Source organism: Mytilus californianus, unplaced genomic scaffold (genome assembly GCF_021869535.1).
Source record: "Mytilus californianus isolate M0D057914Y unplaced genomic scaffold, xbMytCali1.0.p SCAF_15, whole genome shotgun sequence".
NCBI classification, from domain to species: Eukaryota; Metazoa; Mollusca; class Bivalvia; order Mytilida; family Mytilidae; genus Mytilus; species Mytilus californianus.
In genome coordinates, this window is record NW_026262637.1 from 2,361,636 (window position 1) to 2,505,814 (window position 144,179).

Genomic DNA, 144,179 nt, shown 5'->3' on the forward strand with positions numbered 1-144,179 from the left:
TATTAAAATTTTTGACTTGGCATGCTACAAAACCAGGTTCAACCCACCATTTTTTCTTAAAATGTCCTGTACCAAGTCAGGAAAATGGCCATTGTTATATTATAGTTCGTTTCTGTGTGTGTTACATTTTAATGTTGTGTTTTTGTTGTGTCGTTGTTCTCCTCTTATATTTGATGCGTTTCCCTCAGTTTTAGTTTGTTACCCGGATTTGTTTTTATCTCTATCGATTTATGAGTTTCGAACAGCGGTATACTACTGTTGCCTTTATTTAAGAACAACAAGGTAGAGCCATTAACCACAATAAACAGCCTTGTAATGGTGTATTTTTAAAACTTCGATTGCTTGAGTAAATCTACAGTGTATGTATTGCTAAATGTAACATTTTTAAAGTATAATAAAAAAAATTGTATATCGGCTACATACATTATAAATGTATCAGATTGAAATAGAAATAGATTTCATTTTAGTCTATTTTTCTAGAAATTCTTATATTTGTCGACCTCATTTCATTATTCACCTCTCGCCCATTGAAATTTTGGTTGAAAGTAAAGAATATAGTATATCTTAAATATTTCAGCAAAACTTATTGTGGGTAAAAGGTGGAGCCACTATTAATTTTTTCAGAAAACTGTCAAGTTATGCAAAAAAACAGGCGTTAACAAATTCACCTACGTTTATGACGTCACAAATACATAACGTAATTGGTGAAATTTTTTGTTTAACTTAACAGTTGGGCATTTCAACATATGCTTTCATAAAATGTTCACAGCACCATTCCAGTTAATTTATTTTTTAAAATTTTTAGGGCCAAGATTGAGAGTTAGTGAACCAACTCCTTTCACGACCTATAATTGCTTATATCCACTTTTTTTGTTTTTTTTGTTTTAACTATTTTGGATAGTTGTCCCATTGGCAATCATGCCACATCTCCCTATTTTCAAAGGTAATTGGTTTCGAGTCTGCAGTGACTATTTGTTCTTAAACATCTTCATTTACTTCAATTATTTATCCAACTGTTTATCGCTCTTTATATTTCTTAAGAAACCCTCCATTGATTTAAAAGATCAATTATCATGAAACATATGTCCGTTCTTTAAGGAATACAAATCTTGAAATCGTATTTATAAACGTATGGCTTTGTTATTTGTTTTTTTTTCAATTCAACACGAGAAAGAGCATACACGCGATCTCCTTACAATAAAGGACCAAATGATTTGATTTGTAAATAGAAAATATATCTTACTGTCGTGCAGTACTAAAATAAATACTAACAATATTCCTCGGCAATTACTATTAACGCAGAAAGTATGCCAAATATAACGTCTATAGACAGTAAGACGCTTATTTAAAGGATAAGAACAAAATTTAAATACTCTCAATTCTTTTTGTATGACGTAAATGCTGCAGGTGAGATTTTCAGGAATGAAATTATAAATTCTTGTACGTTCCGCAGAGAGTAAAATGGTAAATAATCATATAACTACCACTTCTCAGATTCAGAACTTATCTGAATATTTGAAGGTCTCTAACATGTATGGCTACCTAAACTGCACAAAAAGGTCAATATAGTTCCATATCAACTTCTAGTAAGTGTTCTATTACTAATCTGTCTGTGTTTTTACCTAGTTCGCCTACTAGAATTTAAGAACTTTTTACTACCTTTTGGAATAAAGCATATGCAAAAAACCGAATACATTATTTTTTGAATTGTATAAATTCTTTGGATATTTTGGATGTTACCTGCCTTTGATGGTCATTTCAATTCGGTCGACAATATGACTTATGGACTCTCTACACTACCCATATACTCAATCTTTTCAAACAACAGGTTTTTGTTAATTTAATGAAATGATCCTTTGGATATTTCCTGTTAAAAGCCTTCTTCTGTACTGAAAAAGTTAAGTGTCCTAGCACAAAAAATAATTGGATTGCTTTATATTTTGGCAATTCTTTCACCAATCTCTGGATAATACTTTGAAAAAAGCTTCAAATAAGAATTTCATGCTGCTTTTAACTTTATTGTGTGTGTCAAAAAAATGTTAACCGTAGCATATTTTGTGATCATCGGCTGAAACAAATAAATAACTACTGCCGCCTTCAACAGAAATAAAACAATCGACCGAAAGTAAATTCGGTTAACGATGTCCAAAGATTTTCTTAAGTCATAAATTTTACTTTCCGAGGGTACCACCACTCCCGTAGTCAGCACTTCAGTGTTGGCATGAATTATCATCGATATGGTCATAATTATAAATCAACTGTTTACAAAGCTTTGAACTTTTTTTCGAAGCGCTAAGGATATTCTATCCCAGGAATAGATTACCTAAGCTTCATTTGGAAAGCCCTTTCGGAAATTTGGGTCCTCGATGCTCTTCGTCTCCTTACTTTGTTTCGCCTTTTATGCCTTTTTGAATCGAGCGTCACTGATGAGTCTTCTGTAGATGAAACGCTCGCCTTGTGTAATTTTTTTTAACCTGGTATCTGTGATGAGTTTTCTTTTTTTTCAAACCTCTGTTATTTGATAATGAAAAGTAAATATTTAACATTTTATGAAAAAATCGTCGAAAAAAGCAATCTTACAATTCAAATCGTCAACTATGGTGTCATCTACATGAGAATTATCAGGGGGACTCGAATCAAAAGAGTTGAAATGCCAAATAGTTACGAAATTGAAAGTCACAGAAAACAATAACAAAAAAAAAACAACAAATAATAGAAAAAAGCTCAATAATAATACCAATACCCTCCCCCTTAAAAAAAAAAAAAAAAAAAAAAAAACCCAAAAAACCCCCCAAAAAAACCCCCAACAACCAACCTAAGGCTTCTACCGAATTCCATGTCTTTATTTCCTACCAAACGTTACTTTGTTATTATTTCCTTTGCCGATTTTCACTTAACCATTTGTGCAGAATCTGCAGGATCAGCTTTCCCTTCAAGAGCACCTGAGATCACCCCCAGATTTTGGTGGGGTTCGTGTTGCTTAGTCTTTAGTTTTCTATGTTGTGTCATCTGTACTATTATTTGTCTGTTTGTCTTTTTAATTTTGGCCATGGCGTTGTCAGTTTGTTTTCGATCTATGAGTTTGACTGTCCCTCTGGTATCTTTCGTCCTTCTTTTGTGAGTCTTTCCAATCATATTTATTACTGTCGTTTGTATGTTTTTGTTTTCAAAACATCTATATTCCAGTTTTTTTGTAAATATAAAAAAGTAATTTGGACGGGGTTATTTCAATATTTTCAAATATTTGATTGTTACTACAAGGGTACCTTTAGAGAAAGTGAGCATCAGATTGCACTTGTAACTAAGACATAGCCAAAGCAGACACATTATGAATACCAATGTCAATTTAACAACACATTTTCGTGAAATTCAACCTAAATCGCGAAAAGGATATGAAACAAAGTATATTCCATCCATCCGAATCGCTTTTCCTGATAAACCGTCATCAGTAACGATAAATACAAATGAAAGCCATGGTGCAATGATGTATAAAAACTTTACTACTTGGAAATAGTATATGACCGAAAGAGACAAAAAGAAAGCAAAATTTACCTAAAGTCAGCTTTGTCGGAGGGATCTTCCACTAAAAATTGATCAAACAAAAATAAACACACAGTATTGTTTGAAACAGCCTATCATTTATAATGCAATTAAACAGTTGTGTTTTCTTTATTCAAATAAACAGTCTTACACACTGATTGTCAATTTGTCTCAATATTTGCAGATTTAAGCAAAGAACTAGACCGATTAAGTACTGCTATATTCTAATTCAAGATGGTGGTATACATTTAATCTACCAACAAAGGGACGATGGGAATCTCCAATCTGGATATAAACTGAATACTTAAACTTCACAAAATTCCATATAAAGAACGATATATACCGGGTCGTCAAGATGTTTGACCAAAACTTTTTAAAGTTTTTATCATCATTCTTTTTACTGCAAAAGATGACCTACAGAAATATTGTGAACAGATATATTCAACCAGCGGTGTAAATCAGATTCTTTGTTCTTGAAAATTCTACGCTTTACACTACTATTCTAATGCACCATTAAAAGATCAACTACACCAATTCTTTAAACAGAGCATTTGCTACAAAATAAGAAGCGTAGATACGCATTTCTTGTTTTAGATCATGAACAATCTTACTTTTGGGAATGACCACAATTATTCCCAAAACAAATACACGGAAAGATTAAATCATACAAATGCTGGACATTTTCGTCAACAACCTGTTTGTTGAGTTCTTTTAGCAGGCAGTCGGAATTCTAATGATTACTTATTGTGCACTACTACTGACCGACTTGTTTTATACTTATATGAAGCAGAATTTATAGAGAAACTTTTCAAAGACAAAAAGAAAAATCATCTAGCAATTTCTTTAATTTAATTTTCAGATTAATTGATGATGTTCTGTCACTCAATAACCCACATTTCAATGAATACTTACTTATCATATATCTCGGTGAACTTGAAATGAAGGATACAACAGTAGAAGGTCTGCTTCATATCTTGATTTTGTTATAGATATTGACACAGATGGACAACTTCAAACTATAATCTATGACAAAACGTGATGATTTCAGCTTCCCATTTCTCAGCAGTAACAAACCTTTTGCTCTGTCGTATGGCGTTAACATATTTTAGCAAATACGTTACACTCTTCCATGTTCACACTATAAAACTTCATAAACAGTGTTGTGCTCCTTACACGAACACTGCTTCATCAGAGTTACGAAGATGGACGACATAAATCGATACCTCTTACGTTTTACCGTCACTATGACGAATTGGTTGACACATACGTTGTGTCGGTGTTTCTACTAGTTAACGATATGTTTTCGAGGTCTTGGATCTTTTGATACCAGTATCATTGTTTGATATTTGATTTTGACGATTGTGTCCTATTCTCGATTGACTTTTTTACACAGTTAGAATTTGCATGGGGGATGATGCATGCATAACAGGAACACTTACTCTGTCAATATAGCCGGTTTCGCTCCTTTTTGAGTTCATGTGATTCCCTATGTTTCCGTTTGTTATCATAGCTTTTGTTGCCTGTTGATTAAGATGAAGGTAGTTTACCGATGTTCAAATTACGTAGAAAATGGTGGATTAAACTTGGTTTTATAGCTAGCTAAACCTCTCACTTGTATGAAAGTCGCATAGAATTCCATTATATTTACAACAATGTGTGAGCAAAAGAAACAGATATGAAAGGTAAAAAGTCAAAACTTATGATACAACAGTCAACATTGTGTTATAATTTTAATCACTATGAAAACAAACAACCATTTCAACAAAAGAAAAACAAATGACATTTAATGCCAACCAATTCGTGAAAGTGTGACGTCATGTAAAAGAGAGGCGAAAAGTAATGAAGGGACATTCAAACTCATAAGTCGAAAATAAACTGAAAACGCCATGGCTTTAAAAGAAAAAGGCCAACAGACAAACAATAGTACACAAAACACAACATAGAAGACTTAAGACTGAGCAACAGTGTAATGTCGATTTCAGTCATTTCAATCTTCCTCGTCTCATAACTCTCTTGACGCTGTCTATGTGTCAGGACCACACCCATGTTAATGAAGTCCGTATAACGTGGACATGCACGTTTTTACATGTTCGTAATGTTATAACTGAGAAATATAACGGTATGGGGTTTTCTCATTGTTGAACGCCGTCCGGTGACCTATAGTTGTTAACTTCAATGTCATTTGTTGTCTGGTGGAGAGTTGCCTCACTGGCAATTACACCACATCTTCTTTTTTGTATCTTCACTTTATGTAGTATTCTTAATCTAAAGTTCACTGGGATATATGGAAAAATTCATGAATCATTAAGATACAGGTTACAACATTGCATTTTGTTTTCATTTTTCTAGCACTGGGTCGATTCAGCTGCTGGTGAACTGCTTATCATGGCTTATACTTTATGGCTTCAATGAACATTACATTGAACAGCAAACCTGAGGAATTACCATGTTTGTATTGGATACCTAAGCTTCACAAAATTCTGTACACACAACGCCAACTCATCTGCATGTTCAACAAAGGAATTGTCCATGAGATTGACAAATATTCTGTCCGCAGTGAAAGAGGGTCTTCAAAAATACTGTGAAACTGTTTACTCGTGTAGTGGTATTAACCGTATGTGGATTCTAAAAAACTCTAAAGAACTTCTGGATGATTTTAAATCTCGATCTTTCTCTGAAAATACTTCTCTCAAAATTTTTGATTTTTCAACCATGTATACCGCTATTCCTCATGTGAAATTGAACAATCGTTTAACAGAATTAATCCAAAATGCGTTTCAATATAAAATGGTAGCATACGCTATAAATTTATTGCTTTTGGATACCATACGGCATATTTTGTAAATAGTGAACAAAAAGGTAAAACATGCTACACGGAGGAACAAGTGATCAGTATGCTGGAATTTCTTATTGACAACATATTTTATTGAAATTGGAGGTAGATTTTTTCATTAACAATTCAAAGTTTTCTGATTGGGTTCAATAAATATATCCTCCAGAACTATAAAATAAAAAAACAACAGACACGGCTTCCACCACCATTTTTAGACTGATACCTCGAATTTGACATAAGCGGTCATCCCACTACCAGAATCTATGACAAACGAGACGATTTTAATATTGAAAGTATAAATTTTCCACACCTTAGCAGCAATATACCAACTTCACCTGCACATGGGATATACATTTCCTAACTCATTTTGTATTCAAGAGCTTGCAGCTGCTACCCAGACTTTATAAAACGTAACAAGTGTTTGAGCAGAAAGTTGATGGACTAGGGTTATATCAAAGAACGTCTCGTCCGTTTATCAAAAAAGTTCATTGAAAATACTAATTGCAAGACCTTGTTGATAAATATTCAGCATCAACTTCACAAATAATACATGATGGTCTTGAAGGATAGATTCCAGGCACTGATGTTGTTTATCATCTTAATTAGGTGTTAAAGTATTCTTTTGATTTGTCTTTGTATATTTTGAAACTTTAAAGTTTAGTCCATTTTTGGTAATATAATTTTGGCGTGGCTCGGTATTTATACATCCCACCATTGTGTTATTGTGCTATGAACTTTTTAGTCTTCTCGTCTTATATTTTCCCTTAGAACTTTGTCTACAGAGTGTCTATATGCCATTTTTTGTTGTTGTAATAGTTATTTGTTTTTATAGTGATTAAGATTATAACACAATGTTGACGGCTGTACTCAAATTTTTTACATTGATACCTATTATGTGTGTTTGTTTTGCTCACATATTGTTGTCAATATAATGGAATTCTATACGACTGTAATACAAGTGAGAGGTTTAGCTAGCTACGAAGCCAGTTTCAATCCACCATTTTCTACATAAGGAAATGCCTGTATCAAGTCAGGAATATGTTTTCCAATCGTTTGATGTGTTTGAGCTTTTGATTTTGCCATTTGATAAGGCAATTTCCGTTTTGCATTTTCCTTGAAGTTCGTTTTTTTGTTATTTTACTTTTTCCAAGTGGATCATTAGCTCAGTAGTATGTGTCACAGCACTTAAACGGCGAAAACATACATTTCGCAAAATTTACCTTGATAGAATTAGAAATTATTAAAAACGTAATGTTGCAACTTCTTTATACAAAATTGACATTATTGGATTTGGTCATTCCTTTATCGGTCATTTTGGTATGCAGATTGTCAATTTTCAATTATTCATTCATCGTTAGTAAAAAATTTGTTTTGGTGAGTTCGTGAATTGTGACGGTAAATCCAGAAAAAAGCTTCGGACGCATCAAATTTATAAAGTGTCTTTTTATCATAATCTTTTGTTAAAAAGTTAAAACACGAATTCAGTCAAATTTATTTGAGGGTTGTACATAGATAAATTTATTAAACCGTTTTCTTTACTAAAATTTGATTAAGAATAAGATATAGTCAATGGTTTTAAAAAAAAGTGTTTATAAAATGATAACATTAGCCGACTATAAATTAAAATTCTTATTTATCTATTATCCCTTTATGCACAAATACATTATAAATGGCACAAAACGCACTAGACTGTTAAATGTTTACACATTGGTTTACAGGAGATTACTTCCTCAATCGTATGAAGTAATTAAAAAGTAGTTAACAATGACATTTAAGATATATTTCATCACATCGGTGATAATTCTTGTATTTCCCATTCCTAAAGGTAAGATGATGATTTAGAGAAAGTTATTTGTAGTTCGATTGTCAATTCAATCATTTTCACCATGTTATAACAGTATTTTTTATTGTTGGTGTATAGAATGTTATATCATATTGATATCATATTACACTAGCGTTATTAAAATCCTTAATACTTGAATATGAATATAAATATAACCTTAAACATATTGTAAATATATTCAGACGGTCGTGTCAGATTAAAAATGAAGTATGACACACAAGTTTTTTCCGTGATTTGACTTCAGGTGAGTGGCTCATCCTTATACGTACAATCTTGTAAATGTATTGGTAGAATTATATTAAACAGAAGAAATAAACTCATCATAGATGCCATGCTTAAAAATGTGTACGCCAGACGTGCGTTTCTTTTTTATCGTACCTTTTCCAAAAAAAGTGTTTATTCGTTAAATAGTCTTTAACATTTTAAAACAAAGGATACTACTTCCGAAAATTATTATTTTATGTAGTATCAGAGATATATCAATACCAAAAACGGCTGTATGAAAAATACCGAACTCCTAGAAAAATTCAAAAAGAGAAGTTCATAAAAACTAGCAAAGCCGAAAGCTCGATTATAATCGAGTATATGTTTCTAAATGTAGTGCAATTATTCATTTGACTATATTTTTAAAGTTTGACTCTGTACAGATTTTGTTAGCAGGCATGTCCCTAACATGGATAGCATGCGAATCACCAGAGTACAAAATAAAGTGAATGTAAGCAAGTATAGGCCACCGTATGACCTTTATCAATACAATGAGAAACACCCACACGACAAAATAAAAATACCTCCGTGAACATTTAGTGCGCCCAAAGAGCGTTTCGAGATTTAACTTCAACAAACCAAATGAGGATTCGTGTTGCTCAGTCTTTGGATTTCTATGTTGTGTGTTTTGTACTGTTGTTTGTCTGTTTGTCTATTTCGTTTTTAGCCATGACGTTGTCAGTTTATTTTCGACTTGTGAGCTTGAATGTCCCTTTGGTATCTTTCGCCTCGTTCAGTTCTCGACTTATTTCTTCAGTCTGAACCATATTCGACCAAAGGTTTGAACCAAACTCGACTAAAGTCTGAGCAATACTCGGCCAAAGTCTAAACAATACTCGACCAGTCTGAACCATACTTGACCAAATAACCTCTCCTTTTTTTTAATTTAAACAGTTTATGTAACTATCTTTTTAACTGAAATGACAGCAGCCTAAATAGAATAAAAAGAGAGGCGAAAGATACCAAAGGGATATTCAAACTCATAAGTCGAAAATAAACTGACAACGCCATGGCTAAAAAAGAAAAAGACCAACAGACAAACAATATTACATAAAACACAATATAGAAAACTAACGACTGAGCAACACGAACCCCACCAAAAACTTGGGGTGATCTCAGATGTTCCTGGAAGGGTAAGCAGATCCTGCTCCACATTTGGCACCCGTCGTGTTGCTCATATTAGTACAAACCCGGTAATAAGTCTAATTCGGTAGGTCACATTCGGGGAAAAGGAAACGGGATTGTTGTTACGACATATGGAACATATCCGCTATCATCTGTGAAACGGATATTCCATAACGGTCAACCAACTCGCGATGGCGTCCGTAAAATTTACGAAGGGCTGATTTCAACTTCACCACGGAACTCTTGCTTTAATAGCTTCCTTGTGAGCAGCAACTCTCTATCAAGGAAATCATGATAGGCAATACAAGCTCTGGAATATCGTATCAACTGAGAGATATATACTCCGTATGCAGGCGCTACAGGAATGTTGTTTTCCATTCGTTTGATGTGTTTGAGCTTTTGATTTTGCCATTTGATAAGGGACTTTCCGATTTGAATTTTCCGAGGAGTTCGGTATTTTTGTTATTTTACTTTTTGCTACATAGAAATGGAAAGTTCACAATTGAGAAGCTGAAATCATCTCTTTTTTCGTAAAGTATTGTTTTCAACCGACCCTCATTGTCAATTTTTAGATGTATGTCAAGATATGAGGCAGACTTAACTTATCTCAAGTTCGATGGGATAAATGAATTCAACACAGTCACCAAATTTTGAATTATTTAGTGAGAGAACATCCTCTATATAGCGGAACGTAAAGTTAACGGATACTGCTAACTTCTTTTCTTCATTCCTAAGAAGTTCCTGTATGATGTCAGCCTCAAGTCGGCAAGAAGAGGGGCACAGTTGGTTCTCATGGGAATGCCGATTATTTGTTGAAAAACACGTCCTCCAAACGTAACAAATATGTTGTCAATAAAGAAATCAAGTATCTTGATAATGTCAGTTTCAGAGAATTTTTTGTTTGAATCAGAGTGATTTTTTACAAAGTAGGATTTATCCCTCCTTAAGACAAGATATATCTGAAAATAATTTTGAATACCATTTAAGATATTTGAATAATGGTCGAAAGTTCAAGTATTTTTGATGTACATAATGCAATGTGAACATGATCATGTTTATAAAAAACTTAAGTTATAACATGTTATTTTTCTAATTCGACCAGAAATCACTTCATTTAATCATCTTGTTTTTGTTTTTGGAAAGATTGGAACTATTGTTCCAAGTCTTTTCTCAGGCACCGGCCTCCCTAACAAGCACAGGTTAGCTAATAAATCTACAAAATGTGTAGTTCCCTATAATTATCATGTCTGTGTACATATGAACTGTTAAACTTTTGGGTTATTTTTTTTTAGCAGTTCATTCAAGTATGTATGTCTTTAAGGTTTGTCAATGTGCAGGCTATTTTTGTCTTTTTGATAAGATAAGAGTAATGATACAATACCAGTATGATTGACAACTGTCATGATCACTAAACAATCAGAGGGAAGGTGGGGCCTTAATTACAATGCCCCACCTCCTAAAATGCCAATCAGATTGACCACATTACTAATCAACCTCATTCTTACATATTTAAACAGACCCTTCATTATTCATCTCAATACACAAACACTTGACCACATAATTGAATACACAAATGCATAAATTAGATGTTTGGTATATATAAAAAATTAAAATAACAAAAATACCGCACTCTAAGGTGTGTCATATTCCTTACTTGGTACAGACATTTCCTCATGTAGAAAATGGTGGATTAAACCTGGTTTTATAGCGAGCTAAACCTCTCACTTGTATAACAGTCGCATACAATTCCATTATATTGACAACAATGAACAAAACAAACAGACATAATAGGTAAAAATGTCAAAATAGGGGAACAGCAGTCAACATTGTGTTATAATCTTAATCACTATAAAAACAAACAAAAATGATAGATTTATTCATTGCCTATCACTTTTGAATTTTGGATCCTCAATGCTCTTCAACTTTGTACTTGTTTGGCTTTATAACTATTTTGATATGAGCGTCACTGATGAGTCTTATGTAGACGAAACGCGCGTCTCGCGTACTAAATTATAATCCTGGTACATTTGATAACTATTGATCTACCCTACATCAAATGATTCTGTAAATAAAGGCAACAGTAGTATACCGCTGTTCAATAGTAATAAATCGATTTAGCGAAAACAAATCCGGGTCACAAACCAAAACCGAGGTTAATTATGTCTGAAAGATAAATGATGAATAAAGGATTACCAAGATCTTTTTTTCAATAGAAAAGACAAAATATTACATATAAATATAAAAAAAAAAAAGCATTCAAGTAAGGTCTATATTTTACATGATAAATCTGTGTAATAATCATCTATAAATAATCTTCTGTAATTAATCAATAATTTAGGTAAGTACACTTATCAGTGATTGGCTTGAAACAGTAAGTTGAATTTAAAAACTCTTCACCAAAATTTTTTTTAAAATTTATTCCCCATCAAATGTTTATTAACAATTTTAGTCATTTGAATACAAGAAGTGTATTTTTGCTATTCAGAATGAATCCCAATTTCAATAAAATGAGCTTTTTAATTTGTTTATGTTGAAAAAATACATTTCAATGCCTTTTTTTGGAAAATATTACATTATAAATTAAATTAATATGCACTCTACAACTTGTAACCTTCATCAGTGTCATATAATCATGATAATTATTTTCAAAATCAACCAGTAATTCTTAGAGGAGAAAAATAGTATACATATGTGTCAACTTACAAAATGCCCCAAAATAACCTTTTCAGAGGAATCTATTGAGACAATAAAGTTCTTAGCTCCAAGTCTATCTGTTGGTCCCATGTCCTACAAGGATAATTGATAAACTTTATTAGAAGAATCTTTGTTTTTAATTTCTTCTGTTTCAAACGATAAAACGTAAATGGTGAAATGTAAAAGGGAACATTATTTGGTTGAAATATAATCTGCAATTTAAAAGAAATTGCTGTGCACATTAATGGACCCGCTATCACTGATTCACACTTAGCTCATTTTATCTACTGAAAAAGTGCTTATCCGTCTGCTTAGACCTCCAGTTAATGCAATTGTCAGCAATAGTGTTCTTTTAATGTTTTTTTTTCCACATCATACCTAAATATAATTTGAAATTATTCAAACTTCTCTTCCAATTTTTCCATGAGTGATTTCAATCACTTTGATTATTTAAGAGGTATATATAAGTATTGATGAATATGGTGTTGATGGTTATATTATGTTTTTTGTGAAAATTTGGTTTCAATTCTATATTAAATCCATTTTGGATTTCAAATTGTTGTTCAAATTTCTAGCCAAGGGAAATAAATGTTAAAAATAAGCTAAATTGATGAAATACAATAGATAGATACAGAAATAGGTCTAGGTTGGTTAAGACCTGGTCAAGTATGGTTCAAACTAGGTAGAGTATGGTTCATACTGGTTGGGAATGGTTGAAACTTGGTCTAGGATTGTTCAGACACGTATAAAATACTGGCCGAGTACAAGTTCAGACTGTTAAGTATGGTTTAGACTACAGTCGAGTAATATCGAGTAAATTGCAGACCAATTCAGACTGGTCGAGTAAAAATCGGTACAGTCGAGTACAGATACAGGCCATTTCAGACTTTTACTGGTTTGTAGTAAATTTCAATCAGAAGAAAAACAAAAAGAAGTACAAACAGTAAAATAGTATAAAAGTAAAAATCACAAAAATACCGAACTCCAAGGAAAATTCAAAACGGAAAGTCCCTTATCAAATGGCAAAATCAAAAGCTCAAACACATCAAACAGATGAAAAACAACTGTCATATTCCTGACTTGGTACAGGCATTTCCTCATGTAGAAAATGGTAGATCAAACCTGGTTTTATAGCTAGCGAACCTCTTACTTGTATGACAGTTGCATAAAATTGCATTGTATTGACAAAAATGTGTGTACGGCAGTCAACATTGTGTTACAATCTTAATCACTATAAAAACAAACAATTATGTCAACAAAGAAAAACAAAATGACGCTCTATAGACAAAGCACATAAGCAAAAATGAAAGACAAGAATACAAATACTATAGCATAACTACGTATGTTCGTAAAGTAGTGTGCACTTAAGCCTAAAGATGTTGGCTCATATTGCTTATGACTTTGTCGGATATTCAAAATCCTTTGGTTTTATCAATGTAGTGGCATTACAATATTCTGCTCGCTACCCCTACATTTCTTTTCGTAATTTTATAACATATCGTATAAAAAGCCACTTTTGCAAATCTTACAAAATCCTTGTTATTTTTACATAGCTTTTGAAAGAAAAAATGTGCCAATATTTAATGTACGAAAAATCCAGAGAGAATCATTTCCCGCCAAATTGTCAATGGCGTATATCTCAAAAACAAGGACACAAACCTCGCACTTTTTTCTGCTTTTTTAGTTCAATTAATTATATACTATCAACAAATAAAATAACAAAAACACCGAACTCCAAGGGAAATTCAAAACGGAAAGTCCTTTATAAAATGGCAAAATCAAAAACTCAAACACAACTAACGAATGGAAAACAACTATCATATTCCTGACTTGTACAGGCATTTCATTTTCTCATTCAGAAAATGGTGGATTAAACCTGGTTTTATCAATTTATTAGTCTTATAAAACGCTTGTTATTTTGAAACAGAGTAGCGAACATCCTTAATACATTTTGATTAAACATTATGAAGTTGATTTCTAAAACAATAAGAAAACGATGTTTATACGGTAAAATGTCAGTAAGAAGTACTTACACAAATAGTCAAATCTAAATTAAAAAAGGGAGAGGTCCATAAAACCCGTCTAAATCCAACGTTCGACAACTTCAACCAATTGAACGAATGGAAAACAACTGTCATACTCCTGTCTTGGTACAAGTGTTTATTATGCAAAATGGAGAAATGGTAAAGAAAAATAAATCTAATCGAATCGATACAGAATTGTGAATGCCGTAGCTGTAATAAAGATTGAGGTCTTAAGTTCAAGAAATGAGAATTAATGTATCTTTTAGACTGTAATATTTTGTAGTTATGCATGCAGCAGAACCTGAAAACCCGTGTCCAAGACAACTGGACCATATAAGTATGTAACATTAAGTGTACTGTAATTCTATCGCCTTTTCTTTAATGTTAATCAAATATTTTAACAAATATATACGCTAATTCTAATCAAACAAACTTCAAGAGTTGACAAGTTTAGCCAATTACTCATGACTTTTGTCTTAAAGCGAATATAGGCAATAATTCAAGAGTTTAATGAAAATTTGCACGATATTCACTCTCATTTTGGTAGTCACATAGGATAAATTGAGAAAAGAGCTTTAGACGCAAGAATTTATGAGCTGTTGTTTTCATTTGATATAACCATAATAACTATAAAGTCTGTCAATTCTCTGCATTGCAGAAAAATAAAATTGTATAATCAGTTCTAATTTTATTTTGCCACAGATTCGGTTTATTTTTTTGACAAATCATAGTGTAGCTCAAATATAATTGTCAAAGTGTAATGCTATTTTTTTTTATCAAGCACATGTAATTAGTATTATTTTCTAGAACTGCAAAACCGTGAGGTAAAAAAATGTTTGATATCAACTCTTTAACGTTTGCTCAAGGTTTTAGACTTTCAAATAATTTGGACTCGAGCATCACTGTAGAAAAACTAATTGTCGAAATGCACATTTGGCGCAATAAAATTTGTACCGTAAAAGTTAAAATGAATGAATATGAAAACGTCAATGAGACAGAAACACTGTAACACAAGCACATGAGAAGTTTTATAACATACGGTGACCAATCTCCCAGACATACATTATTCAAATCATAGAGCCTAGAATTTCCAAATAAAAGATAGATATTTGAATATAAATCTACGGAGTCCATAAAGTAGGGCATCATCAATTTCCTGATGCTTATATCTCTTCAATAGAATGATATAATCAACGGTATACTTTTTACCGCACCAAATACAATTAACATATCTTCAGTTATGCTCGAGGACAAATAATTTGAAAATATAAAAGAAGAAACAAAACAAGGTAACATTTACAAGATGAGGATTCATAACTTCCATTACGAGTAGTCGTCTGAGAAAAAAGCCTTTGTTGAAAGTTGTAGTATCATGTAGTCATAAGCCTTTTATATAAACTAATTCAGATTTATGAAAAACAACAAAGTATATTTTAGCTAAAGAATGTAATGTTGAGGACGATGTACAGTACAGAAAATGTATTTAAAATTAAAACCCCACCAGAACATCTCAATAATCACACACACTAAACCCATACAGCTTAGATCGAAACAAATCACAATGATTATAAAAACCCTCACCAATGATACCAGGCTTATGTAGTGTTTCCTTTAAAGAATGTATATATATATATATGTCTATCCTAAATTGAGGTAAATTATATGGCCTTCCAAATACCGTTTCGATTCCTAACATCACTGAAGAGACATTAATTGTCGAAATCCGGATATGGTGTACAAAAACCTTTGAACCTTTTGTTTGCGGTATACCATCTTTTCCACAAGTTTATTGTTTTCTGTTTAGTATTCAATTTATAATTGAGATCCATTTATTACATCGGTGATCCGTTTATTTGGCAATCGCCAATGGCAGTCAGCAGGGTATAAGAACATCAGTTGTTCGACCTGCTAGTCAAATGCGTTTTGTTAAAATATACTTTTTCACTCATTTGGTCTTTTGGAAAATGTTGTTTGTGCTGTATTTAGACCCCTCTACAAAGAAATTTGTTTTGCATGCACACGTATAAAAATTGCGGTTTTTATCCGACGCAATCATAGGATAGAACGTTGTTTTCAATTTAGACTTGTTTATATTTTTTCGTTTGGGCTTGTATTATATTTGCCTTCGGGTTTATATGATCCGTTCATCCTATTTTGACTCTTTCAAAATTCAAGAGTCTATCCTAAATTGAGGTAAATTATATGGCCTTCCAAATACCGTTTCGATTCCTAACATCACTGAAGAGACATTAATTGTCGAAATCCGGATATGGTGTACAAAAACCTTTGCACCTTTTGTTTGCGGTATACCATCTTTTCCACAAGTTTATTGTTTTCTGTTTAGTATTCAATTTATAATTGAGATCCATTTATTACATCGGTGATCCGTTTATTTGGCAATCGCCAATGGCAGTCAGCAGGGTATAAGAACATCAGTTGTTCGACCTGCTAGTCAAATGCGTTTTGTTAAAATATACTTTTTCACTCATTTGGTTTTTTGGAAAATGTTGTTTGTGCTGTATTTAGACCCCTCTACCAAGAAATTTGTTTTGCATGCACACGTATACAAATTGCGGTTTTTATCCAACGCAATAATAGGATAGAACGTTGTTTTCAATTTAGACTTGTTTATATTTTTTCGTTTTGGCTTGTATTATATTTGCCTTCGGGTTTATATGATCCGTTCATCCTATTTTGACTCTTTCAAAATTCAAGAGTCTATCCTAAATTGAGGTAAATTATATGGCCTTCCAAATACCGTTTCGATTCCTAACATCACTGAAGAGACATTAATTGTCGAAATCCGGATATGGTGTACAAAAACCTTTGCACCTTTTGTTTGCGGTATACCATCTTTTCCACAAGTTTATTGTTTTCTATCCTAAATTGAGGTAAATTATATGGCCTTCCAAATACCGTTTCGATTCCTAACATCACTGAAGAGACATTAATTGTCGAAATCCGGATATGGTGTACAAAAAACTTTGCACCTTTTGTTTGCGGTATACCATCTTTTCCACAAGTTTATTGTTTTCTGTTTAGTATTCAATTTATAATTGAGATCCATTTATTACATCGGTGATCCGTTTATTTGGCAATCGCCAATGGCAGTCAGCAGGGTATAAGAACATCAGTTGTTCGACCTGCTAGTCAAATGCGTTTTGTTAAAATATACTTTTTCACTCATTTGGTCTTTTGGAAAATGTTGTTTGTGCTGTATTTAGACCCCTCTAACAAGAAATGTGTTTTGCATGTACACGTATAGAAATTGCGGTTTTTATCCAACGCAATCATAGGATAGAACGTTGTTTTCAATCTAGACTTGTTTATATTTTTTCGTTTTGGCTTGTATTATATTTGCCTTCGGGTTTATATGATCCGTTCATCCTATTTTGACTCTTTCAAAATTCAAGAGTCTATCCTAAATTGAGGTAAATTATATGGCCTTCCAAATACCGTTTCGATTCCTAACATCACTGAAGAGACATTAATTGTCGAAATCCGGATATGGTGTACAAAAACCTTTGCACCTTTTGTTTGCGGTATACCATCTTTTCCACAAGTTTATTGTTTTCTGTTTAGTATTCAATTTATGATTGAGATCCATTTATTACATCGGTGATCCGTTTATTTGGCAATCGCCAATGGCAGTCAGCAGGGTATAAGAACATCAGTTGTTCGACCTGCTAGTCAAATGCGTTTTGTTAAAATATACTTTTTCACTCATTTGGTCTTTTGGAAAATGTTGTTTGTGCTGTATTTAGACCCCTCTACCAAGAAATTTGTTTTGCATGCACACGTATAAAAATTACGGTTTTTATCCAACGCAATCATAGGATAGAACGTTGTTTTCAATTTAGACTTGTATATATATATATATATATATATAAAGAATTACAAATGAATGTATGCAGCATCACAATTAAACTTAAATTAAACTATAAATAAATGGAGATGTGAGATATACAATGAAATACATGCATTTCGTGCGACCGAAGCTCTTTTGTATAAACATACCTTCACCTGAAACGCTGGTAGTATACACCTTAATTTCTAAATAATTTTCAAATTAAGCATCGAGGAACTTTCGAATGTTTGTAATGTATGTAATCATACATATAAGCACCATACAATGACTGCTGAGTGATGTTAAAGTCGGTGTGCTACCAAAGTCAATATATATATGTTTTTAATATATAAGAAAAATATACTTATCTATAGATTTTCTTTATCTTAGTGGTAGATATGTGTTCAGACGATTCTGTAGTAGAAGATAGCGTTTATGGAACAAAAGTCGTTGACAGCGTATTACTTCGTATAACGAAACAACAAAACAACTGTATATGTCATGTTAGTCTACAAAATACTTTCACTAATTATACTATATATATGTCCAAATACGATGGACAACCTAATGCGGCCCCAGAACAACAGAAGTGTGGACTTGCAGTCGATGTTGATTATGTAGATACATCGGATACAACTCGATCTCTTCAGTCGATCGAATGTAACAGTGGGACTAGTATCAGGTCAATTGCTTTGGGTGGCAATGAGCTTAAACTTAAATCAAGGATACTAGCAGGTGACTTTACCAGAGGATACTGTATGCAGATATTTAAAAGTAAGCAATTGTGTATTTATATATAAATAAAATACCTCATTTAAAATTTAAGAATGTTGTTGCGTTTCGTTATTAGATGTAGTGAAATGCGTTGTTTTGATGAGGTTAGAAATGCACATTAAAATATATTTGCGAAAATGTCGAAATGCCAAAAAAAAAAAAACGCTTTGACAACACCACAATAAGAGTTATCTTTTATTTAATTATATTTTTCTCTAACATAAAAAAAATTAGCAGCAACTCCAGTCGTTATTTTCTTATATTTGAAAAGCATGCATCTCAAAATTACTTTTTGCAAATATTTTCAAGATTCTGTTATTCCTACTACATTTTTCATAAAATTCAACTTTTTTCTGTCATACATTAATTTTTCGAAATTCTTCTATAAACGAAAAGAAATTGTCACATATATCTATTTGGTCTTCATTTTTATGTATTATTCCTACTTGTGCAAAATGACCAATTTAAGGAATTGTCGGTATTCAGAATTTTAGCAGCAAACAACCTCAATAATGAATTAGAATGTAACAAGACACCATTTAGCGCCAATACTTTTTGTACTATGTCGATTCACTGCTTTGAACATGTCATTCGCAATCAAAGCAGACAAATAATTCGATGAACTTGTTAGATAAAAATTACTCAAGAGTAAAGTTGTTTTTTGTCAAAAACTTTGAAAGTTAAATAAACAATTAATCGAATAAATAAATTAAAGAATATAACCCTTTAAACAAAAAAGGGAAGCCAGTTTGGGAAAAAAGTTTTTTCCTTGGAAAACGAATTAATCAACATCGGCTACACCATATGCCAATATACTAAGAACAATTTACATGTGCATGAGCATACTTTAATCAAAGTTAATTCATTTGTATTCTTAATGTTTTTCTATTCCCATGTTATAAAAACCAATAAACAGTATGCAATAGTTTATCAAAATTAACAGTAAATTTTACATTTACTTATATTTAACATATCGTTCAAGCTTCATAGGGGTCTACCATTATTTAAATCAAAGGAATGCATTTAGAATATTATACAGCCTCAATTTAAAAGTAGGTTAACCTCGAATCAAATAGCAGAAAAGTACTAAATTTTTTTAACATTTTTACGTGAAGTTTAATTAAAGTTAGGATGTCGGATACTAAGGGATCAAGACTCGTTTATCTTTGTGAACGGAGCACCTAGGCAAGTTTAGTAGCCCCCTCATTTTGACCTGCAGTTTACATTTACGTCATACTATATAATGGCATTTCCTAGATAGAATCTTTAGGATATGCTTGTCTCCGATAGGAGTATATAAATTAAGCTGTATTTGGCAAACCCTTTCGGATTTTTTTACGTACTTTATACATTATGAAAATTAAGACCAAGACTATTCACAACATACAAATGGTCTTCTAAACCCTTTGTTTTTCTATTATTGTAAACCTTGTTCAGAACTTACCAGTAATAAAAAGCTAAGGAGAACAATTAATAGGTTTCGATATGACGTATTTTGAGTTTGAGTTATTTCCCTTGGCTGCCATTTTGGAGTTATAAATGATTGATTTTCTTAATTGACTAAACGAATTGCAACATGTGGTACAAAATCGTAGTGATGAATTAAACAAGGCTTTAACAAAATTGTTCAGAAAAAACAACCTTTTCTTAAGTCTAGCGGTCATTATGTCAAGTTGTATTTGGCTGATTTATGAAGGAATTTGTGCACATAAACCTCCAACATGGCAACAAAATGGACATAAATGTTGTTAAAACATTGCGTCAATCAAAAACGATCTGTACTCGCTTAAATTAAACGCAACTTCTACAGATATGGGACGAGATGAGAAAAGTTAATGTATGCAACCTATTTCAATATTTTTATCCTAATTTGACTTTGAAGTTTGTTAGATTGATTGGTTTGTGATTGCTTGAACTGAACAAGAAAAAAAAATAATATTTTGAACCCTTTAATATTTGTGAAAAGTACAAAAAGCCGTATATTTTGGAAGAAATGAAATTTGAAAAAAACAAAATCATCAATGATAAAAAAATAAAGGTCTAAAGTTTTTTGTCTCTATATTTCGATGAGGGTTTCATCAGGTTTTTAATTTTGATCATGCATATAAAATACAATCGTGGGAAGTAAGGCTTACCCATTTTTATCGATATAAACTGTTGAGTGTTTATGTGTTTCGATACTTACGTTTTGCATAGTTAACATTATAAGATGAAATTGTTTTCATCAATTGAAATCATAACTTAAAAATAATTATGGATTCCATTGAGGACTACGCCAGCATGGGCTAAACGAGAAGAAGTTGAATTGGACACTCTGTCAGAATGGGTTAAAGCTATCAGGTCTCTGATAAAACGTCGAAATCAAAAGTTGAAAAACTGTGTAAATGACCGACAAAAGTCCATATTAAGAGACAAAGAAGCTGTGACATGTCTATCATCTCTTCACGATAAATATGTTGTTGTTCTTGCGGATAAAGCTTCAAATAATAAGTATTTGTATGTAAATCGTACTAATACAAATGTGCTGTAAAAGAATTAGGAATAAATGAGCACTCAGGTAATCCCACATACAAAAACATATCATCTGAGAAGGATGAGTTTTTGGTGAATCATACGTCCTCCATGGCTTCAATGAACATTACATTGAACAGCACATCCGAGGACCTACCTTGTTTGTATTGGACACATAAGCCTAAAAAAACTCCGTACAAACAACGGTTCATTGCCGGCTCATCTGCATCTTCTACAAAGGAATTATCCGTTAGATTGACAAAAATTCTGTCCGCAGTGAAAGAAGGTCTTCAGAAATACTGTGGAACTGTTTATTCGCGTAGTGGTATTAACCATATGTGGATTCTTAAAAGTTTAAAAAAAACTTCTGGATAATTTTAAATCTCAATCTTACTCTGAAATTAATTCTATCAAAATCTTTGATTTGCCATCCGTGTATACCACCATTCCCCATGTCAATTTGAACAATCGTCTAAAAGAAATAACCCACCACAATGCTGTTAAATATAAAAATGTATCATACGCTATAAATTTATTTCTTTTGGATACCATCAGGCATATTTTGTTAATAGTAAAAAAAAAAGGTGAAATATGCTACAGCGAGGAACAAGTGATCAGTATGCTGGAGTTTCTTATTGACAACATATTTGTTGAATTTGGAGGTAGACTTTTTCTTATTTTCATATGAGTCGGAATTCCTTTAGACACTTGTCAAAAACAAGAAGATAAAAAATTCAGATATATTGATAATGTTCTTTCCATTAGCAATCCAAACGTTTCTGATTGGGTTCAATTAATATATCTCCCAGAACTAGAAATTAAAGAAACAACAGACACGGCTTCTTCCGCCTCCTTTTTAGACTTATACCTCATAAGCGGTCATCTGAGTACCTGAATTTATGACAAATGAGACGATTCTTATTTTGAAATGATTAATTTCCCCCACCTAAGCAGCAATATATCAACTTCACCTGCATATGGGATATACATTTCCCAACTCATTCGGTATCCAAGAGATTGCAGCTGCTACTTAGACTTTATAAGACGTCACCAGTGTCTGAGCACAAAGTTGATGAACCTGGAATATGTCAATGAACGTCTCGTCCTTTTTCTATAAAGTTCATCGGAGGATACCAAGACCATGTTGCTACATATTCCGTATCAACTCCACAAATAATACATAATGGTCTTGAAGTATAGATTCTAGATACTGACGTTTTTACCATCTTAATTACGTGTTATATCGTTCTTTTATTTGTCTATGTATATATTAACCTTTACTGCTAAGTCCATTTTTGGTAATATCCTTTTGCCATTGTGTTATTGTGCTATGGTTATTTTTTGTATATTGTCTTTCATTCTCACTTATGTGCTTTGTCTATAGAGTGTCATTTTATTTTTCTTTGTTGACATAGTTGTTTGATTTTATAGTGATTAAGATTATAACACAATGTTGACTGCTGTACCCCATTTTTTGACATTTTTAACTAAAATGTCTGTTTGTTTTGTTAACACATTGTTGTCAATATAATGGAATGTTATGCGACTGTCATACAAGTAAGAGGTTAAGCAAGCTATAAAACCATGTTTAACCCACCATTTTCTACACAAGGCAATGCCTGTACCAAGTCAGGAACATGGCAGTTGTTTTCAACAGATGCATTTGATTTTGCCATTTGATAAGGGACTTTCTGTTTTGAAAATTTTCCTTGGAGTTCGATTTTTTGCGTATTTTACTTTTAATGCAAATATGTATGTTTTTGCATTGAATGTACGTAATTTATTTTGCAGATCAAGCAATATATACTTGCAATATGATTGACCAAGTAAATTACGCAGGTAAAGATGGTGATTGGATAGTAACAAACGGTACACAACACACATCCTCTGATGAGTGTAAACAATATTGCCGGAATACTGAAACTTGTGTAGCTGTTCATTATGAGCATAAAAACAATTATTGTTTTGTTTACAACCAGACTACATCAATAGAATTAAAAGATAATTCAACTTACTCACAGAAGCATTGTGTCGACACTCAAAGTATGTAGATATAAAGCTCAATACAAATATAAAATGTCATTTTGAAAGTAAAGGAAAGTATGTGTTTAAGAAACCACAACTTAACAAAACACACACACACAACAACAAAAATATAGAATCTGCTATATCGTTCTTTCAATGGTTATTGATGTCAGATAGAATATTATTTCAGACAGAAATTGATATTTCACAAAATTGTTCCAAAATTGCAAACATTTCTTTCAGTTGTGTACATATTCAATTTTCTAATACTCAGTCTACGAAATGAGCTTGGTTGTTCATTTTATATTAAACGTTTATTCATAATCTACGAAAAGAAAGTTTGGATTTTAAAATATGGCCCTATTTTAGAGGACGACCCTTTAATTCATAGGAGAAAGGGGGCTGGCACATTTGATGAGGTCAGAATATTTATTTCCTACTTACGGACGACAAGATTATTTTCATTCACCCAGACCAGGGCCAGAATATTTACTTCCTGCTTGTCCCAAAAAGTGACACAAAAAACTACCCCCTACCCAGAATCGAACGGTCGGCCATTTAATGAATTTAACTTTATGATACAGATCACGTTTTTGATAGGATACACATTACATTGCCATGATTGCGATATCAAAATATAATAATGTAACAATCAGGATGGATCCAGGGTGCTGGATATTCAACTCAAAGGAGCACGCGCTCTGTGCCCCTTTGCAGTAGCCACTGCCAAAATCACTTAAACTATTGTATACTTTGGTAAAATTTTGGACATCTTAAATATTTTTGGGTCAGTTTATATATTTCCAGTTGTATTAAAACGAAATTAAATATTTCCAACTTAATCGGGGCCAGAATATTTATTACCAAATCTGCCAGGCCCCACCTAAGTTTCAAATGGTTGTCCCTTTGACAGCTGATGTATATGAACAGATAAACATATTTAGAACCCAAATTTTTGAAAACAAAATATTAGAGATATACCTGAGGATGTTAAATTTAAACCAGTTCCATATTAAAACCATGGTCTTGAAGTATATATTCTAGGTACTGATGTTGTTTATCATCTTAATTACGTGTTATAGTGTTCTTTTATGTGTCTTTGTAAATGATTTACTTTACTGTTTAGTTCATTTTTTGTAATATCCTCTTGGCGTGGCTCGGTACTTATACATCCCGCCATTGTGTTATTGTGCTATCGTCATTTTTTGTATTCTTGTCTTTCATTTTTGCTTATGTGTTCTGCCTATATGCCATTTTGTTTTTCTTTGTTGACATATTTGTTTGTTTTTATAGTGATTAAGATTATAACACAATGTTTTGACTGCTTTCTCCCTATTTTTGACATTTTTACCTATTATGTCTGTTTGTTTTGTTCACATATTGTTGTCAATATAATGAAATTGTATGCGACTGTCATACAAGCAAGAGGTTTAGCTAGCTATAAAACCAGGTTTAATCCACAACTTTATACATAAGGAAATTCCTGTACCGAGTCATGAATATGATAGTTGTCTCCTATTCGTTTGATGTGTTTGAGCTTTTAATTTTGCCATTTTTTAAAGGGATTTTCCGTTTTGAATTTTCCTTGGAGTTCCGTATTTTTGTTATTGCTCAGACACTGGTGACGTTTTATAAAGTCTGGGTAGCAGCTGCAAGCTCTTGAATACCGAATGAGTTGGGAAATGTATATCCCATATGCAGGTGAAGTTGGTATATTGCTACTAAGGTGGGGGAAATTGATAATTTCAAAATTAAGATCGTCTCGTTTGTCATAGATTCTGGTACTGAGATGACTGCTTATGTCAAATTCGAGGTATAAGTCTAAAAATGAGGCGGAGAAAGCCTCAAGATTTAGGAATCGGAGGAAATTAATTCACGACAAAACATGCTGTCTACAAAACATTTTTCTCATTACACTAAAAAGATATCCATTCTTTTATACAAAAAAATGTGCATTAAGATTTTGAATATTAAGACAAAAGTAGTTACCTATGGTGAAACTCAAGATGAATGATGTTTTGTCAAAATGGTTTATTATATTAGATTTTATAAAACGAATAATACTTAGTTTGAAAATAGAAAAAAAAAGACAACAAAAATACCGAACACCAATGAAATTTCAAAACGAAAAGTCAAATGGCAAAATCAAAAGCTCAAACACATCAATCGAATGGAAGACAACTGTCATATTCCTGACTTGGGACAGGCATTTCCTAGCTAAACCTCTCACTTGTATAAAAGTCACATTGAATTCCATTATATTTGTTACAATGTGTGAGCTAGACAAACAGACACAATAGGTAAAAATGTCAAAAACAGGGGTACAGCAGTCAACAAAGAAAAACAGGATGTATAAGTACCGATACTCGCCAAATGATATTACCAAAAATGGACTAAACAGTAAAGAATGTCTGTTTTATTGAGTGACTTTCATATTCAGGCAAACGAAAAGGTCATTTAGTATGGCAATCTTTTAGGCGATTTCAATTTTGAAATTATAAATGTTCCTCACCTTAGCAGCAATAAACAAACTTCCACTTAGTATGGAAAACGTCATCGGTGACTGAGCAAAACAAGAATAAGCCAAGGTTTTATCAAAGAACGTCTCGTTCTTTTTCTCAAGAACTTCATCCGAAAGAACCAAGACTTAATAGATGATTACTCAGTGTCTACTTCACAAATAATTACAAGATGGTCTTGAGTTATAGATTCTAGGTGCTGAAGTTGAGAATCTTTTTATTTTACCTTAGTTTCCCCATTATTTGTCTTCGTGCTATAATGGACTTTTGGACGTATGCCTTTTGACGTGACTTGGTATTTATACATCCCGCAATCGGATTTTTGACTGTTTTACTTTGGGCATTCCTAGTGCAGGTGGATCCTGTGGTGCAATTCGGGTGTATATACTATATACGGTATGTACTATCAATGACAAAACCTTTGTTGTTGATGTCATTGTCAAATTTAGTATTTACTATCTACTACACCTTTTTTTTGGCGTCTTAGTTAGATTAATTAAGGTCTTTCCTTTTTCAAAAGGGAAAGACCTTACTGTATTTCTTCTGTTTATTATTATTATTATTATTATTATTATTATTATCATTATTCTTTTTCCGCCAAACTTTGACGAAGTTAGCAGCCTTAACTGTAAGACGTGTCGCTTTCATGTTCACACTTTTTATCGGTGTCATGAATACCTATCCGGAACTCACCCTTTGAGTCGAAAAATTTTGTCGGTTTGGAGTAATCCCTCCGAAACCAAAAAACCTTGTTATCGTTCCAACACCGTAACCGTAATAGGTAGAAAAAAACCCAATGGTAAAATTTGTTCAGGACCAGACCCCGGTTCTTCGTTACATTTGGATCGAAAAGATTCAACTACTCATTGGTAGGGTTATGCCCCTATGAAAATTAACCGGTGTCGGTTGGCCACCAAAACTCAGAAACCGTAAGTCGTAGACACCTAGAATCTTCACCAATCATCATCAATTCATGTGACTTTGAAAAATTCCTCAAGGTCAAATTGGTATGATGACCTTGACCTTTGACCTAACACCTTGTTATGGGAGAATCTCAGAAACCTTAATACTTACAGTAGTTATGAATAGTGGAAAATGTTTGGGTCATGAATGCGCAACTTCGTTACATTTGACCGAAGAGATTTGACCTTTCTGTAAGGGGCATAACCCCTGTTTTAGGTTTCTGAAAAGACAAAATCAGCTTTTACTATATAACCAAAGGTCCTAGACCCATTGGGTCTTCAGCAATGACATTGGTGACTAATGACCTTGACAAAGGTCACAAGGTCAAAGGTCAAGGTCATGTCCCAGATAGCGAATTATGTTTTTTTGACCTTATTTAAAGGATTTTTAGTGTGTTTTAAAAGTTTTTAAGGTTGATCTTAACCTTTGACCTTTCAACTTTTTCGTCGATATCTCCAAAACGGTTAATCTTACAGAAATAGTAAACAGTGAAAAATGTTAAGGTGACTGAGGCACAACTTTTTTACATTTCGACGGAAGAGATTTGACATATTCTTAAGGGGCATAACCCCCGTTAACGGTTTCTGAAAAGGTAAAATTAGCTTTAACTCTTGAATCAAAGTTCCTAGACCCATGGGGTCTTTTACAATGACATTGTGGACCGATAACCTTCACATAGGTCACAAGGTCAAAAGTCAAGGTCATTTCCTAAAAAGCGAATTTGTTGATTTTTATCATGTTTTAACAGTTTTTTGTGTGTTTTAGAACTTTTCAATACATTCTACGTCTATTGGAACATTTATTTTACATTACAAAAGGAAAGATCTCTCAATTGTTCAAGAACAATTGACATTTTAATTTGTGTTTGTTTTTGTTTGAATTCTTTAGTCAGTTGTGTTGTATGTCGGTGATGTATGTTTACACAGTATTGGCTGCTGGATCACAATTATTGTCACATTGACCTATTATGACTGTTTGGGTTGCCCAATTTTGTATATATAACGGAACTTTTGTGATGAATGTCCTGGATTGGTAAGGCAAGTTTAAAACATCATAAAGGTGCTTTCCATTTACATTCATATATGCTGGTATAGTTAAACACTTTAGTGATACAGTTTTTCCGGGTTAGTCTATAATTTGGGAGATACCAATATCTAGTAAATATAGCCGTGCTTGTAGTGATTATTTGAGTCAGATGGTGAACGTCAACCAAGACACACAAAAAGAAATAGAGGTGAGAATCTGTATTATAATGCTAAAAAAGAATTAGGACGCATCGCTCCTGAATGAAAGAAATAGTGTTCGTAGATAAGTAACTGCTGAAGAAGCAGTCGCATCTGAGTTAAGCCTTGGCGGAAGCATAACGCCTTGGCTGAAGTAAAAAACATTGGCTTCAGCTTAAAGCATTGACCCATTTTGAGAACATTGGCTTTAGTTGATGTATTGTCACATTTTAAAGAGAAATTAAGAGCATTGTCTTTAAGAGCAACTGTAAGAAAAGCAGTACCCCAAATCAAAAGCAGAGAAATAAGGCATCTCCCTTGGCATCCAACGTCAACTGCTATTACCTTGGCTACTTTATTGGAGGACTAGAAGCCTTTGAGGGCATACGATACAGTTTTGATCCCACGGTGAATTTTTGACAAAATTTTTTGCATAGAAGCTACTTTTTACCTGGACAATGCAAATACTAGTATGTAATCAAAAATATACCTTCATGTGCTACTGTTAGAGAAAAATGGGGTCAAAATTTTAGACATTTACTAAAAATTTCGGTTTCCTGAACATTTCTATTATTTGGATAAACATACCTAATTTTGTTGTTTCAAAAGATAAACACAAGCGGATTTTTGTAAAAATATTTGGGGTATCATCTTTACATGAGTATGATTCGAATTTGTGTATCAATTCTTTGGATGTGGTATGACTGCTAATGAGACAATTTTCCACATGTGACCAAATGACATAGAAATTTACAAATATAGGTCACCGTTCGACTTTCAACAATGAGCAAAACCCGCACCGCATAGACAGCTGAACAAGACCCCGAAATGACAAATGTAAAACAATTCAAACGAGAAAACTAACAAGAAAGATGAACAAAATAATGAACGAAAAACAAATATGATATATAGCAACAAACGACAACAACTGAATTAGAGGCTCTTGACTTAGAACTAGGCACATATAGAATGTGTGTGTGGGGGGGGGGGGGGGGGGAGGGGGAGGGTTAAACTAGTTTGAAGGCGCAAACCGTCCCCCTAACCTGGGACAGTGGTGTAGGTTGATTATGTCAGTTTTTATGGACTTCCCCTTTTATAATTTGCCTTTGCGTTCGGTATTTTTGTTATACTTTTTTTAGTTATATCGTCATTTTGCAAAAGAGGGACGAAAGATACCAGAGGGACAGTCAAACTCATAGATCGAAAACAAACTGACAACGCCATGGCCAAAAACAAAAAGACAAACAGACAAATAATAGTACAGATGACACAACATAGAAAACTAAAGACTAAGCAACACGAAACCCACCAAAAACTGGGGGTGATCTCAGGTGCTCCGGAAGGGTAAGCAGATGCTGCTCCACTTGTGGCACCCGTCGTGTTGCTTATGTTATTACAAATCCGGTAAATAGTTTAATTCGGTAGGTCACATTCGTGAAAAGGGAAGGGTATTGTAGTTACGACATAAGGAACATATCCGATATCATCTGTGAAACGGTTATTCCATAACGGTTAACCAACTCGTGATGGCGTACGTAAAATTTACGAAGGGAAGATTTCAACATCACCATTTGGAACTCTTGGTTTAATAGCTTCCTTGTGAGCAGCAATCCTCTATCGAGGAAATCATGATAGGAAATACAAGCCCGGGAATATCGTATCAATTGGGAGATATATACTCCGTATGCAGGCGCTGCTGGAATGTTGCTACATAAGAACAAATAGTTAATTTTTATCAAATTATCAAAATTTTAGATAAAAACCGCATATTTTTCCGTATATTTATCAACTTTAAAAAAAATTTAATCGGTGATTTGTTCATGAAAATTGGTACAAATAATCTTTATACATTATAGATAATCAAGCCAAATACCATTTTCAAAAAAGAGGGTCAACGAACTCGGTTTAAAGCTAATGCTTTATATCAGTCGAAAAATGCATCGTTTCCCGATAAGTCATAGTTTGACATCGCGAAAAACAACATTTCACGTTAGCAACGTCATTATCTCCACTGTAACTGTATCGTATGCGCTTAAACCCTTTGTGTCCGTCGTTCATCTAAGGGGACCCAAACCATTTTTTCATTCGATTTCAAACCGCTACCAGTAAGTTTGCCCATGCTTTATCCGGAAAAATAACTCTAGTACGAACTCCGATGAGTAATTACTAAGTACCCCCGGCACGTGACACTATAAACAATTTTCAGTGGGAGGTTTAGCTAGCCATGTAACCAGGTTTAACCCACCTTTTTTCTCGGTGTACCAAGTCAGGAATATGGCAGTTGTTTTCACTTGTTCCTTTGATTGATAGCGTTTGATTATGTCAGTTTTTATGGACTTCCTCTTTTTGAATTTGCCTTTTCGTTCGGTATTTTTGTTATACTTTTTTTAGTTATATCGTCATTTTGCAACAGGAAATATGGCTGGCATAATTCGATACTATTCTAACGCAAAATGTTAAAAAAATACGAGCAGGAGATTAGTCATTGATTAAAAAGTAAGGTTTAAACCATGTTCAGCTAACATCCCATACAACATGCCATACAACAATGCATAAAACAGATAAAAATAGGCACGCAAACAATCAGCTCAAAACAAAATAAGACTAAATGCGTCAAGGTAAGTATCTATTGCTCAGCATTTACAACCAGACACTCGATTCAAAAGTCAATCACAGTAGTAGGGAATAAAATAATCATGTCAGATTGATGTTTATAGACCAAGTTTAAAGTTCATAAATGAGCTGGAAAAATGTAACGATCAACCAAATAATGATAGTGACTGAAATAACTTTGTGTTTTAATTTCATTCGATAGTCCTCGTGATCTTGCTTGAAAAATTTTTGAGTTTGGAAAATATCTCTGATAATGAAAGTATTACACTTATCAAGCTGATAGCATAAGCATATCAATTACCAAGATATATAAATGGTCTATAAACATCAATCTGACATGATTATTGTAAACCAAATAGGCTGAGGCTAATGGTATGTTGCTACTGAAAGGTGGTAAAACTAAATTGTTGTCTTTATTATTTATGAGTGTTTGCGGATATTTATCAGCATTTTATTCAAAGAACAAATATTATCCAGCAGCCATTCTTGTATCTGTAAGTCTGTCACAAAACATGCATTATCAAAAAATGTGATTTTTTTTCTTAAAAATGAACAGCAGAAACAAGCAGTATATGTACAATGTCAATAATGTCGAAATAATCTCGCTTTCCAGAAATATTGAAATAATCCGGGTAAAATTATCGATCCTTTAAATAAATTTATTCTAAAAGGTTACCAATTCAACATTGTAATTATATCTTTGAATATTGTTTTTATTTGTATAAATATTGATTTTGTTATCAGTAATTTAAAATCAAACAAAATATTATTGTCCAGCCCAAGGGAAGTCAGAATGAAAACTTCGACACAAACGAGAAAAATTGACGTCATGGGATTGATTTGTTGACTTACTGCTGATTGGAGCGATTGCTGAAATGTTATTTATTTGAGGTAGATGGAGGTGTGCATACACCGAAATCTGCAAGAAAATTAGATAGCGGATTTGGGAAAATTGTTACAAAAGATAGGATCTAAACGATGTTTTTACCTCTAAATTCGCTAGGCATGTAGTAAGCAATCAATATCTTAGAGAACCTATATTTTTCATAATTATGCACATTACAGAATTGAAAATTAGGTGCTTCCCACCAGAATCGACCACCCAAACAAGCCGGGGAACAACTACAGAATCAACCACCAAAACAAGCCAGGTTTACCCTCCAGAATCAACCACCATAACAAGCCAGGTTTACCCTCCAGAATCAACCACCAAAACAAGCCAGGGTTACCTTCCCGAATCGACTACCAAAATAAGACAAGGAACAACCACAGAGGACAATCGTTCAACAAAAACGAAAACAGTAACAACACCAATCAGCGATAGCTCCGTGACAAGTTCTTATACTCAGTCAACTATAGCGGCAGAGAATGATACCACCAAAGGTATAAATTATTGATGAATGGATTTGCAGCAGAAATAAATAAACTGCTAAAATTATGTCCGATCAGAATGGCTAGTCACTTTCAATGATTTGGTGACCTTTTCTAGAATACACAAGTAGGAGATCGCCGTTGAAAATACTGATTTCCACGAATACACGTTCGGAATAAGATGTCGGAAAATTTAGAGTCATTGTTGATCTTCCATATAAGTGAGAGAAAAAAAAACCAAAACACGTAGCGGAATTCACGAGCGCCTTTTCTTGACTGAGGGAGTAACAAACTTACTTTTAGTGCACTTGTCAAAAAGTAATTTCTCAAAATAAAAAATCTAAGTGACAAATTTTAATTATTACTGAAAAAAATGTGGTGGGTACGAAGGGCGTTTTTAGACTAACCTTCATCATGAATGCTCAAAACCAAACAATTGAAATATAATGAAGCAGATATATTTGAATACGTGAGTAGATATAGGACGGAAAGGAACCACGAAAGAACAGCCACAGATTTTAATCATTAACATTGGAATCAACTTTTTAATAAATTTACAATTTTTGCGATAAAGGAACTAGTTGTATCTCTTAAAACGTTACATAAAATATCAAACCATGGGAAAGTTAGAAATGTTAGGGAACCTAGTCTTACATTTATTTCAAAAGACCAAACATAGTTGATTTTGGTTGCCACTAGAAGTAACATGTAATACAGATATCTACTAACGTGCAACCAAATCATAATGATATCTTTAAAACTTTTCTATTTCATTTGAAACCCTTAGAATCCTTGCTGGTAAGCAATAACCCTTTATCAAGGAAATAATGATATTCCATACGTGGGCGCTGCTTGAATGTTGCTTCACACATAAAGAAATTTTCAATAAAAGCTTAAATCCTCCCTTTTTTAGTAGGTCTTACTCTGATTGTCAATTTCTATATGTAAGTCAATTTATCAGGCAGTCAACTGTATTTATGGTATCCTTTATAACCAGTGCATTGATATGAATGTTTAAACCATTAAGCGATAGGTCATCTATATAGCGAAAAGTAAAGTCTGCCTCATAAAATGAAAAGGGCAAGTTGGCTACCAAAAGACCACATTGGGTGTTAATAGGAATGCCGATTTTCTGTTATTGAAAATAATGTTCTCCAATAAACTAATCAAAGATTCAAGGTTAATAATTTTGAACACAAGACGCGCGTTTCATCTACATTATACTCATTTGCCAATGTGTTTTATGAAACAATTTTTGACTAGTTTTTCGTTTTATCTTTAAGGTAGATCGGTCATCTTCCGCTATCATAGATTGTAAAATATCAGAATCCAATCGGTCTAGATCTTTAATCAAAAGTGCAATATTTTGTGAGAAGAATGTAATTATTTTTTTAGGCTTCTCATCAATACGAAGAAAAATATGCGTTTTATCATACTTTTACGACCTTTTTTTTTACAAATGCAGAATATTTTTTTGTTTGAATAACATTTTTAGATTCAATCGCCAGAGGTTGCATACTGTATGATACAACTTCCCAAGAAAGTTACAATGTTATTCAATTATTTGATTTTAAATAATTCTATTAATATGTAGATTCATTAATCTAAAACGGACTGTTAATTATATTATGGTGTTTGGATGTATAAATACTCATCCACGCGTGCTATTTTTTTTTTATATAAATTTTGACTTGGATGGAGAGTTGTCTCATTGGCACTCATACCACATCTTCTTATATCTTTTTATAAGAACTGACCTCGATAAAATACAAAATTCCCCACAATTTGTCCTAACAATGAAAAAGAATAAACTCAATACTGAGTTGCTCAGGAGAAGGGACACTGAATGAGGCATTGATACTATATCTAATTCTATGCATGTCTGGCGTAGAAAAGTTTAATCTTAGTATCTTTGATGAGCCTATTTATAACCACTGGATCGATGCCACTGCTGGTGGAGGTCTTTCCCCGCGGGTATCATCAGACCAGTAGTCAGCACTTCTGTGTTGACATGAACTATCATTGATATGGTCATAGATTAACTGTTTTAAAAAACTTTTAATCTTTTCGAAATACTATCAATTTTCTACCATTGGAATAGATTACTTCAGCTGTATTTGACAAGACCTGTCGGCATTTTGAGTCCTCAATGCTCTCTAACCTTGTACCTTTTTTGGTTTATTATCTTTTTTATTACAGCGTCACTGATGAGTCTTTTGTAGAGGAAATCCGCGTCTAGCGTACACAATTTATTTAGAGTTTATTTAAGTACACAATAATTTTTTTTTCAGACGAGAATTCCGATCTGTACGTTTATCTTGGAGCAGGAGCTGGTGGAGTACTCATGATACTATTGCTTGTTTCCATTATTATGTGTATAAGGTATTTCATCATATTTTACAAAGGATTTTATCCATTAATAATCTCGTTGTTAAAGGTCATACGATGACCTGTAATTTGACTATGTTCTTAAATGAACAATATCAATGACAATTAATTCACATCTCTTTGATTTAATATGATACGATGTACTGAGCAGTCAAATGGAACTTTAATCTAACAAATAAATACCATATGATGAGACTAAAGGTCTGCTGAAACAAAATAATTTTGATTGAAATCTGAAGACAATTTGTTTTTAACATCATAATTTGAGTAAAAAATTAAGGTTTGATAATGTTCTTATTTCCAAATTTAATTTCAAAGAAGGATTTATTGCCAAACTAACCCTTAAGTAATGTTCAAGGTATATAAAAGAGCAATCTCTTTCGAAAAACATACATGTTTAGAAATACAAAACATACATTTAGTTAGCTTTACATGTTCTAATAAAAAATAAATTGAGAATGTGTCTATAGGCCACTGATGCCCCCGCTTGTAAAAATATGCATGAGTCAACTTCCATATACAGATGCAGGATTCACGTAATTAAGATCGTTTTGTGATTTTAAGCATTGTGTATAAGTTTCATAACATTTAGTTGATGCAAACTAAAGTTAGAGAAAAGAAACGAAAAATTCAGTAATTTTTATGTTTATAAAGGAGCATAAGTCACGAACGGTAAAAGTGACGTCACCCAATTTCAAACTTAATCTGTGTTTTGAGGTAATAAGCATTGTGTATAAGTTTTATAATATTTGCTCGAGGCAAACTAAAGTTAGAGAACAGAAACGAGAAATTCAGTAATTTTTATGTTTATAAAGGAGCATAACTCATGAACGGTAAAAGTGATGTCACCCAATTTCGAAGTTGATCTGTGTTTTGTGGTAATTAGCATTGTGTATAAGTTTTATAACATTTAGTTGAGGCAAACTAAAATTAGAGAACGGAAACGAAAAATTCAGTAATTTTTATGTTTATAAAGGAGCATAATTCATGAACGGTAAAAGTGCAACCAATTTTGATGACGTTCGGAACGTTCTGGACGTTCGGGATGGACAAGGGTAACACTTAATGCCCCCTCCGCTACGAATAAAGATAATAGGTCTACAATTTTGTACGCCAGACGCGCGTGTCGTCTACAAAAGACTCATCGGTGATTCTGGATCCAAATACACCAATATTTGAATACATAATTTCACATTTTGACTATAGTGATTTATGTATGATATACATACCTTTTTATATCAAATATCGGTACCTAAACTGTTTTAATTTCAATATGGACTCTAAATAAATCAATAAGCTATTTCCTTACTGTAGGGCTTTAAGATAAACTCATATTAAAATGTTAAAATCGTTTATATTGTTCCACTAATTTGAATGAAATAGTGAATACTTCGATTTGTAAATCTACTAACTAATGTTTGTCTTTCTTGACAGGAAAAGGTCAAATGAGGCATCTCTAAAAGAGTCTAAGAATTATTCAACGAAACAATTTTGCAGTGACAGCAAAGACTCCGATAATGACTATGATGGATTGAAAGACAATATTTTGTATGTTTCCTCGGAACAAAATGATATTGTGGAGGACGGAAACACTGATACTGTTGATCTTGAACAAAATCGGAAAGTTCATCAACGGATCACCTCTGATGGAGATTATAGTACTGTTGATGGAAAATTTAGCACAATAGGTAGCGACAATGATAGTTCGCTAAGCAAATCAAAGCCAGTTATTAAACCAAAACCAAAGACAAATGCAAATGTAAGTTTCAAAAGAGGATCAGACGAAGAGACAATACATTTATCTACAATGGACAATGATAACAATGAGTATGCCGTTGTGGATAAAGGAAGAAATTCAGATGCTGTTAAACACATAAATCCTGTGTATGGGAATGATACAGAATATGCGGTCGTAGACAAAGTAAGGAAAAGCAGTAATAACAATTAAAAGAATTTGAGTTGCATCAAATATACATATGCAATTGTTTACAAAGCAAATAAAAGACAAGTTTATGGTTAAACAAACAATTAACGTATGTCTTGATATTTATAAACATATATGACTGTATGAAAAAAAATGTACTTCAGATGAATACAGAAACCATAATGTATGAGGTAAACAACTTCATATCTATATTTGTAATATGTATTTAACTATAAAAAATCATTTCTTGTAACATTCTCAAATTCATCAATTCATAATTTCTGCATCATTCTAAAATTTGTAGATAATACTTAGATGCTTTTTTTCATACCAAAAATAATTCGACGGTATCATGGGTTTGAAGTGTTGTTTCTATGAAAACCATGGTTTTTAGCAAGAAACTTACAAGTATACATTTAATTGTTATTGAATATTAGAATTTTGACAATTCTTGCAATAAACAGGGTATGATTTGTATTTACACAAACGAAAAAGTATCATTTTTATATTGATTCATTATTAAAATCTCTGACTTAGCTTGATTACATATTTAGTGTACATGTAATTAGTTTCGACTCTGAAATGTTCTTTAAACATAAAAATTCTGTTTACTTCAAATATTTATACACTTAGAATGTGTTTGCTTGATATATTTCTTAAGAAATCTCCATCGATCATGTTGATTTAAAAGTAAGATTTATCATCATAAAACGTATGTCCGTTCTTTAAGAAATAAAAACCATGGCTTTGATATTGGTTTTATTTTCAATTCAGCATGACAAAAATCCGTACTTGCATGCACTCTCCCTACAATAAAGGACCTCAGGATTTCATTTATAAATAGAAAATATGTATTACTGTATGGCATGTAGTAAAACGAATACCAACTGATGTTACTCGCCAATTACTGATAACGCAAAACGAATTCTAAATATAACGTGTATAGATAATAAAACGCCTGGTTTAAGGATTAAAACAAACTTAAAAAAACTAGCAATGTGTTGTGACGTAAAATACTACAAAACTGTTCTTAAGAATGAAATTATGAATTCTTCTACGTTCAAGGCCGTTTGTTTCATAGAGACTCAAAAGGTAAACAATAGATTAAGGCCTTCTCTGAACATTTGAAGGTCCCTAATATGTATTGGCTACCTAAACTCACAAAAAGGTCAATATCGTTCCATCTCAGCTTCCAGTTTTCTATTAATAATCGTTCTGTGCTTTGAACTAGTTCCCTTACTAAAATTTCAATACGTTTTATTACCTTTTGTAATAAAGCATATGAAAAAAAAAATGAAATACATTATTTTTGATGTGTAAAAAATCTTTAGATGTTTTAGAAAAAATACGTGCTTTTGATTGTCATTTCAATTTGGTTTACAGTTATGACTTTCGACACTTAACTCTACCCCTCTACTCAATCTTATCAAACAAAAGTGTTTATTTAATCAAATGATCCTTTGGGAAAATCTAATTGCAAATTTGCTGCAACTCATGAAAAGCCTTTCTTCCCTTATGCAAAAGGTCATTACGCTAGATATACTTACTGTAACTGTGATGAGATGATAAACGCTATACATTTTCTCCTTGACAACATTTATGTTATAAGATTTATCGACAAGTTGTAGTTTTTTCTAAGTGATGTAATGAGAGGGTGATATATATTCTTTATCGACGTTTGTGAGTGTTACCGTTTTCATTCCCCCTTAAATACATGTATGTATATAAAAAGTACTTGAATAGCTTTTTTATATTTTGCCAATTCTTCTATCAATCTGTGGATTACATTTTGAATAAAAGCTTCAGAATTTTTGTCAATTATTACTGCCTGTTTTCTTCATTGAAATACATATCATTATTTGACTACCTAAAGAAAAGTTTCTCTGTCAAATTATTTATATAAATAAATTCTGATGTTGTGCGATAACCGTCAATAAGACAGCAAGAAAACAACAAAACCGCATAAAAAATTCTTTCTTGTTTCCAATTATTACGAGTTAAAGTTAAATATAAAATAGTTATTGATATATCGACAATTTGAATGTTCGATAATGGGAAAAACCAACAAAAGAAACAAATCACGATAAAACGGTTATGATAACACTAGTAATAATAACTAAATAACTTCAGATGATAATGAAGAACGGTTAGTAGAATATGCTTCAAATCCCATATAACATGATTCGTATTCCTGTGTTAGATGTCTTTTTGTTAAAGATGCACCTTTTTGATTGATTTGTTCAAATATGTATTGTAAATATGGCGTCTAAATTTCACACAGATGGGACTATTAATCTTGTCTGTCATCTTGATATGAAAGTACGTACTTAATAATCGCAATCAAGATTTAACATACATGCTATTTCTGGAATGAGTCTTATTTTAAATGTAACTAGTGAGGATACAGTGTTACATGCAGGCAAAAATTAAAAAAAGCAACACCCATAAAAAAAGCATATATTTACTAGATAAAAAAATACCTAAATGTGATAACTCTAAATTGATTCTTTTACAGCTATTATGATCTCAATTTAACCTCCCTATTCATTAAGATATGTCAGCTATATGAGGTTGATTCCAAACCAATGTTATTCAAGTAATTTCAAGTGTTTGTTCTTTTGTCTGGTCGTTGCATGGTCCATCAGTACAGTACATAAAGTGTTTACTGACAGACAATATATATGTAAAATATCTATTCTTTTCCACTTTAAACGCAACTGTCAGTTACCCGTTCAAGGTAAGGCGCATCTTTAGTGGTTGTCTTTAGTTAAAGCTTTGTTCCTTTGGTAATTTTCGCATCTCTTTTAGAGAATTCTTATTACTAGTTTGATGACAAAAATATTTTTTAGCATTCGTTTCGACCTTGAATATTTTCCCGAAATCATCAAAGTGGAATGGTAGCTTTTTGGGTGGATTCTTCGATTAAGCCCATTAACATACCACAGCTTTATTTTAATGGCAAAACATTTATTATAAAAAATCTTTTTATCAAGCGTTAGTCATGATTTAAAAAAAAAAGAAGAGTTTTTCTGATTATACTTCTATTTATGACAAGTAATGCAAGTGTACTGAAAGTAACAATTTTTGAATGTACCTGACACAATACTTTTCTTTATTTAATATGCATTACCGAAGTAGATATATTTCAGAAGAATTCAATCGAGGAATCCGTGTTAGAAAATTATCTAATACCTAAACCATGTAGACTGGTACAATTTTTGATTTTTTCAAGTCTTTAAAGCGGAATTTTTAAAACATAGTTTGGTAATCAACATGTTTTTTGCTTTAATGACTGTCTTTGTATTGGTTTTACATGGTTTTATTGATTCTGTTTATAAACCTTTTGGAGTTCACCTTCCGCATAAATGTCACATAGAAGTAAACATATTTTTAACAGAAGATTTGTTTCATGAACAGAAGGTTGTTCAGTCATAATGTTTTGCAGTTCGGGAGGTTTTCGTTCATCACGTGTTTGAGTAAATCAAAAACCTGTTTACTATAAAAAAAAATCTGTCAGATATCAGTCATTATATATGTTAATTCATCTACATATTTCCTTGTGAATATTATATTCTTTCATGTAACGAATAACTGCAAACAAATGCATCAAATAAACAGTTAATAGCTACAATATGTCTGATCCAGATTGTTGAAGAGAGTACATTTTGGGTACGGCCATTGGTTATATTTGTTTTGACGAAAACTATTTCAATGGCAATTTCAGAAAGAGTTTTTATCTGCAGATGTTTATGACATCAAAGTGGCAGTATTATCTACAGTGACTAGATTATACAATTTTATTCACCTACATGTATCAGTAGAATTAAATTAATTTTGAAAGGATAGATGAATTCTATATTCACAATTTCAGGTACAAAATACTATTACTTCCTTCACTTTATTTTTCCTCGCTTTACTGACTAGATATAGTTAATGCTTTTATTCCAAAAATTTTTTTTTTTGCTGAGGTTAAGTCAAATATTAGCATTCCTCTTCATAATTTGATATGCTTTGTAAAAAAGAGGCGGAAGATACCAAAGGGACTTCCAAAACTCTTTAATAGAAGAGAAACTGAGAAAACCATTTAAAAAAACTGACAGAACGACAAACAACAGCATATGAATCCGAAGACAGAGCGTTAAGCTCTACTTAGCATTGGACACGTGAGCTTAATTCGGCCTTAATTTTCGTTGGTGATTCTCACTTTTACCATTTTCCTTTTTCGTTTTGGTTGAAACTTGTCAAAAAGGTATATTTTTTTCCATATTATTTTTCAAATTTCCCAACCACATTCCATGAAAGACACAGAAAACAAAATTGAATGAAAAATTACATGGGTTTACTTCAATGAGACAAAAATCCGACAATAAAAAATCCAAATATTTCGGTGTAAGCAGTCAATTTGGTCTATATTTGTCAAAATAAGCTCAATAGTATTGCTGATCATTTGAAAAAACGATCATTAACATATTTTTTGAACATGAAATCAAACAGACCTAGAAAAATTCAATTGTATGCGCTCGCTCGCTATCTATTTATGATTATATTAATGTTTATATCGGGTTATATGACCGTCGGCAGTCATACATGTCCAATACAAACCCAGATGTCGATATCGTCGACGTCATTTGGTTTTATAACGTTGACATGGTAATTTAGTTGCTAACTAAGTGAATATGGTTGCATACAATGATCGAAAAAATGCAGATATAGTACAACCATGACTTACTATGTAAAATTCACATCCATGGGATGTGAACTGGTTCCCATTTCAAACAGAGAAAACATGGTTTATGTATTGGTTGAAATTAGATTTTAACTTGATTTGAATAGTTTCGAGTACTCTTAGATCGGTACTTTGTGATTTTGTCTTTTTGCGGTTGTTCTTCGTGCCGATTGATAAGTAAAGCCTTTTCCTACTGAATTTTATGTATTGATGCTACACCGCCGTTCTAGATTTAAGCGAAGGGTTAACACTCAAGTTTAACCCCGCCACATCCTCAATATGACTGACACTTCTCAGGAGTTCTTTGATTAAACGGTTGTTGTCGGTTGATGTCAGTCATGTTTCATTTTTGTTTATCATTCATACATAAATCAGAATGGTTGTTTTCCCATTTGAAATATTTGACATTTTGTGATGCCGGTATTAGTGTGACTCTTTGTTGAAGACTGTACGGTGACCTATAGTTCTTTACATCCTCATCTTTTTTGTCTTTAGTGGTCTGTCGTTTCATTGCAAACCGTTCAACATCCCAACATCTTAATGTGTAAATATATTGGGTGAAAAAGAGAACATTTAGAATTTCACCAAATCTGCTTTATCTTCAGAGATTTTAATGAAATTAACTCAAAAATAAAGTTTTATAAATATTTCATGAAGATGGAGAAAATCCTGGTTCTTAAATATAATGACTCAGCATAAATTCACAGTTTACAGTATGCATAGTTTACCTAAAGCCCTGTATGTAAAGTAAATTCATAACATATGCATATATTTAATTAAATTGTTAAGAAGTGCTTATATTTACTCTTCGCAGTCATTGAAACTCATAGATCCTTGATGAACATTGTTGTTGGGTTGTTTTTTGGTCCTGTCGAAAACCCATAAGTAAGCCGTAACACCTGAATGTGTTTTCTTGTGACCGCGGCATACAAAAACAAGCTAGAGATACAAAAATACCTCTATAAAACTAACAATAGTGTGTTCTATCCTAATAATATACTAAATATTCCATATTCACAGAAACAGCAGAATTATATTGCAAATTTAAGGCCCCAGTGGCAAAAAACAGAGAAAAATACCTAACCCCTGGGTTATAAAACAAATAATTAAACCTGTAAAGGCTATGATTTTATTATTATAAAGGTCTTTTTATAGAAAAAAATAACCTTGCTTTGAAGTTATACACAAACCAGATTTTAGCAGTCAGTTCTATACAACTTTTGATGAATTTATATATCAAACTGGTAACTTCATACACACAACTTTTGCAAATATGAAGTAGTTTAAACACTTCTATTTCATATATTAGCCAAATTGTGTTAGATATATGATAAGAGATGATAGTATTGTGACAAGATTTTTAAACTGACCATTTGAGGCTGAAATTGTGAACTTTTATAGATAAATGGGCATACAGTAAGATGTGAACTGGAGACAGAGGCAGGATTGGATACTTTATACAATCTTAAACGTTGGAATGATTAACTATTAATATATTAATGATAGTATTCTGAAATGCTTTTAATTTGTTATCAAAGTAGTTTAATACAGGTTCTAGGTATTTCATGTCAGAAAACATGCACATAGGGTAAGCTGACAATGATTAAAGTCTTGATTTCAAATTCTTTAAAAATAAAAACAGAGGTGGGGGTATTAAATGTACTGTAAAAGAAAAGTTAGAGTAAATGCAGAGATTTCTATTAGGTTTCTGATAAAAATGTATTGTTGTGAGAAAAAGTGTTCTTCAAGAGTTTTTTATTTGAAAAAAATGTTAGTTAAGGTTGCACTTTGTAAATACAGTTGTTTCACAAACCACGTCTCTTTTGGGGATATATATAATATTCATAGATATTTTGTTTTGTTTACCTACTGGTTCCCGGATATGATCTCTATGTTTCATGTCGTAGAGACATATCTTGGGAATGTTACAAGTATAATTACACATGGATAGCGGCTAAATTAAATTCTAAAGAAGACCCAAAGTGGAGATATGGGTAGTACATAATTTCAGTATAAGTTTAAACTCTTATAAGTTCAAGGCAGCATTTGACATTTCTATGGATAGACCGCCTCCGATTCTAACCCAAAACACTCTGTATCCTCCATGGGGTCGGATGCTACCAGAAAATCCCCAATATCTACCGTGGGGTCCAATGCTACATGATAAATCTTCGTGTCCCCGATGGGGTCAACCGCCGCCCAACATATTGCCGTGGCAGGTCGCTTGGCTGTGTCAACCTTATCGTCAGATCAACAAAGTACAACATTAAATGTCTTATACATGTTATATTCATATGTACACGTAAACATAGATGATTTTTCCTATTATGAATTTAAAATATAGATTATATATATATTTTTTTTTTCTATTTTTTTTTTTCAAAACTTAAAATTTTTCTTCACACCGATTTATTCACCCTTTTTGCAAAATGCTAACATTCATATAATTTTCTTTCCATTCAAACATATCTTTTATTCTTCCTTCATATTAGATTTAAAACTCTTCTAAAGACCAAAAATAGAGATAAACAATAAATTCATTAAGAAATATTCCTTTTTTTTTCTTTTAAATTTTTTCATGATTCACTTTTCCTGTCATGACAAATATTCAATACAGCTCATATTCCATTAAGATTAAGAAATTGGACTTAAGCCAATACTTTAGTTGTTTAACTGAAACACCTGATGTTAAACTTTTGTGTACATTTCAATTTGAAAGTACCCAACAAACAGGTATATGTTATAAATACCAAAAGGTTCATAGATGATTTCCTTGTTTCATTGTACATAATCTCTTTTATAACTTGTATCATCATACATGAATCATAAAGTATGTCGTAATATCAGATACAACCAATACATAAACAAATATATATAAGTTATGCATACATGTACAATTGAGAAATTTTATGTATCAAATAACTATAAAATGTTTTACGCACATTTTCATGTATGCTATTTAGTGTAATAGTTTTGTTTATGTTGTTCCATCGTCTAAAAATCAATGGGTTTTGTAAAATCAATACTGTAAAATGTGTACAAATTTACTAAATACTGCTGTTTGGAATATTGATGGACTCACCACTGACAAGATCAATGACCCCCATTTCAACAAAATTATTTCACAGTTTCAGATTATAAGCTTTATTGAAACTTGGACAAATGATGTTGATGTAAATAAAATAAGTATCCCAGGTTTCTGCTTTGTTGATAGTGATAATAGAAAAAAAAAAACATCATAAAGCCAGACGCAATTCTGGTGGAATAAAATACTTTTGTTAAAAATTCCCTTTCAAAAGGCATCAAGAAATTACTAAAATATCACACTGATATCCTTTGGATCAAAATAGACCATACATGTTTTAAATTAGAAAAGGACATATATATTGCTACAGTATATATGTCTCCAGAAAATCCTAGCGCTAACGTTACTGGGTTAGAACCCATTGATGACAAGCTACTAGCTGATGTTGGTAAATACTCTAGTATTATAGTCCAAGGCGATTTCAATGCCTATACTAATACTAAACCTGATGTTGTTGCCTTTGGTAATTCTTGTACTTCAAATTAATATGATTGACAATATATTTCTGATCAAAATATACCAAGGAATAACCTTGACACCAAACTTTTCAACAATAGTGGAAAGTATCTACTGCATTTATTTAAGGAGTCAGGACTTAGAATACTAAATGGTAGAACCATAGGTGATTTACATGGTAAACACATTTGTATTACATACAATGGATGTAGTGTTGTGGATTATATGCTTGTATCTAAAGAGTTATTACATATAGTTGGTTATTTTGAAGTACATGACCTGACTTCTTTGTCAAATGATTGTACAATAAGTTGTTCTTTATTAATAGGTTTTATAATGCCTCAAAAAACACCCCAATGCCAGTTGGAATTTATCCCAAATAAATTTATATGGACCCCTGAAGCAATTAATCTCTACACACTAAATAGTAACAGTATAGAGAGTAAAAACAAATTTGAACAGTTTTTGAAATCCACTTTTACAGACTCTGAATCAGCAGTAAAATCATTTAATTGAATACTATATGAAAATGCTTTGAAGTCTGCAAACCTAGTTAAGAAAGTCCCAGTCAGAAATTAAAACCAAGATAGGTCAAAAAGAAGACCTTGGTTTTCTGAATCTTGCCGCGAACTTCGTGTTACAGTAAAAAAGTATGAAAAGTTACTTGGTAAACATCCCCACAATTCTGAATACAGACATAAATTTTATTCTTTCAGATCTAGACTTAGACGTTTATGTAAGTATGAAAAAATAAATACAGAAAAGATATATTTTCAGAACTTTATTCATGTGAAAAAGACACAAAGATGTTTTGGAACATTTTGAATAAACTAAGTAGACAAAAAAGTAATAACCAACAAAATAAATCTTTACCACTAGGAGATTTCATCAAGTTTCATAAAAAAATGAATAGCTGTGACAAAAACCACAAAAGCTTGCACTCTAAAATTATTAAACATTTTGACTCTCTGAAAGTGAAGTATAATCTATCACATGTTACAGATGACTTGAGTTCAGAGATAACAATTGAAGAGATACTTAAAGCTATTCGCTTAATTAAAAATGGCAAAAGTATTGCAGCCGACATGATTTCAAATGAAATGTTGAAAAATGTAATTCCCATTTTAATAAAAACCACTTTATAAAATCTTTAATAGCATATTTGAATCTGGTCCATTTCCGAGAATATGGAATGAAAGCTTACTTGTTCTCTTGCTTAAGAAAAGGGACAGTATGATCCAGGGAACTATAGAGGTATATCTAGTTCCAACCTGGGTAAACTTTTCAATAAGGTTTTATATAAACGTTTAGTAAAATTCATGGATAACAAAAAATTATTAAGTAAAATTCAAATTGGTTTTAAAGAGAAAAGTTGTACAGCTGACCACATATTCACTCTTAAGACCATAACTGATCAATGAAGACAAAAAAAGAAAAACGTTTTTGCTGCCTTCATAGACTTTTAAAAAGGCATTTGATACCGTATGGCGACTTGGTTTATTTTCTAAACTCATAAACACAATATCCCCCATACAATTTTTAATGTTATTCATTCAATGTATACTGATACAGTATGTAGAATAAAATTCTCTAATGGGCTTAGCCCTCCATTATTATAAGAAAGGGGTGTTAAACAAGGAGACGTATTGAGTCCCCTTCTTTTTAACTATTTTATAAATGAACTAGTAGGTAATCTTGATAACAAACATACGGATCTAGTTGCCTTTGGGGATACCTCTTTTATATGCAGACGATATTGTTTTGCTATCTGAAAGCAAAGAGGGTCTTCAAAACTCTCATGATATTTTACATGAATATTGTTAATCAAGGACACTTCAAGTTAACACTGACAAATCAAAAATTATGATATTCAATTCTAATGGCAAGACATTTTTAAACCATTTTACCTATGATAATGCATATCTTGAAACGGTTACAAATTATTACTATTTAGGTATTGTTTTAAGGTAAAATGGCAATTTTTGTCTTGCTGTAAATACTCTAATGAAAAAGCCAGGAAGGCATATTTGTTTAGGGGCCAGCTGAAGGACGCCTCCGGGTGCGGGAGTTTCTCGCTGCATTGAAGACCCGATGGTGGCCTTCGGCTGTTGTCTGCTCTATGGTCGGGTTGTTGTCTCTTTGACACATTCCCCATTTCCATTCTCAATTTTATACTATAAGATAAAGAAAGCTATAGGTCTCAACAACCCATGTAGACTTCTTGAAAAATTGTTTGATTGTTTAGTTACTCCCATTCTTACATATGGTAGTGAAATTTGGGGGTGGACTCACATTTTAAAGATTCTGACCCCTTTGAAAAACTTCATGTTACATTTATCAAAGATATATTAAGGGTTCATTGTAAGGCATCTAATGATGGATGTCGAGCTGAACTTAATAGGATTCCCTTAAAAAATTAAATATTATATTCAATATTCAATTTCCTGAACCATATAGTTTCTACGGAAAATTCTTTGGCAGGTGATATATTCACTAAATCTGTAGATTCAAACCCTTGGGTCATAAAGATAAAGAGTCTTTTAAATGGACTTGGAATATCGTATATCATTAATAACTTTAATTATGTTAAAGGTAATTTAAATTCCATTAAACAAAGAATTATTAACCAATGTTTGCAAGTTCAAAATGCAAATATACTTGAATCTAAGAAGTTAGACTTTTCAAGAGCGTCAACATTATGGGTCGAAGACCACCCCATGTTAATATTTGAAGAAACAGAAGTGACAGAGCTGCAATATGTAAGATCCGTATAAGTGCTCATATACTGATGATTGAAAGAGGGAGACATCTAAATATTCCCAGAAATATGAGATACTGCTCTGTATGTAAATAAAGGCAACAGTAGTATACCGGTGTTCAAAAGTCACAAATCGATTGAGAGAAAATAAATCCGGGTTACAAACCAAAACCGAGGGAAACACATCAACTATAAGAGGAAAACAAAGGAACAGCAGGAACACCTAAGTGCAGCAAAAACAAACGCCAACACACATAGAAACGAACTATTTGATAACAACTGCCATATTCCTGACTTGGTACAGGACATTTTAAGACAAAATAGTGGGTTGAACCTGGTTTCAAGGCATGCCAAACCTCCCGCTTTATGACAATGTTAAAAAATATCGCTTAAACACTACGTGACAGCACAACCACACACAAGAACATAACAGTGTAATTCTAGTCAAATTGAAAATGAAAAATATTTTCTTTTACATTTTGAAAAAATAAAAGGGCAATATTTTACTAAAAAGTTTCAAATATAATCGATGATCCTACAAAATTTGAAAAAAATGAAAATAATATAAACTTTTTATTAAATAAAAATCATATACAATCCTAAGATTGACTTCCTCTTTCATTTCAGACAGTTTGAGCCCGCGTAAAGCTAAGCAAACTCTATAGAATTGTCAATATGTCTTTAATTCATAATCATTGTTTATAATATTACATATTAATTTAGTCATTGTTTACAACACTTATTATGTATGATTTATTATGTAATTAATATGCCATGAGCCTTAACCATTTATTGTTGATAAGTTTGTGCTAATAAAATATGTGTATATTTGTATTTGTAGTAAAGAATCAGATCTACTCTAACATTCTTAGGTTGATTTTCTAGGCACTTTATACACATTCTAACGCCTGGTATTTCTTTATCATAAGAAATCCGATGGACAAGGTATAATTTATAGTTGTCACTACACATAGGCAGACATACATATATATCATCATACTTTATTTCCCCCTATCTAGGAGATTGACAAAAGACAACATTCATATATTATGTAAAATTATAAAGTTTTGAAATAATAAAATTAGAAATGTCACTTAATATTTTGGATGGAATAGTATTTACAGTCTACAGTATTTTAGAAAGGAAAATCCTTCGTTAAGGACTTCCAAACAATGCTCTGGTGTTAAAATGTCCCAGAGATCTTCCTGATTGCCAAGCAGAAAGCCAGAAATGCTGACGTCTGATTTTGAAACCAGTGTGTATACGAAATTGTCACTAGTCAATTCTGTTCATCTCTTAAATAGTAAGAGTCTCTGTGTTTGAAGTTCTGTGCATAGAATAATTTGATGATTCAGTGTATCTTGAACAAAGTGTCCACACAAGTTGCAGTTTCCGCTAGTCGGGGGAGTAGTCCAGAATTTGGCTACATGTTTCACGGTTAAAAGTCTGCAAGTAATTTTTGCATATTGCCACAGGAAATCATAGCCATTGTTCTCAGACAATCTTAGAAATCTTATAAAATCGTTGTCCCTACGCATTCGCTCTTCCTTATAAAGTCTCTCATTCAGGTTAACAGCACTATTGACAATGTGTTTCCACTGAAATTTGGTTGGGAATCTGCCCGTAAACATATAGTTATTAAAAAAATTCAAAAGTGAATATTTTGATAAAATGTTTATTACATCTGGGATGAATCCATATTGTTTTCTACAGGTATCTCCGAAAAACTGGTAAAGTCTTTATATAGGTATAAATGAAAATTTGTTTGGTTAGTGATTCGGCCTTCATTTCGCAAAGTTTATATAGGAACATCAATTTCCGTTTTTCCACTAGTATAGGTAGTCTCTCAAGGTTGTACATCGATTCAAACATATCTGACCGTGTTCGTTTAGGGAAGCATTGAATATGTTTAACAATGAAATGCTGGAAAGTTTCAAGACACCTTATGTCTTTCGGTTTTATCCCATTCCAAAGCTCACATCCGTAAAGTACCGCAGCCATAACGATTTTATTGTAGAGGCCACACACAGTTAACGGATTTAAAAAACAAGATCGAGTACCGGCTATAGCAAAATAATCATTTCGACCCTTCCTACATGAATGCTGAATATCTATGCTCGGCGATATGTCAACCGTTCTTAATTACCCAGGGTGCTTGGTCTCAGTTGAAACGTTAACACTGGTATCACCTAGATTGAATACATGTTCTAATTGATTTCTGTAGCACAAGATGACAAATTTTAGAGGATTAAACTCAAATCTCCATTTAAGTGAATAATCGTAAGCACAATGCAACAGAATTTGGAGTCTTTGTGGTGAAATACCAAAACAAACTACATCGTTTGCAAATGATGGATTGCTTGTATGAATATTTGAAATATTTGCAGTTCCAACTAATTCTAATTCTTTTAATAGGTCATTAATGTAAACCAACTAAAGAAGGGTCGATAGTATACCACCTTGTCTGACTCCTTGTTGGACATTGAAGGGTACTGATACGTGTTCATTGACGTAAACGGCACTTGTTATATCACTATAACAATCAGAAATCATTTTTAATGCTTTACTATTTATCCCAAGTTGGTACAGTTTGGAGGTTAGGCCACTATGCCACACCGTACCAAACGCAAGGGAACTGTCCAAAAACGCAACGTACAATTTGCAGCCTAATTCTAAAGGTAATATATAGTGTCTTGGAAGCTGAAGGTCGCAGTGATACAGCTAAGTCCATTTAGAAAACCTTTTTGTATGAATTTGGGAACAAATCATTTTTCAAAGAGGTTAATCATGTTAATAGTCGCTTCTCTAATAAAGTTTCGAAAAGCTTATAAAGTATTGGCAATAGCGATATATGACGATAGTTTTCAGGCGCTTGTTTGCACTTTCCATTACCTTTTTACAATGAAATCAATATGCCATGCTTCCAACACAAGAGAATACGACCGAATCGAATCACTGCATTAAAAATACGGAGAATGACTGTATGTAGTTTACTTCCACTGTATCTCACATGTCATTTCCTGGTGCCTTTTGTAGCTTGAGGTTTCTAATCACTGTTTCGATTTCATACATGGTTATTTCACCTCCTGGAAGGAGGCAATTATTTGTTGCACATGACTCGAGTGTGCGTTCTACGAATTCAGTCACATAGGCCTTGAATTCACTGTCAAATTTAGCGTTTTCGGTTGGTGTATAAACGTCTGCATAAAAGTCAGTAAAAGCATTGGAAATACCTTCTGGAGATCTACACTGTCGGTTGTGATGTAGTATTTCCGAAATTTGATTGGTCGACGAAGGAAGAAAAGTTCACCCTCGGGGTCTGCCTTGGTTAAGCCATTTCCAGCGATCCAAACGGTCAGCTGTATGTGCTTGTTTTACCTCGTCTGACCAATAGTTTTGGGATTAAAGCTACCCGACGGTATTGTTAAATTTGCACATTCTTTCCATTTATCTATAGGTTTGCTAGCTAGTGTATCTTAATCAGACAAATTACTTAATGGCAAGTCCAAGAGCTCAACCGCTATTTTATTTGTAAGTTCATTGTATGCATCAAAACTACTTTCCGATGCTTTGCGTCACGACGGCCAACAGTATTGGTACCATTTGATGAATTGGCAACATACGGTATACTCAGTTTCAGGAAAACAGGTAGGTGATCCGAAGTAAGACTTAATGTTCCTTTGGGAATATTTTCACAAGACGTTATGTCACCAGCTAATTCCTAGCTGACCAAGAAATAATCCAGTACAGTACGAGTTGGAATGTACGTGAATGATGAAGTATCACAAAGCCTGCTTGCATTAACCAGGACAATGTTATTCCTTAATATGAAATCTGAAAATATGATGGAATTGTTCACATTAGTTCGTTCAAGGTCGGTTACTCTGCACCTAGTGTTGAAATCACCGGCTACAATTACGGGACCAAATTTTGAATAGTTGTTGACATAATCTTTGACAATGTTCAGTTCAATTTTGTATTTCTGCATATTACTTTCTGCGGGTAAGAAGACCGAGAAAACAAACATAGAGTAGTTTTCGTTACACTGTATTTCAATTCCTAGTAATCTTTCAGAGACTGGACAGTTAATTGATTTTATGTTGAACTTCAATGGTTTCTTGTACATAATCGCAACGCCACCTTTTCCACATTTACTGGTTTCAATGTTAACATTTGTATCCGCTTTACCTAAACTGTGGTAATTATTGTCTATTGTGTTAAGGAATTGTAGAGAGTGGCTAAATAACTTGTGCTCCGATAATACGGCAATGTCACAATTCGTATACTAGTACTTAAAAAGTTCTGATAAGCACACTGTTGATGACATGATACCGCGTACACTCCAAGTCACTAGAGGAAGCATGATTGTAGTTATTAAGTATCCAAAATGTACATGAATGTAACTAATAGCCATCTTGATAGTGATGTGTCTCAGTTCAATGCGCATGGTAAAACCGATCGTTCCATGCACGATTGTTATACCAAGGTCGACAAATTATGTTGTTAAGCCAAAAATCACTGTTTTGAAGTAATTCTTTTGATTCCATCGTAACGTTTATCCTACCAGAAATTCTTCCTTTACGTGATTTGAACAGTAAGACGTGCGTAATATTAACTCCACCTGGTTTCGCATAGCTCAAAAGGCCTTCCTTACTTTAGGAAGGATCAATGTTTGTAATGTAAAATCTGGACGTCCGTTTTCTGCTGACACCAGTAAAGTTCCCATTTGCAGGTTTGGGATCATTATGGCTCCCATTTATACACTTAAAAATACTTTGTGTATTGCGTTTAAGATGTCCGTGTTTAATTCCTACGAGAAGGTAACACCTCCGGAAACGAAAGCTGATTTTGTATCAGCTATAGTTAGAAGAGGGGATAAGGCGTCTGCGCAATGCTTAGGCGGTGTTGTCGTAGAAGTATGAAGTGAAAAGTACAGGTTCCAGCCCCGGTCGGGGAAGAAGTAAAGAATCAGATCTACTCTAACATTGTTAGGTTAATTTTCTAGGCACTCAGCAAAAATATACCCAATATGCTTATCTATTTATACTTAACCACAAATGCATAAAAGTTGTCAAAAGAATCATTGAACCATTAGTGTTTACACATCGGTTTACATTTTCCGAACATTACTTCCGCAATCATATGAAGTATAAAAATGATAAACAATGGAGTTTAAGATTTCTTTCTACACATTAGTGATCATCATATTACCTGCTGTTCTTAAAGGTAAGATGATGATTTAGTAAATCTTTTTCATAGTTCTGTTGTCAATTCTAAAATTTGCACCATGGTTCACAACTTATTTTTCATAGTTGGTGCAAGGACCTTTATTTCATATGTATGTCATGTATCTCTGGTGATATTACAATGTTTATATATTTTATATAAAATTTTGTTAAGTGAAAGCAATCTTCAACATTATGTAAATATATTAAAATTTTCATGCTATATTTGAACTGAAGTATGATAAAAATATGTTTTCCGTGCTTTTATATTGATTTTGGGATTAGCAAATTATTATTATGTGAACAATCATGCATATCTATTATAGTTTAGACTTATCATCGTTTTTTTTTTTACTAACATGGGCATCACGACAGTTTCCATATGTGTAGCAGGATCTTTTTATTCTTTCTGAGAACTCTTATATTAAGGTATATGTACAGTAAATGGGCTATGACACATATTTTGGTAAAATATACGATAAATCTTTGGCGCGTTGAACTATCATTTAAAATCGAACTTATAATGTATTTATTTCTTTTATTTTCTGAAATATTAAGAAAGCAAAAAAAAAAAAACAAAACAAAACAAAAGACGGACAACATTATTAAATTTGTCGTTGTATCATCAAATCTCAAATTACCAATTCATATATTCATCTTATAATTCAAATGGTGTTGATACATACATTTCCGTTTTACTATAATAAATTAAGGATAGAGTCACATATATTGACATTTCCTTTATTCATACAAATGCTTCTAAGGAAGAACGAAAAGAGGCCAACATTTCCTACACACTTTATAGATAGGGTTCTTTTCCTTATAACATAATGTTGTGCGAGAAATCCTTACGAACTTGATAAAACTGATACGGCAGATTATATTGATATAATAAAAAGGAGATGTGGAATGATTGCCAATGCGACAAATATCCACGTTGAAGTTCAAGTAAAGATTCTACAGGCAATTATAGGCATCTCTACGGCTTTCAACAATGAGAAAAACCCATACCATATAGTCGGCTATAGAAGGCCCCGTTTCATATCATGACTTACATCTAGAAATAGACCATGAGAGTCGGTTGCAAAATTTTACATTACCAATAGCAATATAACCGGTGTAATTAGTAGACAAGATCGATTAACATAGGACCTCAGATCAATTCTGGTGTTTTGATGTCGTCATTCACCTCAAAAGCTAACCAAACCTATCAACAGACTTATTCAGAAGGATATAGTTACGATACTGTGTAAGGTCATTAAAGATGGCATACTTTTTGATTTACAATAAAACTCAGGTTAAAAGAAGTCCGAGTCCGATGTCAGAATAGGTAACAAATGAAACTAAGCAAAATGACAATGATACATAAATGAACAAGGGACTATCAGCAGTTACTGACATGCCAGCTTCAGACATTAATTAAACTGATTGAAAAATTATGTATTCATCATATGTAAATCAAGCACAATCCCTCCCGTTAGGGGTTTAGTATCATATCATCCTTCATAAAATATATGAGAAGAACATAACCCGTATCATGCCAACAATTGGTTTTAGAATAAATGTGTTTATTTCCGATGTAAAGACCCTATGAGTGAATCAATATTAATACCAAAATACGCCATCTTTAATGACCTGACAACATTATCGTATCTATATCCCTTCTGACTAAGCCTCTTTAAAGGTTGGTTAGCTTTTAAGGTGAATGTCGACATTTTGTGCTTTGTATAGAATATTGCCATAAAAGATTGGATGTGAAATAACTGAACGTATAAGATGTAAGCATGTTGATTTATATAACGGAATGATGTCCTTGTACCGATGATAAAATTTAGTAAATGTTTTGACTAGTTTGTGATATTGAAAGCCCTGTTGTAATAACTTTTCAGTAATACTGAGATTTCTTTCGTTAAAATCAAATACGTTCTTACATACACGAGCGAATCGAAGAACAAGTTGAGATATCTAAACACCATAAGATGGTGACAAAAGAACGTCACCATCTAAAATTGGATAATTAGCAATAGGAAATAAAAAATCATCTCTTTTATCATAAATTTTGATGTTAAGCTTCCCGTTAAAGATATAGATATCAAGATCCAAGGAAAGGGAAGTGTTCATTGTTAGTATTAGCTTTAGTTAAGTCAGTTCAGCAGCATTAATCTCTTTAGTGTACATACTGAAGTCGTCATTATATTCCAAATTTCTAACAGTGTTTTGTAAATTTTATTTGTATCAGATGTTGTTTCGATGGGTCTTTGCTGTTTAGGCATAAATTGTAATTCATAACAATACAAAAAACAGGTCCGCATTGGAATTCCAATAACTTGACGATATACAGAATCTTCATAGCGAACAAATATTTAATCTAGTAAAAATTCAAGGGCAGTTATCCTATCAAAGCAGGTCTAATTGACATAGTTCTTTTGTTTGTTGTTACTAAAAAATGACCTAAAAGAAATTGAACATATATATTGGCATTCTGACTTTTTAAATGCCCATTTAACTAGGTGTGTGAAGTTTTCTTAATAAAATCATGAGACAAAGTGGTGTATAGGGTAGAAAAATAAAAAAAAATAAAAATAAAATCACCAATACACGAATTTTTGACACTCCAAAAGTAATTTCTTCCACTATTTTCAGTGGCCTTATTTGTACAATTTATTACCAGGTTTTTGATTGTACCAAGTGTACTAGTAAGTAGAATAGACAGTTGCGTAGTGGAACAATGGCTTGAGACGAAATAAATCTATATCTGTAAGGTGTTTTGTGCAGCGTCGGAAGCCAGTACATAGTTTGAACTTTCATTGTATTTGGTAATGCATAAAGAGTTAGCTAAAAGTTTATAGATATAGGAAGATGTGGTATGAGTGCCAATGAGACAACTCTCCATCCAAGTTATAATTTATCAAAGTAAACCATTATAGGTCAAGGTACGGCCTTCAACACGGAGCATTGGCTCACATCGAACAGCAAGCTATAAAGGGCCCCAAAAAATTACTAGTGTAAACCATTCAAACGGAAACACCAACGGTCTAATCTATATAAAAACGAGAAATGAGAAACACGTTCGAACTACATAAACAGACGACAACTACTGTAATCAGATTCCTGACTTAGGACAGGTGCAAACATTTGCAGCGGGATTAAACATTTTAATGGTACCAAACCTTCTCCCTTTTCTGAAACAATAGTATTACATCACAACATAGAAAAACACACTCAATTGGAAGACTTAACTCAATCAAAAAACGTAAATTAACACACAATGAACGAATAAATTTGACCTGTGACACCTGAATGCAAATACACAGTTAATAGAAAATTACAAGGGATAAATAATTAAAGTCAAAAGTAAATGTTTGTTACAGATGTCATTTCCGAAAATGGAGTCAGTTGAATGTTTGGTGAATTCGTGATTTCCTTTTGCAGAACCTCAATGTTAAATTTACGTCAAACAATAATGATATTTTTAGCAGCCTTATCAGCCGGGAGTTCTTTTAGCTTATGCATTTAAACAAATCGGTGCAGATATATGAATGCCAATTAAAACTCTAACTCATAGTTATGCTTAAAATTTTAGAAATGTTTTGTCATGATATATCATACTGTCAAATTTTGTAGTTATGCATGGAGCACAACCCGAAAACCCATGTCCTCATACAGTGGACAATAAAGGTAAATTTTACATTTTTCATTTGATGAGAAATCGCTGACATTTTTAGTTACAGTGGACTGGTCGCGATATAAAAAAATATTGGGTTAGTTCACAATTGACATGCGCGAGGGCTCCGAGTTAGGATCTACTTTTTTTTTATTAAAAAAATCACTGAAGACTTTGTTTAGCAGGACGCACGCACGAAAGTTTTTGTGAATGAATTGTTTATCATTGTTTCAGTAAAACTAGTGAAACTTCTTTGAAACTATATTGTCTTAGTGGCGGGAACATTTGAACAGAAAAATATAAAGACGAAATTTGAGTTGCATCCATCAAAATTTTTGAAGTTATTATGAGGTCGACAAGAAATGAGCTTTCCAATAAACTGCATTCAACTGAAGATATTTCTTCTCCAAATTGAACCATTTGTTTTTAATTCCAAATGTCTGCTGTTTAACACATGTTTATAATTCTTTTCAAATTTAATCGAACAATGTTAGACCTAAAAAGCGAAAGCAAACTTTTGTTCTTCACTCAGCGGGATTTGAATCCCTGCATCTGAGACATCGTGGCAACACCGCCTGCAGTGCGTTCATCACATAAAACCACTATATATATATACATAAGTCTAAAGATTTGCACAACTGTACTAATATAAGATGGTAATATACGAAGATGATGTAATAAAATCGTGTTGACAAATATTTTGGCTTATCAAATAGCATTTCTGCACACAAAAAAATGATATGGCTGTGCAGGGGAATTTGACAACCGATTTCAGTATTTGTATACCAGAAACGCGAAAGATATATTCAAACCCACAAGTTGTAAATAAACTGACAACGTCATGACAAAAAAAGAACAAAAGACAATCAACTGTACACAAAACACAACATAGAAAACTAAACACTGAGCAACACGAACCCGACCAAAAAACGGAGGTCATCTATGGTGTTCCGGAAGGGTATGCAGATCTTGCTCCAAGATTGGCACCGAAAAGAGGACGTGATTGTGGTTATGACAATTGGAACATTTCCGTCTTCATCTAAAACAGATATTCCATAACGGTCAACCAACTTGTGATGGCGGCCGTAAAATTTACTTAGAGATGATTTCAAATTCACCATTTGAAACTCTTCATTTAATAGCTTCCTTGTAAGCAGCAACCCTCTATCAAGGAAATCATGATAGAAAATGAAAGCCTTGGAATATCATATCCACTGGAAGATATATACTCTATGTGCAGGCATCATCTATATTGTTGGCAGACATAACTGTATCTGTTGTATCCTTTATTATGGCATAGTTGCCAATGATACAACTGTCCACCAACTTAAAATAAAGTGGATGTAAGCAATTATAGGCAACCGTACTGCCTGCAACAATGAGTAAACTTATACCAATATATAAACTTATCGGTACTGACATGATTTATAACAAGACTTTTCTAAAATTGCCCGTTTATACATTTTGAAATTATAAAGAAACTAAGGTTTCAACTCCCTCTGGCAAAGTTGACCTTAGATGGATTTTGCTATTTGTTTTAGGTATTTTTGTCATATAGCTCTTCAACTGTTTCCGTACTTATACATCCCTCGGATTTCAAATGTTTGGCTTTGAGCGTTCCTGATGAAGGTAAATCCAGAAAAGCGCTTCGGACGCATGAAATTATTAAACGTGTTGTTTTCAATTTTTTACATCACTGGGTCGATACCTCTACTGGTGGACTATCAGTCCCCGAGGGTATCATCAGCTCAGTAGTCAGTACTTCGGTTACTGACATGATTTATAACAAAACTTTTCTAAAATTGCCCGTTTATAAATTTTGAAATTATAAAGAAACTAAGGTTTCAACTCCCTCTGGCAAAGTTGACCTTAGATGGATTTGGCTATTTGTTTTAGGTATTTTTGTCATATAGCTATTCAACTGTTTCGGTACTTATACATCCCTCGGATTTCAAATGTTTGGCTTTGAGCGTTCCTTATGAAGGTAAATCCAGAAAAGCGCTTCGGGCGCATAAAATTATTAAACGTGTTGTTTTCAATTTTTTATAAAAGGCCCGGACATAAAAGATATGAAACAATTCATTTGAGAAACACAAAGGCCTCATTTATATTTTATAACAAAACAATTTACGAAATACAAATATGACAAACATGAACCAAAGACAACCACTGAACAACAGGCTCCTGACATAGGGCAGGCACATACAGAATATCATCGTCCTTATGCAAAGTGACTGTAACTAGCATTTATCAAGTCGGCTCAGAGAAAAGCCATTGCAGAATGTTGATGCATCATGCGGCAAAACCCTTTTATTTATCATAATTTAGAATTATTTCGGAAAATGAAGTGTAAATTCTTTTTTCTGTATACTGTTATATTTAGGACAAACCAGTATAGAAAGAGTATTGAAATTGTACTATTCAATAATCGAACTTAATAAACTCATACTCCATCATCAATTGTTTCCATAAAGAATAACATCATTTAAAGGACGTATGTATGCAGCAACATACTATATGTAAAGCAACATATGAATAAATATAGATGTGAGTAATGAGCCTTCAAATGTACTGTGTGCTAAGAAATGTATACTTTTATTTTTATTTTAATATAGAAGAAAAATAAATGTATTTATAGATTTTTTTTCTTTCAGTAGCAGATATGTGTACAGACGATTCAGTAGTAGAAAGTAGCATTTATGGAGGTAAAACAGTTGACAGTGTATTATTACGTATAACGAAACAACACAACAACTGTATATGTCATGTTAGTCTACAAAACACTGTAACTAATTATACTATATATATGTCTAAATACGAAGGATTTAGTAATTCAGCCCCAGAACAACAGAACTGTGGACTTGCAGTCGACGTCGAATATTCAGATACATCGGATATAACTCAATCTCTTCAGTCGATTCAATGTACAATTGGAACTAGTATGAGGTCAATTGCATTAGAAGGCAATGAGCTTAAACTTAAATCAAGGATAATAGCAGGCGACTTCACCAGGGGATACTGTATGCAGATATATAGAAGTAAGCTATTGGTTATGCATTTACAGATGTGGTACCTCCTCTTAATTTTGTTTTGTTATTAATTATATTACAAACAAATAAAATGCACCAACTTAAATGCATTTGATTTTGTTTTAACAGATGTGCCTAATCAAATCTATCAAATGTATTTAAGGATATATTCTTTTTAGGTTCTAATTTTAACCTCTTTGTCTTTTTCAAAGTCAATGAAATTTAAAGTGTTTAGATCTTAGGTACGAAGGTACCTTTAATCCTTTTTAAGTGAACATATTCTTCTCCGGTGTCAAAACAACAGCTTCACAAAGAAGAAAGCAATTTAACGGGTCCTACATGTAGAGCAGAATCTTTCATCCCTACCAAAGCACCTGCGATTACCCGGTGTTTCATGTGGTAGCAGTAGTTTAATCATTTATTTTCTTTGTAGTGTTTTGTAGATGTTTGTATTTCTTTTTTCGTCGTTTTTTCGATTTTTTTTCTATGACTTTGTCAGTTTCTCTTCGATTTAAGAAAATTTGAATGTCCCTTTGGTATCTTCCGCCTCTTTTTTCTCTCTTTTTTCCCTCAAATGTTTACAATTATCTGGCTTTGCACAGGAGTGTATTAAATGGAATATTGAAGTGTCTTACCAAAAGGAGGTACTTACTGAAAACAGTTTATACGCTTCACAGACTTATATGAATTTGTTCTCCAAAGTTCTAATTCTAATTCATAGAAAATTTGGTGTATGGTGCATAAAGGGAAACATAATAGCCTTCTTGAAAAGTAGGTTAACTGAATTGGAATTATATTATAGTGTTATTAACTAGCTGTTTCTGTATTGGCCGTGTTATACATTCGAGGTTAGATGTATTTGCCCCGAGATTCGAAGTGTCGAGAACCAATACAGCTGACCAATAATCTATTACAGGGCCAAAACAGAAACAGCCAGTTCATAACACTTTCATTAAATGATTCTTATTCTTCAATTAAACTAAGAAACTTACCATTCCTACGATTTAGGAGTTGAACTTGTCTTTTCGCAGTCAGTGCCAGTCACGATTCAGTAATAAAATGTCTGATTTCTCGTCCAAGTACTAAATCTATGCTTATTTAATTCAGTTTATCTAGCGAATGTAATGTAGCTTGGCAGAATAACCATTCTTACTCTTTAATCGTTTGCATTCTGATGATAGACCAACGGAAATGAAACAGTGATAATAATCGAAAGTTATCCTGGGAAAGGCTGTGAAAAATTTCCTTTTCATATCATCACAAAACACAAAACATCATTTAAACATTTTTAAAAGTTATTTTAGGTTACTAAATATGATAAAATATATATTATGCATAACAAAACATCCAAAGTGAGGTGAAGCGTAAAAAAAATCAAAACGGTAATGAACGTTCCGTATTAATTTAAATTTTAATTTAGGTTTCATCATCTTTACAATTTCGATCATGCATTGAAATGAAATCAAGGAGAGTTCCATATCGATATAAACCGTTGAGTGTTTTATTGTTTCAATATTTATGTTTTGCATAGTTTACATACGATGGCATTGTTTTAATTTAAAAGTGTAAGTTTCTATCGCTGTGAATGTTTACAATTTATTTTTGCAGATCAAGCGATAATAACCTGCAAAATGAATGACCAAGTACAAAAAGCAGGTTCAGATGGAGATTGGATAGAAACATATGGTACACAACATACATCTGTTGATGAGTGTAAACAATATTGTCTGCAAAGTAAAGTTTGTGTAGCTGTTCATTATGAGTATTCAAATCAATATTGTTTTGTTTACAACAGTACAACAAAACTATTTACTCGAGATGATGCAACGTATTCACAGAAGCATTGTGTCGACACTCAAAGTAGGTATATATATAGTGATCAGTTTAGTCATTTAACTGATAAGTGGAATATGAATAAAAAGATACTTCTAAAAGACAACAATCAAGCGCCACATGTACATAACCAAAAGATACATACAGTTTGCTTTCTAGTTTTATCTTATTTTTACGGTCGTCAACTTTTTTTCCGAAACAGAACTTTATATTACTTTACTGTATTTTACAAATTTGTCCTTTAGCTTTTTTTTATGCATATTCAGGACGATATTAAATACTTAAACTTTATTTTACACTTTTTGGTCGGTTCATGATGACGAACGGTCATTCTGAACCTGCACTGGAAAATGAAAGTATGTTGGATAGGGGTAGAAATATTGTTTGTCCATAGACCATATACAGACAGCCTAGCAAACTGTTGAAAGGGTTTATTTAAGTGCTCAGAGCCTGGCACTCACTCTATATATATTCGAAGAGAACGGGATTGTGTTTACAGTTGGTACATATCTGTCGTCATCTGTGAAACATATATTCCATAACGGTCAACCAAATTGTGTAGGATTATAAAAGGGATGATTTTAACTTCGCCACTTGGAACTCTTGGTTCAATAGCTCCTTGTAAGCAGAAACCTTCTATCAAGGAAATCTTGATAGAAAATACAAGCTCTGGAATATCAACTTGGAGATACATACTCCATATGCAGGTGCTGCTGGAATGTCGTTAAGTTTTGTTCTCAACCGACCCTTGTTGTCAATTTCTAGAAGTAAGTCAAGATAGGAGGCAGACTAAACTGCATCTGTTGTATCCTTTATTTCAAGTTTGATGGGATAGATGCGTTCAACATAGCCACAAAACATTGAATTATATAGTGGACGGACATCATCTATATAGCGAAACGTGAAGTTAAAGGATAATGCTAGTTTCTTTTCAGTCTGCATAAGAAGCTTCTGTATGAAGTCAGCCTTATAGGAATACAGGAACAAGCCGGCAAGAACAGGAGCACAGGTACCGGAGGTTCCCATGGGAATGCCGATTGTTTGTTGAAAAACACGTACTCCAAACGTAACAAATATGTTGTCAATCAAGCAGTCAAGCATCTTGATTTTTTTGTATCAATCAGAGAGATATTTAACAATACAAAGTACGATTTTTAGGCAACTGAAAATTATTCTCAGAAAACAATTTTTCGATGTATTCGCAAAAACCGAAAGCAAACTTGCTGACAACATTTATGATACTGAAATTAACATTGAAGAATATAGCTACTAAAACGTGACAGAAACCAACATGGCGGGGAGTTCTTCTCTCAATTATAGACAAATGGTCTGTGATCCGAGTATCACCCCATAAGCATCGCTAGCACCGTCCAATTGTTCGATGATTCTAAAATTGCATAGAACATTTAACAACTAGAAAAAGTTGCATAGAACATTTAACAACTAGAAAAAGTTGCATAGAACATTTAAAAACTAGAAGAAGAGATCAATGTGACAATGGGTGATACTAATGCTGAGAAACCGACCCGGTTGACTAAAGATACAAACACACACATATATATCATTTATGTTACAAATGAGTGCAACTACATTGATGCTGGTGTAATTCCACTTGGCTTCAGCGTTCACCATCTAACTTTTATTATCATTAAAAATATAAAAGGCGGCCGAAATGAACATACTTGTGCATGCACTGATTTTGTATCATGGATGGATACCCCATATCCTTATTTTTCTATTATACAACCATCAAATATAGAGACTAATGTAAACTCAACGTAACTGAGTTTTTATTTATATACATATATGGAGTTATGTCCTTTCAGAACTATAGGTAATTTAATTTTTAAGAAACAACCCTGACGATACTAAGTTTCAATGAATGTGCTATTCACGGCATGTAATAGTGACCTCTGTGAGGTCATTATTTAGCCCGATTATAGTGCAAACTTTAGTTTGTTTAAATATCATTCGATAGTAATCGTGTGTTGTTGTTAAATGGGGTGTATCTATACAATTCCCCATCTTAAATATTCCTTTAAAGTTTTAGGAAGAAACATTTGCTCCTTTACTCCATTTATTACAACACCAAGTCTTAAACGCATAATTATATGAGATAAAATTATATAATATTCTATCCCAAATCTCAGTTAATTAATTATAACTGTATTGCCATGCAAGAAAGAGAAAACAATTATTCTGAATAAGTTTTATTAAATCGTTGAACAAATAATGTTTTTTCGAAGTACGATTGTTTTAGAAAAAAAAACACAACCCTCCCATTTTTATAAAGTTAATATGATAAATTACTTTCTATGTTACTTGTATTTTTCATATAGTAAAACAACTGTTTTATTCATTCTTCATGCAATTACAGTAAAATTGAAAAAAAAAAATGATTAAACTGTAATTACTAACGGTTTTATCTTGATTAGTGAGTTTGATTTAGCCGATGGACGTTGTTAAATCTAAATGAATGAGAAAATGTGATTTGTAAAATGGGATGCAATATCCTGGAAATCGTTGCAAACAATAATATGATTTGGCAGTATATAAGTCAGATAATTCATACTTTAAGGGTTTTCTTGTCGTATAACACACCTTGGGGTGTCAGGATTGCCCAAAGAAAGACCTCCCTACGGTTGGTCTTTCATTTAAACAATTTTCCATCAAATCAATAGCTGATGTCAGTCAAATGTGAGAGGAATTAAAGATATTTTTATGAAGCTTTATGAAGATAGTTGATAAACATTTAACGTTCAAAGAAAGGAGAATAAATATTAACGGCTATCAAGGGATAAACGATAACATGAACCAGAGGGATTATGTGCACGCTCAAGCTCTTAAATTCAACTCCGAATACTATTAGACATTGTACAAGCACGCACGTAATATTATTGGATAAAAAATTAAAGAAGCAAAGAAAAACCTTCGTTGATGAAGCCATTGCACAAGACACATTGAAACATAAAGACATGTGGATTCGTTTAAAACAGTTTAGACCATCTAAGTCGAACAATTCATGTACATCATACGTAGAAGTGAAGTCCTCAATTGCTACTCAAAATGATAAAATTGCTGGTGCTTTTTGATGATTCTTTACCTGATGTAGAATAACCTATGCTGAAAGATTCATCTACTATTCCCAAAAATGTCAAAGTTTTGTCAAAAAAGAAATTCTTGTATGTATTCTGCTATAGGAGAATTTGGTTAAGATAGCATTTCGGTTAAACTGCTAAAAATGAAATCTGATGTCACTGTTACTATACTGACATATGTTTTGAATATTTCGATTGTAACGTGTTGGAAATGACTGTGAAAAAGCTAGGGTTAGTCCTATTTGTAAATTTGGAGATGCTCATGTTTTAAACAACTATAGACCAGTCTCAGTACTACCTATTGTAAGAAAAATAATTGATAGACATGTTTTTAATGTTTATATGCACATTTATAACTGAATAATTTGATTACAATCAGTAAGTCTGGTTTTAGGCCAAAACACTTATGTGTTTAACTGATTGATGGCTTAAATACATTGATTAAGGGTAAATTAACTGGTGTAACATTTATTGATGTAAGCAAAGCGTTCGACATTGTTTATCTTAATGTTTTACTATATATATTGAAATCATTTGTAATTTTTCATATTTGGTACAAATCTTATCTATGTAATAGAGAACAATGTAGTAGCTGAAATGGTATTTTATCTGAGTCAAGATGTATTACAATTGGTGTACCTCAAGGCTCAAAACTCGGGTCTTTGATTTTCATTTTATTTGAAAATTATGATTCTTAATATTGAGTACACTATGATTTTCTATTTATGCAGATCACACATCACCTGATAAAAGAGAGGCGAGATAAACTAAAGGGACATTCAAACTCATAATTAGAAAATAAACTGACAACGCCATGGCAAAAAAAAAACGAGAAAAAAACCAGTATACAAAATACAACATAGAAAACTAAAGACTAGGCAACACAAGCACCATCAAAAACTTGGAGTGATCTCATGTTCTCCGGAATGGTTAGCAGATGCTGCTGCACATGTGACACCCGTCGTGTTATTCCTTTAAAATGCGTTGAAAAATTATTATTGGATCACGCATTAGAGGATAGGTAATTTAACTCTTATCTAACCATTAGACATCTCCAAATTCGAGAACCATCTAGATAAATCTATTGATTTCATTTAAAGTATTCTGAAAGAAGAATTACCTAATTCCCTGCAATGAATGACATGTAATCAGCTGACGATAAATTTGAAAAGACTCAATGTTTGTTAATTGGAACGAAACAAAAACTGTCGAAATGTCAAATATCCGTATTGAAATAGGTGATATTGCACTTGAAACTGTTAATGAAGCAAAACTTCCGGGTGTGTATATTGATTGCTTTTTCACCTGGTCATACCATATTGATATTTTGACAAAGAAGATTTCAAAGAAAAGTGGTGTATTGAAAAAAATGAAGAGTTTTATGTGAAAGATTGCCATACTTAAAGTATACAACTGTATTAATTTTCCACAATTAATTTATTGTTGTACTATTTAGCATGTTTAGTAAGGTGCAAACAAATGTTGCTAATAATGATAGAATTATTAAGCTTGAAGAAGTCAGCATATTATGACATCGTAAACCATACTTTCTGGGGAACTGCGATCGATGCCCTTTCAAGTTAATTTTGTACATAGAAAAAAACGTATAGAACTCCACATGCGGGGTGTTGACTATGTTTGACACAGGGTGGCGGTTTTGAAGCGGAGAAGAAGCAATAAAGGTAAGTAAAAGTATCAAAGTTTCTTTTTTGAGAATTGTTAGCACCAAATAATGTATTGCACGGAAGGAACCGAATCATAAAACATTTCCAGAGGCAGAAGCAAATGTTTCCAGTGCTTCGTTTTCTCAAATAACTCACCCAAGTTTTCCGTGTTGCAAATTTTGAGACTTCATATGCAAGTTTCAGGATAGAAAAACTACTTTTGTCGATTTTTTTCCCGTTTGATTTATATAGAAATGAATTCATATCATAGATTTTAACCAAATGCCAGCTTCTTAGTTAAAATTTATTGATTTTAAAGTTAATTTTTCATCAAAATGTAATGTGTCGCCCGGGGTGTCAGATTTTGCATCTCAAGGGGTTGGGGCATTTATTAAAACAAGGATATATTTGCCTATACTTTGGTCTTTATCTGTATGTTTGTAATTCAAACACACCTACTTTTTTATGATGACTTACAAACTTAAGGTATTTCATTTTGCCCATATTTAAGTTTTTTAAGTTATGTACATTTTTAATGTTAGAAATAGAGAAAAAGCCTCAAAGTATTTTGTTTTACACCTGAACATGAGTTGTTTTTCCCTGTTCAGTTACTATAATGGTCAGGAAGAAGTCATGGCTATGGCTTAATGCACCAAAGCATTAAGCAAAATCACAGAGCAGACCTCCATATAATATTTGCCGGAAGCCACTAACACCTAAACTTCATCAAAATTCTTCGCCAATTTTCTTCACAAAGCACACGTGCACGCCGCAAAAGGGACTTACTTCAAAACGTATTCGCTTTCTCACTCCACAGAAATACTCACCGGCATCTATATTTGCAAGTGACAATTAAACTTCAAGAAGGCTTTCATATGAAGTCTCAAAATCTGCACAGTGAAAACTGGGGAGAGGTATTTGAGAAAACGGAGCACTGGAAACGTTTGCTTCTGCCTGCTGGAAATAGATAATGATTCGTTTTCTTCCGTGCAACACATTATTTGGTGCTTACAATTCTCAAAAAAGAAACTTTGATACTTTTACTAACCTTTATCGCGTTTTCTCCTCTTCAAACCCGCCACCCCATGTCAAACGTAGCCAACACCCCGCATGTGGCGTTCTACATGGTGGAAAAGCAATTAATGTTTTTTCAAGTACTCCACCAAATGTCTCCGGAATATCTATTTAAATATCAGACATAGTACTGGATATATGTAATTGCTCCTTGTTGATATCTTGAAGTATTTTATGGAACAAGTTTAAAACGATGAAACAATTAATGAAAATATAAAAAAACATAATATGCAAGTGTCAGCTTTTTTCAGTCTGGAGTACATCTACTTCATTTGAACTTTGGTGGATAGTTAGTTGTCTCATTGGCAATCATACCACATCTCCTTATTTTTATATCAATGGTTCTTTTATGGCATACGTTGAAAATACACCTATTTCTTATATATACAAGATTAAAAAACCAAGGGAATAACCGGAACACCAAACAGTGAGTTAAAATTAAATGAAACGGATAGTAATTAATATTTTAGAGAATATCCTTAATTATTTTATAATTACAGAGCCTTAATTATTTTATAATTACAGAATTGAAAATTAGGTGTTACCGTCCAGAATCAACAACACAGACAGACCATGTAACTACTACAGAGGACACTTTTACAACAAAATTTGAAACAGTAACAAAACCGATCAGCGATAACCACGCGAAAAATTCTAACACTCAGTCAACTATTGCAAGAGAGAAGGAAAATATCAAAGGTATAACAGTATAAATGGTAAAAAATGAAAAATTTCGAAAAAAAAAAAAAAAAATTAACCTTGATTCGTTTTAAATTTGTTTTATTTTGAAGGTTTATCTGAACTTATGTTTGAAATATATTGTGAATGTGGACAAAGATTTTCTTTAACCATTACGTACACTATATTTTATTTGTTCACGCATCGTTGTCAATATAATGGATTTTGATGTGACTGTCATACAAGTGAGAGGTTTAGATAGCTATAAAACCAGGTTCAATCTACCATTCTCTACATAAGAAAATGCCTGTACCAAGTCAGGAATATGACAGTTGTTATCCATTCGTTTGATGTGTTTGAGCTTTTGATTTTGCCATTTGATTAGAGACTTTCCTTTTTGAATTCTCCTCGGAGTTCAATATTTTTGTGATTTTACTTTTTATATAGATTTGAAAGCATACAACATATACATTTAATGAGTATATTCATTTCTCTATAAAAATAACAATATATTTCATGTAACATTTTCTTTGAAAATACAACAAAGATGTATATTGAGTATTAAACTTTGACAACGGACCATATAGCGTTATTTATGTTTAAACTGAATTGCAAAATGTAATGTTTGAATTGTTATGAAGGTGAGCTTTTTTTTAATAGATAATGTTTTTCCAAACATTGCTTTTCTCCAAAGTACCTGACTGGTAGAATTAAATTATGATTTTCGATTAAACACAATGATTGCAATCGTGTCATCATATGATTCAATATAATATATATACGCTACTGGTATTTGTTTTCATGTTTTGAAGTTAAATTGAGGACTATTTAGTCAATCATTTTGAAAGCCATATGTTATGATGTCCTTTATTTAGAAATAAAGTAGTACCCAAAATAAAGGAATAACCAAGTGCAATTGTTTACATTGTATGTATTTGCAGCGTTTGCCTCTTACTATTCTTTGTAAGGAAATGTTTCCTCCTTGTATTCCATTATTGCTTTAAACTAAACATGAATGTTTGATATTTACTAATCTAAGTAACAAGTAGGTTTAATTTATATAAAAAAAAAAGATAACATACAATGAAACTGACTAAATCTTTATTTTGATCTGTATTTTAAGGTCATGACATTGTGTCAAATTCTTGAAAACATTGTGTAGTGGTAATTTTGAATTATCTACACACTGAAAAATTCCAAATTTATTAGATCATTTAGGGACATAACTTTGGAACGGTCACTGTCAAAATTATCAAAATCGAACTTGGCCTGAATTTTATGGTTCATGCCTTAGTGTTCAAATGTCAAAGTTTTTGACAAGTTGTACTTAAATTATTATCTGGAGGTTGGGGATTAATACGAAAGAATTAATTTAGTACGAGGAGCCATATATTTTTTCTTTATCACATCTTTTCATAACTCGAGAAATTACAAAATCGAAATACCCTTAAAAAATGTCTAAGGGAGATCGTGTGCTTGTCCTTACACAATTTTTTCTTATCTATTCCTAGAAACCAAGTCCGTGTATTGAGTTGTCAGACCACCAATTCAACCAATCAAATCTTGAACATAAAAGTAGCCTTTCCTTGACAAAAAATTGTGCTTTTGATATGAAACTTTTGGTGAAAGAGAAATATATTCAGACCATTTTGAACTTTTAAAAATGTACTTATCCATGAGTTTGCAATAAAAATTGAGGATTAATGCGCTTCATTGTATATTTAAAGATTTTCAGAAAACAAAGGGTTATTTTTAGTAGCAGTTGCCTTCCTAATGGTCGTGTTTAACTACAAGACTTTAAACATTGGTTGAAAATTGGCATCAGAAAGGTGATACATGTACAATTCAAGATATACCTGATATCTATGGAGTTAAATTTAAGATCAAATATTCCGAAAGCTGTGGAAATAAAAAAAAAAGGTTGAATATATAGGGACTTTGAATTGGTGGTTTGACACCTAAAGATGCCACTAATTCCGAACAGTCCTTTTTTGGTCGAACCTGCTTACCTTCAAACTCTTCCGCGAAAACCGCGCTTCCGAGGGCAACTTTGCTATTAGATAAAGACATCAAGATATTCTGAGATACAAAAATCTATATTAATGTGTGCCGTGCTATATTTCATGACTGTTGATATAGATTTTCAGTGAGATTAAAGTTGCAATTTATTGACATGGGATTTGATTTATATCAAACATGTACTTTTTTTTCACATCAAAACATTGAATATTTAATTGATTAGTTGGGTTCGTGTTCGTGCTTAATTTCAAATTTCTGTGTAATGTGTTGAGGACAGACTGTGACTTTTTGTTGTCTTTGTTCTTCGACTTGTAAATGTTGCACTAGTGTTCGATAATCCCATTGGTATCTATTCTCTTTTTAACAAACATGTAATATTTGCTGAAATTTTTAATCGCATTTATATATCATATACTCAGGTTTGTGTTGACATACAAACCGAACATGCCAACGTCTTTCTAAATACACACATCCGAAATTTTATCGTTTGAATCATCACCTACAAGTGTATGCTACTGAATTTTTTTCATATAAAACTACGGTTTGTCACAAAATATATGTTGGGGTCATTTTTTGGCTTGATTTCAACAATTTGGGTACTAATAGAGACCGAATTGTCATATTTATTTATTTATTTACATGCTTTATATTTTTGCTGTGAAGCATTTTCATTTTCTGTTGATATAAAAACAGGTCTTATTTTACCCTCCCCGGCTAGTCTGCAACAGTAACAGTGGTAACAGGGTCAGTTTAACTAAAATAAGATTCTCATATTTTTTATTAGATCTATTTTCTATCATTTCTTTTAATTTTTGAGACAGCACAAGCACCTTGATTGAATACAAGATAAACCACTCAAAGTCATTTCTCGGTTGTGTAACCATTTTTCTTTTCTTGGAGTTCGGGAGATAACTCGCTTAACTAGACTTGCACTTTTTTATCCTGAATTCCACTAGAGGCGTGCAATTACGTATACTTTGCCTTAAACCATGGGACCGTCTGTTTTCCGTCGACCTATGGTTCTGGATGCCCATTGAAATCCTTTTCCCCCATTTCTAAAAACATTGTCTGACTTGATTCGAGTTATGTTTTCTATATCTCAGTAATCGTAAACTTTTATACGAATCAGATATCTAATTAAGTTTCATATAGTTGTTCTCAGTTAGTTGGAGATATACAAATGTTACAACTTGACAGTCGCTTTTACTATTTAAATCATTATTTTTAGATACGTCTACTTCATTATTGGTGGCAATAGTTATTGCTATTATCGGTTGTACCGTTGCAGTCGTGTTTGCTGGTACAACTGTATTTTACAAAAGGTATTTAAGGATATAGTTCAGTTAATATGTAGTACATTGTTATATAGCAGCTTCTTCCGATTATAAATCTGTTGTAAAAAAATTGTAAGTGGGAAAATTAGGGTTGGATGGGTGGGGCTGGGGAGTCTATGTTTTTTTTCACTTCTTTTCTTATTCCTTTCCTCTGCCATTATCTGTTAATATTTATTTTTTAATTGTAGTTTTAGCTCCATTCGTCATCTTCTTACATTTGCATGATCTTTATTCTTTATGTTTGGTTTTATGAATAATTAATAACATTTTTCTCTTTGACCATATTTAAGTATAATAAATACAAAGAGATGTGATGAAAAATTCAGAAAAGGAAAAGTATTTAAACAGTATGAAAGCATTGAATTGGCCCAAGTTTTATAACCGAATAAATTTTATAATAACTATCAAAGACATGCCATCAACAACAAATTTCCCAAATCACAAAAGATAAATATATAGTGCTTTCATCTGCTTTATTATATTTTCAGACAATTGCAAACACTGAAAAGTAAAATTACGTTAGCGTCAAGCGTTAATTATGTCGACCTTAGTGTGACGAGAGATGTTGCTGACTACACCGCTACCAATACTCAGGGGGTGAATGAACAACAATATGAGACCGTCAATGAAAGAACATGAATGCGTTCATTATATATATGGATGGTATCTTGATAATATGAAACTTTACTTATCACATATTTGGTCACATACCGAGTCAATTGTTAATAGATAATGTACGGTTTAACATTGACAGAAACTCTACGGCTAATTCATTGAATTTGTTCGAACTGCATTTTCCTGTTGTTTTTATTCTGTCAGATGTTTATGAGGCAATTCTACGCGTAATAAATCATTACAGGCTGATATCTAGTTTAAACTAAACAAAAGAAATGGAGTTCTTTATTAGAAAAGGTAAAAACGTTTGTATATCTGAATTGATTATATCTGTGTCCATGGACTTTAAAAGTTAATAGATGTTTGTAGGTGCATAATTTAGAATTCCATGCATCTTATATACGTGATTTTACTTAAATTATAGTATGGAGCTTCGAGATATTTGTAAAGTTTTAAATTATGACAAGTTTTCACAAATCGGTCGATTGTGGTAGGTGTAAATACATGTAGATCTTTTTTTTTTTCTTTTTTTTTTTGTTGTTTGTTCTTTTTTTTTTTCTGGTGTATCATATGTTATTGATAATTTTAACATTTGTTAGTTTGATACAGAAAATATCGGTGCCTTATCCCGTCCTCGTTAACCATTAGTAGTATATGATAATTTTGTTAGTACTTATTCCTTTACTTATTTCTGAAATATATACATTTCTAAATTATAATATATCCAAACAATACATATATAAAAGTAAAATATATTTGAAAAAGAAGAGAACAAAAAATAAAAATAAATAAAAATCACAAAAATTTGGAATTTTGGCAACAGCTAAACAAACAGAAAAAAAAACCCCAACAAAAATCAAAGAAAAACAATATGTCTTACTTACAGCATTCATTACAGCTCACAAGGGTCTTTTTTTTAAATTTTATTTGTATAAACAACTAGGAGGAAAATAAACACAAATGTAAACATAGACAAAGCAACAAACATACATATACAATGTAAACCAACATTTAACAATATTAAATCATAATATAGGTAGTGATGTGGATCAAGGTAAAGAAATGTAAAGAGAAACTAATTTAGGTATACAAAGTACCTATTATATTATAATAGAAATTATTCTAGTATTGGAAGCCAGGGGTCCCAGCAGATATTGGCCATGTTAAAAGTGTTACTGTTAAAAATATATTCCTTTCTAGTGTAAGAGATTCTTTATGGTATTTTTTTAGTCCTGTAAAATTTACCTGATTTTAACAAAGTTTTGTTCTATAAATATAGAATTTTGTCAGGAGTATATTAAGGTTTTTTATCTTATTATTTCCTGTGTTTCCTAAATTTCCAAATAAAATAATATCCATATGAAATTAAATTATTACTTGTGTTTGATTACAGAAAGTACATTTATCTGTTTGTTTTATCCTAATTTTGAATATCAATTCATTTGTGCCTATGATTCTGTGTATTATTCGATATTGAAACCAATGAAGTTTGAGCTTTTTGTTGTGTAGAAAGACATATTGTAATTTGTTTTCCGATCCACATCGTTATTTCATCTCAGAGACCATTTATCTTCACAGTTTGGCCTTGTATTATTTTTTTCTAATAAAAAAAATATACATATCTTTTGATCCTTTATTTGATAGAAAAATGTTCTTATATTATTAGGAAGAATTGGTCCGTGAATTTTATACAGACTGTCTAGAGAGATATAATTATGTTTGAGAGATTTTTGATATGATTTTATTGCTGATATGACCCCATTATAAACAAGAAAGTTAGATTTAATTTCAGAAATATTTTGGCACTGCTCAAAAGTCATTAATTTACCATCATTATTTAGTAGATTATTTATCAATCCGATACCTTTATCAGCCCAGTCTATGTAGAACACAGATGTGTTTCCTATTTTAATATTTGCATTATTCCAAAGTTAGTCTGTGACAAATTCTTCTTCATTTTTTGGTACAATTTTATTTTGAAATTCAGTCCATGCTTTAAAAACCTCTTTCCAAAAGGTGTTTTTACATCTGTTTGATGGACCTAAAAATACTAGTTTTTCAATATTTATATTTTCCGTGCTTTCTACTAGCTTTTTAAGTTTTGTATTATTTTTTAACAACCTTCGGACCCACGTTAGTTTTAACCCTTTAATATATTCTTCAATATCTAGCATTTTCAGACCTCCATATTTATGATCCAGACATAATATTTCTCTTTTAATCTTGTCAGGCTTGTTTTCCCAAATAAATTAATATATTGTTCTAATAAGTTGTTTAAGAGTATTATAGCATGGTGCTTGTAATGTTAAAAACAGATGATTTGATTTTGAAATTATTAGTGTCTTGATTATTGTTATTTTCCCCACTGGAGTTAGTGTTTGTTTAGACCAAATCTTAATTATATTTTCAATTTCTTTTATTAATGGATAATTGTTCAAAAATTGCATTTCTTGCAACTTGACCGAAAAGTTTATACCTAGTAGTGTAAACCTACTGAAACCCCATTCCAATCCCCACTTTACACACATTGTGTCTTGACTATATTTTTTCTTACCTGTCCACACCACCTTTGTTTTGTCCAAATTTCTATGGAGACCAGGCATTTCAGCATATTTATGTAATAAATGTGTCATCTGCATATTGAGAGATCAAATTTTCAATATCATCTATTTTAATTCCCTTTATTTCCTTATTTTTTCTAATTATAATTCCAAGTATTTCTGCACATAAAAGAAATATTTATGGTGATAAAGGATCCCCTTGTCTACAACCTCTTTGAATTTCAAAGAATTCAGATAAAAAATAATTTTGAGAAACTGCAGAACTAATGTTTGTGTTAAAGGTCCTTATCCAGTGTTTTATAGAGGGGCCAAAATTGAAAAAGTCTAAAACATTTTCAATGAAATTCCAAGATACAGAGTCAAAAGTTTTTTTCAAAATTTATGAGAAGGAGCAGTCCTGGTAAATCATTAAGTTCTGTATAAAATAAAATAGATAAGACGAGTATTTTCACCAATAAACCTACCAGGAATGAAACCTGTCTGATCACTATTTATAATTTGAGGTAGAACTAATTTTATACGCTCTGCTATGCAGGTCGATGTTAATTTATATGTGGTATTTAGTAAGCTTATTGGTCGCCAGTTTTTTATGAACTGTCTAGGTTTATCTCCCTTTGGTATACAGGTTATAATACCTTTTCTTTGAGTAATAGACAATTCCCCTTTTTCATAACCATTTATGGAATAACCGTTTCACAGATGATATCGGATATGTTCCTTATGTCGTAACTACAATACCCTTCCCTTTTCACGAATGTGACCTACCGAATTAGACTATTTACCGGATTTGTAATAACATAAGCAACACGATGGGTGCCGCATGTGGAGCAGGATCTGCTTACCCTTCCGGAGCACCTGAGATCACCCCCAGTTTTTGGTGGGGTTCGTGTTGCATAGACTTTAGTTTTCTATGTTGCGTCATCTGTACTATTATTTGTCTGTTTGTCTTTTTATTTTTGGCCATGGCGTTGTAAGTTTGTTTTCGATCTATGAGTTTGAATGTCCCTCTGGTATCTTTCGTCCCTCTTTTATAATAGAGCGAAATACAAATTATCCTATATCTATCCAGAAAAACTTCATTTGTAAAACCATCTGACCCAGGGCTTTTTTCATTTTTCATTCTTCGCAAAGCTGTTGTTAATTCAATATAAGTAATTTCACCCTCCAAATATTCTTTTATGGTATCTTTTAATATCAATATCCGAAATTTCACAATTCAGGTTAACATTATTTAGGCTTTCTGTTTTGGTGTAAAGCCTTTTGTAATTGTTTGCCTCCTTTAATATTTCATCCTGCTTACTGATAATGTCCCCATTTTCATTGACTAATTTTGGAATAGTTTTTCTAATAAAATGTTTAGTTTCTAAGGTTTTTCCCCTTCTTCTATCCATTGCATGTTAGATCTGATGTAGGACCCCCTCATTGTTTCTTGCCTTAATACTTTAAGATCTGGCTTTTTTTCAATTTCAGTAAAGATTTCTTCTGTCAAGATTTGTTCTTCTAATTTTTTTAAATCTTCAGATAGTATTCTTTCTTTTTTAAAGTTTTGTTTCTTCCTTAAAGAAGCATATGCAATTGGTTTTCCTTTATTTCTGTTAATAAAGTTTCTAAAAATAGTTGATCATTTATAGTAAATTGAATTTCTAAGTCATTTATTTGTTCTGAGGTTTCTCTGTTGTATACTAGTGAAGCATATTGTTCTTTTACTCTATTTATAACCTCTTTAACAGCAATTGAATATCCAATGTCATGTAGAAGTGAATTGTTAAATTTCCATAAACCTTTAGCAATTATAAAATTATTCATCTTTAAATGTAATATTATTGGGGAGTAATAAGATCTATAACTGTTTAGAATGTGTAACATCATGTTCATGTTGATAAAGGCCTTGTGATATTAAAAAGAAATCCAATCTTACTTGTGGGATTAGTTTTTCTCCAGGTAAATTCTTTTAGTTCAGGGTACAATTCCCTATAGGGATCTGATAAATCATAATTGTCTATCATATCTAAAACTTTCTCTTTGGCTTTCGATAATTATGTGTATCAAGATTTTGGTTTTGGACTAAATAATAATCTCCAGTTATAATGACTGATTGGATGTTTAAGTTTTCTATTGTGTCACTAACTCTAGTTTAAAATTCAGGTGAATCTTTATTTTGACCATATAAGCGTATCAAAGTTATTCTGTCTCCTTCAGTTTCCATATCAGTTCCTAACAAATTACCTTGGTGATCTTTTTTTATTCTATGTATTTTATATTCAGAGGTTTTGATAAAAAATATTGCTACCCCTCTTTGGTTTGTTGTAAAAGAACTGAAAATACAATGTTATCCCCAAAGATTTTTTATTGATATTTCTTTTTTTTTCAGAAAAATGTGTATCTTGTAAACAATATATGTGACAATTTTATGATTTAAGGTAATCGAAAACATCTCTCTTCTTTTCCTTTGAATTTAAACCTTGACAGTTGTATGAGACAATTTTTATACCATTATTACTCATTTATTAACAATATTTACTTTTATAGCAGAACAATAACTTGAAACTTTATAAATATATTTAGACCTTATTGTCTCATAACGTATTGTAAAAGTAAATGTTAATGTTACTCTGAAATGTCTGACCTCCTCTACCTTGTCTGCATTAATTTCAAGCTGTAAGATAAATGCATCATAATTGCTGTACAATAAGTAATACTGTGCCAAATAAAGGCAACAGTAGTATACCGCTGTTCAAAAGTCATAAATCGATTAAGAGAAAACAAATCCGGGTTACAAACTAAAACCGAGGGAAACACATCAACTATAAGAGGGAAACAACGAAATAACTGAACATAGAAGTGTAACAAAAAACAAACAACAATGTAACATTCATAGAAACGAACTATTTGATAACAACTGCCATATTCCTGACTTGGTACTGGAAATTTTAAGAAAAAAAGGTGGGTTGAACCTGGTTTTGTGGCTAGCCAAAATGGAAAAGAGACAGAAAAAATAACAGAAAAAAAAGAAAGAACATTTGAGATCATGGTGTTAACACCAAAAGGCTAATAATAATTAAAAACAAATTATTATTGTGATGAAGAGTAACACATCCACTTATGTTTAAAAATTTTTAATACAGAAATATTGTGTACAATAGGAGATTACTCTATCTAATTGAAACTATCATAAAAATTATCTCCCTTATAAAATGTCAAGCAAATACCAGTAATTATATCAAAACCTTTAATATATATTAATTCCATCAAATATCAAATGTTTTAGTTGATTAAAGTAAGTTTTTGTTTAATTTTTATTCGAAAGAGTCTTTCGTTTTGTGAAAATAAGAAATATGTGTGTACAGAATGTATATAGTTTTTACTTCTAACAGGGTCAAATGTTTTCTTTCATTAAAATCAATTCATTCATTCTTTCATCCTTAGTTTTGTCTTTAATTGTTTATGTAGTGTAACATTTTTGACATTTTACCGGTGTTTTTTCTTCTTTCCATAGCAAAGAATACACACACATCATAGTTTTTACATGGAGAGCATACGTAATCATGTATATTACTAAGCATAAAATAACAGTTAATTTAAAACGCTCTTGCCATGCACATATTAATTTTCAAGCAAAACAACAAAAAACAAATAACATATAAATATAAGCTAAGCGCTAGCAGAAAAGTAATTTATAAAGCATGTTAAAGCTATAAGAGGGCATTTCTTTTTTTATATTCGTAAAATGAACTCTGAAGAACCTTTGTTAAGTGAGCATCAATTATTCATTTAACTCTTTTTTGTAATAAGCTCACCTTTTATCATGGTATTCTTCTGGACCTGTAACCTGTTGCATCAGGTTACATTATAATTTAAAGGCTTGCAATGGTGATTTTTGTATAAATAGTTACTGTTTCTTGTATCTGTTATCTAAAGTTTTAGTACATTTGACCTTTCGACGATTCGTTTTAGAGTGGAAAGTTGTAGGTCATTGTGATTTTAAATTATGGATAAATATATATATGACATATAGATAGTTTTAACTGGTATCTTATCTGGGATATTTTTGTAGAGTGTGAAGAACTTCTCTGTTTGTTGTACTACTAAGTAAGCAACAAAAGCAGAATACATGCTGAAAAGCAATAAGAGATAAACAGTTGAATTAAATAAACAAAAATCAGCAAAAAAACACACACACAACACAAAAAAGAAGCAACAACATTAACACATCTATACTTACTGGTATGTCAAACCCTAACAAATATTCAAATATTATATATACATTTTTGTGAATTAATATATTGTTTATGAACACAACTATTTTGACCTAATTACATGTAAACATCGTTAATATACAACAAAACAGAGATATAAAGCTACAATTTGTGTACTGCTTGTCCTACAATGTGCATGTACACGAAATGATCAGACGCAACTGATGTCCTTACGGACATTCCAAACATCACGTGCATTTAGACGGGTTTTTTTAACCAAATTCTAGTGTATAGTGTCTCAATTGTCTTGATGTTATACGCTATCTTAGCAAGAACATGACGTGCCTTTTTCATAATGACTGGTAGATCGTCAACAATTCTTATTTTTCTGTTTGTCTCTTTGTAGGCGTTAGCCATAACACATTGTTTATCACTATAGTGCATGAATCTGACAATAATTGCATCAGGGCGTTTTGTACCAACCACTGGAGCTTTCGACGGAATCCTATGTGCATTAGCAATGGGAAAACTGTCGACTTTGAACTTTGCTATACCGAGATCTTTAACAAGAAAATTATCAATCACTTCCCAAATTATCTCATTTTGTTTTTGCTCGATTCCGTAGATCTTTTTTATGGATCTTTTTTTAGCATAAGCATAAATTCCGCCGTAATAAAATCCAAAGAATGATAAAAGATTAATATTTTTAAAGCATTTATTCGCATCTCTGTCACTGTCCAATGTTTTTGTTCGGAAAAATTCCCCAAACGGGGCAATAATTTCATCAAAAAGAGAGTCGAGTACCCCTTTTATGTTTAGGCGTGATTGAGTCGACTTTTTTTGTCTTAAAAACGTATAAAGCAAATATATCTGATACATCATTTTGCTTCAGATTTTATTAATTTTATATATTAAGGCTATAGGTTGATATTACCAAAAAAATAAATCACTGTACTAAACAATGAAATATATGGGTCAAGTGATATACCTTTCTAATTAATAAAAAAAACCCAGAGAAAGTGTGTTTGAATAACAAATTTGTACTAAAAGTACTTGACTGCAGACTGTATTTGTGGATCTTTTTTGTGCATTACTTCCAAAACAAAGTGTGTTATCTAGCCTAAGGGTAATTAGTTCAACCTCTTAGAATTTTTAGTCTACCTTTCCACAACATATTTTATTCGTATTTTGTTTTTAGTGTTTTTGAAATTTCGAAAATTCCCACTGACAACCGATCAAACAATAGTTTTAAGTTGACTAAAGACTTAAAAGTACATTTAATGATGCTAAATAGCTAGTAGATACATATGTCTTTTAAAATACACTGTCTTAAAATGATCGTAATGATGCTATTTGGGTACATTTATCGGGTTTCAAGAGCTAAACTGACAGTGTGTCATCCCTACAATGGCTGTCATTATTACGATTGAAAAAAAAAAAAAAAAACTGACATGTATTAATCTATAAATATATTTATTTGAAAATCAGTTCAAATTTATCTAATTTCAATTTAGGTTTGTAGGGTTTTGTATTTTGATCAAGCTATGCAAAATTTTCTTATCTCAGTCTTAAAATTAAGGCTTCTCCAAGAAACGAAAAGATGGCTGTAATCGAAAGATAGATGAATCGAACTATTAGCCATAGTGTTATTTTATAAAAGTAAACAATCAGTCTTTCAGTTATATTTTAATTTCTAGTTCACTAAAATACCAGTATAAAAAATCTTTTCTTTTAAAGCCTATTTATGTCTTCAGTCAATGTGAGTTCATGAGTTCATCATTTCAACACACAACACAATGAACTGCAAACTTAAGCTGTTAATTAAGCCAACTATGAACACGGCAGATTATAAATTCAAATAAAATGCAAAAGACATAATGATATGGTTTTAATAGTGTAAATTTGGTACACAGATTACCAGCAAATGTCGGAAAATTATAAAGAATCAATAATTATTAACAAAAGAGATGATTTCAGCTTCCCAATTGTGAACTTTCCATTTCTATATAGCAACATTCCAGCAAACGGAGTATGTATCTCCCAGTTGATACGATATTCCAGGGCTTGTATTTCCTTGATAGAGGGTTGCTGCTCACAATGAAGCTATTAAACCAAGAGTTCCAAGTGGAAAACTTGAAATCATCCCTTCGTAAATTTGACGGATGCCATCACGAGTTTGATGACCGTTATGGAATATCCGTTTCACAGATGATAGCGGATATGTTCCAAATGTTGTATCTACAATCCCGTCCACTTTCCCCCCTAATTGATCTTCCGAATTAGACTCATTACCGGGTTTGTACTAACATGAGCAACACGGCGAGTGGCACATGTGGAGCAGGATCTGCTTACCCTTCCGGAGCACCTGAGATCCCAGTTTTTGGTGGTGTTCGTGTTGCTCAGTCTTTAGTTTTCTATGTTGTGTGTTGCGTACTGTTGTCTGTCTGTTGGTCCTTTTCCATTTTTAGCCATGGCGTTGTCAGGAAATCATGATAGGAAATACAAGGCCTGGAAGATCGTATCAACTGGGAGATATATACTCAGTTTGCAAGCGCTGCTTGAATGTTGCTACATAGAAATGAATAGTTCACAATTGGGAAGTTTTTGGTGGTGTTCGTGTTGCTCAGTCTTTAGTTTTCTATGTTGTGTGTTGTGTACTGTTGTCTGTCTGTTGGTCTTTTTTCCATTTTTAGCCATGGCGTTGTCAGGAAATCATGATAGGAAATACAAGGCCTGGGAGATATATACTCAGTAAGCAAGCGCTGCTTGAATGTTGCTACATAGAAATGAATAGTTCACAATTGGGAAGTTGAAATCATCTCTTTTGTCGTAAAGTTTTGTTTTCAACCGACCATTATTGTCAATTTCTAGATGTAAGTCAAGATACAAGGCAGATTTATCTGTATCTGTTGTATCCTTTATCTTAAGTTCAATGGGATAGATGCGTTCAACATAGTCATCAAATTTTGAATTATTCAGTTAGAGAACATCATCAATATGGCGGAAAGTAAAGTTAAAGGATACTGCTAACGTTAGTTCTTTCTTCCTTATAATTTCCTGTATGAAGTCAGTCTCATATGAATAAAATAACAAGTCGGCAAGAAGAGGGGCACAGTTGGTGCCCATGGGAATGCCGATTGTTTGTTGAAAAACACGTCCTCAAAACGTAACAAATGTTGTCAATCAAGAAATCAAGCATCTTGATAATGTCAGTTTCAGAGAATTTTTTGTCTCATCTATCATGTTCTCCCTTCATATATGCATTAACTCTACCACTTTCAACAAAAATTGTTACCTTTTATTTTGAAGGAAACAGTTTTTGAAATCAGATCAAAAATGTGCCCCGAGATATTCAAAAGACAGGCGAAGAATACCAAAGGGATATCCAAACTCATAATTTGAAAATAAAATGACAACGCCATGGCTGAAAAAGAAAAAGACAAACAGACAAACAACAGTACACAAAAGAACATAGATTACTGTCAAAAAATAAATAACTTGGTAAAGGAAATAAAATATAAACCATTACGAAAGCAAACTAAAACTTTACTAAACTCAAGCTTAATCAAAAATATCAATAAGAGACATATACTAACATATTAAATGGATTTATCCGAAAAATATATTTAAATGAAAAAAAATATTCTTCAGTCGATATTTAGTAAGAAAATTATGATTTATATTCACCTTTCAAAAATAATTAAATATTTAAAGAATTTGTCGCGCTTTGTGCATTTCGATGATTCACAGACAATGACGTTACGTCATGTTATTACATTTCATAACATCAGAGTAAAAGAAAACAATGGCCAAAAGGTGGCCTCGTGGCACTGAACGTAGTTAGAAAAAATGACCCAAAAGTGGCCAACGGCACAGATATTGATATGATTTTAGTCGTAGAAAATTATTTTTCATAAGTTGTTATCAGCTTCGAAATATCATGCAGTAATTGCAAGTGGTCTCAGATCTGTACTTTGCGTCTTTTGAGTTAATGTTAGGGTTTTTGTACTTTGTATCGATCTGATAAGTTAAGTTATTCTCAACTGTTTATTATAGTTTTTCATGTTGTACTGTTACACCACTGTCCTCTGTTAGGGAAGAGCTTGGTGCCAGCAAGCATGTTTAGCCCGGCCCCATCTGTATATGTCTGTCCCAAGTAAGGAACCTGTAAGGAAGTGGTTGTCGTTTGTTGCTGTATATTATATTTGTTTTTGTTAACTGTTTTGTGCATAAATCAGACTGCTAGTTCTCTCGTTTGAATTGTTGTACATTTGTGATTTCGGAGCCTTGTATAACATGCTGTGTGTTCTGGGTTTTTCTCATTATTGAAGGCCGGTCGGTAATCTGTAGTTGTTAACCAAATGGTGGTTGGTCTCTGAAGGAGATATGTATCATTGGCGATCATACCACAACTTTTTATTTTTTTATGTACTTTTGTCAAATACTTATTTAATGTTTTTTTTTATTAGGATATATGTATAATTTATAATATTATTTCCGTTCACTAACACTGGATTGATTTCACTGCTGGTTGACTGTAATCACTCTCCCTGGATTGACTTTCAAATGTTACGGTCTCAGCCTTCCCGATAAGGTAAATATAAAATCCAGCAAATCGCTTCGGACACATAAAAATATTAAAGTGTTATTTTCATAAATTTTACTTTTCAAACTATCAACAACTACACAACAATGAAATAATAAACATCCAAGGAGTAATGCTACATACATTGAAATATTACGTTCTTGAGAATAGCGTTTGAAAATATGTTACGTCATAATCCTGATGTTTTTTGCACTATGAACTTTCTATTTTCTGTAGCCACATTTTAGTTTTACCTGCAATGAAAGCTAATAAATTAAAGTCTTAAGTGGTAAAGTTAACGTTTTTTCCCAAATTGTTTCTGGTATCTTCTTGAATTGATATTGTCTAAAAATCGTTGTCACAGATGACCTTGAAGAAAAATGTTGTAATACGCACTCACGACAAAATAGAAAATATTGTCAATTTTATATTGTCCTTTCAGAGCCCATTTACTTAGGTTAATTATAAGATACAAAGATGATTTTCATTGAAACAATGAGTCCAAATGATGTGCATTTCGGCATATAAAGGTCATCGTACGGTCTTCAACAATGAGCAGAACCAATATCGTATAACCGTTTAGTCAGCAATAAAATTTGAATCATTATACACAAAAATGTTAAATAACGGCTTGTACTACGACAAAACAATAAACGAAAAAAAAGAATTAGTGGACAGGAACAGAAGACATCACGCAATAAGAATGTGTAATACTTTTCTTTCCATATACATGACTTATCTCTAGTAAAAGAAGAAATCAAAGTATGAAAAATATATTGATTTATCGACAATTTGACAGTTCGATAATGAAAAAAAAACCAAAATAATAATATTTGTAAAAAAAGGATCCATAAGGCAATGAAGAACATTGGTAGCCCAAAATAACATGATTCCTTTTCCTGTCTTAGAAATCCTCTTGCAAAAGACGTACCTTTTTGATTGATGGATTTAAAATATATGCATCGGAAAAAATCTCTGTAACTATGATATAAAAGTACGTTCTTCATAATCATAAACAAGATTCAAAAGTCTAACGTACTCACTATGTATGGAGTACGTCTTATTTCAAAAGTTACTCTTGAAGATACAATGTAACATTGAGTTAAAACATTATAAATGTTACACACACACACACACATCTACTACATCAACACACGACCGACCGATTTAATTTCGATTTAATTTTTAAAGCTATTCTGAATTCCAACATGACCTCCTTTTAGGTTAGGTTGATTGTTGTATATGGTCTAACATCTTGAAGGACATGCTGGTAGAATGCAACCAAAAACCTGCTTTAACACCTGGGTTCACCTTAATGTTTTGGTTGAGTCCACACTGTTCTACCTTTTCTGTGTAGGGATTCGTAATTTTGTTTTCTACTTTTTTGTAGTTGTCGGGTGCTTTTACGATAGAAATGTCTACTTAACTTGATTTATTATTTGTACTGCCCCGTTTATCAACTATTAGGTTCTAACCCGTTAACTCAACCGAAAATAACACAAGAGTGAGTTCTAATGATATCAATTCTGCAAAATTATAATCTGTTTAAAATATTAAGATCTCATTTGTTTATGTGAAAGGTTGGAATGAATGAAATGAATATTTTATCAAAATTTTTTATACCATTTAGGACTTCATATTACATTTGCAAGGGGCATAACCAGGGTTGAAGGAAAAGAGGAGAAAGCTAATATAGTTAATTGTAAATGCTAACATTGGTCAAAATCTCATAATTATTGTAAACAATTATTTCGAACAAAAAACAAAAAACAGTCAATAAAAAAGGGGTGTTTGCCCTTTCCTCCCACCCCCAATCCGCCTTCATTTATCCCAAATATTTAATATTTGGCAAATTCCATCTATAAACGAATACATTTAGAAAACAAAACAGTATAATAGTGTTATCAGATGAGCATCAGGATTAAATGAGGGCATCTGAGTCCACAGACCTTTTCAAGCAGTCTTACGAAAAACTAACAAAAAGGTAAAATGGTAATTTTTGTAACAATTAGCTTGAATGCTATCCCGATTTTATTTCTTTTAATTATCCATTAATCACTTCAAAATTAAGAATACAATTTACATTATATCACTGTTGGTCCCGATTTTTATATACATACGATACAAATTTGGTCTTATTCCAGTTGAAATTTCCTTTACATTTTCCCGTTGCCATAGCAACATGTTACACATACATTATCACTGATAAAAAAATGTTTTATATGATTGGCAAAGGTTACTTTACTTTTTATTTTTATCGAAAATTTATTTCCTTGACACACTTTTTTTCTAGGTTACCTGCAAATGTATTTATTTTTGTTTATTTTTGGTACGCTCTTTTGGACTCGTAGCTAAGGAAACAACATGATGTAAGGACATGATTGAAAAATATTTTTTTCTCCCTTTACGTATGCTTTTTGAAATAACAAATCATTTAAGAGCGTTTTAAGCTGAATCTAATTTTTTGTATATTCAAGCTTTGTACAGTATGAAACTCAATGCTTATTGACATGGCCTTTTAAATGTAAAATAAAGTCGATATTGCAATTCAATTGTTTGTAACAGATAGGGGTATTTTTACTTATTAATTGATAATAATTGCGGAAACATTATGAAGTTAAAAGTCTTATTTTCACTTCATGCACAAAAATATTAAGCGCGGCAATAGAATCACTAGACCGTTAAGTGTTTTCCAGAGATTACTTCCTCAATCCTATGAAGAAATTAAAATAAAATAAACTATGGAGTTTAAGCTTTCTTTCTTTACACCGGTAATAATTATATTACTTGCTGTTCTTAAAGGTATGATGTTGTTTCTTTGTTGGAGAGTCACGTCCAAAATTTGCACCATGTTTTTACGGTATTCTTTGTAGTTGGTGGAAAGACGTTTTTACCATATATATGTCATGCATCTCTGGTAATGTTGAAATGTTTATGCTTTGAGTATAAAGGTTTTACTAAGTAAAAAATAATCTTAAATATTTTGTAAAATTTTTGTGCTATATTAGAAATAAAGTATGATAGTCCTATTACTTGCTATTCTGAAAGGTAAGGCGATCTTTTTCATAGTTCTAAATTTTAACATTTGCACAATGTTTTAACAGTATTTTTTTATTGTCGGTGCAAAGACTTTCAAACCATATGTATGTCATGTATCTCTGGTGATACTAAAATGTGTATATATCTATTATAAAGCTTACATTAAGTACAAGAAAATGTCCAACGTTTTTTTATATCTATTAAGATTTGCATGGTAGATAAAAAATGAAGTAGGATACAGAAATGTTTTCCGTAATTCGACTCTCATATTGAATTCAGCTGAGGAAATTATTATTATGTGAACAATTATACATATATAGAATAGGTTTGTATTAAGGCCAAGGTACAGCAAATTGGCAATATCACAAATTTTGATAAAATTTTGAACAATGATTGAAAATCGTGAAAAAATATGCATTTATCTCTATTATTTTCTGAAATATTATTGGATCAATTCTTTCAAAGTAAATTTATATATTTGAATAGAAAGCACATTAAATCGACAAACAAGTTTTAATTTAACGTTTTCTGACCATGTTGAACGCATTTATCCTATTGAACTTGAAATAAAGAATACCAGAGATTCAGTTAAGTTTGCTTCATACCTTAACTTACCACTTACCTCTAGAAATAGACAATGAGGGTCGGCTATCGACTTACTCAATACCGGTGTCTATAGTGGGGTAATAACTGCTTACCCTTCCTTGGTACCTCAAATGAACCTTGGTGTTTGATTGTGTTTATATTGTTTGTTGTTACGTGTTTTTTGTATTGTTTTGTTGACAGTTATTTGTCTTTTTGTCCTTTTCCATTGGCCGTGGTAAAATCTGTTTTTTTGCCGATTGATGGTTTTTGAATGACTCATTGATATCCACTGTAAAAAAGAGATGTGGTATGATTATCAATGAGACAACTATCATACAGCGACCAAATGACGTTTATATAAGCAACCATAGGTCAAAAAGCGTCCTTGATCAAATTCCATACCTTAATAATAAACTATATATATATAAACGGACCTGACAGGACAAAATGTAAAACATTCAACAAGAAAACCGTCTTCCATTTTTCTAATATAACAATAAATAAAAGATAAATATGGTAGCCTGTTTAATGGCTTCGGATAGGCACATATAAAAAAAGAAGTTGGCTGAGCATATTTGTCAGCGTTTACAGCTAAATGAAGCGAGCATAGAAGAATTGCAGGAAACTAATTTAAATGAAATAGGTTTGATGTAAACAGGGATAAAGCCCACAGTCTCCCGCACTGTAGGTGAGAATGCTGCAAAGGAAAAAAAAAAAAAAACCGACACAGAAAACATGGAAAATGATTCGAGTCTCTGGAATATAATAAACGCGGCTTTAACATCGCTGGAATATATTTCAAACAGTACACGGATTTTAACATTTATTTATAAACTCAATTATAAAAAGTCGTTCTTTTCCATAAATAATAGTATGCATTGCATCAAGAATTAACATTAAGATTATTTTTAAGAAGAAGATATGTATAAACACTGCTAATTATTCGTTCATTCAAAATAAAAAAAGGGCAATTTTATAATAACTTTGAAACAGTTCTTGAAACTAACTCAATCTACACAAAAAACGGAATTCGCAAAATTATGAAACGTTTTAACAGACTGACTGATAAATTATTAAGTTGATAATTCTCATTAATATTATCTCACATACATTATTTTATACATTATCTTTACATTAGAAATCTCAATTAAAGATTGACGTACGAAAGACGATGTGTATTCCTTTAATTTACGGATAAGCCATATATTTTCCAAATCCTTATGCCATATCTTTAAATGGAAATGATAAATATTAAATAACAAAAACACTCAACTAAGTGTTGATAGCTTAACATCAGGTTGCAAGTGTGATATGCATTTTCAGAACGAGAACAAATTATCAATTGATACTGTTATTTTAGCATCCTTTGTAGCAAAACAGACACCTATCGTTTGCAAGGATTTAACTGACGGACAATTGTCCAGTCACGCTGTTCATGTATTCATTATACAAGAAAGTTCAATGAAAATGAATTAAAACAAATCGATACAGAAATATCAATACCGCCGATTATTTCTTATGATTGAAGAAATTTTGTATTTATGTATCTTTTATACTGTCATATTTTGTAGTTATGCATGCAGCAGAGCCTGAAGACCCTTGTCCAAGCGAAATGAACAATAAAGGTATATAACATTTCGTTTACTGTAAGTGGATTGCCTTCTCTGTTTTGATCCATCAAATAATTAAACAGATATAAGTTGGTGTCTTAAACATTAGAGGCAGTGAAGCAAGTGTAAAATACTAATATGCATGATATCCACTCTCATTTTGATGAAGGTATTTAAGGGTCTAATTTTCTGGACATTCAACCGGAAAAGACCTCAGCCTGGTGATCATCTTTACCCATGCCAAGTTGCTCTAGCTGTTCATTTTTTTCAATATAAGTCAAAAACACATGACCTTTGCTTACAATTTGCATTACAGAGGCAATAACTCAAAAATGAGTAGTCCGATGATAGACCTTGAACTGCTGGCCATACGTATCTAGTTTTCCTCTAACTTCTCTAAATTTTGAGCTATAAATCAAAATATGATTTTTACCCTTTTGTACTTAATTGAAAAAAACAGCAGCCATGTTTGTTGTTTGATCAAATATCCGGATATAATTTCAAACTAGTTTTCCAAGGAACACTCAGGTAAAGTTTGGTAACGTTTGACTCAGTATTTCCATAAAACAAATTCAAAACGTTGACAACGGACGACAAAAAGCTCACACCTTTTATGTCAGGTGAGCTTAAAAGTGCTGCGAACGCACGAAATTTAGGAAGTGATATTTTCATTTACTAGCACAGGGTCGATGTCACTGCTATAATCAGCTCAGTAGTAAGTCCTTCGGTACTATTGTATTTACTCATTTTGAAGATTCAAACTCCCTTGGACTTAAACTACTGAACTTGGCTTTTCTTGTTGTGTTCCATTTAGTCACATTATTCATAGCAATTATACGTATGCATACATCCCTGGATTTCCATTGATTTGGTTTGAGCAGTTTTGAAGAAGTTAATCAAGAAAAGAACTTCGAACACACAAATCTTATAAGTGTTATTGTCATTTGATAGTAGAGTAACAACTATAAAGTCAGCCAGTCAATGTTCTACTTTGAAGAAAACAACTTTAAGTACACATTCAATATGAATGATAGTTTGCCACAGATTCAGTATGTTTGTGTTGCTAAAATATGATTGTCATGGTAAACTGATAATTTCTAATCCAGTAATTAGTAAATTGTTATACAACTGCAAAAGAACTGTGGTAGAAAATTGGTAGGGATGAATATATAAACTCCAATAACACATAACCGCAGTATATGATAAGCTCACAAGAAAACAATCATCACCTAGAGGTCTATAACATACGATGAACTGATACCAAGACCATACATTAGACCTTCAAGACAGGAAACTGCCATTCTACTATCAATATCAAATTTCAATTAGACAAAAAATATAAAGGGACTTATGATTTCCCTGACAGAGAGTTGCTGCTTCCAGGGAAGTTATTAAACCAAGAGTTCCAAGAGGTAAATTTTAGGGACGCCATCACGAGTTGGTTGACCGTTATTGAATATCTGTTTCACAGATGACAACAAACATGTTCCAATTGTCGTTACTACAATCTCGTCCCCTTTTCTCCGAATGTGACCTACCGAATTAGACTTATTGCCGGATTTGTACTAACATGAGCAACACGATGGGTGCCACATGTGGTGTAGTATATGCTTATTCTTCCGGAGCACCTGAGATCACCCCAAGTTTTTTGGTGGGGTTTGTGTTGCTCAGTCTTAAGTTTTATATGTTGTGTTTTGTGTACTGTTATTTGTTTGTCTTTTTCTTTTTAGCCTTGGCTTTGTCAGCTTATTTTCGACTTGTGAGTTTGAATGTCCTTTTGGTATTCTTCGTCTCTCTCTTTAGCTGGGTTATGTTACTAGCAGGGAACAGAAGTCATATATATATATATATAATATATATATATATATATATATATATATATATATATATATATAAGTGCCTATAAATAGCAGCACATGACATACAAATCTATGGGAGTGTGGATTAATCAGTACAGAGATTAATTCAATTACACAAATAAAATTATAGATTGCCTAACAATGTAATTTTAACACACTATTTAGTATGTAAATATAAAAATGTTTAAAATATTTACAAAATGATTAAAATAAACGCAATATTTCGCTAGACTAACTAGCTTTATCAACCGTGCATCTATCCAGGTGAAATCGGATGTAGATGATAAGAAACTTTTGCAGCTCAATGTATATGTTGCACTTGAATTTAGCTACCTTGAAAATAATACATAATTTGGATGAAGTTCAAGATTTTTACAAAATTGGTAGTTGAAGTTAGCAACGTCCATTGGCCAATATTACAGGATAAAAAGGACGATGCTGTGTACTAAATTATTCTTTATCTTTCCTGTATCTTTTCTCATCTTTTTCGTTAATACCATCAGGTTCTAAAGTGTGGAGTTGGTGGATCCAAACATTTTCTCTTCTCCTTCTCGCCGTGGTGTCCCACTCGGTGTTGACTTCTATTATTTGGAAGGTAACATTATCAAAAGAATGTTTCGTTGAACGAAGATGTCTTGTGATAGGACAGTTTTTGTTGGTTTTGTACCATGAACGATGGTTATTGAGCCGAATATTAAATTTGTCCATTGTTTCTCCCATATACTGAATGCCACATGTGTCACATGTTAATATATAAATTGAGTTCTCCGTTTTACAGTTGGAATTTGAGTAGATGGTATAATTTTGTTTAGTAACGGAGCTGATGAAAGAACTGCTTGTATTTGCAGCTTTACAACACAAGCAGTTCCTTCGACCACATTGTGTGTAGCAACCGGGAGATGGAGTAGGCTGCTTTGCTAATACAGATGTCACTAATTTGTCACGGATGTTGTTAGGTCTTCTGAAGGCCATGACTGGTGGTGAGGAAAATACTTTTTTAAGATTTGAATCATTTTCTATAATTTTCCAATGCTTCTAAACAATGGAAGACACATTTTTAAAATCAGGATGGTAAGTGAGTACAAGGGGTGTTCTGTTAGCTGCTTTATTCTTATCTTTGTACTCTAGAAGTTCTTGGCGACTAGTTTTGTTTGCTCTTTCGAAAGCGCTATCAATGATGTTGTTATTGTATCCTCGAACAACTAGATGTTTACGTAGTTGTCCAAGTCTAGCATTTTGCGTATTTTCAGTAGAGCATATTCTCTTGATTCGCAATGCCTGGCTGAATGGGATGCCACGGGAGCAGTGTTTAGGATGGCAACTTTTAGGAGAAAGGAATTGATGTTTGTCCGTTTGTTTGGTATGAAGGTCCGTTATAATCCTCTACCAAGCAATCATATACTTGCATCCATGGACGTGTCTTCTTTATATACCAACATTCCACAAGACGAAGGAATAGCAGCGTGTGAAGAGGTATGGAAGACCTAAAAACATCCGTGACAAATTAGTGACATCTGTATTAGCAAAGCAGCCTACTCCATTTCCCGGTTGCTACACACAATGTGGTCGAAGGAACTGCTTGTGTTGTAAAGCTGCAAATACAAGCAGTTCTTTCATCAGCTCCGTTTCTAAACAAAATTATACCATCTACTCAAATTCCAACTGTAAAACGGAGAACTCAATTTATATATTAATATGTGACACATGTGGCATTCAGTATGTGGGAGAAACAATGGACAAATTTAATATTCGGCCCAATAACCATCGTTCATGGTACAAAACCAACAAAAACTGTCCTCTCACAAGACATCTTCGTTCAACGAAACATTCATTTGATAATGTTACCTTCCAAATAATAGAAGTCAACACCGAGTGGGACACCACGGCGAGAAGGAGAAGAGAAAATTTTTATATATATAGATGTAACTGGGATTAACTAGTTATTTATCAACCCTACATTAATAATTGGAATAAATGGAGCTGAATATTATTGTTACAAATGTAAGATCAAAAAGAAATCTCAAAGTGATGACCTATAGATAAATATAGATTTATGTATCAATTGTACCATATGTACCACCTTTCGTATTGCATATTTGTCAAAGTCGACGTTTAGACAAGATCGATAAAATGCAACGGTATTTGATTTTTTTTTAATTTGATCTACGAGGTCCATAAACAAGGTGAAAGTTGTTCGAATACAAAAATGTTCTACCCTAAGAATAGATAAACTTACCTATATTTGAGCAAAACCTTTGGGAATTTTGATTCCTCGATGCTATTCAAAGTATTGCCTTTGATTTAGCCTTTTAACTTTTTTAAAACGAGCTTCACTGTTGAAACGTCTGTAGACGAGGCGAGCGTCTGACGTACCAAATTATATTACTGTTATTTTGATGATTTTATTTTAAATCTTGCATCCCAGTTTCTTGCGTAGAATTAGTTAACTCAGAGAAATGTTGTTGCATCATGCAATCGTCACCATTTAAATCTCTTTCTAAAGTTTGATTCTATATACTGAATACTGTAATGTTTAGGACGATACAGTATAGAACGTGTTTTGAAAGTGTACACTTCTACTTGTACCTCTCAATAATCGCATATACTGCTTGGATTGTAACATTTCACAATGTTTTATTAACAAGCGTTTGCTTTAAAAAGTATGTGCAAAGAAATACATATACACGTGTCTAGCAGCACTATGAAATAAAAATGAAATTAAAAAAATGGAGATTTGAGATATAAAATGAAATACAACTTTATAAATTTTGACCGTAAAACAAAATCGTCAAAGACACCAGGCTTATAAATGTGTACAACAGACGTGAGTTCCGAAACGCTTTTCTGTTTATACCTTCACCAGGAACTCTCCAACTTAATTATTTGAAAACCAGGGATGTTAAATTCCGTAGACCCGTTATGATCTATATAACAAAAAAAGGACATATAAATAAAAGTCAAATTCTTCTTAGGTCAACTTTTCCTGTGGGAGTTGGTACATAAGTTTCTAAATGACTCAGTTATTTAGAAACGAGGAATTTTAGAAATGTATGTTATAAATCAGGACAAATCAGAATCACAGACTGCTGATCTGATGATAAGCCTTTACTATTAAAATACTGTTTACTGAAGAAAATTATACATATTATATATTTGAATATGTAAGAAAAAAAACAGATGAATGATTTGCACCTTTGGAGTTGTGAAGTAGAATTCTTTATTCAAAACGTACGTACTCCTTACATCACTTTATATGTATCATATGAAAATGCTAGGAAACAATAGGATGTTTTTATAAATGTACTTTCTGTTAGTGGCAGATATGTGTACAGACGATTCTGTAGAAGAAAGTAACTTTCATGGAAGTAAATCGGTTGACAGCGTATCATTACGAATAACAAAACAACAAAACAACTGCATATGTCATATTACTTTACAAAATACTGTAACTAATTACACTATATACATGTCTAAATACGAAAAACAAAGCAATGCGGCCCCAGAACAACAGAACTGTGGACTTGCAGTGGATGTTGAATATATAGATACATCGCATACAACTCGATCTCTTCAGTCGATTGAATGTACCAGTGGGACTGATGTGAGGTCAATTGCTCTAAGAGGAAGTGAACTGAAACTTAAATCAAGGATTATAGATGGTGACTTCACCAGGGGATACTGTATGCAAATATCAAGAAGTAAGCTATTATGAAAAAATCAATCTGGTACCTCATATAAAATAAATAGGTTATTAATAAACAAAAAGATGCATCCAATTAAATGCAATTGATTTTGTTTGATAGATGTTCCGCTCATGAAAATTACAATATACAAAAGAATATGAACATTATGGCGGCAGAACAAACAAAACTGACAATTTTTTCAAGCTTGTAATTTTTGAAAATTTTGATTTTTGAACCTCTATAGGGTTTTCAGAGTCAATGTAATCAACAGAAGTATCTTTGATAAAGCCGTTATATAGCCCCTTACAAATTAGGATGCATTGGCCATTGACACAATGAGTCATAGATAAAACAGCGGCTAGATAGAAAAATGTCCCTTTGTTGAAAAATTATGTATTGTTGACGTCACAAATTTCAATTTTGCATGAAATGCAATGAAAACATTTCACATTCCATTGGTTTTTAGGACCAGAAAAATATATCATAAGCACCAAACAGAAAGATCTTTTAAAATTTCGTTTGTCATAACAAATTACTTATCTGACTTGAATATTTAGTTTGTCTATGTTTCACAGGCCTAAATGTGAAAGCCTCTGGGCCTGTAATATAAAAGCCTCTCACCAAAGGTAACACATACAAGAGTTAACTGTACGGTACAAAGATTGTCATGAATTTGTTTGTCCAAATGTGAATGTCTTATACTGAGGCATCTATAGTCATATAACGTAATGCTGGTGCATCTTGGAAAGAATAGTAGTCTTCCCTAAAAAGTTGGTAAACTTACTTTCATGTTACATGTCATTGATATATATGTATTTGGTTTTAATTCCGATTGCCTATATTAGAAACTAAAGACCTCATAATAATTAAAACTTGGTTGAAGATGGCATTTCTGGCAACGTAGCCATATCACATAAAAGGTAAGGCACTTACCTTACAACATTTTACTACATTTTAATCAAATTAGATTAACATTTTATGATAAACTGACATACATTAAATTCTTGTATCATATCGTTATATCCTTCAACCACATAACTTTGTCTAAAAATGATTTTAAGATAAAATAATCTTTTGATTTGGTACGCCAGACGCGCGTTTTGTTATTTGAACAATTCAACATTGCATAAACATTTATTTACAGTAAACTAAAACACTATAGAATATATCCAATACACTCAACACTTTATACACAAATTGATAGTACGACTTTGAAAATAAGTTAAAACTCATCAAAGATAACAGGTTTATTATCTTTAATCGAGACACACGTATTGTCTACATGAGACTTATCAGTGAAACCACTGTCGCCTTAATTTATTGTATTATTTAAACTCTACAACTTTGTATTTTAATGGGCCTTCAATTGTTTATTTCGAGCGCCACTGATGAGTCTTAGAAAGACAAAACCCGCGTTTTTTTTTTCAAAAATATAAGCCTACCATTTGTGATGCGTTTTTACTGCCAATGATTTGCTTTAAACAAAATATATCAACACCGGACAGTGGATTCAAACTCTTAATGATGTGTGAACATGGACGCTTTAAAGATTATAACAATCGTATTCTAGTTTCGTTATAATTCGAGTTTTGTTTTATTTAGTAACGTTTTGTTTTTGTTTAAAATGATTTTGTAATTTTCTTTAGATTTATACTGTGCGTCCGACAAATCACCGAAAGAAAGAGTTTTCCGTCGTATGACTCTTATAATAATGTTCTATGTCCTCTTTTGATAAAAAGAAATAACTATATATTTGACATTCAGGTGCAATTATCTATCTGCCTATACTATTATACGATAATTTTCTGTTCTACTATTTTTTACTTCAGAATTACACTGTTCTTTCTATTCCAATATAATGCCGAACGTTAAGAGAATCAAATTGTTATAGCGTTGAACTAGGAAAAATTACAGAATTTTGTAATCCATGATCTATTTCTAAAACAAGCAAAAAAAACATAAACAAAATATTTTTTGTTGTGTCATAGTGTTCTTCCTACGAACACAGGATCCTTTGGCAATTAATGTGCAAGTCCATAAATTGGATTCAAACCAACTTAACTTCATTTGTTTCAGATATTTCGCTTACAACTTTTTATTCAAATTGTCAGCTTTTAGAAAAAAATATAATACTCAAACAGCGAAATGTAAAACTAACAATATGTTTGATCATTTATAATCGGTAACCCGATATCACCACCTTTTTTTTGTGGGTTTCATGTTACTCATGCGTGGTTTTCTATGTTGTGTTTCGTATACTGTTGTGTGTCTTTCGATTTTTTTTAGTCTTGCCATGGCATACGCAGGTTTGTTTTCGAATTATGAATTCAAATATTCCTTTGTTAACTGTTGCCTCTCTTTTGCTTAGAAATACCACATAAAACTGTCAAACCTTCAGTATCCTTCTAAAGGTTAATACTGTAAATTTTGAAAAGATTGAAAACATATTTAAAATATTAGCCTACGGTGAACGGAATAAAAAGAAGATTGATTATCTCTCTTTAACATGATATAAAGAAGTGGTTTTTAAATTGTCTTTTTTTGGAAGTGACGTCATTGTTTTTACTTTACTTGCATGTTTACATATATTACACGTCTGGTTAGAAATTAGGTTGAACAGTAAACACAGGTATGTATGGCTCCAAATTTTGACTTTTCCTTTACTTTCGTGATCAACCACATATAAGCATATTCTATTTCTTGTATGATTCTGGCAGTGAAATTGAACCTGAGAGTTCAACGTATCGAAAGGTAAACTAAAAGCTAAATGAGAAATGACGCAATGAAAACTGCTAATTAATCAATGAATTCTAAACTATAAGTCAGCGTTACATAGTTTTCACAAGAAACGACTGTTTTCTCTTAAAATCATGTTTAGATACATTTATACGGTTGTAAGTCCTAACGATATGATGGTTAAGCGCAGACAAATGTTGATATAGGTCATTTTCTCATAAAATATTGAATAAAAATGTTGTAGGGTAATCGTCCTTCATCTTAAGTGAAACGGCTGAGTTGCCCATAATGCCATCTTCAGCCAAGATTCAATGCTTATCATGATTATGAGGCCGTTAGTATCGAAGATAGGTAATTGTATGTAACACTTGAATGGCGAACGTAGATACAAGTATCTTGTCTTGGGGAGGAATAAATCCTACTGTGTAAAGAATCACTCTGATTCAAACAAAAAATTCTCTGAAACTGGCATTATCAAGATGCTTGATTTCTTGATTGACAACATATTTGTTACGTTTGGAGGACGTGTTTTTCAACAGACTGTCGGCATTCCAATGGGAACCAATTGTGCCCCTCTTCTTGCCGACTTGTTTCTTTATTATTATGAGGCTGACTTCATACAGGAACTTCTTAGGAAGAAAGATAAGAAGTTAGCAATATCCTTTAACTTTACTTTCCGCTACATAGATGATGTTCTCTCACTAAATAATTCAAAATTTGGTGACTATGTTGAACGCATCTATCCCATCGAACTAGAGATAAAGGATACAACAGATACAGTTAAGTTTGCCTCATATCTTGACTTACATCTAGAAATTGACAATGAGGGTCGGTTGCAAACAAAACTTTACGACAAAAGAGATGATTTCAGCTTCCCAATGGTGAACTTTCCATTTCTATGTAGCAACATTCCAGCAGCGCCTGCATACGGAGTATATATCTCCCAATTGATACGATATTCCCGGGCTTGTATTTCCTATCATGATTTCATTGAAAGAGGGTTGCTGCTCACAAGGAAGCTATTAAACCAAGAGTTCCAAATGGTGAAGTTGAAATCATCCCTTCGTTAATTTTACGGACGCCATCACGAGTTGGTTGACCGTAATGGAATAACCGTTTCACAGATGATATCGGATATGTTCTTTATGTCGTAATTACAATCTACTTCCTTTTTCACCACGAATGTATCCTACCGAATTAGACTATTTACCGGATTTGTAATAACATGAGCAACACGACAGGTGCCACATGTGGAGCAGTATCTGCTTACACTTCCGGAGCACCTGAGATCACCCCCATTTTTTGGTGGGGTTCCGGTTGCTTAGTCTTTAGTTTTCTATGTTGTGTCTTGTGTACTATTATTTGTCTGTTTGTCTTTTTAGTTTTTAGCCATGACGTTGTCAGTTTGTTTTCGAACTATAAGTTGGACTGTCCCTCTGGTATCTTTCGCCCCTCTTTTTTGATACATATCAATGAACTGAAAATTAAAGTCAGTCTATGAACTTTTTAAGGAAGACTATTATACTTTCCTAGATGGATAAGCATCATGTTATATGAGTATAGATGCCTCAGTATAAGCCATTCGAATTTAGACAAAATATTTCATGTTAATCTTTTCTCCTGTATTACTTAGCTTACATTTGTAAAAGGCTGTCATATTTCTCTGAACGTAATCGTAGATCCTTAAGTCAAATTAATTCTTAATTGCCACATATACTAATCCCTACACCTAAAAAAGAGTATAGGAACCTTCGTACCTAAGGTGTCTGCTCTTTTAAAAAAACTTAAGCTAAACATTTAGCCTGGTATCTTTTAATGAGTGTTATGTATTGAATATATTCGAAAGAAAAGAATATGGACGTTTTTTTTTATAGTTTCCATAAGATTGCAATATTAAAAGACAAATGCACGAACATTGTCTTGTGACAACAAAATGTATTGTTGCAGATCAAACGATATATACTTGCGAAATGAAAGCACGTCAAGAAGGATTATCAGGTGAAGATGTTGATTGGATGAAAGTATTTCCTATAAAATCGTTTGATGAATGTGAAAGATACTGCATTCAAACTGAAGCTTGTGTTGCTGTTCAGTATGAGTCAAGTTATTGTTTTGTTTACAACCAGACGACAATATTGTCTTATAAAGATGATGTAATTTACTCACAGAAGCAATGTTTTGACAATCAAAGTAAGTGCTATAGTAGTACTCAATAAGTGCAATATGAATAACAGAAAATTTCCTACAACACAAAGACATCTAGAGTTTGCGCTATCATTTTATTTATGTTCATTGTTGTCAAACCTTAGAAAATGTTTTCATAACCAGAACTTTTATTGCTTTTATTTTACCAAATTTTGCCTGAATTTAACCAAAAATTATTTTAAGTCGTGGACACACTATGGGGTATTCAAATACTCTTTTTTTATCACGAACATTCTTGATCATTCCTTACTCAACGTCCAATGACAACTATTTCATAAATATTCAGGAGGAGAATGAATTAACAATAAAGACATGAAGTAGGTTATGTAAGGTACACGAGAGTATATGTGAAAGGTCCAGAAATTTCATTCTGCCACATGCCACTGTTTAGAGATTAGTTCGAATGGTTCTTTACCACACAGAAGGAGTGGCACTCACTCTATTTGAAGCGTCGAATTATGTCCCTATTTTTTCCGTATGTAGCTGTGTACTATTTTTTTTTATCCTACATAGCCGAACTGATGCTCCACAGAAGGAAGGGTTTTTATTGTCGGACGGAAGATTTACAGGGATGACTGTGCTTCTATTCCTAGGTCAATAATTGGGATTGCGTTATAAGCAAGTGTTGTCGTAAATTTTATAATTGAAAATAAAAACAAACCGATACACTTGAAGAGCTATATGACCAAAAGGGATCTATAAATAACAGCCAAAACCATCTAAGATCAACTTTGCTTGAGGGAGTTGGAACCATATTTTCTAATAATTTCTCAATTTATAAACGGACAATGTAAGAAAGGTTTGTTATAAATCATGTCAGTACCTGTAGCACTGACTACTGTGCTGATGATACCCTTGAGGACCTATAGTACATCAGTTTCTGTATCGACGCAGACAAAAATTAAATAACACTTTATAATAAAAAGGGTAGGTTCAATAAGGCCCTAAAATGGTTCCCTAATTTTAGCTACAATTCCATATTAGGATTTATTGACCAATATCAAAATGAATCATAGCTAATACAACGACTAGATAAGAAAAATTTCTTTTTGTTGAAAATGTACGTAATTTGCCTTTTATTCATGACGTCATAACAATACTCATTTTAATTTTTTAATAACATTCCGTGAAAACAGTTTAATTTCCAGTGATTTAATGGACAGGGAACATACAGTTGGGTGCAGACCAAGCATTACATAAAGTAAACGCAAGTTAACGCCGCGTGCACATATTTCGTTAGTTAACTTCAATTTTCGCGTTTACTAGTAAACGCGCGTTTACTATAATTACGTTAACGTGGTCAAAATGGAAATTTCTAATGTCTACCCGAGTAAACGGGCGTTTACTATGTGTCCGTTTAGTCAGTAGTAAACGGGCGTTTACTTCAGATTTCACAAGTTTATTTTTACGTGCACTTAAAAGTAAACGGGCGTTTACTACAGATTTCACAAGTGTATTTCTACGTGCACTTGAAAGTAAACGCGCGTTTACTTTTCGTGCTAACTGATTGTGTAAATGTCTCTTCCTAAATATAACTCTATGCATTTAATACATGGATTTTTAATCGTAATTCACCTTGTTTGCCTTGGATTTGCATGATTTAAGATTCTGTTTTGCCAAATGTTCGATCGAAAATTGTACAGTGTATATAGGGCGGTGTATATATAGGGATATTGATCAGGTGTTGTATAAGTATGTACATTTGTACCATCTCGCCATTTTAGACAGACTTATACATAACGATTATAAATGATATCTGGGACGTCAGAAAAATATACTCGTTCTGAACATGAAAAAAAAATATTTGCCCCTGGACGTTAGGCTACAAACGAAATCAATCAACCGCCATAGTATATTAACAGTACACTTTTCCAAGAAGAGAACTTCTCATACTTTGGATACATGTCAACTCGTACTTTTCATTATAAATTACTTTAATCAGTCATGTCAGTTTTGGATGATGCCGTTAAATATTATAGTTTTGATTTCAATACAAACCATCCTGAACTACTGACTTAAGTGACAGTTCATTATGCAACTATCAAGATTTCCATAATAACGTGCAAATATGGTCAGTTTTGGTTGATGCGGACAAATAATTTTGTTGTATGAGTCAGTCTAAGGTATGAAAACACTAAAATTTGTTTACGATTCAATATTTTGAATAAAAAGAGGACATGCTGGCACTATAACATGATGCGAACAAAATTGTGTAGTCATTGTTTTCTAATATTACTGTCATTTGTTTTATACAGTTCCTCCTGACCTAAAAATATAACTAGTTTACTATGCAGCTATATAGATTAGCATGATATAGTGCAAATATAGTCAGTTTTGGTTGATGCGGACCAATTATTTTCTTATACGAGTCAGTCTAAAGTATGAAAACTACTGATATTTCCTTACGATTCAATATTTTGAATAAAAACAGGACATGCTGGCACTATAAATTGACGCAAACCAAATTTTTTAGTCATTGTTTTCCAATATTGCTGTCTTTTGTATTATACAATCCATCCTGATATAAAAATATTAGTGATTTAGTATGCGACTATAAGATTTACATAATAAGGTGCAAATATGGTCAGTTTTGGTTGATGCAGACAAATAAGTTTGTAATACGAGTCAGTCTGAGGTATGAAAACTACTGATATTTGTTTACAATTCAATTTTTTGAATAAAAATAGGACATGCTGGCACTATAATTTGATGCGAACCAAATTTTTTAGTCATTGTTTTCCAATATTGCTGTCATTTGTATTATACAGTCCCTCTTTAAAAAACTGTGTTATACAAGTCAGTCTGAGGTAAAAAAAACTACTGATATTTGTTTACGATTCAGTATTTTGAATAAAAACAGGACATTTCGGCACTCTCAATTGATGCGAACAAAATTTTGTAGTCATTGTGGTCCAATATTGCTATCGTTTGTTTTATACAATCCATCCTTACATAAAAATATAACTGATTTACTATGCAACTATAAGATTTACATAAAAAAGAGCAAATTAGGTCAGTTTTGGTTGATGCGGACAAGTAATTTTGTTATACGAGTCAGTCTGAGGTATGAAAACTACTGATATTTGTTCACGATTCAATATTTTGAATAAATACAGGACATTTTGGCTTTCTCAATTGATGCCAACAAAATTTTGAATCATTGTGGTCCAATATTGCTATCATTTGTTTTAAACAATCCATCCTTACATAAATATATAACTGATTTACTATGCGATTATAAGATTTACATAAAAAAGAGCAAATTAGGTCAGTTTTGGTTGTTGCAGACAAATAATTTTGTTATACGAGTCAGTCTGAGGTATAAAAACTACTGATATTTGTTCACGATTAGATATTTTGAATAAAAAGAGGACATGCTGGCACTATAAATTAATGCGAACCAAATTTTTAGTCATTGTGGTCCAATATTTCTGTAATTCGTATTATACAGTCCCACCTGACCTAAAAATATAACTGAATTACTGTGCAGCTATATAGATTGACTTGATAAAGTGCAATATGGTCAGTTTTGGTTGATGCAGACAAATAACTTTGTTATAAGAGTCAGTCTGAGGTATAAAAACTACTGATATTTGTTTACAATTAGATATTTTGAATAAAAAGAGGACATGCTGGCATTATTAATTGATGTGAACCAAATTTTTTAGTTATTGTTTTCCAATATTGCTGTCATTTGTATTATACAATCCATACTGATATAAAAATATTACTGATTTAGTATGCGACTATAAGATTTACATAAAACAAGAGCAAATTAGATCTTTTTTGGTTGATGTGGAAAAATAATTTTGTTATACGAGTCAGTCTGAGGTATGAAATCTACTGATATTTGTTTACGATTCAATATTTTGAAAAAAACAGGACATTTTGGCACTCTCAATTGATGCGAACAAAATTTTGTAGTCATTGTGGTTCAATATTGCTATCATTTGTTTTATACAATCCATCCTTACACAAAATTAGAAGACGCGTCGATTTTGCGTTAACGCGAAGGTAAACGCGAAAGTAAACGCCCGTTTACTTTTTATATCTACTGAAATTTCCGAGTTAACGCACAGTTAACGCGGCGTTTACTTGAAGTGCACGCGAGTAAACGCCGCGTTAACTTTTTCCGCCCGTTTACATGTAATGCTTGGTCTGCACCCAACTGTAGAGCGCATGCGTCGGCAAAAACAAATCTTTTCACATAATGTTTATTTTAGCATTTTACATATCTGACTTGAATATTTAGTCGACATATGCGCTCTATGTTTCCCATGCCCAAATCTGATTGAAATCCGGACGGTTTTGTTAAATTTAGCAAAAATCTCTATTGTTGGCCTATTTGGGAGATACGAATCAACGCTTTAAAATAAAACTTGGACAAAAGAACGTTCTATTTAAATTTCTCACATGACTTTTCATCAACTTAAAACATTTTTAACTTGAAACGTTGACCTTTATTGTCGGGACCAAATATGGCCCTTACCGAAATCACTCCTGTATGCGTATTACGCACTTTCCTTTCCTGGATATATCCATCGGGAACAGTAAAAGAAAATAATGCCACTGTTGCTCTTATTTTGTTACAGATATTTCATAATCAACTTTCATCATTGATACTTCAGTCTAACAGAATCGCTTGAAATATCCCTCGGAACTTCAAAGCACATACCTTTTTTATGTTTTTTTTTAATTTTCATATGTCAACTTAAGTGTACGACAACAATGTATTGCTAAAGTTATTGTGTCTGCTGTTTGTTTATTGCGCAAGATGCGGTATATCTATCGTGTGTATGATCTAAAACAATTTATACACGTTTTAAAGAGAGACCGCTTTACCGAACACTTTTTCTTTAAAAGAGTTATCTTACCAAGCACCGTTTGTTTTTAAGTCACTCCGTTGCAACTGTTAACAACTGAAAAAAGTCTATTCCAAAATTGCTAGATACATCCTCATGATAGCAAGAACAAAGTCAACCAGTTCCATACGGTGACTCAATATAAGAGTTTTTTCCCCTACATATCAAGTAATGTTGTAGTTAAAAGTGATAGTTGACCGTAAAACCTTCATCATTTAAATATAAATTGTAATTAACAGCAAAGTCTTCAAAACTAGACAAAAAAATTTTGGGGAAAAACGGAAAAAAAAGAAGGGAGAAATGAGATCATAGCAATATATTAAGTTCAAAAGACATATTGTGTGTCATGAATTACCATAAGAGTAGTTTTCTAGGTTTCAACAATTGGCTGGGGGTGGGTGGGCAGGAATTTGAATATATATCTTTTGTTGGATGTACGAATATAAAATCCCTCTTCAAATAAAACCATCATAAATAGCAGAATCAAACGTGTGTACCCTAAGCATTGAGGACCTAAAATTCCGAAATTTTTGCAAACTACAGTTAAGGTACTCTTTAAGTTTTGTAAGCAGTTTATGTATAATTGTGATAATTCCCACCAATACAGAAGTGCTGACTACTGGGCTGGTGATACCCTCGGGGAGGAAATAATGGGAATTTGATAAACAAATAAAATTTCTGTATTCTGAACTTTGTTTTCATTGAACTGTTGCTGCCCTGATATATATTTGATAAATAAGATATATAAGGAAAGATTATTTATCATAACCAATAGAAGCGTGAAGAATGTGCTTTAAATTAAGACTTTAGATAAAGTTAAAATAGGATGTTTTTTACTTCGATATGAATGTACATGTGAGAGACAAAAGCACCGCAAATGTTTCAAAGTTGACCATCCATATCGTATATATAATAGATAAATAATTGAAGGAATCGTAGGAACACCAAGCAGCGAGTTTTTATTGAATTGAAAAGGACAGTAATCACTACTGAATAATCTTGATTGCATGAAAAATACAGAATTAAAAATAAAGTGTCACCCTCCAGAATCAACAACGCAAACAAACTAGGGAAGTACTACAGAGGACACTTTTTCAGTAACAGAAACAAAACCGATCGGCGATAACCACGTGACAAATTCCAACACTCAGTCAACTAGTGAGAGAAAGAAGGAAATTATGAAAGGTATACATAATAAATGAATGAAGTTTTACAAAAGAAAAGTAATTTTGAATAAATTTGAATGTGGACAATATTTTTCTTTCACCATCATTGACCAGTACGTACATGGTATATTATATAGGTTTCAAGGCATACAAGACATACATTTATACTGTTTATATTCACCTTCTCCATAAAAAAAAAAAACCATTATATTGCATGTAACATTTTCTGTTGAAAATACAATAAAGATATTCATTGAGTAATTAACTTTGCCAATGGACTATGTAGCGTTACGCAATGATTACAACTGAAGTGCAAAAGATAAAGTTTGATTTTTCCAATCTTTTCTTCTGGTAGCATGAAATAATATTTTTTTCATTATACCCAAATAAGAGTGCAATTTGGTGATCTAATGTTTCGATATTTTAATATGCATAGCAATGGCTACTGATATTTGTTTTCATGTATTGCAGTTAATTTGAAGATTCTTTAGTCAGTCATTCTGAAAGCCGTATGTTATGTCGTCTTTCTGTAGAAATAAAGTAGTACTCGAGATAAATGAATAACCAATTGCAATTGTTTACACTGTATGTCGTCGTAGCGGTTGTCTTTGAATATTCTACGCAAGAAAATGTCAAAGCTGTCAAAATCGACCTTGATCTGTACTTTAATTTCATGTTTTTAATTCTGGAAAGATTTGTGAAGTAATATTTTGAAAACATCTGTTCACTGGAAAATTCCCAATTTTTTAGATAATTTAGGGACATAACTTTGGAACGGTCATTGTCAAAATGATCAAAAAAGATTAAAAATGCAATTAACTGGGACATAATTTGAATTATATCACAATATTTATCTATTTCACACATCAAAACATTGAAATATTTGATATATTAGTGGGGTTCGTGTTCGTGCTTACTTCTAAGTTTCTGTGTAATGTGCTGTGGACTGATTATAAAGTTTCTTTTTCGCTGTGTTTGTTCTTCGACTGGTAAATGTTGCACTAGTGTTCGATTATTCCCTGTGTATCTATCTTCTTTTTATATAAATATGAAACATATGCGGAAATTTTCAATTGTATTCATATGCCTTATTTGTGTTGATATGAAAAACGAATATACCAACGTCGTTCAATATTAACACACATATTCACAACGTTATACATTTTCTACATTAGGAAATGCCTGTACCAAGTCAGGAATATGACAGTTGTTTTTCATTCGTTTGATGTGTTTGAGCTTCTAATTTTGCATTTGATAAGGAACTTTCCGAGTTCGGAATTTTTGTAATATAACTTTTTTCTTAACCTACAATTTTAAGCTAGAGTATGTATTTCATATAAATCAACGATTTTTCACAAAATATATTGTGAGTTCATCTCTGGTTTGATTAAAAAAACTAGAAGCGCAGAATTGCCACAGATTTATTTGTTTATTTGTTTATATATTTTGTTGTGAAGCGTTTTTATTTTCTGTTGATATAAACACAAGTCTAATTTTTTTTCCTCTCCGACGTGTTTAAAACGATCACAGTGGTAACAGGGTGATTTTGATTGAAATAAAGATACTCAGATTTTATATCAGATTCATTCTGAACATTTATTTGTATTTTCCAAACAGCATAGGCATTATGTTTGGACGAAGTCGTTTCTCGGTTGTGGCTTGTTTCTTTCTTTTAGTAAGAGAGATTAACTCGCGTAATTAACGACGCACTTTTTATCCTGAATTCCGCTAGAGGCGTGCTATAACGTATATTTCGCCTTAATAAAGAGGGGAGAAAGATACCAGAGGGTCATTCAAACTCCTAAATGAAAAATAAACTGACAACGCCATTGCTAAAAAAAAAAAGACAAACAGACAAACAATAGTACACAAAACACAACGTAGAAAATTAAAGACTTAGTAACACGAAACTCATCTAAAACTGGAGGTAATCTCATGTGCTCCGGAAGGGTAAGCAGATCCTACTCCACATGTTGCACCCGTCGTGTTGCTCATGTTAGTACAAATCCGGTAAATAGTCTAATTCGGTAGGTCACATACGTGAAAATGGAACCCATGTTTTTGTCTGTTTCTCGTTGACTTACATTTCTGATTGCCCCTTTGATATCCTTTACCCTATTTTTTAAAACATTGTAAGAGTTGAACCAGGTTATTTTACCTATTAATCAGAAATCGTAATTTGTTTTATACAAATAAGATATCTACTTAAATTTTATATAGTTCCTTAAATTTATAAGGAGATATTCAATTGTTACAACTTGACACTCGCCTTTTATATTAAAATCATTCTTTTCAGATACGTCTACTTCATTTTTGGTGGCATTAGTAATTGCTATTATCGGTTGTACCGTTGCTGTCTTCTTTGCTGGTACAACTGTATTTTTCAACAGGTATTTAACGATGTATTGAGGTTTACATGTAACGCATTTTTACATAGAAAAAAGTAAAATAACAAAATACCGAACTCCAAGGAAAATTCAAATCGGAAAGTCCCTTATCAAATGGCAAAATCAAAAGCTCAAACACATCAAACGAATGGAAAACAACTAAATCTAGATTGTGTGGTGCGGGGGTTGGTTGGGGCATGGGTTTCTATGTAGTATTGTTTATACAATGTTTTTTTTTCTGTTATTCTCTGTTTAATTTTTTCGAACTATGTGTCAGCTCTATTTGGCAACTTTTTACATTTCTATTATATTCTTTTAAGGTTTTAAGAAAATATAGTGAATTTCTCCCTCTGATGATATTTAAAGTATAAAATAAATAAAAAGACATCTGGTGAATATATATGTTATTCAAGAAGAGAAAATGTTTACACAACATGAAAACATTGAATAGGCCCAAGTTTGATACCCGACTGAATTTAATAATGACTATCAAAGATGTGCCATCAACAACAAATTTTCCACGTGACAAAAACAAAATGTCAAAGGATCACAGCGATATTCTTGACTTGGGACAGTCTTTTAAACATATGTGGATTATCATATTTGTTTTTCGTTAATTGTTTTGTACATAAATCAGGCCGTTATTTTTCTCGTTTGAATTGTTTTTTCATTTGTCATTTCAGGACCTTTCATAGCTGACTGTGCATTATGGGTTTTACTCATTGTTGAAGGCCGAACGGTGACCTATAGTTGTTAATTTCTGTGTCATTTGGTCACTTGTGGAGAGTTGTCTCATTGGCAATCATACCAAATCTTCTTATTTTTATACATTATAGAATATACAATAATAAAAGTAGTGGAGAACGTTTAACACTTTATATACAACGAAATGATACAAACAAAAACACAATTACACAACAACAAGGATAGATAATATCATATAAAATACATCATTCATTCACCATAGGGGCAAGATATTATTGATTTAATCTGTATTATGTTATTTTCAGACAATTGCATATACAGAAAAGGAAAATTCCGATTACGTCAAGTGTTAATTATGTCGACCTTAGTGGAGCGAGAGATGTTTCTAACTACACCGCTATCAATACTCAAGCGATGAGTGAACAGCAATATGAAATAGTCAATCAAAGAACATGAGTACGTTTATTATATTTTTGATGATATCTTGAAGATGTTTAACTTTACTTATCACATATTTAGTCATATTATCTTTTATAAATAATGTAAGATTTGACATTGAAAGAAACTCATTGACAAATTAATTGAATTAGTTCGAAATAAGTTTTCCAGTTGGTTTATTCTGTCAGACATTTAAAGGGTAATTTTACGTGTAATAAATCATATTGATACATACAAGCATTTGGTCAATAGATTAATATATGCCTTTACCATATCTGTTCTGTTATTATCCTTGGATTGATATCTATAGCTACCAATGGGCTTAAGCCCTCTGGATTATTTCAAGATCTTTGGATTAAGGAGGCAGAACAGGAAAAAAAAGACATATAAATCTATGAATATATTTTTTTGAAAATAAGTTCCTATTATTTTATTCCAGTTTGGGTTTCCATGCTATTGTTTTTGACAATGCTATATAAAATGTCCTTATCTCGATCATATGAATGATGCTTCTTTAAGAATTGCAAGGATAATTGTAATCAAAAGATACAAAAATAAAACCGATCAGCACTCCTTATGATCATATACAAATAAATCACACTTTCTCATATTCAAACTTGCGAATAAACTAAAATATCAGTATAAACATTTGTCTTTTAATAAGTATAAATAAGGAGATGTGGTATGAGTGCCAATGAGACAACTATCCATCCAAGTCAAAATGTGTAAAAAGTAAACAATTATAGGTCAAAGTACGGCCTTTAACACGGAGCCTTGGCTCACACAGAACAGCAAGCTATAAAGGGCCCCAAAATGACTAGTGTAAAACAATTCAAACAGGAAAAACTACGGTCTTATATATATAAAAAACGAGAAACGAGAAACACTTATGAACCACACCAATAAACGACAACCACTGAACAAGGTTTATCTCATTTATAAGATATACCAATATCAATGAAAGATATTTGATATATTTTTTTTCCCGTTAATTTCACTTGCATCATTCGGATCCGTTTTATTTTGTTTTTCCAAATAATATACATGACACTTTACTCTTGCATTGTAGATTATTTTTAAGTTTCAAAAAACCCTCCCACCTCACCTGGTAATGTACCAACAATTTCCATTTTCTGCTGCTGTTTTATTAATTTTGTTAGGCCGACAAGGAAAACCAGAATCAATATGACATTTTAATGACATAATAGTGAAGAAAAAAATAAGCCGTTGAATAGTCTTGCTGGTATCATACACATAAGGATTTTGTTGCTGCTAATTTTAGTGAGATACATGTACATTTTACTAGGATATCCATGTAAAAGGAGAGGGAAATTGCATTGTGAATTTACGTTTCGTTATTTCCGAATTTAAATTTAAAAAAAATAAATAATCATCGAACTATTAGTTCTGTCCACCGGTACCGGGATAAACTTTATTTTTCTTTGTTATCAATCATAATATTTCATTAAGTTGTTTTGTTCATTTTATTGTAATAAACTAATTTGTCACAGTCAAAAATGTTTGGCGGGATCTGATATTAAAGGAATGCGATCTTTCCCTTTTTTATACGTCGAATCATATCAGATATCTACTTTCCTACGTTACCGCAGGAAGTTCTGTTGATACCATCTCGTCTACCTTGAGTGGCTGGTTCTGAATTGGTACCAATTTTAGTTTAAATGTTTTAGATGATCTAGAATTTTTTTTTATTTTCACTCCCCTGAACAATTTTACAATGGGGTGATGCGAACACGAGTCGATGTATTTGGAGATCGTAGTCCTCGGTCTATCTAAGATTAACTTTGAGGAATTTGAGGAGTTTTGCCTACAACTGTATTCTTTAATTAAGGCCTATGTATGCCCTGTTGCAGTATGATTTTAGGAGTTCATGAGTTAAAGATGCAATAGAATCTTAAGCAGTTTCTGCTCCAATAATGAAACCGGTCGTGTTGACAAATAAAGTTCTATATAAAATCGCTTTTAAGTGAATTCATGATCGTAACCTCGTAAACATATTTCAGATAACATGTAGTTCATGGATTTAAAAGATAAAAATTGAAGTGAAAGCATTTGGAATCGCATTACTTACAACCAACGTGAGATAATAAAATTTTGAAATACGACGACCTCGTGGCAGGACAATTGGAACATATCTGTGACAGATATTCCTTTTTGTTTATATTGTTTTGTCTTCCATCAGTTATTTTAGAATATATGTGTAACAAATGGGAACTTAGAGATGCACTATTTGTCTCATGTGCTGATATCAAGTGTAAAATATGTTTAGGTATATGTTAGCAAATTACTAGTAAACATAATGTAGAACATTCTTCGTCCAATTACTCTACTAAATATGCATTACCGAAGTTAATACATTTAGTAGTGATTCAATCGAGGCATCCTTATTAGAAAACGATTAACATTCCGAGAGTTGGACCAAGTTTTGAGTTTTCTTTCAGTCTATAAATCGTTATCTTGAAACACGTGAAACTGCTGGTTTTGGTTATAAATATGATTTTTTTTTCTCTCTTTGTTCAATATGGTGTATTTGCTTTAGGTGGTTGTATTGATTATGATTATATACTTTGAGGAATTCTCCTTCCGACGTATATATATAACTGCTTTGAGAAAAATATTTTAGAAGTTGCAAGTCTACAGACGTTTTAATGAACTTGCCCACCCTTACGATATTTTTGTGTAATTCTCATACCAAAGCGTTACGTTTTTGCTTCACAAGAGCGCTTACTTAATTAAACAATTAAAAATCACGACCGAAGTAGTTTTGAGTTCATAAGATTTTCATTGACTTAGTCTCAAGTCATTTTTTGAGTTTTCTTCTTCGTAATTTGATATCCACTACATATTTGCATAGAACATGTGATTTTATCCAGGCCTAATTTTCAGTAATGTTTTTCACTCTTTCTGTTTTCCTTTCTTTTATTTTTTTGCTTGAAACTTGTCATAATCTACATTTTTTTCATTATTTTATCAAATCTTCCAATCACACTTCTATCCAACAGACCAAAAACGGAAATTTAATTAACACACATTTGTTTAACAAAATGAAATGAAAGACTAAATGGGTTTACATCCAAATGAAATAAACCTCGACCTCGAGAGGTAAACATGCAATTCGTAGTTTTGATTTCGTGAGAATAAGTTTAAAAAAAGTTTTAATTTAAAAAGCTATGAGAAATCTGTTTAATTGAGAGCAATTGTTTTATTACATGTCTTAGAACAGTTTGGAAAATATCCACAACTAATAACATACACTTATTATTGTACATATGTTTCTATATTAGTTCCTCTTTAATTTATAATCTTCACTAACGATATCTGCTGTACATATAGACGCTGAACGTTATAGAATGCTAGTAAAGTTATGAGCTGAAATCAGCTTACTGCTATTTTTACAAATTATAAGGGGAAACAAATTGAGAGAAGTTATCTATATAAAATGAAAAAAGAAAAGAAATATTGTTGTTCGATAAAATTTTGCAACAATGCCCCTATATAATTGCAAAATTTATTTGCTAATCAGTATAGAAATCATCATGATCCCCATACCCGTCAGTCAATTATCTTTTGGACATTTGATAACAGATCTGTCATGCAATAATATTATCAAAACATCATCACCAGATTTATAATTTGGAACGCATAACTCGCGTTTCTTAAAACAGTTGGAAGGTAACAATTCAAAAACGAAGTTTAAGTTAATACGATATTCCAGAGCTATCATTTCCTATTATGATTCCTTTGATAGATGATTGCGGAGTAAAAGCAATTTCATCTTATTTCCTCGATTGTGAAGTCACAGAATGAGACTTATTACCGGATTTGCAGTTGCATGAGCTACACGACGAGTGCAACATTTGAGGCAGGAATGCCTGACTCTTCTGGAGCACATGAGTTCACCCCGGTTTTAGATGGGTTTCTTGTTGCTCAATCTTTACTTTTCTATATAATGTTTTGTAGACTTCTTAGTCTTTTCGTCCTTTTTAATTTTTTGCCAGGGCGTTTATATTACTTCTTCGGCTAATGAGTTTTAAATGACCCTTTGGTATCGTCCGCCTCTTTTTTAAGAGCTTAAAAACCGAAAATTATTAAATTGTATTGTAATAAAAAAATTTAAAAAGATGATCGACCTAATTTCCTATGTTAAAAATTCAAACTGCATTTAGAATACTGTCAATCAGAAATTATTGCAAGAATTTTGTGTTGCAATTTTGAAAAAAATGCTGGATTAGTTATTGCGATTTTAGGAAAATCTGCATACAAATATATGTTTCAGATCTATGAATGCGAGTTCTTATTTTTTGGATATTCATCTAGTCGCATTATTCGCTTTAATGAAAACCTCGCAATAATTTCTGAATATACATTATACGATACCAGTATATCAAGGGTTTTGTTCCTTCTCACGGTTTCCTAAATAGACGGTTGCTGCTTTCAAGGATAGGAATCGTTCAACAGATATTTAGAAAATACAGTTAAGCAGAGAATACAATGACATCTTCGAATTAGTATAATTCGATAAGACAATATATATCTTTATAAATCGATATATTCTTCTGTTATTCCCATCAATAGTTTGATACACTTTAACACGCACCACTTTCGGTCACAATCGACAAAAAGATGACGGCCGAGTAACCAATTTGAAATTAAATTCTTATCTCATTTAGTATATGTTTTTTGTTTCCCAACTAGATGAAGTTTCAAGTCACTCTTGAAGTAGGCCATATCACGGTGTGTATGGTGAAATGGTTTTTGTTTCAACTTAAAGTTGATGACATTAGTAGCCCTTTAAAACAAATACGAAATTCCAGAGCTTGAGAGAATAATAGGGTTCGTGTTGTTCAGTTTTTAATTTTCTATGTTATTTTATGTATACTGTTGTTTGTCTTTTGGTCTTTTTCCTTTTTTCCAATGGCGTTATCAGTTTATTTTCGACTAATGTGTTTGATAGTCCCTTTGTTATCTTTCGGCTCCTCTCTTATATAATTCAATTAAAATAAATTCTAAAAACAAATAGTCGAATTAAGGTTAGACTCATCTTCAATTGATAAATTCATTAATATATAGATTTCAACTCCGTATTTTATTTTCATTTTCTAGCACTAGGTTGATAAAGCTGCTCAAGGGAGACTACTGTTCCACGTGGTATCATCAGCTCATAGGTTGTGTTTCGGCTCTATTTAACACGTACCTTTTGCAAATTCACCGATGATACAACTAGAAATAATTAAGAAACTAAGGTTCCAACTCTTCATACAAATTTACATAAGTGGATATAGTTATTCTGTTAGGCCCCTTTAGTCATATAGGTCCTCAAATGCGCAATTTTTGACACATCCTTTGTTTAAATGGTTTTTTGTTTGATCATTCCTGGTGACGGTAAATCTAGAAAAACGCATCGTTTTCTATATCATGTATGTAGTGTGTTGTGTACTGTAGTGTGTCTTTTCGCCGTTTTTCGCTTTTTGCTATGGAATTGCCAGTTTGATTTCGACTTATGAGTTTGAATATCCCTTTGGTATCTTTCGACTTTCCGAATGTATTAATGTTATTTTTTATAATCTGTTACGAAAGTATAAAAAAATGAATTTAATAAAGGTTAAATTATTTGTAGGTTTTAAAACTATACATTTATGATTTTTGCGCTTTCTTTGGTAGGTGTTGTTTAATAGTAAAACATAGTCGAAATTGCAATTCAATTGTTTGTAAAAAGTTGGGTCATTTTTACTTTTAGAATGACAATATTTGCGGAAATATTATAAATTAAAAGTCTATTTTATCTATTTTCACTTCATGCACGAATATATTAAACGCGGCAAAAGAAACACTGGACTGTTAAATGTTTCCGGAGATTACTTCCTCAATCATTTGAACTAATGAAAAAAGTAATTAACAATGGAGTTTAAGATTTCTTTTTTCACATGGGTAATAATTATTTTACTTGCTGTTCTTCAAGGTATGATAATGAGTTAGTAAACGTTTTTCTTAGTTAAATTGTCAGATCCAAAATTTGCCCCCACGTTTAAACTGCATTGTTTATACAGTCTTAATAGACGTTTTTTTTACCATTTGTATGTCATGTTTCTCTTGTTATATTAAAATGTTTATGTTTTAAATATAAAGATCTATTAAGTATAATCATTTAAACATTTTGTAAATTTATTAAGATTTTCGTACTAGATTAGACATGAAATATGACACAGAGATGATATCCGTAATTCGACTCTCATATTTATATTCAGCTTAGGAAATTATTATCATGTGACCAATCGTGGATATCTACAATAGGTTTGTATTAAGGTCAAGGTACATCAAATGGGCAATGTCACAGATTTTGGTAAACATTTACATACAACTTTGGCACGTTGAACTATCATTGAAAAACATAAAAAATAATGCATTTATCTCTTTTATTTTCTGAAATTCTATTGGATCAGTTATTTCGTAGAAGATGTAAATTTGAAAAGAAAGCACATAAATCGGCGAAAAACGTTCTCAAATTTGTCTTAATATTCTCAAATCTCCCATTACCAATGCATATATTTTCTTATAAATTGAAATTTTTTTAATTTACAAATTTCCGTTTAAAAGACGAAAAAAAAATAGTAGAGTCACATTTGTTGACATTTCTTTCATCAAAATGCGGTATGTTTCATACAGAAGCTTCTAAGATAGAATGTAAAGAGGCTTGCATGCTCATCATATTGCATGCTCCACTATATGGATTAGGTCCTCTTCCTTATAATTCAACATTTTGTGACCATGTTGAACGCAATTATCCTATCAAACTTAAAATAAAGAGTACAACCGATTCAATTAAGTTTGCTTCATACCTTAAATTACGTCTAGAAATAGACAATGAGGGTCGGCCGTCGACTTACTTCTTAACATGAGCAACAAGACCGGAGTCTTTAGTGTAGCAAGATCTGCTTACCTGTCACTTCATCAACCCTGGTATTTGTTTGTATTCCTGTTGCTTGTTGTTGAGTGTTATGTAAAGTGTTTTGTTGAAAGTTGTTTGTCTTTTTGTCCTTTTTCTTATTGGCCATGGTAAAATCTTTTTCGATTGATGGATTCTGATTGTCTCATTGATATGACCTGTAAAAAAGCAGATAATGAGACAATCCACCAGCTACCAAATAACGGTTATGTAAGCAATTTTATATAAATTATAAAACCGTTCCTAAAACTAACTCAATCTACATAAGAAACGGTATTCGCAACATAGTGGAACTTTTCACAATTGGACTGGTAGATTATGAAGAAGATAATTCTTATTCTTAATATTTCACATACATTATTTTATACGTTAAATTTTCATTGGAAATCTTAATTCATTATTGTTTTAAAGTAAGAAAGAACCTGTTAATTTTTTACGTATAAATCATATATTTTCTAAATCCTTATTCTATATCTTCACATAGAAATAGAAAATATTAAATTACAACAAAAGTCCTAAATATGGCATGCATATTCAGAACTAGAAGAAATTAATAATTGATACAGTTATTTAAGCATCTTGCGCGGCCCAACGCACGTCTATCGTTTGCAAGGATTTAACTGAGGGACAATTGTCCAGGTTTGAACATATTTCTATACCCCAGTCAATACTTTTGTTAACTTGAATAAAATCAGTCCGGAAATATTGTTTTCAAGTTTAACATTTTTGTTTTATAAATGCTATCATAAGAACGATTTAAGTGTGAACGAATTTGTTTCTTAATTAACTCGGTTAACTCAAAAGATGAAATAAAGACGAAAAATTTAGAAAGCTAAATAAACAGTTTGATAATAAGACTACTACCACAAAATTATAGAAATTCAAGATTGAACAAATCCAATTATATCTTACGGTCAATATACGGAGGTAGTTATTTTTATTCCACAGATGTGGCTAGTTAAAATAAATAAGATGCTTCAACGACTATTTTAAAAAGATTTTTCAAATCAAACAAAAAAAAAAGTATCAATATAACCAAAAAGAGATATCAAACTATGACGAATATATTTTAATTATACCTACTGTGCCAAGGATAACAAGACTGTCACTAGAAAAACCAGAGAACAATATATAAACGTATAAATTCCACTTAGTCATATAAGATTTTAAAATGTTTCAATGAAAAGGTATGTAAGTAGTCCTCAATTACCTTCAGTAAACTTAATACGTTTCTTTAAATCGAACATTATCTAGCCGATTTTCTAAAACACTGAAATCGACGTCGATGCTGTAACACTTTAGTAACTGTTTGATCTGTCTGTACGCTGTTTGTGTATTTAGTATGCAAGACGGATGAATGACAAAGACACATGAACTAATAGTTGTCTCGTTGTCAATCATACAACATCTCCTAATTTTTATATTGAAACAAATCGATACAGAAATATAATTACCGTAGATTTTGGCTTAACGTTGAAAACATTTTGTATTCATGTATCTTTTACACTTTCATATTTTGTAGTTATGCATGCATCAGACTCTGAAGATCCTTGTCCAAATGAACTGGACGATATAGGTAATAAAATTAAGTTTACTGTAAGCCGATTGCCCTTTCTTTATTGATCCATCAAATGATCAAACAGATATAAAGTAAATAATTGGAGAAAAACTGAAATTCTTATTAAACAGACTTGAAATATTGGCAAGCTTTAGCCAACTTCTCATGAGAGGGTGTCTTAAACATTAGAGGCAGTGAGGCAAATGTTAAATTGTAATATGTACGATACCCACTTTCATTTTGATGAAGGTGAAGCCGTGAACCCATATGAAGGTTAATCCAGACAAGAGGCTCCCAAGGGCCCTAATCGCTAACCAAGTAAAAATATGTCATTTTGATATCTGTTCCTGTCTTTATTGCAATCAGTTATGTTTGCCTATTTGAAAAAAAGATAATTTGGGGATATTGTTGTACATCTTGTATTGATGATTATTTTACTATATACAGTTTATACCTATCTATTATATTTTTAATTGAAAAAGTTAGTAAAATAAGTAAAAAACCGTTATTTAAGGGCAATACATCATATTAGGAGTCGGACTTGAAGGCAATGTTGACTAACATGTAGATCTTTTTTTGCTGAACTCTTCAAAGATTTTCTCAAACGTTTTATTTACAAAAATGCAAACAAAACGTTTATATCATCATTAGGAGGAATTACCTCGGTTATCAATCCTGACATGTCGAGCTATTCGTAAACCTTTTTGTGAGTAACATCCTTGCTATTTAACAATTTCGCTTTACCTATTAAGGTTTCTGCAAAATATCAAAAATTTGAAAAACTTCATCTTTCAAGGGTTGTAATTCCTTTAAGGGGTCATTTGACGATTTCAGTCATGTTGATATATTAGTAGATCTTATTTTGTTGGAAATTTTGGCTACTTGAAGTTTTTCTCTCTAAATTATGGTTTCTGCAAAAATGTTAAAAAACGTCTTTCAAATGTAAACCATTCCTTTAAGGATTCAATTGATAGTTCAACCATGTTGACTTATATGAAGATCTTGTTTTGTTGAAATTGTTTTATTTTAAAATGTATCTCTGTCTATTATAGTTTCTAAAAAAATGCAAAAACAAAGGTATAAATCGTCTTTCAAGTGCAATTACTCCTATTAGGAGTAAATTGAAGATTTCGTCCATACTGACTTATTTGAAGATCTTATTTTGCTGAACATCTTTACTATTGAAAGATTCTCTCTATCTACTATAGTATCAGCAAAAATGCAATAAAGTGTAAAAACCATCATTCAAATGCAATCACTCCTATAAGAATTGCTGCCATGAATACCAATTTTAAGATCTAATTGTTCTTGTCATTTTTACTGTTTGAATTTTTCTCTAACTATTAAGGTTTTCAAGTTATAATAATGAAACATTCGAAATTTGCTAAAAATCGACATTTTAAGGTAATTCATTCAAAAATGGGTGGTTCGATTTTTCGGAAAATTCCATCGGAAATAACCATAATCTTGCTGATCCTTTAAATCCGTGTCAGTTTGATCCAGCTGTTCAAGTTTGCAACATAATTCAAATATTCATTTGCTTGAAACTAACATGTTGGGTGCAATAACTCATTAAATGGGTTGTCTGATGATATCCCTTGACCTGCTGGTCATGTGTATCTAGTTTTGCTCTAGCTATATATAAGCCAAACACTGTATTGTACCCCTTTGTTCTATATTGTTTGTTGTTGAGTCAGTTTCCGGATATAATTTCAAACTAGATTCTCTAAGAAACTGTAAAGTTAAATTTGGTAACATTTGGCCTTATAGGTTCAGAGGAGAAATTTTTGCAAACGTTTACGACGAAGCATAGACGATGGACGATGAAAAGCTCATATGTACCTTATTGTCAAGTGAGCTTTAAAGTGCTTCGAACGCAGAAATTTAATAGTTTTATTTTCATTTACTAGCACGGAGTCGATGTCACTGCCGGCAGATTATTTTCCCAACGTGTATAATCAGTTCAGTAGTAAGTCCTTCGGTACTATTTTATTTACAATTTTTTAAGAAACTAAGATTCCAACTCCCTTGGACCTTAACTGAACTTGGCATTCTTTTTATGTCCTTGTTTGTTATATTGCTTTTATCAATGCTACGTATTTATAAATCCCTGGACTTCCAATAATTATAATTGAGCGTTTCTGATAAAGGTAAATCAAGAAAAGCGCTTCGGACAAACGAAACAAGAAGAGTTTTATTTGCATTTGACAGTAAAGTAACATTTTAAAAGTCAGTCAGCCAATATTCTACTTCGAAGGAAACAAACTAAGTGCAAACTCAATAGGAATTATATATTGCCACAGATTTAGTATAATTTTGTGACAAATCTTAAAGTTGCAGAAATATGATCGTCATGGTACACTGATAATTTCTAACGAAGTTATTAGTAAATTGATTCATAACAGCAAAAAAAACGATGGTAGAAAATTGATAAAGATTACACAATCATCATCTAGAGTTTTATAACATACGATGAACAATTATCAAGACCATACATTCAGAACTTCAAGACAGGTGACCACCATTCTACCATCAATATCAAATTTGAACTAGACAAGAAACATAAAGAGACTTAGCTACCATTGGTAATGTTCCTGGCAGGGAACAGAATTCATATAAATATGCAGCTGGGTTAAACTAGTTTTGTTAGTTATCAACCCTCTTTTAATAATTGGCAAAAGTGTTTTTGTTACAATTGCACGATCAAAATCGAACTTCAAAGTGAAAACAAAAGAATAAATATTGATTTATATATCGCATGTTCCACCTTTCGTAGTGCATACTCGTTAATGACGACATTTGGACAACATAGATAAAATGTAAAGGTACTTGATTTTTACTTAGATTTAAGCTACGGTATCCATATACAAGGTGATGGTTGTTCGAAATACAAAGGATGATCTATCCAAGGAATCGATTAACTCAGCTGTATTTGGCAAACCCGTTCGTAGTATTTAGTAATAACATTTTACAACATTTTCTTATTAAGCGTTTGTTTCAAAATTTATGTTTAAAGAAATACAAATTTACGTTGGAAGCTGCACTGTGAAACTGAAAAAAAAATGAAATATAGATAAATGGAGATTTGAGGTATCAAATGAAATACAACCTTATAAATTTCGTCCGTCAAAAAAAAAACTCATCAAAGTTACCAAGCCTATAATATTGTTCAACACACTCGTGTTGCTAAAAGACTTTCTGTTTCGACCTTCACCAGAAACTCTAAAACATAAAATTTGATAGCCAGGGATGTAAAATTCTGTAATTCCCGTTAGGATAAAAATGACAAAAAGGGACATTAAAATAACAGTCAAATTCCTCTAAAGTCAACTTTGCCTGTTGTAGTTGGAACCTTAGATTCTAAATGATTTCGTTATTTAGCACGAGGAATTTTAGCAATTTATGTTATAAATCATTACAGAACTAAATTACTGAATATTGAGCCGATGTACATCTTTATAATTAAAGTACAGCTGGTTTAATAAGGTAATATTTATCTTTTTTGAGCATAGTAAAATAGATGCATATATATTAAAAAAATTTTTTCACTTAGTTGCAGATATGTGTACAGACGATTTTGCAATAGAAAAGAACTTTAATGGAAGTAAAACAGTTGACAGTGTATTATTACGTATAACTAAACAACAAAACAACTGTATATGTCATGTTAGTCTACAAAACAATGCGATGAATTATACCATATTCATGTCTAAATACAAAGGACAAAGTAATGCGGCCCCAGAACAACCGAACTGTGGACTTGCAGTCGATGTTGATTATGTAGATACATCGGATACCACTCGATCTCTTCAGCCAATTGAATATACCAGTGGGACTGGTATAAGGTCTATCGGTTTGGATGGCAATGAACTGAAACTTAAAACGAGAATTATAGGCGGTACCTTCACTAGGGGATACTGTATGCAAATTTTTAGAAGTAAGCAATTGTTTATCAATATATCAATTTAGTACCATTTTTAAAATTCAATATGTCATATACGTTCGGTAGTTATAAATCTTACACACGTACAGCATTCAATCATACATACCTTAAATGTGTTTGATTTTGTTTTTTTAGAAACGTAGATAATATATTTTTCCAATGGCAGAAGAACTCTTAGGCATCGGGATTATCAAATGTATCTTCATGTATTTCTTTATAATATTTACCCTTTATGTTACTTTGATAAGCAATGCAGTCAACATTTTGTAAAAATCAGTATCTATATGTCTCGCTATATTTGAAAAGTATAAAAGTCATACACATTTCTGACAAAACATTTCCACTCTCTTGTTATTCTACATCATAAAGTGTTACTGGACATAACATTAGATCTTAATTTGCAGAAGTTACATTGTTTATGTAGTAGTAATAATAACGGACTAAGGTTTCTTCTTCCATAATTTATTTCCGGCCTTACATGTGGAGACCACATTTTGAATTGATTCCCTGCCTAGTCTGCTTGCACAATATTAACTTCTAATAAAAAAAAAAGAAAAAAAAAAAACTAACTTTAGTCACATTTGACTTATTTAAGTCATTTTTGTTTCCTACACAAAAAGGCGATTTAATAACCATCTATTTACATGTTATTATATATAGTGAGGTAGAATAAATTTCCTATAAATTTAATTCACACGAGACTGAGGATACGAATTTCTAAATTTTACACAAAATCACAGTATCAAAACTAAACAAATTCTCAGAATATCCTGATGTTCAGTATCTATGAAAAGAAAACTATAAGATCATTAATAACCAAAAACAAAACTTTTACCGAACACAAATCAAAACAAAATGTCTATATACCAACAAAATCGTGGGAACATGTATTAATTTCAGAATGAACGTTTTGTATAGTTTATATGCGATGACATTGTCTAAATGCGAGTGAATGTATTTTTGCTGCAACTAAAAACGTATTTTGCAGATCAATCAACAAATCCTTGCCAAATGAATGCCCGAGTTAACCTCGCAGGTAGAGATGATGATTGGATACAAACACACGGACCCCATCACACAACATTTGGTAACTGTGAAAGATACTGCCTGCAAGATGCAACCTGTGTAACTGTTCATTATGAAAGTAATTATTGTTTTGTATACAACAAGAAGACAACAGTATCTCCAAAAGATGATACAAATTATTCACAGAAGCATTGTGAAGACACGCAAAGTAGGTAAATATAGTAATCAATTTAACCATTAAAATGATTCGTGGACCTAAATAGAATGGGGGTTTACAACAGACCCCAATCTAGCATACGTAGGTCAAGGACACCTCTTTAAGTCTGCTTTGTACTTTTATTTGTGATTATTGCTGTTCAATTTAAGAAAATATTTACAAAAAGGAATTTTACATTTCACGAAATTGTCTCAAAATTGCATATGCAATCCTAACATATATCAATTAAGTACTTGAACAGTTGACCTGATAATTGAATTTGATTGTTAATTTTATCATTAAAACTAAATATTAATTTTTCTCAGTAAATTAAAACATGACTAAATATTATGGCAATACAGCAATGAACTTACAACCCGTGACAAGTTTCTGGATACTAAACTGAATCATATCAATCGCCTAACTAAACCATGTCGATTTTCAACATTATGATTTACTTTGAACCAAATCATCATAAAATCACTGTATACTCCTCGATATGTCCACGTTACACCTGTGTTTTGAATCGATCTTTGCAAAACTCACAATACAACAACTCACAGTGTTAACTGTGAATTCTGATAGTCTTTATTTAGTATTTGTCATTTCTTTAACATGTAACCTACTTATACATGATTGCATATTTCGTTGGCTCAAAAAGCACGTTGGATGATTTGCCGGTTTTTGACAATATATATGAAAAGTTAATCATAAGATCATCACAACCAAAAACCGAAATGATCGGCTGACAATTAAAAACCAATATGCTTTCAGTGAATCTTTACCTTTTGTATAAACATAATGAGATGTTGGACAATTGCATACGATACAACTATCCACCTGAGTCCAATTGATGTGGATGTACATGTAAGCCACTGTATGTTACTGACGGCCTTCCAAAATGAACAAAACTTATACCACATAGAAAACTTTTGAAGGCCCTGACATTAAGCAATTCAAACGAGAACTGACTGCCTGGTTTATAATAAACTTAAGACTACAGAAATTTAATTCTCGTAAATGGATTAAAATGAGACATGTCAAGGTTACCAACAAAAACAGCGGGAGTCGCATGAACCCCAAAAAAGCAAAACCGGGAGCGCCAACAAGATAAGTGTCCCCTTGATTCCATTATCCTTATACAAATCCACAAAAACAATAGGAAAAACAAACATATTTTTATTTCGATATTAACGACTTTGCTTAGTTAAGATGAGATTGCATTGTTTTTTTATGGAAATGTATATATCATTTGCTGTGAAAGTTAAACATGTTTTTGCAGATCAAACACTATTTCCTTGCACTATGATTGACCCCCAACAACATACAGCAGGTACAGATGGTGATTGGATAGAAACACACGGTATACAACACACGTCTTATGTTGAATGTGAAAGATATTGCCTGCAAACTGAAGCTTGCCAAGCTGTTCATTATGAACAAAATATTGTTTTGTATATAAGAAGAAGACAACAGTATCTTATAAAGATGATACAACTTATTCACAAAAGCATTGTGTAGACACTCAAAGTAGGTGAATATAGTACCCAATGTAACCATTAAACTGATAAGATGAAAAATAAAAAAGGGGGATTTCCAAGAGAAAACAACATAATGGCATGCACACATAGCCTAAAGACATTGCAATTTTTATGGTTATTTTTTCCGAAACAGACCTCTATAATATGTAAAACTATTCCTTAAAAATACCATATCCTTCAGTCGTCATCAATTCCATGAAGAACTTCAAAGCTCATTCTAAGGAATAATTGATTGATTGTTGCTTGCTTCTCGCAAATTGGTAAATATTGCATGCATGTTCATGCATAGTTGGTTGACCGTTCAGAAATATCTGTTTCACATATGACGACGTATGTGTTCCAAGTGTCGTTATTACAATCTCGTCCCCTTCCCCTGAATGTGACCTACCGATTAGACTTTTCACCGGGTTTGTCCTTACATGAGCAACACAACGAGTGCCACATGTAGAGCAGGATCTGCTTAAACTTCCGGAGCACCTGAATTCACCCCCAGTTTTTGGTGGGGTTTGTGTTGCTCAGTCTTTGGTTTTCTATATTGATTTGTGTACTGTTGTTTGTCTGTTTGTCTTTTTCTTTATTAGCCATAGCTTTGTCAGTTTATTTTCGACTTATGAGTTTGAATGTCCTTTTGGTATGCTTCGCCTCTCTTTTGAAGGACGAGAACAATTTAGCAATCAATATAATAAGAAGGTTCAGCGGGGTAAGTCGACCTGAATGGAGAAGGGGTAATATTCACTGGCAATGGAAAATGAAAGTATGTTGGATAGAGACAGACGTTTAGTTTTTCCATAGGGCACCAACAGATCTCTTAAAGATTTGTTGCAATTGTTCTCTAATGTGCAGAGAACTCGGAGATCACTCTTTACGAGGTATCAGTTTTAATGTCCTTATTCAGACCAGACGTGGCTCTGTGTTTATACATCCCTTAGAGCCAATGCGAACGCAAACTGTGGTAAGGGTGCAAGGGTTTTACTACCTGGCGGCAGAAGTAAAGGAAGGATCATATTTCTATACCCAAGTCAATTCAAAAGTTTTAGATATACAAATACTAGCCGTTAAGTAAGTCCCGAACATCACTGAAGAGACATGTATTGACAAAATGCGCATCTGCTGTAGTAAAATTGATACTGTTAATGCTCTCAATCCTTTACATAGCCAAATAGATGAGTTTGGTCATTGATTTAATGAGTTAAATAGTAATAAATGTTTTATTGGTAATATACGGGAAAACTGGTGTGTTCAAAGCATATAACAGATTCAATAAACATTCCTTGTCCCCTTTTACAGAAATTAATGATAAATTGTGAATTCCGCCATCTGTTGAACAGTAACTCATTGGCACTAAAAATCTAGTGTGTAATCTTTATCTATTCAACTTGTGTTTTAAACTATCTGACAGTGCATGCAATAGGTTTGTATTACTGATGTTGATAGATATATAGTCATTCCTTAAATAAAACGCTGGAAGACATGAATATTGTGGTTTTTCTACGCTAAAATATATATATTTTGAAATTAATACAAACTCAGTCAAATTCATTATTTAAGATAAAAAATAATTTCTCCAATTTTTCGCAGAGACGGTAAAAATTTGACTCCATGCTTTTGCAACAGGAATACCATAACATAATCTTTCATCATCATATAAGGTGCTTTTTACCGTAGATAGACATGATAGAGCTACATATGTCGTGCTGGAACATTGAAACAATCAATATTTGATGAAAATAGAATACATTTTAAAACAAATACATACACAGATGAACATTAAACGGCATCGGATGAAACCATAGAAAGTAATTTTTGATTAAACTTATTTGGGGTTAGCGCATGAAGCAACTAAACTGTGAATAAAAGCCATGGCAATTGAAGGCAAGTGATTGAATGATAGTCCTGTGCTTGAAGGAATTTAAACAATATATCGTAATCTAGAATATTAAATTTGTCCTGCCAGTCAATTTATTCATCTTAATTGTCAGTAATTATTGATCACACGGAATACAAAAGGATCTGAAAAATGATATTTTCTACACAACGATCATTTTCAACTTGATTCGCCTTTTAATCAAAATGCATCGTATAAGTATTTTTGACTTCAGATAATTCTAGAATGATATAAGGTTAGATGAATTTAGTAGAATAAAAAAAAAACATACAGAGTACTGGCAGAGACTAGTCTGCTTTGTGTCAGGATAATGTGCCCGGCTAGGGAGACATACTCTGATGTTTGAAACACGTGAAACGTAGATTAATCGTGTAGTTCATAGTCCGCGTCTGTCGCATTTATAAGCTCAATATCGGGGAAAATCAATGTCATGCAACATGAAAGAAAAAGCAGCTGTATTGAATTTACAGGAAGCATACCGATGTTCAGTTCAAAATTTTACATAAAACAGACAGTAAAATGGGCATGCACACTATAGAGTCGTGTAATATCTAAACAAAAATAAGTGCGTTGTCAGGGTGATTATCAATTGTATTAATTTTGATAAGGGACTTTCCGTTTTGAATTTTCCTTGGAGTTCGGTATTTTTGTTATTTTACTTTTTATCACCCATCAAACGATTTCAAAATCAAATCCAACAGCAAGCACCACGAACAAAAACCAACTGTAATAATGTTACACTGACATTAGTGGTCACAGATGATTGATTACAGAATAATATTTCACTAAAAAGCTATCGACTGAAAATACACATTCTTTTCTCAAGATGATCGGATACAAAGAATGGGTTACACTGTTTAAAATGACAGCAACAATACATTTTTTTAATGCCCAGCAAAACCCAATTCAAAGGCTGAGTACCCATACATATGCTTTCAGTGATGTAAAGTGTATTTCCCTTCAAAGACGTATATGCTTTATGATCCGTTGTTTTCCTCTTATAGTTGATGTGTTTCCCTCGGTTTTAGTGTGTAACCCGGATTTGTTTTCTGTTAATCGATTTATGACTTATGAACAGCGGTATACTACTGTTGCCCTCATTTATCTGATTTTGTGTTGGTGTCATAGGAAAACTACCACGCAGGTCATTTGATGCTCATTGGAAGTTAAGATAGGTTCGTTTTAAATTGCTTTTGCTTAACTTCCATATTGTTCTAAAACGATATGTGATAAAAAATATAATTAAGGTATCCCAGTTGTTTTGTGTTTATATTTAAATCTATTACTATATTACTTCAAATGACGTTGAAATATCTCCTCTGTTAGACCAAAGAGACTCCTATCGAAATCAAAACAATAAAGGGCCATATCTTTGATTTATCTTTAGAAATTGGCAAATTAACTTTTGACATTTATCGTCGAAACGTGATGATTTCGACATCCAAATTGTCAACGTCCAAATTCTCAGCAATAACATATATAATGCTACGTCTTAAGGCGTTTACATATCTATGTTAATACGTTACGCACATGCACGTTCACACAACACGGACTTAGTTTGCAGGGGTGTGTTCCATAATCAAAATCTGCTCCAACAGAGTTATGAGGAATGACAACTGAAATCTTTACAGCATTAGTTTTACACGAATTGTTTGAACTTACTAGAGCAATGTTGTCTTAATCTTAGATCTTTAGATACCAGTAAAGTCGTCTGACCCTTATTTTACCGATAGTATCATATTCTCGATAGTGACATTTTGACTGACTATGAATTAGAATTGTGGGTGATGCACAGATATTACAGGAGACACTTACCCTGTCGACGTATCCTTCAGTCGTTCTTTGTTGCCTTGATTTGCCTCTTCTTTATCGATTCAGTATATTTGCACATTGTTAAACTACTGTCATCTTAATCTAGACCAATAATTAGAACTCGAAGTTGGGCAAAATAAAAGATCGGAAAACCGTTATTCTTTCAAGTGATGTTAGATTACTTTTCTTCCGATATCCAAGTATATGTTTGCTTTCATTGGTTAGTATTGGATCGATACGTTCAGGTTCAAGCTGTTAACTGGTATATTCATCAACTGCACATATCAGTAACATAAAGGACTCTTTCATTCAGAGAGGTGGTGAAATACATAATTTTGCCTGATATGTAAGCTTTAAACGCTGTCAAGGTCAAAAATTATCACGCCAGAGGTGCACAAGAGCAAATATTTAAAAGGATGTATACAAATTCGAAACTTTACGAGATATATGAGTAGAAGCGACATAAAAAACATAGCAAAACTAATGAAAGGTCAACTTTGCCGAGCGAGTTTCTATCTTAGTTAATCCATAATTCTTAATTTATTAACCAGGATTTTTAGAAAAAAAAAGTATGTGATAAATCATGTAAGTCCCAAAGAACTCGCTACTGAGCTGATGATACCCTCCAGCAGTGGTATCGATATTTTACAGAGCTAGTAAATAAGAATGATATTTTACAAATTTCGTGCGTCTGAATCACCACTTTGGATTTACATTTAACAGGAACGCTTAAATCCAAATATTTGAAAGCCCGGAAGCTTGAATCCTCAACTGATAAAATTTCACTATTTAAATATTTGAATATTTAATTTTACTTTAAATGGAATCAAATGTGTGCCTTCCTTGTCGAACTTTTCTTAATTTATATAAATCGGAGTTCTTTCAGATATTTGTAAAAATCAAGAGTATCGAAGACGCTAGATCATTTAATTTAACATACAGATATAATTATTGATAAAGTTCTTTCCATTAATAATCCAAACTTTTCTGATTGTCCCGTTAAGATATTTCCTTAATTAGAGATAAAGAAATCACAGACACAGCTTCCTCAAACTAACTTTTAGGCATATACCTTGAATTTGACTTCAAAGGTCATTTCAGTACCAGAATCTACGACAAACGTGACGATTTAAATTTTGATTGGTTCTCACCTTAGCCGCAATATTCCAATTAAACCGCGTATTGAGTATACATTTTTCAACTCATACGATATTCAAGAGCTTGCAGTTGTTACTCAGACTTTGTAGAATGTCATCGGTGTCCGAATAAAACAGTTTAGAGCGTGTGTTTTGTGACAAAACTTCCCGTCCTTTTTCCTAAAACGTTCATAGTAAAATACCAAGACCTAATAGATAAATATTTAGTGTCAATTTTACAAATAATACAGGATGGTCGCAAGTTATAGATTCGAGGTGTATGATGTATATTTACACAATTTTGGATGCTGGAACCCAAATTGTCGCGTTAGCGAATTATGTCTAGACCGGTTGCTCATCTCTCAAGGACAATAACTCCTATAAGGTGTCTTTCTTGCTATTATGATTTCTGCAAAAATTAGTAAAAAATATCTTTCAAGTGCAATTACTCCTAATAGTGGTCAATTGACGATTTCGGTCATGTTGACTTACATGTATATATTTTTTCCGAACATTTTTTGCCTTAACAATTTCTCTTTATCTATCACGGTTTCTATTAATCTGAACGCCAAAAACTCTGATAAAAGATAGGCGAAAGGACAAAAACCGACCGAATTTAGTAATTTTTGCTCTGTTTTAGTGTTTAAGAAGAAGCCCAAAACTGCATTTTACCCATATGTTCTTTTTTTTTTGCAACAGCAGCCATGCTTGTTGATGGATACCGCTTTTTAACTAAATACCTACGAAACATACAGATAAAGTTTGTTAACATTTTGCCAAGTAGTTTAAGAAAAGAAGATTAAAAAAAAAAAAACGTTTTGACAGCGGACAAAGTTTCATTTTTTTTTACTTCAATATGCATATAAAATGAATAAAATTCATTACTTATATTAGAATAAAACTCTTTATCTATCAAATTTACAGAATTGCAAATAAGGTGTTTTCCTCCTGAATTAACAACCCAAACAGTACAGGGCACTTCTATTGATGGCAATTGTTCAACAAAAATGGGAGCAGTGACAATCCAAACAGGTCAGGACGCTACCTTTGAGGACAATCGTTCAACAAAAATGGAGACTGTGACAACCAAAACAGGACAGGACAATACTATTTTGGACAATAGTTCAACAAAAATAGAACAGCGACAACACCCAACAGCGAAAATCCTATGACACATTATTATTCAACTATGAAGATAAAGAGAAAATTAAAACAGGTATTTAAAATGACTCATGAAACTCTTAAATTTCACCTTCAGATATATTGACAATGTCCTGTCACCCAATAACCCACATGTAAGTGAGTGCTTGTATCTCATACATCCAAGCAAACTTTTGTTTAAGGATGCTACCGAAACTAGAAGATTTGTATCATGTCATGATCTTTCCCTCGATAGTGACACAGATGGATGACCTCAAACTAGAACCTATGACGAACGTGATGATTTCAACTTTCCAATTCCGAACATTAACATTCCCTCTGCCCTTATCGTAAGACGTTTATATATTTCAATTAATATGTCACACTTTATGGAAGTCCTTAACTTGGATGTACTCTTTACATTAAAACTGCTCTACTGCAGTTATAAAAAAATGCTATAGAATTGATACTGCATGTGATTGAAAGTCACTCTCAAGATTTTATTTACTAAAATTTAGTAAAATGATGTGTCTGTGTCTCAATACCGAAATGTTTTCGTGGTCTTACATCTTTAGATACAAGAAAAGTCGTCTGATCTGTAGTTGTACTGACTATGTCTTATTCCCTATTTCGCTGAGTGTGGATTCGAATGTGAGGTGCTTCATGCATAGCAGGAGACGCTTAGCATGTTAAGGCTCCCTGTCTCGCTATTAACGGATTTCACGCGATTCCTTCAGGTTTTGTTCGTTACGATGATTTGTAACTTGCATAATGCTTGAACACCGGTACACTACCTTTAACCATTGTCGTGACGTCAGCCTATTTATTTACCGTGGATTCTTTTTCTAGAACCAACGCTTCCCAAATCTGTCGCTTAAATGGACAGACCAAATTATATTAAATTGTTTCCTTTGTGTGCCTAATTTCATTAAGTTTGAATTGGCCAATTTAATGATTTCTGTTCACTAATGGAATTAACTTAAAAACTTACTTTTAATTTTTGTAACTTTTATATGCCTTCACTGGGAATCGAACCCCTGCTTGAAATCCCTTGTGTGTTACTGACATCAACACATCGACGAAACCTCTCAGCTACCAATGGTTTGCAATTTATATGTCTAGTATATATATATAAATGAACATATGATACACATCGGTACAGCGGACACACAAGGCTTGTACCTTTATGTATACATAATAGACAATCGTATAGTATAAGTTGGTAGCCGCAATGTTAACATGGTTAATATCAATGAGTTAAAGAGTCAAGTTATAGGTAGAGCCTTTCTCGGTTTAGGTTCGAATCCCTGTATTCTCTTTGTTGTCCCTATTCTTCAGTTTTTCCGTTTTTCTTATTCTGTATGTTACTGTGGATAAGGAACTCACATAAAAATACCCTGGTCTCTATCACTTATAGTCTACATGTTGCCTGTTACTTATTTTGAAGACATAACGGGAAATATCTTGCAAAAGGAGTCCCCGGATCGCTTACGTAAAAAATGATCGTTATCTTGTGTATATATTGACCATTGTTGGAAAACAATTTATTCGGTATTTTATATTATAGAGAAGGACTAGTAATATTTAAGCGACATCTTGCAAAAAATAAACGTGGCGGGAAGAAAATACCCAGAATAAAATCAAAAGGTCCTCCCACTTATACATGTGATAGGTAGAAATTCCTTATAAATCAACAATATATGCATTTGAGGAAGGCTTAAAAAGCATGACTTATAAACGTAGAAGCAATATAGGTTTCTTACCAAATCCATACATGTATACAATAAGAAGATGGGGTAGGATTGCAAATGAGACAACTTTCTACCAAAGACCAATTGAATTAGAAGTTGGTTACTATAAAAAGTAAAATAACAAACACACTAAATTCCAAGGGAAATTCAAAACGGAAAGTCGTTTATAAAATGGCAAAATCAAAAGCTCAAACACATCTGACGAATGGAAAACAACTGTCATATTCTTGACGTGGTACAGGCATTTCCTTATGTAAAAAATGGTGGATTAAACCTGGTTTAATAGCTAGCTAAACCTCTCACTTGTATGACAGTCGCATAATTACGTTATATTTACAACAATATGTGATCAAAACAAAACAGACATAATAGATAAACATGTCACAAAATTGGGGTACAGCAGTCTACATAAGTCACCGTTCGATCTTCTTCAATGAGCCAAACCCATACCTCATAGCCAGCTATAAAAAGCCCCGACATGACAAAAGTTTAAAACCACCAAAATCGCAATATCACATGTTTGCCATCGGACTTTCCTTCTTCTTGTAAAAACCGTACCTGCTTTTTTCTCCGTGAACTAAAAATGTTAAAACATTTGTCACTAGAAGTTACAAAAACATTAATCAATCAATTTTCAGGGGGAACTTTGAAAAAAATGAGTATCAATTCATTTCACAAATTGCTAAGCACATGACAAAAACAAATTAAGGGCAAAGGCATAGTACATTTATTGCCTTTTTTATGTTATGTCACAACGAGGCTTTCTTGTACTCTTCATATTTGACAAAGATGTCCAACTATATACTGTCATCAATTTTTTGTCCGTTGTTAGGGAAATTGGAAAGACCTTCACTTCATTTTAGAAGTTGTTTGTATTATTGTTTTAAAATTTCTCTTCTGGCGCTATTACCTTCTTATCAATAAATTATCATATACTATGGCATCGATCATCACTGAAGAGACATGAATTGTCGAAATACGCATCTGGTGCATTAAAATTTGTACCGTTAATACATGTCCATTTGGCTTCAAAAGAATGCATTATTGTTTACAAGAACTTTTTGAGAATGCAAAATATTCAAACTCGAGTTTGTTAACCTTACCAAAGTCTGCAACGTATTTATCTTTTAGAGGCAATTGAAAATGACAACGAGTATAGTGCCTTCTTTGTCAATTACCTTTTGTTATTTGTGTTTGTAATATTAACATTTATACTACATCCACTTTCATTCATCTGCACACCATTTTTATGTCAAACCATATGCTGAACGTTAGAGGTGGAACAATATTTATGCATATTTATATATGTTCTGGGACAGTGTTAAAAACCGGTGAAAATTCTAAAAAGGTGTTCGTTATTTCTATGTCCAAGAAAATACTACCGTGTCTAGGCTATAACCGATGTTATGTTTTGTTTTAATTATACTAATAGAGCATTCACGGAAGTAGTCCTGACCTACAAACGATGTCAACAGTAGATATTCATTCATACTTCGTTCTTTAGATCCATAAAAACAGCCTGTGATACAGGATTATCACAATCTGTGAAGACAGACGAAGCCCTGGTAACTTTAATTATATGCATGCAGATTTTAAACAAACAAATGATTTTGTTCAGACATTATTTTAGATCTCTTAGTTTATGTTGGAGCTGCGGCTGGAGTGTTAATACTGTTGTTGATTGGTCTGATAATTGTTTGTATAAGGTATTTTATCATATTTACATAGTATCATAGTACTTGGATACTTGCTTGAAAATACGGATATTGTTTGATTGAAATTTGCTGTTAAGTTTTTACATAGAAATATTTTTTTCTTCAAATAACGAGAAAGATTTATCGCTGCATTAACATCAAGTGAAGTAAACAAATACATTAAAAGACGTTTGCACGTGTATTCTGATAATTTCAATGAATGTATTCTTAACAAACATCCCGCACAGTCGCTGCTGCTTCATCACAACTATTGTCACATTAACCTTTTATGTCTGTCTTGATTGCTACACCAAATGTGTCAATATAACGGAACTAGAACTACAAAAATAACTGTCATATAAGTGGAAGTTTTAGCTAGCTATAAAAGCTGGTTTAACCCACCATTTTCTCCGGGAAATGTCTGTACCAAGTCAGGAATATGAGAGTTGTCTTTACTGGTTCTGTTGTTTAATAACGTTTGAAATTTTCTTCGGTATTTTTGTTATACTCTATTTATATATACTTGCATCGCTAACCTAAACTGTTTTGTATTATTTGATGAAACCATGTATATTGCTTCATTATATTTGATATATAGTGTGTCTCATTCAATTTGTAAGTTTATTATATCTAATGTGTCTTTTTTTTAAAGGAAACGATCCAACCAGACATATGAAACAGAAAATCAGTACGAAATAACGATGCAAACTCACAATGACAACAAAGACTCCGATAATGACTATGATGAATTGACTGCGGATTACAGTGCTGTTAAAGGAAAGTCCAGCAAAATTGAGAGCGACAATGATATTTCACTAAGCACATCAGAGCCAGTTATTAACCAGAAACCAAACACATATGAAAATGTTAGTCTTTAAATATTATCAGACGGTTTATCCAATGTTGTAACACAATGCATGATTTATAGTGGCAAGTAGATGGTATACCTTGCAGATTATTTGTATTGTCTGTCGTAAAGGATGACATTCATGCAGTCTCATAAATACTAATTTTTGATTTATGGTCGTCGAAGGATGTAACAAACGGTTGTTACTTCATCACTTGATTGATGACATAAAAAATCAAATATATGTGTACAGACGATTTTGAGTGTTGAAATTACCATAATATTGCTTGATTAAACTATTAGGCCTTCATATTCTATGTTTTCATTATCCTTGCATCTTTAGTACATCTCTAAGGATCCGATGTTTAGGTTACAGGCATTTGTGAATTGGATAGATTAAGCATTAAATCACCCATTGAATTCTACGCAAACCTATCTGTTCAATTAAATTTATTCCCGGTTTTCCTTACCAAATCAGAAGGTTTCATATATCATTAATTAATGTAAAAATGTAGGTTCGTTTTTTGCATCAATCAAAACATAGAGTTATGCGGCATTGTTTAGCCATTCACATGACTTTGTTAACAAACACAAGATTCACACTAAATTCCCACGCTGGCCTCCATTACTTTTTAACCCAGTAGTAAAACCGTTTAGTAAATACAGCATTATTTTTTTGTCACCCGGGCGACACGTTTCCGAGGACATAGATATACCAGGAGTCCGTCTGTCCGTCCGGTCTTAAATCATTATCACGTTTAGAATTCTTGCCAAAGTTTTTTGAAACTCATATCAGGACTTTGTATCAACAATGTCTGGGACAAGTTTAAAAAATAAGTACCGATCAACTATTTGGAAATACTAATCATATAGAAAATTGCATTGTAAGCATTCGCACGTGTAAAATTCTTGCCAGATTGTTATTAAACATATCAGGTTTATATTATCAATGTGTCGGACAAGTGCGAAAATCAGAGCCGATCAACTATTTTCAAAACAGTTGTGCCCCTTAAAATATAAGTTATATGGAAAATTGCATTGTTTGCGCTCTCATGTGTACAATTCATGTCCAATTTTTATCAAACTAACACCAAAATGTTTGTATCAACAATGTCTTGGACGAGTTTGAAATATAGTGTTTTTTTTAAAGAGTTGTGCCCCTTGGGAATATCTAGTATATGGAAAATTGCATCGAAAGAGTTTTCAGGCCTACATTTTAGATTTTCTTTTGGTAATTGCCCATGAACAGATAAAATGTGTGCGACGAGGTGACATTGAAACTCTGTTCTTTTATATTTCTTTTTGCACTAGTTTTGATCAGTCTCATCACAAAATATTCATTACAAACATGACCTACCAATCAATGGATCACAGTGTAATATAGAAAGCTCTCCTCTAAATGTGTAGTCCTTGAAGTATATTTATTTACTGGGTTAACCTTATCAGAGACCTTTTTTTCTCTTTCCAAATTTGTTGTATTCATCGTGAAATTTAATCAATTTTCAAGTTTCAGCTTCAATACAAGATTCTTTATTTTGTGTAAAGATAGAGGAAAATTTGTACTATAGTCCGTATATCGGCTTGTCTTCTTATATCTATTATTATGTGTATTTTGTATATAAAGTTTAAAATTGGGTGTTTTTAAAAAAATGATATAAAATAACAAGCTCAATAAATATGAAATGTTTTCTGTGTTTGCTTTGACAAAGACTGCAAGTTAGTCTTGGAACTATAGACATGGTATATTTTACTTTTAAAAAATTCCTTATAAGGAAGTATACTCACTCTACAAAATATGTGTTTTGATTAATTGTATAATTGATAAAATGTCAATAACAAACACTTTAGAAATTCATGTAAATCCTAAATCAGGGTTGTGTCGTCTTTGTAAGCAAAGTAGTCATAACTGAGTTACAAAAATGCAATAATGAGACACATTATGACAAAACTTTGCATTTAAATGGTGAAGACAACAATTTAGAATATTTCAAAGCAAATTCTTAAAATAGCAATTAAAAAACATACATTACAAAGACCGTTTCGTAGATGAAGGGTATCTAAATCCGAAAGGTTGTCCAGAATAGATTTTGATTAAAGAAACACAACGAATCACGTAAAAGAAAGCTATACTTTCATTCTGTTAAATTATTTGAGTGTTTTTAATATGTTAATCCAAACTTTATATACAACTTAACATAAGAAACACTGCTTTAAAAATACTTTGCCTCAAATGGAGGTAATTTCAATTTTACACATAATTTAATACATTATCAGAAGGAATAAGTGCAAAATGAAATATAAAATGGGGAGAACATTATGTCTTTCATTATTTTTTATATTACTATAAGGAATAATTTCTGTTGTTTCTTTCAATCTGGACATAAAACTGTTTAAAACCCATACTTCCTTCCACAGTCTTCACAGTGCATCATTGGTAGCCGAAGTTAAACATAGAATTTTGTATGAAAAACAGTATTATCTGTTTCCCTAAAGCTTCAATTACATTGATATTTACAGGAAATGAGATTTGAGTGAACTTGAAAAAGTATAATAACTGAGTTCATAAATTCCTATGAGAGACTTTATTTCCTCATTTCCCTGGTTTTTTGTTGTTGTTTTTTGTATTCTTCGTGAAATTTGACAAATTTTTAAGTTCCAGATTCAATACAAGATTCATAAATGCTGGTATGGCAGTTGTTATCAAATACTAGTAGTCCGTTTCTATGTATGTTGGCGTTTGTTTTTGCAGCAGTTCAGTGTTTCTGTTGTTCCGTTGTTTTCCTCTTATAGTTGATGTGTTTCCCACGGTTTTTGTTTGTGACCCAGATTTGTTTTCGCTTAATCGATGCATGACTATTGAACAGCGGTATACTACTGTTTCCTTTATTTATAAAGACGTGGGAAAATTTGTACGATAGACCCTACTGCGGCCTTGGTGTTTTGAGGTCTTTCCACCTTTTCGTCGAAAGAGCTTTTGAATGTAATTCTACAATCAATCAATTTCTGAACATGCATTAAAATACAAATCTGTGCTTCTGTTACACCTGTTGATATATGTTCACTTTCTGAAAATAATCGATAAGCAACGTGTTGTTAAATTCCATAAGAAAAATATATACAAAAAGCATGCATTGCTCCTGTTCTCCGATCAACCTTGAACTACATGTTATGAATAAAACCAATAGTTAGCGTGTTACTCCATATCTTCTTTATCTATTCATAGCAAATATGAAACAGAAGAATCTGAATGTATATATTGTATTGCCTCCCATCAGTAATGTCTGAATATATATAACAACTGGACCAATATCATGTATGCGCCTCAAACTGAGGAACTCAGCTATAAATAGTAATACAAAAATCAGAATGCAATGATATTGGACATGATGCTATCTTTAGTAATTGACTGGGCGTAGTATAACCATATGTTGTTTTTCCAAGGACAAAAGACTGTACATTCAAGAACTTTGGAGTAATGAAATATTTGTAAAGAACTAAATTTCCAGAATATTTAACTGTTTGAAAATATTGATTTTTTACTTGCTGAAGTTGCATCAAATGGGACCTTTAGGAGTTTCCAAATTTGTTAAAAAATACGATCCCACTTATCCCGAAAATTTAACTACATCTGTGAAAATTTCTCAGCTTCGAAACGATCCATCATGCATATCTAAGTTTACAATATGGACAGAGGAATGAAAAAAAGGCTACCAGTGTCGCGTGCGCTTACCTTGAAAGAATTGCGCCACTTTATCCAACTGCTGGACGTAGATTCCGAATTTTTTTGTCCGTCTCATGGTTGAATGCATCTATGTGAACTGATCAAATTCAAACTCAAGGTATGTTTACTTGATAAATATCTTATTATCAAAAGTTGTTCCATACCAACATTATTTATCAATTTAAGCCACAGATAAATGCTTCGAAAATATATAATGGGTACTGTACTAAGCATGGGTTTTAGTCAGATTTAAAATAGCTCTTTCCTTTTTTTAAATCACCTGGCACAACGATATCGTTAATTAATTATGCATTACCAAAGAAAACACATTGATGAGGATATGTTAAATATTTGTCTATTGGTTTTAGTTCTGTGAATACACATTGTAAAATTGACATTCCCACATATATATTACGTAATTGTGAAGAATAAATATCCAACAGAATCGAAGATCTTATTAAGGATACAATAGTATGATAGATACCAGTCATGTTATCTATTAATTTATCTACATATTTCTTTTGAATATAATATTCTGTCATGTAACGACAAAAATGCATTAAATAACAAAATAAATATCTACGAGATGTCTTATCCAGATAGTTGATGTGCGTACCTTTTGGGCAAGGTCGTTGCATATATCTATTTGATGAAAACAGGTAAATTAGCAATGTTTGATAGGGTTGTCAATCGTCATATGTTTATGACGTCAACAAGTTATCAAAGTGGCAATATTACTTACAGTGACGATATTATACAACATATTCCCCTACATGTATCAGTAAAATTATATTAATTTTTAAAGGATGGATGAATTTTATTTTCACAATTTCAGGTACAAAATACTTATGCTTATTCCACTTTTTGCTTCATCGCTTTGCCGTATCCATTGGTATTAACATTAAAAAAGGATAATGAAAATCTCATATCTTAATACTGGATACTTGAACACTAAAATTCATATAGAATTTGATATATTGCCGGGTCGTCACAATGTTCGACCTTACATCTTTCTAAAATTCTTACCATCATTCTTTCCACAGTAAAAGACGACCTTTAGAAATATTATGATGAGGTATATACTCCCAGTGGTAAATCTTAAAAATGCTTAGCAGTTCAGCGTTTAAATGCAAAATCGTAAAGATTGTGATTGAAAATTTTCAATCACAATCTTTACGATTTTGCATTTATATCAAACCTTGGACTTTTCTACGCTTTTCACTATTATCCCCCACTGCTGAATTGAAAGATCGGCTACATCAATTCATTGAAACAAGCTTTTCTATTTACAAAAATGGCAAACGTAGATACACATTTCATGACAAATCTTACTTTGTGAAGAACCACACCAATTCATACAACAAATACGCTGAAGTTGAAATAAATCATAAAAATGCTGGGCTTTGTTAACGACAACATATTTGCGGAGTTTGGAGGAGGAATGATATTTTAGAAGAGGTTTAGTTTTCCAATGGGTACTAATTGTGCACCACTGCTGGTCGCATTATTTTTATACTCATATAAAGCAGAATTCATGCACAACATTCTCAAAGACAAAACAAAAACTCATTTTTAAATATGTTGATGATGTTATGTCACTCAATAACCCACATTCTTACATCTCGTATATCCCAGTGAACTTAAAATAAAGGATATAACCGAAAGTAGAGGGTCTGAATCATATCTTGATCTTTATATCAATACTGACGCAGATGGACAACTAAATTCTATGACAAATGTGATGATAGCAACTTCCTATTTCTCATTAGTAACTTACCCTCAGTTCCATTGTATGGCGTTTACAGATCTCAGCTAATACGTTACACTCGCTCATGTTGAAACTATAAGACTTTGTTAAAAATTAAACAATTACTCCATCAAAGTTATGAAAATGGACGACTGAAATCGACACTACATACGTTTTACAGTCACTATCACGAATTAATTGACCGATACTACGTGTTGTGTCTAAATAAAGGCAACAGAAGTATATCGCTGTTTAACAGTAATAATCGATTCAACTGAAACAAATCCGGGTCACAAACCAAAACCGAGGGAAACATATCAACTATAAGAGGATAACAAAGGAACAACAGAAACGCTGAACTGCTACAAAAACAAACGCCAACATATATAGACACGGACTATTTGATAACAACTGCCATATTCCTGACTTGGTACAGGACATTTTAAGAGAAAAATGTTGGGTTGAACCTGGTTTTATGGCTAGCCAAAAACTCACTAATGACATTGTAATCCAATTAATGTAATTTGAGGGTTGTACAACGATACGTTTAAGATTTATTTCGTCAGTAGAAATTGATTAACGATAAAAAAAATAGTCGACATTGCTATTTAATTGTTTGTAAAAATGGGGGTTTTGTTACTTATGAAATAATGACATTAACCGAAAAACTTATTTATCTACATTCGCGTAATGCACAACTTCATTATGAACGGCACTAAATCAATGGACTGTTAAATGTTTATACATAGGTATACTGGAGAATACTTCCTCAATCGTTTGGAGTAATTACAGAAATAATTAACAATGAAGTTATATTTCATCACATCGGTTATAATTCTAGTGCTTGCTATTCTTAAAGGTAAGATGGATATTTAGTACAAGTTTTTCGTACTTTAATTGTCAATTGAATCATTTTCTCTATGTTATGACAGTATTTTGTGTTGTAGGTGTGAAGATTTTCATACCATACTAATATTATGTAACTCTAGCGTTATCAAAATATAAATGATTGTTACTTAAATATGAATATGAAAATAACATAATATTCAGATGGTCGTGTTAGATTAGAAATGAAGTATGACACACTGGTGTTTTCCGTAATTTGGTCTCATACTATGCTATACAGGTGAGTAACTCATCCTTGGATATGTTTTTGTAGAATTGTTTTATACAGAAAAAAAAACTCTTTATGGATATCGTGCTTAAAATTTTGTTACTACCACAATTTTATATTAATAAGTATTGTAATTTTCATTGTTATTAATACATGTAATATCAGTATTACAAACCTAATCTTGAACTCTATCCTATTTTTTGGAAATTTATAGAAATTTAAATGTGACGTCACATTGTGCGTCGATTTCTTCGGCTAACATATGATACGTTGTTCGGCTGTGCCTTTTTTATGTGCTGATTTAGGTTGTTTTTTGTATTCGTTTTTTATTCTGTAGTTAGTCATCACATCGGTGTTAACATGTATATCTATTATATAGTCATTTTTATAAATTTACTGTTTGCAAAAGTATGAATTATTCTAAATACTAAGGATTTTCTTATCCCAGGTATATAACCTTAGCCGTATTTGGCACAGCTTTTCGGAACTTTTGGTCCTCAATGCTCTTCAACTTTGTACTTGTTTTGGCTTTCGAACTTTTTTGATCTGAGCGTCACTGATGGGTCTTGTGTGGACGAGTCGCGCGTCTGGCGTATTAAATTATAAGCCTGGTACCTTTTGATAGCTATTATTTGTGTGTGTCTCTGTCCTGTATGTTCTGCCATTTATTTGTATTGTAGTCCCGTCATGAAATCTTGTTATTTTAATGTTATATTTAACATTGCCATAAAAGCGGTAGGTTTGGCTAGCCACAAAACCAGGTTCAACCCACCTTTTTTTCTTAAAATGTCCTGTACCAAGTCACGAATGGCCATTGTTATATTATAGTTTGTTTCTGTGTGTTTCGCATTTTAGTGTTGAGTTTCTGTTGTGTCGTTGTTCTCCTCTTATATTTGATGTGTTTCCCTCAATTTTAGTTTGTAACCCGGATTTGTTTTTTTTTTTCAATCGATTTATGAATTTCGAATAGCGGTATACTACTGTTGCCTTTATTGTACGCCAGACGTGCGTTTCTTTTCATCGTCCCTTTTCCAAAAAGGTGTTTATTCGTGATATAGTCTTGTAAAATGTTAAAACAATGGATACTTCTTCCGGAAATGATTTTTTTATGCAGTATCAGAGATACATCAATGCCATAAACTGATGTATGTAAAATCAAACCATCTACCAAATCAACCAAGAGAACAAATAAAAAAAAAAACTGTCGGACTCCTGATTTGGTAGAAGTGTTTGATCTTACCGTACGCTGTTCGCGTATTTATTATGCAAAATGGAGAAATGGTAAAGACATATACTTTTAATCAAATCGATACAGAATTATGAATGCGATAGCCTTTATTTAGATTTAGGTCTCCCGTCCTAGAAATAAGTATGTGTGTACCTTTTATATTGTTAAATTTTGTAGTTATGCATACAGCTGAATCTGTAGATCCTTGTCCTAGTCAACTGAACAATATAGGTAGGAAAAATTAACTGTACTGTAATTAATTCGTCCTTTCTTTTGTGAATTACTAGACACAAAACTTAAAGAGACTAAGTCTCCACTGGTGATGTAACTGTCATATAAACATGAAGATGGATTAACCTATGTGTATAAGTTATCAACCTCCCTCTTTAATTGAAATAGAGGGAACTAAATGTTAGTGTAACTGATGCAAGAAAAAAATCAAATTTCAAAGTGATAATACATATCGACTTATATATTACATGTCCTTCCTCTCTCATTGAATTTTTATCAAAGTCTAAAGTGGTCAAAATCGATAAAATGTGAATCTGATATGATATAAATGTACTTTATTTTCGCTTACATTTGTTCTAAGGAGTCTATAAGCAGAAAAGAAAAAATACTGGACTCCAAGGGAAATTCAAAACGGAAAGTACTTTATAAAATGGCAAAATCAAAAGCTCAAACACATCTAAGGAATGGAAAGCATCTGTCATATTCCCGCCTTGATACAGGTATTTCCATATATAGAAAATGGTGGATTAAACCTGGTTTTAATGGTGTATTTCGATGGTGAATGATGGTGCATTTTGTCCCTCAATATCTTTGATTGTGATAAATCGGCGAAAAGAAAAGCCTTTGTCCAAATGTGAATGTATCGTGCAGGCATACTCCTTTGATTTAGCTTAATTCAGATTAATTTCTGAAAAAAACGGTGTTTTTGTGCTGTATACTGAAATGTTTAGGACGGCTTGCAGCATGATTAGTGTGTTAAAAGTGTATATCTCAATTATTACATGCAATTAACATAGACAGATCGGATTGAAAAAAGTGGTATCTTTAAAAAGTATGTACAAAGAATTATAAATTAATGTATGAAGCAGTATTATTAAACTGAAAAATGAGATATGAATACATTGAGATGATAGATATAAAATGATAACTTTTTTTAAAGTTAGTGCGTCCAAAGCCCTATTCTGTATATTCCTTCATCGGGAACGCTTAGTCTTAAATATTTGAAAGCCAGGGATGTAAACATGCGTAGACACGTTAGGAGCCATATGACAAAAAGGGACATAAAACAATAGACAATTTATCTAAGGTCAACTTTGACTGTAAGAGTTGGAATCTTAGTTACTAAATGATATCGTAATTTAGCAATGGGTATTCTTCGAAGCACTGACCACTGAGCTGATGATAAGCCTTACTATTAAAGAACTGTTAATTAAGAAACATAATATTATTATACTTAAATATATAAGTAAAAAAAATGTATGTATTATACCTTAGGAAATGTGAAGTAGCATTCTTTATATACCTTAGGAAATGTGAAGTAGCATTCTTTATATACCTTAGGAAATGTGAAGTAGCATTCTTTATATACCTTAGGAAATGTGAAGTAGCATTCTTTATATACCTTAGGAAATGTAAAGTAGCATTCTTTATATACCTTAGGAAATGTGAAGTAGCATTCTTTATATACCTTAGGAAATGTGAAGTAGCATTCTTTATATACCTTAGGAAATGTGAAGTAGCATTCTTTATTCAAAATGTACATATAAGTTATAGTTGTTTATATATATCATATAAAAATGCGAGGAAAAAATAGGTGTATCTATACATGTACTTTCTTTTAGTAGCAGATATGTTTACAGACGATTTTGTAGAAGAAAGTAGTTGATGGAAATAAACTTGTTAACAGCGTATTATTACGTATAACTAAACATCAAAACAACTGTATGTGTCATATAACGTTACAAAATACTGTAACTAATTACACTTTATACATGTCTAAATACCAAGAACAAAGTAATGCAGCCCCGGAACAACATAACTGTGGACTTGCGGTCGATGTTGAATATGTAGATACATCGGATACAACTTCAGTCGATTAACTGTACCAATGGGACTGGTGTGAGGTCTGTCGCTTTGGGTGGCAATGAGCTTACACTTAAATCAAGGATAATATTAGGTGACTTCACCAGAGGATACTGTATGCAGATATATAGAAGTAAGCTATTGGTTATCAATTTTGTATTTCCTATTAAATTCGTCCTTTTATAAACAAAAGAAAAAATGCGTCAAATTAAATGCATTTGATTTTGTTTGAATAGATGTGCCTAATTAATCTATAAAATCAATTAAAGATGTATTCCTTTAACCTTTTGATTTATTACCTCCTTTTCAAAGTCAATGCAATCAAAAGTGATTAGACTTAGGTTAGAAAGTACCCATAATCTTCTTCTCCAGTGCGAAAACAACGGCCTCCCAAGACAGGAAGCCATTTAAAGGGTTCTACATGTATAG

General features: G+C 32.2%; 2 protein-coding genes and 1 long non-coding RNA gene across 4 annotated transcripts; all 3 read left to right on the plus strand.

Moving 5' to 3' along the window:
• The first annotated feature begins 8,055 nt into the window (after positions 1 to 8,055).
• Positions 8,056 to 38,302, plus strand: LOC127725204 (uncharacterized). Of its 2 annotated transcripts, XM_052232061.1 has the most exons (8): positions 8,056 to 8,198; positions 14,607 to 14,660; positions 18,561 to 18,944; positions 23,247 to 23,498; positions 31,864 to 31,949; positions 31,986 to 32,181; positions 34,461 to 34,551; positions 35,992 to 38,302. In XM_052232061.1, exons 1-8 carry the CDS (start codon positions 8,138 to 8,140, stop codon positions 36,503 to 36,505), a joined length of 1,638 nt encoding a protein of 545 aa, XP_052088021.1. In that variant the 5' UTR covers positions 8,056 to 8,137; the 3' UTR covers positions 36,506 to 38,302. The 2 variants fall into 2 exon arrangements, with proteins under 2 accessions (XP_052088021.1, XP_052088020.1); XM_052232060.1 differs by having other exon boundaries at positions 31,864 to 32,181.
• Positions 38,303 to 52,626: 14,324 nt separating this feature from the next.
• On the plus strand, positions 52,627 to 108,374 carry LOC127725205 (uncharacterized). The gene is made up of 7 exons (XM_052232062.1): positions 52,627 to 52,732; positions 56,356 to 56,409; positions 59,050 to 59,433; positions 61,033 to 61,284; positions 67,619 to 67,792; positions 107,123 to 107,216; positions 108,224 to 108,374. The coding sequence occupies exons 1-7, from the start codon at positions 52,672 to 52,674 to the stop codon at positions 108,372 to 108,374; spliced, it is 1,170 nt and encodes a 389-aa protein (XP_052088022.1). The 5' UTR covers positions 52,627 to 52,671.
• Positions 93,469 to 104,736, plus strand: LOC127725206 (uncharacterized). The gene is made up of 3 exons (XR_007992842.1): positions 93,469 to 93,872; positions 98,541 to 98,783; positions 104,681 to 104,736. It is a non-coding gene; the product is annotated as an uncharacterized LOC127725206 (long non-coding RNA).
• Positions 108,375 to 144,179: the final 35,805 nt, after the last annotated feature.

Excerpts from the sequence above, each read along its gene's own strand:
- LOC127725204 (XM_052232060.1), top strand. The coding sequence starts at position 8,138 with ATGACATTTAAGATATATTTCATCACATCGGTGATAATTCTTGTATTT. Across the intron at positions 8,199-14,606 it reads TGTATTTCCCATTCCTAAAG|TTATGCATGCAGCAGAACCT; the intron begins GTAAGATGATGA and ends AATATTTTGTAG. Across the intron at positions 34,552-35,991 it reads TCCATTATTATGTGTATAAG|GAAAAGGTCAAATGAGGCAT; the intron begins GTATTTCATCAT and ends CTTTCTTGACAG.
- LOC127725205 (XM_052232062.1), top strand. The coding sequence starts at position 52,672 with ATGGAGTTTAAGATTTCTTTCTACACATTAGTGATCATCATATTACCT. Across the intron at positions 56,410-59,049 it reads TCATACAGTGGACAATAAAG|TAGCAGATATGTGTACAGAC; the intron begins GTAAATTTTACA and ends TTTTTCTTTCAG. Across the intron at positions 61,285-67,618 it reads GCATTGTGTCGACACTCAAA|AATTGAAAATTAGGTGTTAC; the intron begins GTAGGTATATAT and ends TTATAATTACAG.